We start from the raw sequence: 144,179 nt of genomic DNA on the forward strand, positions 1-144,179 counted from the left end.
AATGATGGCAAAATATTTTATACTGTGGCAGGTCAAACCTTTATCTGTAAAACAATATGTCAGGACCTGTACTTAATAGTAGAAGTGCATGTCTGGCACAGAAGTTAACATGTGCATGTAGTCACTGTTAGCTGTCTGTACACGAATAATTTGAGTCATGTTGGAGAAAAAGGTGACAAATTCAGTAGTAAGAGAATGCCAGATAGTTGAATGAGATGCATCTGACTCCTCACCCAATTGTGCAGATAACATTTCTTGAGACTGGCAGGGACTAAAAAGAGGTGCTGTCAAAGAAGCACTTCAGACTCAGCATGAAATCATACTATCTAACATTTATGAAGGGAAACCCACAAAATATACTGAAATTTCAATGGACATTTATAAAACCAAGCAACCATGACCTCTCAAAAAAAAAAAAAAAAAAAAAAAAAAGCCCTAAACACCATATTTTATTTTTTGCTTTTTTTCCTGGCACTGATCTAGTTCTTCAGGAGCAAACTTCATTCATTTTTTTAAAAAGATACCAGGTAATTTCCCTTCACTGTCTTATCTAATTTCTTCTTCTTCCAGTCTCTGCATGGTTGTCATACCCATGTTACCATTTGCTTTGTTCATCCCATTGTCTTTATTTATCCAGTACTTGTTTTTAGATCTGGTCTTCTGCTTATTCTGCTTGAAACCCCCTATATTCTCCAGAGCCTGCAATAGTTCCTGGTTCAATTAGTCTTATCAGTTCTGATTTATTTTTACATTTGAACATCATCTGATATAATGCTTTTGAAATTTATGGAAAGCGGAGCTCTTTCTTCATGGATGTGATAAGAAATAAACCAGGAGGCATTCCCTTTCTGATTTTCCTCAAGGTTTTGAAGTGCTTCCCAGCTAGAGCTCCCTTCCAAACATGTTGCTGCAATTCATGTTGGCTGCTTCATGTTCGCTGGCTCAGGTTGGGCAGCCAGCTTGTCATTGCCTTCAGTCCCCAGCGAAACTGTCCTACCAATTATTCTTTCTAGTCTTGCAAATTGCCTTTACTTTGAAAGAATTTCTGTTCTTGTTGTATTGCTTCAAGAGGGGGACTCTGTGCTGCTGCTGCTGCATGAATTTAACCCGGTTGAAGGTTACATACCTTGCAAGTTTTGGCTAGATTTAGCAGTTAATTTGCAGTGCACGCTGAATCTGAATCCCCACCCCATTTTTGCAAGGGACAAACTTGCTTAGGTGAAATACTAGGTTTTATTATTAGTAGGAAAGTTTATGTGGTGTAGGTCAGAATTTGTACCTTGATTCCAAAGATCAGGTAGCAGTCGAGAGCATTCAGCATGTGTAAATATTGATGTCACATTCAGAAAGCTCTCATGGGCAAGCAGACCACTTACTTGGTCATGACAAGGTACATTTTGCACTAGGAAAGCAATTAAGATTAAGTAAACTAGCTGAGTATTTTTATTTAGGTGTAATTTAAGGTAGGCAAGCTGAATGGCGGTCATTACCTTTGTTACTGATTACAGCGTAAGCTTAAATATTAGAGATCTATGTAAAAGTTTAGCTAATAGCTTTCAAAATCAAGTTGTTAATCTATTTTATTCAGTTGCTAAGGTAAAATAAGCTTGATGACATCAAAGAACCCATTTCAAATTAATTTCTCCTTTAAAGCTCTCATGATGATCAGTTATTTCCAGGAAAAAAGGCCGGTTTGTCATTGATTTGCTGTACTATTTACTTCTGGTCAATTGACTAGTCTTAAGCAAAACTAGAAATACAGTACTGTGTTTTCAAGTAGTCCTTGTTTTGATGCCTTTCCTTTAAAATACACTTCTGGTGTGTTGCTGGGTCACGAAAGAAATGCGAAGGCAAAAAGTCATTAGTAGTTGTGGACTTCTATCCTGTTTTTCATTCCAGCTGTTCTGTGATTATATATCTAACCTGATGAGACGCTGCAATCAACCCCCTCTAGTTCTCCCAGCCCTTCTACATTAGGTTTTGAGGAATTTGCCTGTGAGGAGGCATTGCTCATTACCTCTGCCTTGCAAAAGTGCTGAGCAGTGAGGAAACTGGGAGAGATACCGGATCTAGAGCACTGTAAGCAGAGCTCTCCCTTTTTCGCTCCTGTTTCAGTATAAACCAGCAATTCTGGCCTGGTGCCTGCATTCCTCTCTAATCGGTTGCCACAGCATGCTAAGATTGCTTTGTGGGAAGTAGATAAATATTCTACCTGCCAGCCAGGAATACAAAAACTGAAATAGAAAAGCTTGGGGAATGTCTGATCTACTTGGCAAAATTTTGTGTGTTTGTTTGAAAATGCTTGGTGTTGTCTTGTGCACTGAATCATTTGAAACTTAAAAACCAAACTAGCCTCTGAATCATAAACTCTGAAAAATAGCAGCAGTTGAAGCACACAGGGATGCATTCTCAAATATGAGATGGTTTAGTTCTGTAAATTATGTGATCTTGGCTGTGCATGGGAGTTTTCACAACCTTCTATACACAAGATTGAAGAGACTTGCATTGCTTCAGATGGCAACAGGAGGCTTTTTTATAAATGCCCACTTGCTGGATCACTGTGTTAAAAATGAACAAAACAGACCTAAATGCGCTTGAATTATTTGTGTAAGTGTTATATGTCAGTAGGAGAGTTGGAGAAGAAATAACAAAACACCGAAAAACCTAAATCCTCCACCCCGTTTCCCAACAAAACAAAAGTAGTACTTTACTCAAGAGCAAGCGGTTCTTTACCAGACTCCTTTACGAAATCTCACTCTAATTAATTCTATTTTAGTCCCCCAAACTCCAGTTTAGTTTGCATGGCTCATGCTCACTCTGCTTTGGTGGCCTCATGGCAGAAGGTTTAGCTGGGATTTGTCTAAAAGCCAGCCCAATATACTCACCCCAGCCTTGAAGGTGGAGGAATGCTCTGCCTTCCCTGGTCTAGGTAGGGATCTGTGCTGCTGGGGACATGGCTGTCCAGGCTGAGCTTGGCACCAAAGCTGCATTGAATCCTGACTGGGAGGTTGCCTTTTGGCTCTTTGGGGGCTCCAGTTAATTAATGTGTTGAAAGGGAGAAAATGACCGAGAGATAGCTGCCATTGGGTTTGCAATGGCGGAAAGATGCAGGAGCATCTATTTTAGGAAAGCTTTTTGGAGCAGTCTCCTTCTGGTATGGTGCACCATGGTCACAGGGTGTGTGTTAATCTTGTAGGGTGGTGAAAAAAATTGCTTAACAGGGATGTAGTATGTTGTTGGAGTCCAAGGCATTCCTTTGGCTGCCCTGGAGGGTCAGGGACCTGGACAGAGGGGTCTGGGACCCCAGCTCAGAGCTCAGAGAGACACTGGCTTTGATCTCAGTCCATGGGAAAAACTTCCTTCACTGCGAGAGGGTTTACAGGCCACAAGAGTGTGAAAAATAGTACTTTAGCTTATCACAGGGTGAAAAAGCAGTATATTTAGGTTTCTAGCATTGAAGTGAATGGGGGCAAGATGGAGAATTTGGGGCGTTGTCTCCTGCTTCTTCTTTCTTCTTCCCTCACTCCATTTCAGCAGTGACGTTAGCACAAAGTAATTCAAGAAGATTGGGTCAGAATAGAGATGACCTGTTTAGTATTAGGGATAGACATTGGTAAGAAATGGTAAATAAGAAATACGTAGCAATTAGTATAAAAGATAAGGACAGCCCTGGGACAGGAGGAGTCGTGAGAAGTCCAGGCAGCTGCAAAGATCTAGTTGGACTGAGAAAATTGTAAGATAAGAAACAATAAACGAAGCATGCAACCTTGAAAAATTTAAACGTGAAGACTCTGTCTCTTTCATCAGTTTGGCACGGAGCTGTGCAGGAGGGCAAAGGACTCTAAAACCACCTGAATCATGGGGAAAAGCCCCGACAGTATGTAATATGTAAATGTTTAGATTTTGCTGTTTTGAAACATGCATTTAAATACTGATGGAAAACCAGAAAGCACAAATTGTTTGCAAGCTAGGACTGTAGTAGGTTTACTCTTATTTTTTTCTTCATCATGTGGAGGAATTATTTTCTTCTTTCAAAGTAAGGATGTCCAAGCATGTGCAGGAATTGGAAAAATGTCTGTCCAGTTTGGGTGGTAGTTTTGTTTCTTTTTTTGTTTGCCTGTTCTCCGTGCAGGAGGAGGAGGAGGACTTGTGCAAAAGCTACAGAGCTGCAGTCAGTGCTACTGCAGGTCCTGGAGAGCAGTTTGATCTTATTGATAACAAATTCTTGTGATACTAGAAGTTTTGAAGTCTGTGGAACAAACTGAAAGGGGAAGAAAGAGGTCTGTTTTGGTAAGCTTAAAATACAAATATTTCTGTTAGTCATAAATAGGAGAGGAAGATGAGGTGAAGAGAGGAAAGAATGGCAGTAAGCTGTTCATCTCTGGCAATTGTTTACTAAATGCAGCTGTCCCTAGACTGGCTTTGACAGGGTGTGTTTGCTTTTTCTTCTTGACTCACAAATCATATAATGGGTTGGGTTGGGAGGGGCCTTAAAGATCACCTAGTTCCAGACCCCTACCATGAGCAGGAATATCTTACATTAGACCAGGTTGCTCAAAGCTCTATGCTGGCAGCTCTTAACACTTCCAGGAGTGAGACATTCACAGCTTCTCTGGGCAACACATTTTATTGCCTCACCATCCTCATAGTGAAGATTTTCTGCCTATTATCTAAACTAAATTTCTCTTCTTTTAGCTTAAGTCATTATCCCTTTTCCTGTCACTACGTGTCCATGTAAAAAGTTGTAAATTTTCTGGAGATGTTCTTTTCCCTTAGTCCCCTCACAGGGTGCAAATAAAGTTCTTACGTGAACATCTTCAGATTTGTTAATCTGAATATGTAAAAACAAGAAGTTATGATCAAAGTATCAGGAGCTGTTTTAATTTTATCCTGTTGTTCAGGCTTGGTTTCTGAGATGCAAGGCTTCTGCAGCACATTTTTGAATTCTTTCCTGAAGATCATGAGGCAGAACTTTGTGTAATTCCTTCCACTAGTTTTGTGAGATTTGAGGATCTCCTGAACTTGTGTCATTTTGAACAGTACTGGAGTATAAATTACATTATGGAATTATAGTCTCTAAAAGTGATACTTTTTTTTGCCCGTGCAGCCTGAAGTTCTCTTCACAACATAACTTTCAATTTCCATATTGCTATTGTATCCTTTCTTTCTCTTTTAAAGGAAGAATTGCTGTGATTTAATTATTTTACCATTTTATCTTTTTCAATAGTATTCTGTGGTTAACTGCAGAATGCCAGTGCAGTGTTCCAAATCCTTTTGGGGACCTTTTGAAGCCATGGGTTTTATAACAGAGATTTTTCTGTCATGCTTAACAGAATATATTTCAAAAGATTGTGGCAGAATGGGGATTATAAAATATATGAAATAGGAATGTATTGAAAACAATTCTGTGATGTTTTAAGCTTTTAAGTTCTAAAAGAAATATCTGTGTTTAGAAAGAGAATTCATAGTAATTCTGAAGAGTTTTTGTTCATTAACACAATTTATGAGGTAGGTGTTCTGAGATCTGAAATGCTTTCTTGCAAAAAGTATGGACTGGGGGTTTTTGCTGCCAGTGATGAGATTTTTTTTCTTCCCAAGCTTGAATGGTACACAGTCCTCTGTTATGTTGAGAAGCAGATTGAGTAAAGCCCACAGTGCAAAGCACCGGGTAGCAGTGGTAGGTCTTGATCCAGTACTCAACTGTGCCCATGCATGAAGGAAACTTCAGTCATCTGTAATTTCAAGCTATTTCTAAACAATCCAGCACTGAATTTTGAGTGGAATTTCTGTTTTCTTTAAAAGCTGAGTTAGCTTTCCATGGCATTAGTACTCATTAATACCCTCACAGCCACGATTAAGGTGTTTTCTTTTCTTCTTTCCCTCTTGGCAACAAGTGGCAGTCCCCACGGCCAGCGGCGTCTTTCTGAGGTGACAGATTTAAGGGCCATTCAGTCCTTCTGTAGAAGAACAAGTTCTTAAGTGTACCTACAGTCCAGTTAGCTGCTTTTTCAATTTTTTGTAAAGTATGCTTTGGCAATCATTTCCATCATGATCTGTGTTCGATTTGGGAGGAGGAAAGCGACCGGTTCCCAAAATGTCAATAGTGCCAACGTCAGAAATAGAATGTGAACATTTAGATTCACAGCCTTGTGTTGAGTCTATACTCTGTTCTGTTTACAATCTGCTGTTTTCTTGCTCATTTAAAAAACAGCTTAAATTTCTTTTGTTTTGAAGAAAGATGATAAAATGTGAGGTACAATGACATCAGTCCTGTTGAAAAGACCAAAATCTTTGATAACTGCAGCTTTTACATGCAAAATTTACTGTGTTAATTGGAGGCAAAAATTATAAGAGGTCTCTTATTCGTCTGGTTAATATGAACAGGAAAAATTACTTTAGACATGTATTTAAGATATGGGGAGAGAATTGTTTAAGAAAGCTGGTGCTTGGGGTTTTTTTAACACCCTTTATTCATAGGAAGCATTATCTACTTTTTTTTTTTTTTTTTTTTTTTTTTTTGGTAGGCCACTGTCATGCTGCATTGGCAAATGAAATGTTTCAATATAGATCAGTAGAACAGATAGTTTCTAGACTGTTCGATTGATATCATACTATGGATATAGTAAAAAAGTAGAATTTCCCTCTAAAAGCACATTTTGGAAATATGTTTTAATCCTTAGAGCTTTGGTTATTTTTCTGCATCTCTTCCTGAATCTGTCATGCAGATGATTACAATTCTGTTTAAATATCACAGCTTTACTTGACAGGAGAATTGACATGATGGTTCCTGTTTCATGTTATGTGTCACAGAAAAGTTTCCTGACAGTTTATTGCTAATAGAATATGAGGTCTTTTTTATATTTCAGTTTTGGTATGGTGATTAATTTGATAACTAAGATTTCAGAATATTTTAGTTGCTTGTCTTTATAAATTTCAGTGGTGAATGCTTACATATTTGGTTTTGAAAATTTAAAGGCATACATTATTTATTTTATATATAAACTCATATATTTATGGGAAATGTTGAAAGCTGGGCACTGCAGTGCTCAGCTTTCACTTTGACTCAGGGTTCACTTCTCCTCTTCAGTGTTGTTAGTGTAAGACACTGCCAAGCTGGGAAAGGTGAACTTGGGCTTTCATTCCCAAGTTTTTATTTTGAGTTCATGCAACATTGTTAGTTACCTCCCAGAGGCATTATCTGGAAAATAAAGTAGTGATAGCCCTTGCATTTTTTGGTGAGATAATTTTCTTTTGTTCTGTGGTCTGCTTAAAGCTGAGGCAGGCAATAGAGGAAGCCATAGAGTTCCTGAGCGCTTTGATAGGCAGAGTACAGGAAGTGAAGCAGCATGCTGTTTACTGCCCTCAACACACTGGCAGAAGGTGTTATTTTATAAATGGTTTTTGAAAATAAACATCATAAAGATGTCTGACATGAGCACTAAAAACTGCAAAGAATATGAAAGCATTATAAGTGTGTCCTGTTCTTGTCTGTACTTCACAGTATTTTAGCAGTGTAGGGAGCAGGTCTCTTGCTTTTTCTTCCCACTAATTTTTTCTGCTCTCACTCATTCTGCATGCCGTAGATACTGTTTCTGTACTTGTGCTAATCCTGCATCTCAGGTCTAGCAATAATGCTTCATTCTCTTTGAAATGACACATTGGATCCTACAGTGGCTTACCTGCATGGTTTTATTGTATGTATAAATAATTTTTTTTTAAAAAAAGTGAAGTTGGCATGACCAGATTTATAGCCTTTAAGTTGGAGGAGTTATTCATACAATTTTGTTTGATCCTTCACATATGTGACCAAAATATTTACCTCAGAAGTTGGAATAAAGGATGTTAATGACAAGATCTGAACAACACTGAAAATGATGATCAGTATTGTTTTTCCATCAATAAGCTCTTCTAGAATTTAGTTACCTTTAAGTTATCTGATTTCAAGATTAAGTTTTCTGATAAGCAGTCTTTGCTACTGAACATGTAGCCAAAGGCTGGGATTATCCTTCTAACCCCCAGTCCCCCATGTAAAGGCTATTACTATGTAAAGAGTATGGTTATTTTGGTCAAATAATCTCTGTTACCCTGTGATGGCAGCCTGTTCTGCTTCTTCAGTCTTAACAGCAAGAACTGTTGGGATGCCTGAAGCTGTGCATGTTTTAAGACTCTGGGTAAAAATCTTTTTGGTAAATCTTTGCAGGTAACGCACCTTTTCCAAAAAAGGAGGGGGGAGAGGAAGAAGGGCCTCAGAAAACTCAAAAAGGAATCCTTGTCTCTAAAACTTGTCTTGGAATGAATATATATGTAATATATATATATGTATATATACAGGACAATTGTTTGATGTGAATATTCCCTCTTTTTTAACGATAATTTGCTCACTTAGTGTTTTTGCTCTGCCGCTGTACGATAGTCCCCAACAGAGATGTTGTCCCCAGTGCAGCTGCATGAGTGTTCCCAGGCAGTGGAACTGAAATAAGGATGGGTGGCTTATTGTGGTGCGTGGCTTTTCTGCACCAGATACTGCAGCTGCTCACCGTGCTTGCAGCACCTGCAGTATGATATTGGTTCAGCAGGATCTCAGTGACATGTCAGTCAGGATATAGTATAATGCTAGAACTAAAAGGCATATTTCCTCTCCCATCCATCTCTTCCGGTCTGTCTCTGACAGTCATGTGCATTTTGCTAAATTCAGAGTTAAAAATAGCTGGATTTCCCATGAAAACACTTTGCAGTATGGATTCACCAGGGTTGTGTTATAATAAAAAGCTAAATGAAGTGCAAAGAAGGCTTGCAAATCATTTAATTACTCCATTTTATGCACTAATTAAGCATCTAACCTCTTGCAGTTGTGTAGGGATTTTTAAAATTTATTTGCCTGCATATATTGGATCTTCTTCTGAAAGGCAATGACTACTGTAGACAGGTAGGTAGCTGATTTTTAGACATAGGAACAAATCTAGTTTATTTACTTACTGGCTTTTGAAAGTGAAATAAAAGCTAGATTCCAATTCTGTGCCGCTTAGAAGAGGAAAGGTTATTCACGATTACTTGTGGTCTGGTTTTTGTTTTTAGAACAAGCCTTTCTTCCTTGTACCTACCTTCATTGAAACTCAAATGCTTTGAAGTACATTCTAAATAAACACATAGAGGTGTCATACTCTATGTGGTCTACCCTGAAGGCTTATTTGTGGGTGAACTCCAGCATTAAGGGTTATTAAAGGAAGAAGAGGTATCATTATATTTTACTGTGGAAGGATGTTTTCTCTTTGCTCTGTTCTGTACTGGTTCTGGTAAATTATGGACTGGCAATATGTGTTATGCCTGTTTGAAGTATAACTTCAAAATGCCTGTGTTTTTTTGCTTATATGGACTAATTTTCTCTGAAGGATCTCTGCCTATAGGTGGTTTTGTTTGTTTGTTTGTCTGGAAAACCTAAGATGATAACTAGAATGATTATTAGTGCAATAGAAGCCTTATTAGTGCAATTTTTGATAACATTCTTAGAATGCTTTGCTAGACCTATTGGTTACTTACAGGGCAGATAAATAATTTTGCTGTGCTTGGCTTGAAAATATCATAGGTGTCAACCCCTGGAAAGGAAGCCAGATCTTTAATTTTAGTAATGTTGATTTTAACCTTGGCATGAAGAGTCTCTATTATAATGATATTGGTACCTTTCCTAAAGAGCAGCAGTGGTTTGAAAACTTGCAGCTACTGCTTTGGAAGTTGTGTGTCTATCTTCACACATGCACCAACTTTCAACGTGGATATTAACCCTTATTCCTGTTCGGAGGAAGGCTGTGCTGCAACAAGTCTTTTATTCTTTGTATCTCAATGTGGAGGTATTTTTATATCATAAACTCTAAGGCTTAATCATGTAAGGCTTTCATGCTCGTTCTATATTTATGGTTTAATTGCTTTGGATTGGATTTTTTTTTAGCTTTTATTTTTCTAAGTGATGTGCAGTTTCACTGTGTTGCTTCTGGCTTCCACCCTTGCTTTCTTTATAACTTACATGAAAATGTCAGGAAAAATTTGTGAGGAAATAACTACAAATAAGAAGAAAATGGTGACCTGTACACACTGCTCCAAATGAAGTTTATCTTTTACTTTGGTTGTTGCTTCAGTAATGCCCGATATTGTGGTCAATACCTCTTGGGATTTTCCAGCAAAATAGCAGAGCTGAACTTTTTGTTAGTAGGGAAGCATCTAGTTTCTTATTGGGAATATAGAAAAGATGAAGGATTTTCTCTGCAGAAGGTGAAAGCAGAACCTGGTTTTCATATGTCAGGAGTTAAGCCTAATTCTTCTATTTGGAAAATCTGGCTGAATAATTTAGTCGTCATTAAGATGCACTGTTGACAGATAAGGCTTTGAGGCGTGTAACTAATTCTTAACTACATGGGCTGATGCATGCTGGAGAGCGTTTGTATCAGTTGTCTTAGGGATATACATTGTTACAAAGACACCCTTGCTTTGTTATATCTCTTTCCATTCCCTTGTCATTTATTTTATATCTTTTAAGTCAAGGAACAGGTGACCATAAAATGTTATTGAAAGGACACACAAGACTAGTCTGTGTCTTTAGCGCTACTGTTTTCCCCTCTCTTGTCAGGGATGGTCACTCAGACTATGAAAGTGGGTTGGAAGCACTATCCTTTTGTAAATCACATTCCCACAGATTCTGTCATATATGTGATTTTTGAGAGGCCAACATTTTCAAAACTGTTATAAACTGAGAAAACTTAGTGCAGCAGTCTCCTCCTAGAAAAACACATGACTGCACCCATTTACAGCAGTAAATTATCCCTATTTATCCAAAGAAATGGAGGAAATAAATGACTCATTAAAAAAAAACAAAACCAAAAAACAAACCCCTCAAACAATCACAAACCCAACAAAACTATTAACTGTTATACACAGTGGGATTATATATAGAAGGTCCTTGAGTGTATACTCTATACTCAGCAAATCGGCCCTTGATTTGATTACTTGGTAAAAAAGAAGTTAATGGTAGTTATACTGACAATGGAGTCTTAAGGGGTTTTTTTACAACAACTTCCGAGCAGTTGGAAAGAAATCAAATGCTGGTATGGAAAAAAGTATTTTTAAAAATCAGCGTTAAATACAAAAGATGAGGAAAACATGTTATTTTTGTTCTGCTTGACTGCATTGTTACTGTAGGAGAAGGCATGCATAACCAAACTTGTCCAGAAATGTGTTTAATGTACTTGGAAAACATTAACTTCTTTTCATAGCTGTACTTGTATTTGTTTCTCCTATAAGCCTATTGCATGATTTCATTATGGGATAGAATTCCACATGTTTGTTTTATACTTTATAACTGTGAAAATAACTGTGTTTTGGGGTGGTCTTTTTTTTTTTTTTTTTTTTTTTTTTAATTAAAATATACCTCCCAACTTCCTGGACTTTTTTAGGGAAAACATGCTTATTTTAAGGAAAGGGAAAAAAAATTGAAGTATTGACTTGTTGAAATGCTAAATCATCTTAAAGGGGCTTTTTGTTTTGTTTTGGTTTTTTGTTTGGTTGGTTGGTTGCTCAGGGTGGGAGGGTGATTGCTGGGGCTTCAGAGCTCTGGTCTTAGAAGTGTGAGGCTTCTGGTCATGCTGGGGATCTCAGGGGCCCCTCTGCCTTCACCAAAAGCAGTTGCCATTTCAGGTTCCTTCATGTGCTTCTACATGTCGCATTGGGGTCCATAAGCCAGTCCAGTAACCTGGCCCTGTTTAAAATACAGCTTTAAACACAGCTCACTTATGGATGAAAAGTCATGGAGCAGATGCCACCATGCAGCTCAGCTGCTCACCTGCTTTCTGTCCTCCTTCCCTTGTCCTTTAGGCTTGGGATTCACCAAGCTGTTTCCTTGCAGACTTGCTGAGCATGGGTGGGACGTGCAGAGCGGTGTGGGCAGGTTCCTGCGGTGTGACACCCATGGCACAGCTCCCTGAGGAGCTCACTTTGCGCTGTGGCGCTCAAGGCCATGGAGGTGAGATGTAGAAGGTGTGCCTTGCTCAGCTGGGGACTCCAGCTGGTGGCAGTTTCCTAGGGTTTGGTTAGTCCCCTTGAGCTCTGGTTGACTGATAGCTGTGGCATCCAAACACTCAGCCGTTTGTCCCCATCTTGGCACTGTTCCTGTGGCCAGCTGGCTTTGTCAAGGGCAGCCTCAGCTGGGGCTCTTTGCGTGCCGTAAACACAAACCATGAACTCTGTGTTCCTAGTGTGATTTTACATAAAATGGTAAAACTATTGTAGGTTTTCATTTGTGAACCCAATGCAAACTGGTCATGCTATCAGGTTTGAATTTCTCATGATGAATTTCTAATTTACTGCTTCACTTGGGGCATTGGGCATGCAACCCAGCATCCAACAGGTCACCTGAATCTGTTAAACCAAAGGTAACTGAAAAACTAGCGCAAGACTATAAATTTCAAACTAGGCACCTCTCATTTTATAATGAACTGCAGTATGTAAGTATGGTTAGTTCTTGGATAGCTTAGGTTATCCAGGAGACAAGCTGGGCTTCCTACAGAGGGACCATGGTATGAAATAGACCTGCAATTACTTGTGCTACTACGCACAATCACTTAAATAAAAATCATGAGTTTAGTTTATTCAGGTTAACTTTTTTTGCAGGTATAAAAGTTTTCCTTTTTTGCTGGTATTTTTTTTTTTCTTGTTTTTTTTCTGGATGGCAGGCACATATGTATATAAATGTTATCCATGCTATTTTATTGGCTTCTGTGTTTGAAGCTCAAACAAGTAGTAGCTATATTGTAATACATGAAAAAAATAATGCTCTGCTGGAGAGGGTTTAGGGTTAGGTATCAAAATGTCTGAAGGGTCTCCAAGTGTAGCTGAACCTGCAGTATGTTCTGCACTAGGGCTTCAGGGGCTGAGCACTGTCAGGAGCAGAGTCCTGGGGACTCCTGTGATTGTTGCTCTCTGCTGAAGCCTGACAAGTTTGATTATAATTAGGGCATAGAGAAAGGGAATGGTAGAAGTGTAAGATCGGTTGGGGATTATAAGAAAAAGGTTCAAATAGACTTTTTTTTTTTTCCCTGGAATGGAGAGGTCTGTGTGCTGGGGCTGTCAGGCATCACAATGCGGACCGAGCCCTGAAGGCCAGGCTGATGAGGCTTTGAATCTGGCTACCAAAATATTCTCATCTAGTGGCTGGCCCACAGTGAAGCATAACCTCCCACTAACCCATCAGTGAACTAGTGGGTAGAGAGCTACTTCTGCAAATGAGAAGGGTTTTTTGCCAGCTGAGGTGGAGAGTGGAAGAAAGACTTTGTAGTACAATTCACGTAGTCACTTGACTTTTGCTGAAAGGTTAACACAGTCCTGAATAAATAGTTTAAAACTTAGCTGCTAAAAAATTAGGGAATGTGAGATCGAAGACTTCCTCTACAATCATAGTTTATTGTCAACTCATTGTGTAAGCTTGATAATTGGATAACTGTATATTTTATTTAAGAGCAACCATATCCATTTTCTGGATATATATTAAAAAATAATGACATACTATGATTAACTGCAGATTGTATAGCGAGAAATATTGCAAAGCAATAGGAGTGTTTGGTGGTTTATAAGGAAATATTGTTCATAATTCTTCTAAAGTTTGCCTCTTTCTTTTTATCCCCTCCTTTAAAAACAAAAGAACCAGAGAAAACAAACAGCTAAAATCTCCAAACCACACCTTTTCTGATGAAAAATAATGCATGCTGGCTAAAAAATGAGCCTTGATAGCTTACAGTTTTGATTCTAGAAAATATACAATGATGAATTAGCAATTGGCTGACAAAAACAAACAAACAAAAAAAACCACCTGGGAGTACTGTTTTAAGTGTTGAACGCTAATGTGTGTCTGACTTCTGAGCTGTCTGTGAGAAGGCAATTGTTTTAGCTGCTTGAGTATAGTTTACACATAGTTGAGTGAAGATGGCTTACTGCTGCTTTATTTTCTTTGCAACACCCAAAAACCCACTTTGGACAATTTTACATTTCATGGCTCTTCATGCTTTTTATGTTTCACTTTCAAGGAGACGTGTAGTAGATGCAATGCTTTATTATTTTAAGGGTGTTGGGGGTTTTTTGTTTTAATAAATTGTTCCATTTCTGTAGCTGCATAAAAGAAAAGCCAGCCTGTGTTTTAAAGCAGATGGGCAAAAAAGGGGAGATGGCAAAGTAGTACTTGTATAAGTCCTGTCTAGTTTGGCCAGCAGTCTACATAAAACTCATATTATGCAAGTCCCTTTGTAGTTGTCCTCTTATAAGTGAAGTATGGTTTGGTAATTGGTATGGTAATTAACCTGGAAAACTATCCCCTGCTTGCTTGCCAACTGGCTTTAAAGCTGTGATGTTAATTGGTAAACTGATCCAGTGAAGAGAGGCTTGAAAGGTTTACAGGCTTGTCTGAATTTAATTCACCTCTTATTTCAATGAATGGCTTTTTCTGTTTGATAGGATGTTCTTTTGTTTGTTTTAATTTGTAAATACTGGTTTTCAGAGCTTTGGCTTTCATGAAGAATTTTTTTAATAAAGAAAAAAAGCCTAAGCAACAAAATAATCTTTTTCTTGTGACATATTCTTCCTTGATATGAATTTCGGGCTTCATAAATTCATGTATGCTAGACTGCAAAATATTGACATGTTTTAAGGTTAGTTCTACTTGCCTTACATATGGTGTTTGCGTATATATTCCCTCAACAAAGTGTTACTTGATAGAGCTGGATTTGCATTAACTCAAGACTGTTTTGTCAGTTGAGAGTAAACAGAATTATTGTAGTGAAACTTGTATTGTAAGTGCAGAAATATGTAGAAAATGTAAAAGCGGGTAAAGGGTTTCCTAGTTACAGATGATAAAAACTTGTTTTGACATTGCCTTCCTACTTTATAGTAGGTGTTTGGGCTTTTTACTGATTTAAACTAAGGCAGTGGCTCATGCCTAACCTAGGGGATACCTTTCAGGGATTAACTGTGGTTCTCTTGATAATGTTCACATTTACAACATGGGTTCTCTTGATAATGTTCACATTTACAACATGGGAACCCCTTTATATTCATGCATTTATGTTCTGGTTTACAACAGGCTAATTTTACAACTTATTCTTTTCTATAAGATTTGTTAATTTGATGTGTAATGAGATCTTCATGATGTCGTGAGTTACTCTGAAAAACAAACATGTAATTATAAGAACTGTCATTAAACATAATTTTTGTTTTATAGGTTATTCTGCAATAGTTATGAACTCCCGTTTACGAGCCTTAGGTGGGAGGATAAATAACATACGAGCATCAGAACTACCAAAAGAGAAAACCCGGTCAGAAATAATCTGTAATGTCCACTTTTTGGATGGCTCAGTACAAAGCTTCAAAGTCAACGTAAGTGTGGAAAACTACTTTCTTTTTAAAGACATAGAAATTTGTTTGAAAGCTGCAGATGAAATATGGGACCCTGAGGCATAGTATCTCTAAAAGATGTTAAAGATGTAGCTTTGCCATAACAAATTGCAGAATTATTGCTTATGAAATGGGTTTAAAAAGTGCTGTCTTAATTTACTTTCGAGCCAACCAACTTCAATGTCATAAAATCATGGCATGCAGATTGTATCTGGAAAAAGGTCTTCTATATGATATGGGAACCACAAAGAAACAGATTATCTGGTGATAATTATCAACTATGAATAAGTAATTCATATTTAAAGGGAACTCCCAAACTGGGATGTGCTCCTCCTTCAAAAGAGTGGTAAAAAGGACTGGTCCTGAAAGAAGGAGGCCTTATAAATTCCTGTAGTGATGTCAGTACATATTTTCAGAAATGCAAAAGATGATGGAAACAGTAAAGAAGTTGTGGCTCAGTAGGACTGTTCTGTTCAGTTTTTTGTACTTCAATACAGTTTCTTTACTTGGGTGTGGGGAGGGAAAGGGGATTAATGGAGGTTTATACTCTGTATTTTTATTGTATTTTATTCTGCAAGTTTTATCATCTTTAGTACTGATTTAAAATATCAGTTAATTTTTAAATTAAAACAAGGGAAATAGCTTCACCTCTCAATCAACCTTCAATAGAATTATCTGACCATGCAGAAAAACTGTGGATAAACTTAAGTACAATTGTGTGCAAGATTTATATGTATTTCTTTATATGATACTTATTTTATCCAATTTGCCTTGTTTGAGAAGAAGCATTTTGCTGAGGAAGCTCTATTGTTTAGATAGATTACATGGTGCTTTCTAATAGAACATTCAAAGCTGCACTCAAAAGTTGTATTTTCTGAAGTCTTAGTACAAATCTCTGCTGACTGAATTTGTTTTTTAACTTTGTCTGTTGGATATTAATTGAAATATGAATTATCTCATAGGTTAAAAAGTTTATTTTCACCATAGTATATACAGAATTAGTTTCATTTTAGTATGTATTTTGCACGCTATGTGTTCATATATGTGTGCAATATTGGGGAGTGGAGTAGAAGGAGAGTAAGTAAGAGAAGGAGCAACACAGTAGTATACAATTATCATTGTTTGTCTCCAGCATGCCCTAGGAATTGCTTTGTATGTCAGTGAGCTGGCATTATTGTCACCTGCCCTGCACAAGGATCTGTGTAAAATGAGGAATTCAAAATGGTTTTAAATCCGTGCATAGTAGTATATTTGTTCTTTGTAAACAGTTGTTTACACAGCTTTACATGTAGTGCTTGGCCTAAAGTCCAGCACTACACAAGTGAAATTTGTTTCCCATTTCCTCCTTTAGGCAGTGAGTGCAAAATGGGAACCATTGAGAAGGAGCTGTGTAGACCTTAAAGCAGCCTTCTGGTACCTAAAGAAAGCTGGAGGGGAACTTTGTACAAGGTCATGTAGTGATACAACGACTTCCTACTGAGAGAGGGTAGATTTAGATGAGATATTAGGGAGAAATTCTTTGCTGTGAGGGTGGTGAAGCGCTGGACTGGGTTGCCCAGAGAAGTTGCAGCTGTCCCCATCCTTGAAAGTGTTCAAGGCCAGGCTGGACGGGGCTTTGAGCAACTTGGAGTAGTGGAAGGTGTCCCTGGCTGTGGTAGGGGAGTTGAAACCAGATGACCTTTAAGGTTCCTTGCAACCAAAACCATTCTATGATTTTTTGAATTTCTGCACCAAACTGATTTCTTTCCCTACCTTCAGCGTATCCCTAGGGTACCACTGCTGGTTACCTCCTTCATCCAGGAATTGTAAGGGCCTCCTTTACTGCAGCTGTGATGCAGAACTGCATGGGGGTGATGTAGGGCTCATTATTGCTCTGCTCAAGACAAGCAGGGAGTGTGGCTTCCCTGCTGTGTTATGGACTAAGAAAAGGAAGAGGTTTCATAGAAGATTTATATTCTTTGAGTACTGAGCTGTCATACTCGTAATGAGAGAGGCTGCACTTTTCTGTGAGGATGGCCCTTCCTGATTATCTAACCTTGATATCAGCCTAAGAATAGGCTTTGCCACGCTCTGGTAGTGTCATAAGGTTCATTTTTCAAAAGGGTTTGAAGCCAGCTGCAGAAAAATTGTATCTAAGTTCTGTTTACTTTAGCAGAAAAATTCAGCTTTGTGAAGTTTTTTTGCCTGACTGTGTGTTTGTGTGTTTCTTTTAATTGCCAACATAATTCAGTTTCATGTCTGTGAGCGAAGAACAACTTGGGACTGTGGTCAGCCTGGGAATCAGTTGGGCATATACTGAAGGACAATAAGTTTTGCTCTGAACAGATTTTCCCCGTTAGTGAAGTCTTTCTGTGTTGCTTTAGAGAAACTATTTCTCGTATCAAGATGTTTTTCTCCACATTTAATTTATTTTTGGATGACATGTTAATTGACAGTTCTATATTTTAAAGAAATTAAGTATGCATACCATATGGCATAATTATCCAGAAGACAAATTATCAGAAAAGTATTAAATGATGTAGTAGTACATTATTAAAATGAAGATGCTTTCGGAAGTGACTAGACATAGATACAAGATACATGGATAAAAAGACCTACTATTGTAGTTTCCCCCACTATGTCTTGAGAATGTTGTAAATAGGTTTTCTAGGTTTTTTACTTTCTCTGTTTTTACAATTATTGCTGAATTATGTTGAATATTTCTCCTCTGTCAGAGTTTGGAGAACTGGACCTGAACAGGATCACTTCTTCTAAAGCATAGAGTTCAGTGTTTTCTCTTTAAAAGAACTTCAATAATAGCAGTAGAAAATTCAGGTTCGGAATTCTTCAGGGTTGTTTGTGGTGTAGTGGTAGCTGGTTCTGATCTGTGGCGGCTCAAAGTTTGGATAGATGTTACACTTGGAACTAAGATTAGGCTAATATTCACATATATGTAAATATGCTTTATGTTCATTGACATGATTATATTCTTCATCAACAAACAGTAAAAAGTAAAAGTGGAAAAGCAGAATACTTGAAGCTTGGCCTTTGTCCATATAATCGCATAAGTGGAATTGGAGAATTCTCCCATTCTAATTACAGTGGAATGAAAACAACTGAGCATTACTTTGTCCTGTAACACAGCTCTATGAACGCAGAATTCTTACTGCAAAAGGATTTCTTTCTTTCAAAGTCGTAAGGAGATTACATAGAAAAATAACATTTAAGAAAAGAAACCTCACGGGTAAGAAGAAACTTAAGATAAATTTAACTATAAGTTTAAACAAATGGATATTCCTGTGTATCTATTTCTGTTACCTTGTTGACAATGTACCTATGCTCAAGACTACAAAATATGATGTGGATTTAAATGTGATAGAAAAATAATTGAATCAATAATCTAAACTTGCAACACTGAGAACGACTTATATATTTTGGAATTTTGAACTAGTACTAACATCTTTAAAATGATGGTAGAACATTGATGGTATCTCAAAATATTGGATCTTTCAGAGATCAGGGAGAATAGAGATAAAACTTGCTTTTCATTCTCTAGGAACAAGATCTTTATAGGGCCCACAGAGCTGATTTTCATCAAATTTTGTTACCAAATGGCATGGTGCTCTTGTAGTTACACCTATAAGTTTCTTTCTTCTTTACCATTCGGATGAATGATACTCCAGATGTTACTTTGTTTTCCCAGTGGTTCTGTCTGTAGGAGGGTAAATAAAAACCAAGTATTGTTAAACTAGACTAAGGAAAAAGGAAGGTTGGTTTTGCATATAGATGTAACCAGAGGAACTTTCTGTCTATTGAGAAACCTGAAGATAGCTGCATAATTTCCTTTCTGAAAATTGTTCTTATTAATCACTTATCCAAAAAAATATTGGTATCCTATCCAGCTGTAAATAAAACACTAATTGCAAAAGAGCAGTGCTGTTTTTCTCCTGGACTTGTTGCTTTGGCAGAGTAGTGAAGTGATTGGCTATTTTGTTCAATGCTTTTATTTTAAAGTGTTATACTATAGTTTCGGTGAACCTGAAATTTAGATTCATGGTATCACAGAGTTCCTCAGTATAACCTGGGGTGTGTGCTGATTTTAGGTCATCATTATCAAGTTCTCATGGGAGTACAGACACATTCCACTACATTGCTTACAGTCCAAAGAGTATGTTAACTATACAAGGCTGAAATGGCCTTTCTTGTTCCACTGTTATGTGTTTCAGGACTTAGATGGAACATGTACAAAGTCCAGGCAAAGGATAGAAGGGGCATGGAAGCTGGGAGTTGGAAGTGTTCTTTCAAAACCACATTTGAGCCAAGTAGTTGACTGCATTTAGTGCTGAATGTTGCACTTGACTTTAATTATATTCAGGCTTTCTTGAAGCCTCCCAGTAAATTCCAGGTGTTTCAGTTTTCTGATAAGGTTAACTCACCTCTGTCCCTAATGTCACATCTGTTGTGTTCTAAGACTATAATGCATAGGCTTTTCACCTGGAGAAAATGTTAGTTGTCCTTCTGATATATACAGAATCTGCTCATATACTATGTTTGAGTGTGTTTAATAAGTATTTATTATATTATGTATATTACATTGAGCAATAATGCAAATCTGTCTAATTTTTGATATAAACATGCTGGAATTTTCTGGTTTTGCAATACTTTGGCTCATTTACCAGGAATGGCCACTTGGGAAGCATCTCTCCAGTAAACTGACTTTTGAGAAGGGATAAAACTGACAGTGTCAGATCACTTCTGAATTGCATTGTCTATCTGAGCTAATGTGTTTTCTTATTACCTGTGATTTTAGCTTTTAGAGCAGTTGGCTTTTAGTACTAGTGTTGCCTTCTAGAAATAAAATGATGTAATTATTCAAAAAGTTGCTTGAATTGAGGCTCGAATTGTAAGGAATTTTTTTCCTTTCCTTCCACCTCAGTTAAGTTTCTTCTTCCAGTATTTGAGAAGGAATATGATTGTTAAAATGATCACCTACAATTACTATCAATATATTTAAAATAATGGTCTGAGATACAAGTCTTAGAGGTTCTTTTTGATTGTGGGTAGTGTGAGTTTTATAATTTTAAACCACTCATAGAAAAATGCAGTGATGCAGAATTTTTATGTCTGTCACCAAGTGTTCCTATTCGGTACTGTTTGATAATAATACAAGACGGTTTAATGCTACTCTGTGTCCCTGCATGTTGGGAGGACTGCTGTATGAAGTTTCAGACTGGCAACAAACATTTAGTTTTGTATTGAGACAGGCCAGTATACTCGACTGGAAAGCAGTAAGACAGATGAAATTTGATGATGCCTTTGAGGACAGTGAGAAAGTGATCCTCCCTACAGCAGGCGTGTTAGTCCTAGCCCTTTGTGGGCCATGACTTCATAATAAATGCTGAAGGAAAGAATTAGTGGAGGGGAGATTTTTTCCAAAGTTAGAACTGAAATGACTAACCTCATATATATGTTTGTTTTCAGTCATTTTGTGAGGCAGAGGAAATGCAGTAGGTTAAAACTCTGTCTTTGGATAAATATTTTGTGTGACCTTTATGTAGGAAAATACTGTGCTAAAGTGCATGGAATCTAGAAACGTTACGGGATGGGCCAGGAGTTGGCTGAGGTGGTGGCTGTAGATCTTGTTGAAAAAGGAGATATTAGATAGTGTAAGGACATTAAAGGGAGTTCTTGACTGTCAGATTTCATTAATGTATTGCTCTTGAAACTTTTTCAAAAAATCAAAAATATTAAGTTTGATGTCTTATTAACAACAAAAAGATACAGGAATATGAGGTAGCAGGTTATCTTGAACAAGGAGTAATTTCAGTGAGGGAAATCAGTAGTGTAAACTAATAGCTTTTATGAGATGAGGTAATGTTTTTTTAAGCTCAATTTTCAGTTGCTAACAATAGAGAGCAGTGGCAGTTTGCAGACTGAGCTGCTCATGTATTACTGTTCTGAAATAGGTGAGTGCTTTCATGCACCAGGCAAGAATCTTCAGCCAGAGTCGAGGAAGTATTAACAGTGTTAGTCTTGGCATTGAAGCAACCCTCCAGGGAATGTCACATGTGGATCCTGGCCATTGGAGACAAAACAAGGAAGTTCCACAGGCAGACATAAAAAGTAAAACTAAGATCTCTGCAGAAGACTGGACCTTAGGAAAAAGCCTGTTCTGTTTATTCTAGATTAACAAAATCTTCCATGCTTGAATAAGAGAATCAGGTGGGTAAATAAATTCCAGGAAGATAAAAGGATGGAGATAGCAGAAGAGCAAATTAGCTGTGTGTAAAATTTCTGTGGAAATTAAAAGAAAGTGGCAGCACTGTGCTCAGGCTCATGCATCTTTCAGGAGCAAAGGACACAGGCTGGCTGGTTGTGAATGAGTGTTACAGGCTAAATTAGAAACGGTTGACCTCAAACAGCACATGATGGGCAGTGGGTATTATGTCTGAAGTGAGACTGAGTTTTGCAAAAGCTTAACTGGGAGGTTATCATTACCAGGAAGTGGGGGCAAAGCTTCTGCAGGGGACAGGGAGATATGCCCTGTCCTTTGGAATCATCACTTTGTAGCACTTACCTGTGGAAGTTAACAACCTGAAGAACTTTACACACATATTTACCTCTTTAGTCCCAGGTTCTACAATTTCTCCTGAAGTTTATGCAGTTCTTAGCACAGTGAGTCTTGATCACTTCAGGTTCTAGGCAGTAGTTGACATTAAAATATAATGAAGGGCTTTTTTTCTCTCCACAATTGTTTAATTCGCTAGAAATTGAATTTGACTAATTCAAATTCCCTGAATGTTGTAGGAACTTGTTGTGGCATGGATAGAATGTAATAGGTGTTAATTATGACTGCTTTAAGTATTAATTTTTGGCCTATCCAACATAAGTTGTAATTGATTTGAAGACTGAATTAAATGAAGGTGAATAGTGTGTGGTTATGAGATGGTTGATGCAAAGCTTTTAACAGTTCAGAATAAGGATTGGTAAATGTCATGAAGGTGAAATAAATAGAAAGTCTTTTACAGGTGGAAACACGCAAACTTCTTGAAAATATTCCTTCTCAGTAAAACCTTTGAAATTCTTAAGGTTATCTTAAGAACTTGTGTCATTATAGCAGTGCAGACTAGGGAGGAAAATGCAAAATTTTTAAAATTTCATTGTAGAAATCCAAGAGTTTAATTAGGAGTGTCTTAAATATTTGCTCTAATGGTTGATAGGAGGAGAATTTGATTCTAATGCCCAGTATAGCTGAGCAGTGCTTGTGTTGTTTTGCCCTCCTCCTATGGCCCAGGAGAGCCAAAATAGGATATATCGTAAAGCACTTGACACGTTGTAATATTTGAATATGCTGTGGCTATGAATTGTATTGGAATGGATGTCAAGTGGTGATGTGACATGCTTAGCCTGCCTCACTTTACACCTAGGTCTCAAAACTGTTAATTAATTAAGTAAATTGAAGATTGCACAGCATGAGCCCTGTGGTCATTTTTAGGTATATAGACTGAAAAAGAATTCAAATGTTTCTTAAAGCAATGCCAAAGTTAAGGAAATAAACATTTCCTTGAAAAACAACAACCCCCCTTTGTAAGTGGGAATTTTAATACGAACACTTGAACAATTTAAAATAACATTTTTTTACTTAGCTTAGATTTCTTGACTGGGTGCTTGATCTAGGCACTGGGGAAAAAAACAAAAAACAAACAAAACAAGCAAAAAAAAAACACCCACAAAACCAAAACAAACAAACAACCCCCCCAAACAAACAAACAAACAACACCCCCCCAAAAAAATCCCAAAACGATGCTTTTAGTACAAGAAGTTTATGGAACCACATAAAAGTAATGCTGGAAATTATTTTTTACTAGGAAATGAGGAGAGGCAGAAGAGAAGTAAATAGGTGTGTAGGTGGATGAGACTAGTGCTGGCTGAACAGCTGGGTTTAGGGTTGGGAGACCCATGGGCACATTGCAAAGAGAGAACTGTGACTGCTGAGCAAGAATATCATAGCAGGGAGCTTGCTTGCCTTTACAGGGAAACAATGAGATGGCTTAGCAATTCATATATGCTGGGAGAGAGGCAGGAATGCAATTGTGAAGGGATGGGGAGAGAGAAGGTGAAGACATCTGAATTGGGATGAAAGACTGAGAGCATGGAAATGGAGAAAGGAATTGGGAGATAATGGCATTGCAAAGAAAGGAGACCAAAAGGAAAAAAAGTTGAAATTCAAACTAAAATTTGGCAGAAGAATCTGCTCTCTGTGGGTTTGTCCTGCCCCATTTGTAATGAAACTTGATATTCCTGAACACCTTCTTTCATCAAAGTATCTATCCCATCCCCTGTAATTACTGCTTTTGGTCATAATATAACTTTAGGTGCTGCCAACAGTGCACACCGTAGGCGTGCAATTAGGCTTCTGAGTTGTGCAGGTGTCGTGATGACACTTGAAAGTGTTTTAATTTTCTGCTTATTAAAACCCAGCCCTGGGGAAATGAATCTGGTCAATGCTAAAGATGAGCTTACTGATGTCAGGAACTGCCCATTATTTCAGAGGGTGGCATCTGCTGCTTCCACAGGGCCCTTTTGTGTACACACATGGATAATTTCTGATGGACGAATCTCAGTCTGAATGGTGGTGGCAGTGTCACTGATGGACAGAGCTGCCTGACAGGTGTCATGGCTTTGTGTGACAAGGAATGCATGGTTGCATGGCCCTTACCTGTCACTGAGAGTTCAGCTTCCAAGGTGGATTTTATGCTGTTTCAGGAAAAAAAGTGGGATTTGATCAGTGCTGTGGTTTGACTATGCCAGCAGCCTCTTTGAAAGGTGGGTAGTGGGAATGTGCAGCTGGGGTAGAAGAAGGGCGCAAAACTGCTGCACTTGGTGGCCACACAGCCTTTACAGGCCTGTGTGGACTCACATTTATTGTGAGATCTCAACTGTTTTCTTTGAAAGTTAAATAAGATGGGAGACTGCTGGAAAGGAAAACGTATTCTCAATAGTTGAGTGTTGCCTGCATTGTTTTCTCCATGTGTGATTTTACTCCAGAAAAATGTGCACGGCTTTTCACATGAGGCCAGCAGACTGATATGGTAAGACTGAGCACTCAAGTCACAAATGAGCCTCTAGGAGTTCTGCTCTAGCTGTAGAAAATGGTGGATAATAGTCTATCCTCCAAAATAAGATGGGCCAAGTGGGTGTCCTTTGCTTGAAATTTTGTTTTTCTTTTCCCCACCTTTTAAATAGGAAGAATGCTCCTATGAGATAAAGGAAGACTATGGAATATGTTGCTGTTTAAAGCACTCAATCACAACAGTGTTGTACCCTATTAAAAAATAATAAAAATCTGTGTTCTGTTATTAAAAACTTTAGCTAAAGAATTGAATTGGCTTATAAGTGAACACTCTTACACACTGAGCAAGACTGGGGCCAACCACAGTAATGTGGCTTGTACATCAAGTCCTTTGTTTCAAGAGATTCTTTTCAAAAAATCAAGAAATTTTCTTAAGAAATCAAAACCTAATAAATCCAGAGCTGATTTTTTAAGAATTTTTTTCAAGAATAAAGTGCTTGTCTTTTGCAGTTCAAATAATTTTTCTCAGAGTTTTTGTTTGTTTGATTTGGGGTGGTTTTGGGTTGGAGTTTTTATGGGTGCAGATTATTTCTGCTTTTAAGAGAGACATTTAGAAAAATCTTAAACTAAATAGGAAACTTTGGTTTTTTTGATTTTCTTTTTTTCAATTAAAAAAGCAAGCAGATTTTTGCTCTGTCCAGCAATTCTGTATATAAAAATCTAGACCTAAGATGCCATACTGCTCTGCACTCATCAAATACTGTCTCAGGCACAACAGACTGAACTTGGGGATAATAATTCAATTTACTACAAACAAAATCAGAGTGGGATGAGAAGTAAAATAAATCTTAAAACCACATTCCTACCACTCATGCCTCCTTCTCAGGCTCTACCTTCTCCCCTGCAGTGGCACAGGGAGACAGGGAAAGGGGATTTTGGTCAGTTTGCCACAGGTTGTTTCTCCTGCTGCTCAGGGAGAGGAGTGCTTCCCCTGCTCCAGTGTGGGGTCCCTCTCAGAGGAATCAGTTCTCCACAATTTTCTTCAGTGGACTTCCTATGGGCCACAGTTCCTCACTAATTGCTGCAGTACGAATCACTCTTCCCTGAGGTGCACTCCTTCAGGGTCACAGGTTCTACCAGCAAACCTGCTCCAGGTGTGGGTTTCTCTCTTCATGGGTCTGCAGGTCCCTGCCAGGAGCCTGCTCCACCATGGGCTTCTCACTGATTCACACTGATTCCTTTCTAGCATCCACCTGCTCCGGCATGGGATCATCCACAGGCTGCAGGTGGATCTCTGGCTCTCTTGTAGACTCCATGGGCTGCAGGGACAGAGCTGCTTCTCCATGGTCTGCAGGGGAATCTCTGCTCTGGTGCCTCCCCAGTACCAAAATCTAGCCACAGAAACCCAATACAGCAAGCTGTCTATTATTTATTAGCACATTTAGGATTGCAATATTTTTGAGGGGGTTTTGGTTTTTTCTTTCTGTGTTTGGTGTTGCTTTTTTTAATATATGATTGGTTCACAGTGTTCTCTGGCAGAAGTTGGTTAATCTGTTCTTCACAATGCCGTGGCACGGAGATTCTTTTCTTGTTCAGGGGAAATTTTACCAACCTTAGACTTCTGATTTCTGCTGCCTGTTTGGTACCATGTTGCACCAGTTCTTCTGTGATTCCTGTCACAGGGGATGTCTAGGCAGAAAATGGGGTGGCTGAATGGCAGCTGGTCGTGTAGAAACAGAGGGGCAGGTGAGAGTGTAGGCTGAAGTATGGGGTCTTATGGTTGCATCACAGCATCCCCTTCCTCTTTTTTCCCCATCCTAGTATATACTTACTTTGCCTTCTATTAGCTGATGTGGAAGCACAGTGTGCTGCTTTGTGGTGACAGCAGGGGCCAGAGCAGCCCCACGTGTCTGCGATCCATCCTTGCAGGCTGCCACTCCAGAGAAGGTCATTGCTCCCACTGTGGGCAAGGGAGGAGTGACCTGCTTATAATTAATTTGCTGCACCCACATCAAGGGCTGGAATTCATGTCTGTTCATGTTAGGAAATTTCATGTGCCTAAAGGATTTTTTAAACCCCCCCCAAACCTTAATCAGAAGTAGTTCTTAATGCTGAAAGGCTTTGAACTGATGAATTGGCAGCTTTTTTTATTAATGAGTTACATTAGGAAAAAAAACAATAAAAACAAACCAACCCAAATTAATTTCAATTAATAGCATCTTAAAATGTGTAAGTGTTGCAGGGTTTCACTTCTAAACTTTTCTTGTTTTCAGAAACAAGACACTGGACAGATTTTGTTGGATATGACCTATAACCAGCTGGGTGTGACAGAGAAGGAATATTTTGGTTTACAGCAAAATGAGACTTCTGTAGATTCACCTGTAAGTATAGTAAATAATAAATGTGTGTGCAGGTATATGTGTGTATAAATCTATACACATGTATGTATGCACACATATTCATGCACACACATGCACATAAAGAAACAGTATTTATTTGTAAGTATTTTTAATCCATCTAATAGTTTTTCATTTCACAGCGATGGCTTGAACCAAGCAAACCTATTAGAAAACAGTTAAAAGGTAAGACTTGTTTTTACTATCTTAATTGTAACTTTGTAGTTCTGTTTTCCTATGTTCTTAAGGCTAGAAGAAATGCATATTTCCAGATGGTAGATTTTTCTTCAAGAGCAAGTCTTGTGTCTGCCAGTCTTTTCAGCAGATGGTCTTATTTCCACTCAGGTAGGAGTAAGGAGAAGGAGATGGATCTGCTGAAAAGACTGGCAGACACAAGACCTGGTAGACCAGGTAGATCATGAACTCTGATGCTATAATAGCAGCTAAACCTGGTTTCTGAGCAGTGTTAGACATGCTTAGAGGGCCATGAAAGCAGTAGTCATGTTGTTGTGCCAGGGAATTCCTCCTGAGAGGGAAGCAAAGGAGGGGGTTTTGATTGAGGGAGTCATTGTCAGTTTTGTGTATAGGTTCTGGCAATTTCTTGTCTCACATACAATAAGAACCCCCAAATGTATAAATTTTTATTAGAAAACAACTAACCAGAAAACCAACACTACACACTTTCAGATGCATTTGTTGTTCTAGTATCTCTTGTTTTATACAGCTTTGGATAACACAGAATGCTTACCAAGAAGGACAGGCCAGCATAACCCTGGCCAGAGAGCAGCTTAGGAGGCCTGAGTGGCACTGTCCCAGTTTGTGCTGTGACACTTGAGCTTTGTTTTCCAGCACTCTCATTTCTACCTTGTGCTACAGATCATGCATTTTTATTTCAATTCATATGCAAAAGTAGCATATTGGACTTCTGTAATTTAATGTATTTATATGTAAGATAGAACTGAGCATTATCCCAGCTGAGACACCTTAAATACATTTAGTTCTTTTCTCTCTTCTAATACTTAGGGGGCAAAGGAAGCTCAGTAATGCCTTTTATGCAGACTAGCATATGCAAAGTACTTTAAATGAAAGCATTACTACATTTGAGAGTATTTTCTTCTCAAAGTTGGTGTTGGGGCATTGAGAGAGACTTACTCATAGTTTCTTTTAGTTTAATGAAAAAAATACATGAGATTTCTATGTGGTTGTTCATGTAATTTTTTCTGTAAATATAGAAATGAAAATATTAGACTCTTTCCAGTTTAAACTCTAGATTGATTTTCTCTTCTAAAATATTGCAGGAGGTTTTCCCTGCACACTTCATTTTCGTGTAAGGTTTTTTATACCTGATCCTAACACACTTCAGCAAGAACAAACCAGGTAACTTCTGTTTGATATTTGCTCCCATGAACAAGGAATGTGTCTTGCCCATGTCTGCAGCCTGGCAAGTTATGCTTTATTACATAGATAACTTTGTATTCTTAGTATTTAATGCATTTGGAATGGAGAGCTTGATGCTATGCTTATGGTGAGTAGTTTCTGATATACACAGCTAACAACTCTGAGATACAGCTGGAGTATAAGTTAGTACAAAGATGTAGGTGTTAAAAGTATGTTTATTTGCGTCTTGATTTTTTTTTTTTTTTTTTTTTTTTGAGTCTGTCTCTAGGTCTGAGTCTAGGTCTGTCTATCTAAGAAGTTTTGTGTCAACACTGAGTCAGTTTTGAACATGTGTAGTAGATTTGATGCTGAGGGTGTGGGAGGGTGGGGTTTATTTTTTGGGGGGAAGAACAGATAACAGTTCTTGTTTTCTAGTTTCCCCATTACTTGTAATATGCAAAAATGCATAATGCTTCAGTTTACAGTCGACTTCCAAATTTTTCTTTTTTAACCTGTCCTCTGAGGTTTTGGGGTGGTGGGGTGCATGAATTATGAGCAATTTTCAATTAATTTGTCACAAGATTTTTATTAAATACTTGTTTTGTTCAGTGCCTGTAATTTGGAGTTTCAAATTTGAAGGCACACATTAATCTGGCCATTAGTCTGGCATTTCTGTAGCACTTTGCTTATTTATTTCAGTGACTTGGGAATATAAATAGTACAGCATGTGAAATTGTATTTCTTGTAGAAAAATTGGCTTTTGACTTGTTTTGGTATTCGTTCGATTATTCTAAGATCTGCTCTTTAAGGTTCTTCACATGCCCACTCTTCAGTATCACTCTCAACTACCATTGTCAAACACACTAATAAGAGGAAGACTGAACTGCTCTTGGAGAGTTGTTTAAGAGTCTTTTGTCAGCATATGCTGCTAGAGAAATGTCTCGTCCTCCATTGAGTAGCTGTGAAATAGACTCATAGACTCTCACAGTCAACCTTGATTGAGATATTGAGATCTGTGGTTTTTTGTGTTTTTTTTTTTTTTTGTTTGTTTGTTTTTTTTTTTTTTAAAAAAAAAAAAAAAAAAAAAAAAAAAAAAAAGTTGCATTCAAAATGAGTATTCCAGGGAGAAAAAGAGCCCAGTTCAGTAGTGGTTTGGTTTTCTGTTGCGTTAATTGCAACATTAATACTGTGGCCCTGGAGTTTTGGTAGAGGCTGCCAAAGATCCTTAAAAATGTTATGAGACTAAGTGGGTGTATGATTGCATATTTGTAAATGCCACTAATACTTGTTCATCTGTGTGTATAGTTTGCTGGGAAATCTAATGAAATAAAAGTAATATATGTAGCTATTTAAATGATATAATTTCAAAATAAATGCACATTTGTTTCTTTTCCAAAAAAAATCTTTTCTAGGCACTTATTCTTTCTGCAGTTGAAGACTGATATTGCAGAAGGAAGGTAATAAGAAGAATCTTAAATTTCTCTATAATTCTTTCTAAAATAAAATTAAAAAGCTTTTTACCTGAGGGTATTGTTACTGTAAAATCATCCCATAAATATGCCTTCTGAAACATTGCTGGGAAATGTTACAAATTTTCTCAAAGCTCACTTAGTAAGAACAGTTGACAAGTCAGTTGTGAATGAGCTGTAGGAGATGCTGTGTCAACAGGCACGACACCAGCCACAGAGATATTTAGGCAGGGTTTGGTGTGCCAGGCATGGAATTCCAAACCTGGGCACCCACTACCTAGTGCAGTAATCAGGAGTAGCAACAGGCAGTTCCATGCTATCATTGCTCTTCATTTCAGGGTTATATTGCCTGTATGGTGGGCATATATTCAGTGGTTTATTTGGGTGTGATTTCTGTGTGTTTGTACACTAAAAAAAAGTAAAAAGGAAAACATGCTCCAAGTATTTGCTGCCAAATGTCAGTTGCCTACAGGTGTTGGCTTTTTTCTTTATAGAGTCAGTTTTGGTCATAAAATCAGAGTTGTCTTTGTGCTTGGCATGTGGGTGATTTTAGTGTTTGTGTCTAGTTTTAAATACACCAGAATGCAGCTATTAAAGTGATGTCCAAATCCCCATAAAAGTGTCTTCTCCTTTTTCTTTCCTGAATGATCATCCAGCAAGAATTTGAGCATGTCCTTTTCCAATTAGTTTTTTCTGTTCACTTAAGGGTTTAATATCCAGTTGTACTGTCCTTTAACAATCAAACTTAGTAAGAAAGAATCAGATACTCTTTGAAGATAAATTAGTCTTTGCACACCAAACTAATTGTGTGACAGTTTCAATAAGATATATATACAGCCTATGTTTAAATAAAATTATTTCCTTTCCAGGTTGTCATGCCCCATTGATTCTGCTGTTCTCCTGGCATCTTATGCAGTACAATGTAAGTAATAACCAACCATTATTTTGTTAAGAAATTTATTTGACCAACTACTTTCTTGGCTGTTTGGCACTGAAAAGTCAGGAGAGATTTCTTTCCTTATCTATTTGTGCAGACTATTCAGTGTGCAGGTGCAGGTTATTAAAGCAGCCTCCAGAGACAGTTTAAAAAGAAAAAGAATACTTTTTAGGCCTGTCAAAAAAAGAATTGATACAAGAATAATGTTGCTGTTTATGTGTGCTGCTGACTGCTGACAAAAAAGTCAGGTTTGCTTTGTCACTGGAAACAAAACCATGAAACTTACTGCGTATTACAATAGCTAGGAGAAAGCATTCCAAAGGAATAAGTGGTCATCTACAGAACAGATAAGAGGAAGGTAAACTTATGATTAAGAAACTACAGTGTTCTTACACAATGTTTGTTTCATGGAATTTGGTTTGTTAGTTATGTAAAACTGGCCTTTGCAATACATTTAAGGCGACTCTGCATATAAGAACTTACATCCTTCTCATCTGCCTTCAACTGGCAAAAAAAATTCGTGTGATGATGCTAGAAAAACATCTTCTGTAGAAAAATCAAATTGGAGTCTTACAATGCCGCACAAGCATCCTCAACAGATAGTAAAAAACAGCTGGAGGAAGACCTTTCTCCTTAAACAAATAAAGAAAAAAAAAAAAAACCACAGGTTAAGGGTTTCGTGAAGTTTGCATATTTGTTAAATATTTGGGGGAAAGTATGCAAGAATAGTTGTATAATTATTTGGCTGAATCTCATTTCTTTTATGGAAAGGCTAACAAGGCCCACAGAAACAACTGAGGTAATTTTTGTTTGAAATAAGAACCAAGCTAAAATAATTTAAGTGTGGTTTTCAAAGAAGAATGTGATAAACTCTTAGTATCTATTGAAACTCTAAGAGTCTATGAAACATTTGCCTTTTTTTTTTAAGCATGTCATATGTTGCACCCTTTTATAAAATGAAACTGTAATCAGATTCAAGCTTCAGTAAGAGCAATTGAAATTTTCCATAGTATGTGACAGTCAGTTTTGGAGCCAAATGAAATGCATCCCGCTCTGGTGTTTCTGAAGCCCAGTAAAGACACTTGAAGGCTGAACCACTCTGCACCATTAGGATTGCTAAATGAACTATTGGTGATCCAATTGTGCTAGAGCTCAAAAATGAAGAATGCAAAGGTTTTATCACAAGGTGAAAGTAATCATGCCATATCTAGTGTACTCCAAATCTCAAAGTTGTCCCAGTTTCCCCTTCAGTTTTATGAATGTTCCGTTTTTAGTGTTTAGGCAGGGATAGCTACTAATGCAGTTTTCTGTACTAAAGGAGGATGATAGAAGGATACTGAAGATTGTCAAAGGGTGCTAGTGTGTTTTGATAATTGTTTTTCACGCTGGATTCTGGATTTCCCATTGAGCTATTTGCCTGTTTTTTCTAACTCCTGATAGTGCTGCTTTTACCAGGTGGTGGGGATTTTGATGTTTGTTTGTTTGTTTCTTTTCGATTAAAAAAAACTAAGCACAAAAGAAAACAAACCCAAAAGTTACCTTATTTTGATATCTGATTTCCTTTCTGTTGCTGTTTGTATGATACTGATATAATGATATTTATTCTCTGCATTGGTAAGGAATGAAATGTTCAATAGAAAGATATACTCCCTTAAGGGTGTTTGTTTTTTTGGTGTGTTTTTCATTTTGTTTTGTTTTTATTTTGTTTGTTTGTTTGTTTTTGCTTTTACCTGAAGATGATGGCATAGGAAAGACATTTTTGAAATCAGGGGTTTCAGCCTCCTTATTGAGTCATGTTTGCTGTGATTCCTGTCAATTGAAACTGTTTTAAGTAGTTTTCTATTAGTGTTTTAATTTCTAATCATACTTAGTAAGAAGAGCTGAATTTCTTGGTGTGAGAAATCCATTGTTCGAGGTTGCCATGAATCAGTTCTAGCTGAGCTATTTACTGCCACTTCTTGTTGGCTTTCAGGCTGCTCTCTCCTTCTGTGGCTTCCCTTCTATGCAGAAGGGGAAATCCTTGTTATCTGACAGCCTTGTGGGTTGTTTATTTAAAAGGTGTAGCAGTTGTTGCTGATGGGAGGGCTGAAGCAGATCTCTTTCACAGCGTATGAAGTCAGGTGTTTGATATTTCTGCTCTTGCTTCTTAACTGAAGTTTTTCTGTACGATTGTCCTTCAGATGCTTTGTATGGGTTTTGCAAGGGGTCAGTTTTTGGTGGTATCTGCTGTGCTGCTGGGATGCTGCCTCTCTGTAGTGCCCTTTCTGCAGGCATGTGGTTCTGAAATAAAGCTCTGGTGTGTCCCTCTGCCCTGCTGCTGCACACCCTGCGTTGCCTGGCGGGGCTAAGTTACAGGGGAATGCAAGTGGGTGTGAATACTGTGTTTGAGTAACATGTGACTGAACCTGATTACGAGCATAGTTCAGACACTTCAAGAATAAGTTGTTAGTGTATTATCAGGAATGTGCTTTGTGACAAAGCAGTCAGTGGATTTTGAAATATTTTTTTTAAGAACTTGTTAAGGTGCATTTCAAATAATTTCATCACTGTCGAATTGGAAGGAGAGACTCATACTGAAAAATCTTCATGACAAATCACGCGTTTTTGCTAGTGTGAAATGGGAATATTGTACCCTCTATAAAACCAAATAAGGAAACCTATACAGTATGACTATTCCTGTTTTTAATTTCAAATGTCACAAAGTTGATTTATCACCACTTGTTTTCCATCACTTCTTGTTGCAAATTACCATTTCCAGGCCATTGTTTAAATTCCCAGCTCTGGTATGTAAGAAATCCCATGGGTTTCATGAGAGTACGCTCTTATGTTAATAAATCCATTGCTGACTTGGGACTTGGATCTGAAGCACAGCAATAAAACCAGCAAAGATTATATGAATGCTTCTAAGCTTGTTTTTTCCTGAGCATCAGTTGCTCTTTTCTCCTGTGGTACTGCTCCTCTCAGCCCTGCTTTGAGGACCAGGAATCATCTCTAGCAAACTGCTGTCTTTGGGACTTTGTTCAGAAAGGGATTGATTGGTTGCTAGGGATTCAAATGGACTTTAAACTCGTCTAAGGAAAGAAAGGCTGATGATGATGAGGAGTCAAGGAAAGCTGAATTTTGTGTGAAAGTCTCTCAGGAACTGGGAATAAGAGAATTAGAATTTTGGGAAGGCCAGAAGATTGATATCCCAGAGGCAGAGGTGGGCGCTAAGACTTAGAGAAACATCGACAGCGGCTCCCCAGTGAGGCCTGACTCTTTCTTCTAACCCACCTTCCTTTTTCCTCACTTTATAGAAATTAGGTTGACTGCTCAGACTTCCTAGTTTATGGAGACCTTTCGCTTTTCATGGTCAGCATTTGGGAATTTTTCTGTGTGTGCTCCCCACCCATGCCTTCTTGAAGTGAAATAGTTCTCAGAAGGACATCTCATGTAAGCTGAGAGATTTGCTTACAGATCTACAGAGCTTAGGTTTCTGTTTCTTTCCAAGGCATCTTTAACCTTGTGCCTTAGAATCAAAATCAGATTGGATTAATAGAGAGAACTTTCAGCTGGATTTCCAGTGTTTGAAATTACTAGATATGTTGAGTATTCTGAGGATTGTGTATATGCCACATCTGTTCTTCTGAAGCATGCATCAGTGCTGTTCAGTCAGAGGTACCATTTATCATATCTTACAGTACCTGTCATCAGCAGTGCCAGTGTTATATGTGTGATGGTGATGAAACTCCCAATACAAGAATCAGCTTGGAGAGATTAATTGAAATACATTCCGATTTCCTTCCATATGGTTCACTGAATTCTAGATTGCTGCTCCTGAGCTTGTTGGTATCTCTGTACAACAGAACTTCTGAGAATGTCCTGATTGTTTATATACCGCACCTTTCCAGCTCTTTTGGGCTAGTTTTCCTCAATTATATTTTACAGTTGTGTTAGGCAATACAGAGACCATTTCAGGAGATCATTCCTTCAAGCATTGTTTATGTGATGGTCTTCCATTAAGCCACAAATAATATTTTGAACTGTAACGCTTCAAAACAAGGTACAATCTCCAGAGTGGAGAACCCCAGACTGGGATTCTGGCCAATGCTGTAGCTGAAGGAGCTGACTTTCTACAGTGCCTCAACCGACTTTCTGCAGACTTGATACTATTCTTCTGTGCTCTTAAGTTGGATGAACCTATTAAATATTTTTATGTAACATAACTAAAAAAGAGGAAATAAGAGTTTCCCAAGTTGTCCATGTAATACAGTGTTATTACACTCATGGTAACAACCTCAAGTTGCACCAGGAAAGGTTTAGTTTCTGTTTTATGAAAAATTTCTTCACCAAAAGGGTTGTTTGGAAGAGGCTGTTCAGGGAAGTGGTAGAGTCATCATGCCAAGGAGGTATTTAAAAATTTGTAGATGTGGCATGGAGGGATATGGTTTAGTGACGGGCTTGGTAATGCTGGGTTAAGGGTTGTGCTCAATGATCTTAGAGGTCTTGTGCAACCGAAATGACTTTGTGATTCTCAAACGAGTAGTGGTGAATGCTGAGAAACAACATATATGGCAGAGGATCAGATGCATTAGTTTGGCAAAGCCTCACAATGTTTTGGGAGTACTGGTAACTATTCCTTTAAGTCTTTTATCCCAATACTTTCTCAGAATGAATACTCTTTGTACTTTGGATTATACTTTGCTTTACTCAGTATTTTGATTGTGTCTGTATGGTTTCTGAAGTACAGGTTGTATTTGAGATGCAGAAACAGCAATTCAGTATAATTTATATTTTCTAATTTGTTTCTTCCTTTTCCTTGTGACTACTTTTTTGTGTTCTTTAACAGTGTCTGGGTTTTGAGCTGCTGAATTTCATTTTTTTAGTTCTTTTAATAAAAGGCATTACAATGGCTGGCTCATTTTTCATTCTGGAGTGGTAAATGACTTGGAGACTACCATTGTGCATTCACAGTTTTCTTTTTTTTTCCTCTACAAATGTTCCTTTGTTTTTATTAATGCCTGATTTCTCATTCTATCTTACCACAAAATGGCCAGCTGTTGTAAGTGGTCATAAGCAGCTATTTACAATCGTGCCTAGGCTGAACATTTTGTAAGGGCTCTTGAGTGTGAAGCATTATTTCCTTTTACAAAACAAGTTAGTTTTAACTCCCATGATAGCTAGTTCTACTTGTCCTGTAGGGACATTACAATTACTTAAGGGTTGAGGGGGTTAGTGTTCATCTTCACATCCCTACTTGCATACAGGTTCCACTTGTTGAAACAACTTTCCTTTTCTCAACATTCACTTCTGAGGGTTTTGGTCCTTTTAGGAATTTCTCTCTGAAAACCATTTTCAACATGGTGTCATTTTCCACATTCCAATGTATCTTTTTATTCTGTCTTTAATACATGTCTATATTTTCATGTTCGTTCTTTAAAACTGAATTCTGCTGTAGCAGATTGTTTTCTGATTCCTGAAGTATTTTAATACTTGAATAATTTGTAGTTACTATTGAGAAACAGTTTATGCAAGGAAGTTCATCTTTTTCTGTTCTTGTTTTGTGCCAAGAAGCAATCATTTAAAATTTCTAAACTGATTAAATTGTATAGATTAAGTATCTTTTCTTTTTGTACCTCAGTGTTCATATGAAGATAATTTAATCATTAGCCTTTAATACTACATTTCACCCTCATCTCAAGAATGTGAGTCATTACTGCTGTCCTGATTTGGAGACCAGTCATGTGATCCTAACTATGTTTTAATCCTGGACTGAAGTTTTATACCTGAGGATTTTTTTACAATTTAAATGCAAAACTCTTCCTGTGGTTTGTTTATTCTCTTCCCCTGTGAAGCTGATCTTTATATGTAGTTATCCTTTTTTTGAAACAGGCAACTCAATTCACTTTTGTGCTTAATTCGTGTGACCTAAAATATTAAAACTGCAAAAAAGTTAGAAATTCAGTATGAATTTGCTTGATTTTTTTCTGGTGCACTTCTCAGGTCTATAGAAAGTTGATATTAAACCTGTTTCTAAAGACTACCTTTTGTAGGCATTCAATTTCTCCATAGGATCTATAACTGATTTCTCATCATGGTTAGCCAATGAGCCATTCATACATTTTCCTTCTTGAACCTGAAGTTACTTGAAATGTGCAGAAATAGGTTCTGGTGCTATTACTTTGCGTTCAGCTTTTAAATTATTATTTACAGGCTAAGTCTGTAGAATTGGAGAACAATGTCATCTGCACCTTGGAGGATATCTGGACAAATGACTTTTGAAAAAAGTCTGAAGAATATATGGCTTGTTTTGGCTTCAATAAGGCATAGACAGATCCCATGCTCTGTAAACACACACCTCAAGACTTGTGTTTCAAGCACTTACAAGCTCTTATTTTATTGAAAGTTTGTAGAACTAGTGTTCTGGCATGTCAGCATGGCTGCTTGGCTATTGAACTCTTGCTAGAAATAAAAAAATAAATATCCTCTTTTTACAGAATATGGTCTTATAAATGAATGGTCCATCATGTTCCTTTCTATAAAGCTTTTCATATTAGATATCTAACTCTAAAATACAGTATTCTGATATTCAAATATCAGAGGGTTTTTGTTTGATTTTTGACTCATCCTTGGTTCCACTTTCTTTCACTTTGCTCTATATTGTTTGCCAGTTATAATAAGTCAAAGAGCAACAGTGGTCTAGAATGGAGAAAGGTTAAAATAATTTTTTTTATACTCTGTCTCCATTGAGTTAGTATATGCTGACTCATGATCAGAGAAGCAACTGTGTCAGGAGAAACTCAGATTAGAAATAGGTCTTTAATATTTCTTGCCCTTCTGCTGTTTTCTGGAGAAATCCAGTGAAGAGACAGAAGCGTCATGGGTTATTATTCTTGCTGATGTCTCAATATATACTAACTTTTTTTTTCCTGCTTGGATAATTAAATCTTACACAAGATCATTAGCCTTGCAAGATGTTTCTCTTCTACTGTAACAGCTGGCTAGGGAGTTGTAGAAGCTAAATTGCTCCCCTTGTTGGCATGGCCTCAGGTAGTAGCAAGAGGGGAAAAAAACTGAGTAGCCTATTTAGAAGATTAGAAAGAATTTTCTACCTCATGACATATGAAGGAATAGCAGTTGTCCCCTTTAGAGAAGGTAAAATTACAGTAAAAATATCTTTCCTATTGCGAAGAAAATTGAAGTAGAAAACTACGTTATCTTATTCCTGACAATCTAGTCTTTTCCCAGTGGCAAGATTGGAATTCAAACTAGATGCAACAAACCTTAGAGATGTAGATTGTTTCATAGAAAATATGGGTTGTGTTAATGACTAGTAAAGGAAATGATCCTCAGTCAACTACTGTAATTGTAAAATTGTGGGTTTTATTTTACACTGTTACTAACGTGTTACTTAATTCTAAAAGTTCCAAATTTTTTGCTTTTATTGTTGTTGCCTTAGACTTAGCATTGGCAGGCTTGGACTTTTGTCAGTATATGGATATTCCTAAACATTATTTCAGTTTCTTATGATACTTCTGCATCTTCTGTCTTAGTTGTTTGGGTTTGGGGTTTTTGCTTGTTTGTTTTGTTTTCATTTACTTTTTCTCATTCTTGTTTTTTGTTCTTCATCAGGTAAATTTTACAGTAACGTTCAAATATGTGTCTTGACTCTCATGCTAAGTATTTAGTCCTTTGCCTAATTTTTGCTAATTAATTTAAAGTTTAGGCTACCTTTAAAAAGCAAGAAGTATGCAAGACCATCTGCATTCAAAGTAAATTAGTTACTTTCTATAATTCCCATTTTTATTTAAATATTTCTCTTGATGCAGACTATTACTGTGCAACTATATTAGCTTTTGAAAATCGTGTTAATATTGATAGTATATCCTAAAAGTGTGCTCTTGAACTTTTATTTAGTTGAGGAGCTTTCAATGCTGAATTGTTTGCAGCCTATCAATTAGCTTCTTTTTTGTTAATTTGCAAATCATATCAATAACTTGTGGGAAACTTTAAGGCTTTAGAATCACTATTCCATACTCCTTATGAAAAAGAAGGTTAATACAGGTTATAGTTATTTACTTTTTGTACTTTTGGTAAGGTTATGTGTCAGTCAGCAGTTATTTCACAAGTTCTGTTCAGTAATTCACACCTGAATTTCTGGAACAGTGCCATAGTTTGCAGTAGAGCAATTTCCACCTTTATTTGTGAAGAGTGGATGCTTTCTAAGTGACAGATCTTCTTGAAGATTTCTAATATGTTCTAGTCAAGTAAATGTATCAAATTGATTTCGTTTGCCATCTCTTTCTGAAGCAGTTTGGGGTTCTCTGATGTTAGAGTACTGCCACGTCTGTGTCGGCATGGCACATGACATCTGTCTGGTGCTGTTAGAGCTTGTGATGCAAAAGTGAGGCTACATAAGTAACTGAATAAAGTACTGAGTCATTCAGTGCCTGAGGTTATAGTTATGGTAAGTGTATTTTGACAAAAAATCTTTTCTCGCTGAGGTCATACAGTTCCCTATGTTCAACACTTCTTGTCTGTTGGGAAATAATTAGTAATTTCTGCATCTTCCCATATGTGTATGTGTTTTATGAGAAGGAATTTCTTCTAAACAAAAATCCAATTAACTATGAAAATTTTGTATATGTGTTTCTTGTTTCTTAACAGCACAACTTGGAGACTATAATGCTTCAGTGCATTGTTCAGGATATCTGTCAAATTTCAGCTTTATACCGGAGCAGAACAAAGATTTTCTTACCAAAGTGGAAACGCTACATGAGCAACACAGGTAATGTGAACTTTAAGTTCCTTCTCACCTCTTGAGCTTTTAAAGAAAAAAAAAAAAATGTCAAAAGGAAGACTCAAGTTCTTAATAGTTCCATTACAACAGCCAGTTGTATTTCATATAGCTTCTGTTAAATGAAGTACTTGGTTTTATCATAGAGGTGCTAGTTTAATTATATTCAGAGTATGATGCTAATGTGTTGAAATATTTAAATAAATTTCTAGTTATAACCTCCAGTAAATTAGTTAGCCTTAAGCATTATTAAAGGCAACAATCTGGAACACTATGCTAGATGTTTGAGGGGTTTGCTGCATGAAGGACATTTAATAATTTTTCGAATTCTATAGATTTTTTTGTCTATATAAGGAAAAAAACCTCAAAGAAATGCCATAACCATAAAACACTTCAATTAACTTTGTGCTTTCATTCCCCTCTCCTGAGTGTAATACAGATTATTCCAGTCAGTGCGCTGCTAATTATTTTTTCTGACCCTGCTGATTTGTTTCTTGTAAGACTGCAGCTTTGGAATTAGTGGTGTTGATCAGATACTTGCAAGCTGAATGCAAATATACTAATCTAAAATTGTCTGTGAGCAAATGAAATCCAAATCTCCGTAGACTTGTTTTCTCTGTCTGTATCTTAACTGCAGCAGAGCTAATTCCCCTCCCTCTTAGTTTCTTTGATTTATACCCTGAAATATTTCCATTTTCTTCTCTTCCTAATGTCCCTCAGCTGTTTTCTTCTCATCTTTCAGTACTCCTACTTTTCCCTCTTGTTTCTTTACTGCTAGTGGGTGTAGTGAGTAGTTCTGAACTTCCCGTGTGCTCCCTAGCCATCCAGAACAGGCATTGTCATTTATGGGGCAAAAGAAGATAACCACTGAACTCTTAACTCCAGCTGCCCTTTCTGTTGCAGATACTAATCTGGACTGCTTTCTGAACAGTTCATGTTCAGGCACATAATAGCTGATGCCTCTACTCCTTCCAAATTGATTTGCAGTTTCCAGTAGACTCAGTAGTTTTTTGAGGTGGATTTTAGACAGGAATGAATAAATCTGCTTGTCTTTAGGAAGCAGTCATCTTGGAGACCACTGAGGGAAGTTTCTGAAGAGTCTTGGAGTGGCGGGGTTGAGCTCATGTGTGTTTAGTGCTGTGGTAGCTAGAGATATAAAACTGGTTATGTTCTGCAGAGGGAAGATCAGAAGTTAGCAGTGGTCCGGACTAAGGTGTGCTGGGGTCTGTTGGAAGGACTCCTTTCTTCTCTGGGTCCTTTCAGTGATATCAATGCTTTCATTGAGTGTCTTTGGTGGGATGAAGCCTTGATGGTGGAGAAGTTCACCTTCTGTACTGGACTTAACAGAGATGTTGGTAATTGAAGATCTGAATAAAAATACTGAGTAGCTTGGACTGGAAAAAATATTCCTTTATTAACACTTCTTTTGAGACTTAGCTCTTAAGGCTGATTTACTGCAGAGTGCAAGGAGAGGCAGACAAATTATTGTTTATCCTGGCAGTATTTCTTGCATACTCCTTTGGCATTCATAGAGAATACTTACGTCTCGGACATGAATTTGACTAGATCAATGCCAAGAACATACTTGACAAGAATGATCCTGGTGTTCACCAGAACTGCTGGGAAGGAAGGATGGAAAGGAAGAATTTTTTTTTTTTTTTACCCTTTAGAGAATATTGTTGCTTTGAAATGAGATTTCTGTTAATCTGGAATAAAAAATACTGCTGTAAACCATATAGGTTATCTATAAATTATTATAGCTTTGAATTTGGTATTCTTAGATTACAGGGTTTCAAAGCAAACCTTATCTATCCTTTTTTCAGTTTTTAGTGTCTATCCTTTGAGAAACTTTCACAAAGGAAAATAAAAAGTATTGAATTGCTGAAATACAGACTTGAGAAGTTCTGACTTGTAACTCAATGCAAGGTTTTTGTTCCCTAGGTTTTATGTTGCTTTGCAAAATCTGAGGAAGTATTCCCTGAACAAGCCCATGTCACATTGTTCAGTGGATAGTATGTATCTGTTAAGAAAGCAGCTATTGTCATATTGAATTGGTGTAGCTTCAGAATTTTTCCTTCTCTGCTCATCCCTAAATCCATAGAGGATTTTTTCTGTATGTATGTATGTATGTATGTAGTTGGTTCTAACGTAGTTTTCCTGCCGTATTTTGCTTAGTTAGAGAAGTAGCCTGAGATCTTAGGATGAAGTTATTGTCCAAATTGATAAGGTTTTCATAGTGCTTGCTAGATACAACCATCAGTTTGAAGAGAAGGATGCATTTGAAACTAAATAGGATGCTTGTAATTCCAGATGAGGTTTGCTAGTCCTTGGGTATCAACAACTATAAAAATTGGAACATCAAGACCAGTTTTCTCTTGCCTGTTTATCTCACTGAATAATTACCATCTGCTTAGAGACCTGAAGGTTTCATTTCACCTCTGATTAAGTAGGAGGGTGTAACAACAATAAGTAAAAAGCCTAAGTCTGTGCTGAGGTACTTGTTGGCCCTTCAAGACACAAGGCATGACTGGTCTGGTGCAGATGGAGTGTACAAATTGTGAATTAAAATTTACAGGCATTTCTCATTAGTGTGCAGCAGACTTTCTGAACAAAGTACTTGATCAAATTATTTTAAATTACAGTAATGTACTCTTGCAAATATATTCAGCATCCTTTTATATAACAAAATGGCCATTTCACATTGGTTTGCTTCTGTAATTTTCTGACACAGTGAGATAAGGTCTATTAAAGTTTTTAAGAATCAAGGTGACAATAGTCAGTGTGCATGTAGATTGAGATAAACAGCAATTTTTTTCATCTTTGCTTTCCTTTTTCCTGATATAATGATATCCTCAAGCCACACTGGCCATGGCTTTCCAGTTCAAGGTAGCTTTCAGTTTTCTGCAGCATGATGTAATATTTCCGAGAGTGGTTGTTTTAGGGCATTGTATTTTGATGGCTTTGCATTTAAAAGGAGAGATAGTAATTGGAAGTAATAGATGCTGGAGTTCTTAACGTAACTCAATGTTATATCAGCTTTTTGGAGGTTGTACCTAAATTACATTTGATTAATGTAATTTTATGCCTGTTGTTTTGAAAGCTCACCTAGCAAAGAGTTGTTTTTACCTGTACTTATAGAAGCTTTCTTGAAGACAAGAAGGTCAAATGCTTGTATGTCTTAGCTGCAGGAGAAAAAAATATTTTAGGACTTACAGATTTTAGGTAAACTTGGATAGCTTTTCCTTGGTGAGTTTCATAATTTTAACATTTAATCTGTTCTCTCCACTTTATTTATTATATACATTATTATATACATTATTATTATTTTTTACACTCGTGCTTCTCATCTTTCTTCTAAATGACTTCTTTCCGAGAGACTATGAAATATTTAGATACAGCTTCTTACTAGAAAGTAAAAATTTAAAGGGAAATTGTTTCCTCATCCCTTTGAAAATAACAGATAACAAAAATTTTTCTAAAAAGAGCTGGTCTAGAATGGCTAAGGTAATAAAGTCATGTATAATTCACTCAGGTTTTTGAGAGTACTTTAGCGGGGCCTTCACCAAAGAAAACGTAGCACTACTTAAAGTGGGATTATTTCTCAAACACTGGACTTTGGCATTCTTCTGGTTTTATGCATTTGGAATAAATATGATCTAATATCTTTTATTTTTGACTTGCCTGTGGTTCATATATATTATTTTTTCCCTTCTTTTAGTGGCCTCAAGCAATCTGAAGCAGAGTCCTGCTATATAAATATAGCAAGAACACTTGAATTCTATGGAGTGGAATTGCACAGTGGTAGAGTATGTTTACATTGTAATTTTTCCCTTGGAAAGTAAATTTATATGCTTTTTTTTTTCTTTACATTAATTAATAGCAGTAAAAAAGAGTAATATTTAAGTATTGACTCTATCATGTATTATTTTTAATTAGAGCTGGGTAATTTTTCAATAACTTTTGTGTGACATAGGTGCTGGAATTTCTACCAAATAAGCTAGAGCTCCTCAAAAGTGTAACAAAGCATTCTAAGATAAAATATTTAATTACTGGAATATATTTTACTTAATAATTTTACAAAGGTTTCTGACTGTCTTAGCATGAAAGAAAGTTAATGCTCTGTTTACTGCTATTGGTTGGCAGGTGTTTTAAGAGTTTAATTTCTCTGAATTTCTAGCACTAATTTCTTATGTGTTAAGAATATAGAGGTTTTCTTTCTGTTTAAATTCCTATATTCCCTGATTCCAGGCTAAATCTAAGGAGTATTTAACAGCTTGAGAGATGACCATTAAAAATTTATTTGAAATGTTTTGAATACAGGGTGTGCATTGATGAGAAACCTGTCCTAGTATTTCACCACCTACTGCTATTTAATTTTTTGGCTACACTATTCATCTAAAGCGAATCCCCAAAATGCTTATTTATTTGCATCCTAGTGTGCAAGTTACCTTTTGTGCTTCTATGCAATAGTAAATTGTTTTGGTATAAGGCTTGTAGTGTAAAAACTAAAGGAAGTATACTACAGATGATTGATTTTCTAGGTGAAGATGACTTCTAGTTTTTTTTTACATTTTTTTGAGTTTTGTTAATAATCTTGACACTGAGTTATAATGAAAAATTCATAAATTTCTTTAATGATGAGGAAGGAATAGAATGAGTGATTTGCTTCCTTCAGCATATTTTCTTATTTTTCTTTATGTTGCCACAAATAAGTGAGTGTTTCAGGGATTTCTAGGAATTCCTAAAGTACTTCTCTATGAAGCCACTGTAATTACACTCATGTTCATGAATTCATACAGTGCTCAAAAGGTAGACACTTTTTTTAAGAATGGAGAAAAGTAGAAAGGCAAGGAAATGATCTTATTAAATCTGACTTTGTATAATCTGTCCATTGGGTCATCTGTCACCTTCCTACTTTATTGAAGAGGCTCTTAGAGTTACACTTGAGATCACTATATGCACTTAACTTGATTGGATATTTGCCTTTTAACTTCTATTATAGCCTAGTGTTTTGATAAGCCAACTCGAGTGCTAAGACTTCCACTATGTGACCAATCTCTTAATATTAACTGGATGTTGTTTCTGATAGCTCTTCCAATTTCCATTATCCTTCCTGAGCTGCAGGCCACTGAACTGCATGCAAGATGTCAGTAGTGGTCAAACCAGTGCCAAGTAGTGAAGATTGACTGGATTCAAACATTTTCAGCTAAATGAAATTTCATTGCAGACCGTCTTGCTACTGTTTCAATTCAAAATAATAGTTTTATCACAATGCAGTTATTTTAAGGATGAAATATTTGAAGTGGTCTGTTTTTTCTAGCAGCTGAACTAGACATTTAGACATTTAGAAACTGTTAGAAAGGAATAGAAAGCAAACCAGAAAATATCATGCATTTCAAATTGAGTTTTGATACCGTTTGAATGTTGAGCTTCATTCTTCCTCTCCCTTCCTTATCTCAGAGTAGGTAATGGAAAAAAGAAAAGTACAAAGAAGGGTAGCAATCATGAATGTTTTAAAGAAAAGCCTTCTGTAGCAGGTGAACAGCATGGAGAATATGAATAGCCAACTTTTTTAATAAAAGGTTCAAGGATCTTCAGGTTTAAGTAAAGGAACTTTTTCCATAAGGCTGCAGTTGGACTGTAAGCCTTATTACTGATTTAATGGAGGCCTATGGTGAAATAGCTATCAGGAGCAGTTAGGCAGTCACTGGAGTCCATTAAACATAAAAGAAGCTTCTAAACCAGGAAATCCTTTAGCTGTAAATGACCTGAAGCCAAGAAGAGGACTTGTTGGTAGAGGAGCTGTTAGTCTCTGAAGTTTTGTACTTCCAAAACATCAGCTGCAAGTCGCTGTTTGGATTGAATGCCGTGAGGCAAACCTCTCAGCCAACATGAGGTTGGTCTTGCTCCCGTAGGCCTGCAAGAAGTTTGCAGTGAAGGTTTGTAGGCTGCTTCTTCACAGACAGTACTGTGTCCTGCCTCTGCTTTGGCAGGGATGTTGACAGTGCCTCCTGATATCCTCCCCCCAACTCAGTACTGCTTTTAAGTCATCCTTCCAGTTTTGTCACATCCCAGTGCCTTGACCAGATTTAGCAGGGGCTAATTTAACTGTTTCTCTGTGAAAGGCTTTATCTCCGTGAATTCTGATGATCTTCTTCCTCTTCGATTGTGTATGGCAGTAGAACCAGGTAACACCTGGCTTTTATACTAATGGCCCAAAGAAGCTGGTGCTCCTGTACTGGTGGTTGAGAGTGGGATACTTTGGGATAATGTTTCTTGAAGAGCAGATGAATATATGGGTTCCTTAAGTTTTTTTGGTTTATGACACAAAGTTGAATATTTAACCTGTGTGAGCTTTCTTTTTAGTAACTTAGTAAACATGCAACTGTAGTCTGAGCTTAGTTTTCATCTGCAAACACTCCTGCTATTTTTCTGATGAAAAATCCAAACTGCTAAAATGTTTAAAAATGCAATAGCGTTAGGAGACTCAGGAGAGTGAATTCAATATCTTAAAATTGTATTGATATTTCTTGAATTCTTAATCTCCTGTTCACTCTGGACCACTATCCCATCTGCTCAGTAATTAATCTGCTGTTAACTCGTCGTTCATTTTTACTCAGAGATTGGAAGATAGGAAATTTGTTGAATCAATGTTATTTCCATATCTACAAAAATCAAGATGGTAATTGTAAATTAAATCAAATGTGAATCAGTACTTAAATAGCTAAATGCCTGGCATGATAATTTTTTATCTTTACAACTTTTATGCTCTCTTCGTGCTATTCCAGCATCTTGATTTTGTGTTTCTTAGGCTCAACACAAGAGAACTCATAATAACAAATAACATAGGAGATTAGTGCTTTGGGCTGGTGCAGAGGAGGGTAAAGAATGAACTTTGTTCTGACAAAGCTTCTGGAGAAAATAGAGTAGTTTAGCCTAATTAATCCCTATCAAGTGTTTTAGATAATCCTTTATTTCTACTTAATCATGTTGATTTTCAGCTTTCACTTTTAAAGCTGCTTTTTTCTTCTCAGTATTGATTTAAAAAGGAAGGAACTCAGAGTAAGCTCCAAGTGCTGATAATACAATTTTCTACCGTGCTTTACGTTTGCAGTATCATGGCAGAAATAGCTAAACTGTAGGCAGTTAATCTTCTGAATAAGTGTTCTTCCCAAGTATTAAAACACAAAGATGTCAGTTCTGGATTCCTGTATTATTTCTTTGCAATTTAAGTCGGACTTCACTCATTCATGTGCCTGTATCACACCTCTAGTCAATTGTTTTTAAAGGATTTATTGTAGACTTTCCACAGTATTGTCAGAGCACATGCTACCTGTTCTATTTTCCTGTACCTTACTAGCATAGATAAATTGGGATTGGACATAGAGGAAAGCCATGTATTAATTGAGCCCAGAGTTCCATCTAGAGGAGCAGCTGCACTACTGAAGGCTTTAAGAGACTGTTACCAATGGCTGTCCTTTAATAACAGTCTGAAACTGCTTTTGAGTCAAACCCGATATTTCAAACAATAGATTCTACTTGCATTTATGTATTCATTATCTCTGTTTAATATTCCGTGTAATAACACATTAGTGTGTATTGATCATAAGAAATGGGAAGCCAGGATTTGTAATTTCTTTAACATCAGTCAGGGCTTAGCCTCAAAATGACCTTTTTTTTTTTTTTTTCTCAAATGTTTGCTTATATGGAAGAATGTGTTTTCTCTTGAGTATCTCAATACCTAGAAAAGATTATAAATTTATGATTTTTTTTTTCCAGTTGCATGTGTTAAGCTAATGTGCAGCATTTGGTTTGGTTAATAATGGATTTCATTTAGTGTATGAAATATTCATGTACACATGTATTTCTCCAGCATATTCTCGTATATTCTCATATGCAAAATTGTGGTCACCTCCTGTGCAGTCTTTCTTGGTAAGACCTTTTAGGAAAAAGTAAGGAATTATTTCCTTTCTCTTTTTAAACAGCATATAATCAGGCAAATTTTGTTCAGTTCCCAAAATTCTGTTATATTTACTTAGCTAATCTTGGGAAGTACTTCAGCTTCTTTCCTGAAATTAATAAGGCTAGACTTGCAAATTTACTCTTGATTCAGACCTAAGGAACATCCAGGGTAGTAGGATGAACATTGCAACTTGTTTTAATGCATGAACAGTATTTAGAATGTGGTAATAGATAACGTCAAAGGAAAGAGATGCAGAAAAATCAAAACTCAAAAATGTCATTGATTTTTTTCCTCAAGTGTATCAGTTTAGGTAGAGAAAGCTTGAAAATAAATTTCTTAGTAGCTAAATGTGAATGACACAAACTGTATCTGTGTTCTTACTGTATTTTTCTTTTGTAGGATCTCCATAATCTAGATCTTATGATTGGAATTGCATCCAGTGGAATTGCTGTATATAGAAAACTCATCTGTACAAGCTTCTATCCCTGGTAAATTCCTTTATATAAATATGTCCTGTTTATTCAATCTTACTTCCATTTGCTTTCACATTTAATTCCAAAGAAGCATACCATACATATATTTGTTCTTTATGGAGTATTGTGGGATTTCCTTGTGCTTAGATAAAAATTAAAACTTGCCTAGGCTTTTAAATCTTTAACACTTTTGAAGTCCTTGCACTGTGTGAAGTCTTGATCAAGTTAATTTACATGCAGGTATGAGTACAGGATTAGGAGGACCCCATGGTCTTAGATATTTGCTGCTCTTATGCTCAATAATATGTCTCTTTAAAAGCAAAACCAATCATATTGCTATTAAACCTCAGCCTCTAATTCAGTCTGAATCTTTTAACATGGCATTCAGCAAGAAGATACTTACTTCTTGGAGTAGAAATGTAAAATGAGTTATTTGGAGTTTAAGATTTACAGGAAGTAGGATAATATAATTTAGACATTTTTAAATCTCATCAAGTATGGGTATATAACATTAATAAGCAAGCAAGAGACATTCACATTATTCACTGATACATAAAATATTAGAATGCATGACTGTGCTGTAGAAAATAACCTCTGCAAAGAAATAATGTGCACAAGAACTCTAATGTGAATGACATGAGAAGTTATATAAGCTATAATTTTTTAAAGTGCTTTTGGGCTTTATTAGTTATACCATACTAAAGATTATAACCTGAATTAGAAATTATATGGAGGTCGGGCATTTTCTTAAGATTTCTGAATTGGATCACAAAGAACTTTTTTCCCAGTCTTTCTTTTTTAATAGAAGTATGAAGTTGTGTTTTTATGCTTGATAAAACTATAGCTTTGTCATGTTATACGTGAGTTCTTTCTTGAATTTGCAATAATTTTTGTGGACAACTTTTTCAGTAAGATAGTACAGTGTTCTTAATCATGACAGAAAAATGCATTCTGATGGGTTGTACTTGCTTTTTGACCTTGTTTTATACAAAAAAATAGGCTCCTTAGCTGTATCTTTTAAATACTAGTGTCATTCCATCTTTTCATTTATGAACCCAACCAAACAGGTGTTTCCAATAGGAAAGCAATAAAATCAGTTTCAATTAAAATTCTAGGGGAAAATACACTGCATAGTCTCTGGATTTTTTTTTTTTTTTTCCTTTGCTGTGAGATTTTTTTCCTTTCCTTTTGCATTTCGACTCCCTGGGATATACTGCAATCATCCTGGACAAATGCATGTCAATAATAATGCTCTAGTACGGCAACACAGTGAAAACTTGTATTTTTCCATTTCTAATGCACATTGAAGCATAAAAGACTTATCTTTCATCTTTGGGCCTTGAGTGCTGCTCTTTCTTACATCAGCCTCTCAGCTTCTTAGAACCACTGCAGGTTTTAAAAACTGCTAGCTGGAGGCGCACTTTCAGTCTTCTGCCAGTCTTGTTCTGCCTACTTAGTTGACCTAAGTAAGATATGAATGGGTAATAGTTGTTCCTGAAAATCATGAAGTAAAGGCATTTTAAAATCTGTGACTATATGAATTTTTTAGGGAAGGGAAAGGCAATTTATAGCACACAAGACATGAGGAATCTACAACTTCCTGTGCTACTTTTACTCCTAGAGAGCACAGAGGGGTAAAACACAGATGCTAAAACATTTTTCGCAAAAGCCTACTCTCATTTACAGAAAAAAATGAGGGAAATAAAACCCACAGTTTTTTTTAAATTCAAATAATTCCCACTGTAAAATATGAGGTTTAGGCAGTAATATTTTCAGCTGGCAGCTGATACAATTGTTCCAAGTTTTCCTACTCCATCACTCAATCTCCCTCTCTCTCTCTCTAAAAATTTCTTTTCATCTTGAAAGCAAAGTTCCCTGCCCACGGGGTTAACTTTTTGATATTTTATTTCTGGCATCTTTCATGAGTTAATCATAATTCTTTGTGCAGGAGTGGTGTCCATTCCCTGATCCTGCCAAAACAAGCAAACACTGAAAGCCACCAGAGCGGAGTTGCTTGGGATGTATTTGGATGTATATATGGATTCTCACTTTTATTTTAGATCTCAAAGCAGGATATATTTCTGTAATGCCTGAAGTGGTATTTATTTAGGCTCTTTATGTAACACCACTTGTATCAAGTGGTTTTTCCTGTGGACTATGCAAGCTTCACCATTAATGAGTTAGAACTCAAGGTGGCAGCAAACACCATCAAAGCACTCTTTCCAGACTTTTAAATAAAATACTCTGCAGTGGATGACAACAATACAACTATGCCATATGGTAGTAGTCAAAGGGGACCAAAAGTTTTCAGGAACACAGGCAGTGAGAGAGATCTGCCTTGGCAAAAAGAGGCTTTTCAATCAAAGCAACCTACGTAAAGAGCTGACTGATCAGTCAGCAGCAATGTAAAGATAGGTTTAAAAAATAGCTTTGGATTTAATGCAGTATTTTATACACTCTACAGAGTTATTCTCAAGGGGGCTTAACTGTTCTGTTGTAATTTCCAAATTGATTTTGCAAGTAAAATATTAATGGCAAAACCATAAATACTCTCTATATCAGCAGCAGCTAGAGTTAGGTATTAAATGCCGTTTTGCGTATGTAGTTTCACTGCTTTGAAGTCTTCAGAGAAACTGCTTGAGGAATGCGTAATACATTGCTAGATAAAACTTGGAAAACAACCATCTCACATAGCAAATTAGACAACACCTTTCTTCAGCAGCAAAGTATAGGCTTTCCAGGTAAAGAAGCATTTTTTTTTCCTTCAAGTCACAAGTACCAGCTGTAAGTACTAAGCGCTAGGCCAGGATTGCCAGTTTAATCAAAAATTAGCGATTCTGTGACTCACGGAGTGACAAATCTATTTTGATGTCTGTGAATGATAGGAAGATGGGACCCAAAAGATCCATCATTCTTGAAATGCTGCAACTAGTGAGTGCTTTATAAGTAAACCATGAAGTTTAATGATTTGTGAGTGTTGCATAGTCAGTGGACAAATCATTGGTGAGAGAGAAGGGCCACTAAGCCACCAGTTATGATAATAGTAGCTGCATTCCATTAATATGTATTTTGGGTATGACATCTTCAAGAACTTGTTAAGCCTAAATCCTTTGACACCTTAATCTCTTGGATATTTTTGTGGATCTTTCTAGGTGTGAATATTCAGACAATTTGTGGGCATAACATTGCAAAAGACTTTTAGTTATTGTTAAATAAAAATGTCAGAGTAGCAAGTGTTCTTCAAATAAGTTTAGTTGTACTTTAAGAAGAATGAGTGGAATCAAAAAGGGTACTCTAGGAGAGTGTCAAAATAAAGAGGCTTAAAGCCCTGCTTTGGCTTGAAGTGGTTGTATGGTCATGCAGTGAATCATGGTTTTTGGATTTGATGGGGTCTGGTTTTTGTTGGTTTTGTTTGTTTGTGTTTGTTTTGTGGGTTTTTTATTTGTTTGTGTTCTTTGGGCTTTTTTTTCCAATTTAAAAAAAAGCAGGATGTAGAGGAGAAGGATTGAGACAGTTTTGGTACCTTGGGGTGCTGTTTCCCCTTTTGTTGTTGGGTGGGAGGTTTTTTGCTTTGTCTGAAAGGTTAGTTTTCTGTGTCCTGCATTTCTGCTGCCTTCATGTTAGGTTAAGAGCAGACTGTGACAGCAACTGTGTAAGCTGAGAATAACTCCTAAAACTTGTTTGTTGAAGTTTAATCTAAGTCAAGAAAAGTGGTAAGAAAGAACCAGAAGCACAAAACTTGAGTGGTACTAATTCAGGCAGAGTAGCATTAGAATCAAAAAAGAATGAATATACAATGAATTGCAGCTCAAATACAGCTGGGAATTTATATGACTTGTCAGGTAGTTCAGAATGAAGAACTTTTAGATGAGCAACTCAGATCACTGGTGTTTGAGGTAGCAAGTCAAGTGATACAAGTATTTTAAGCGTTGGCCTAACAGGAGAGGTGGATGTGATTTCAGCTTTCCGTTGGTTTTTGTACCAGTTTCTCTTGTCAAAGAATGGTGTTGAAATACCTGTTTCTTCGTGGTTCTGTAACTGATGGAGAAAAGCATTTTCTGAAAATGGCGCACAGTTTTCCACATCTTGTGCAGGAAGAGGGATAGGTAATTCCATGAATATTCTTGTTAGTAACTGGCAAATATACTCATCGATGAAGGATGTTGCTTTCTAACTCAAGTGCCTCTCCCATGAGCAGTGGGGAAGGAGTTTTTATGCCATCCCGCTTGATGAGAGTGATGCAAAAACTGCCAGACTGAGAGGACTTTCAACATAGTCCATACCTGATATCTGACATCGTGTAAAGTGTTAGTTCGCGAAAATATTATGAGAATTTTAGCAGTAAACTTACAAAACCCTTTCATGATTTTTTTTTTTTCAGGCAAATATGACATGATCAGACCTTAAACAGGTTTCCTTAGGGCCTCCATAAGATTCCAGCTGACCACAGATCAGAGATTTCTTTGTCCAAAAAGTGCAGGTTTTCAGTTACTGGAGTAGAATTATTGCAGAGAAAATATAGGTATTTTAGACAAATCTTGTTTTACTGTGGGAAGGTGTGTAGGTAGGTAGAAGTTTGTTTAATTTAGCGAAACTGATAAGCATAAAAATGAAATGAAACTTGCTCGAGCACCAATTCCAGTTGTAATCTTTACCTAGTAAATATGTACTCACATTGTGTAAAAAGAGGTGTTCAGTTCTAAAATTACCACATAAATTACATACCAGTGTTAATGAAGGGAAAAATATATTAACACTCATTTTTACAGTTTTCATCCTTCTAAAATTATGATTTTATCTAGAGGTTTTGTTTAGTGATTAACGCAAGTACATGATATTTTTCACACTAGGAAACCAATTCTGCAAAATCTGAGCGAAGTTTCAGTTGTTCTAAGACCAACCTTGTCATGTCATTAGGGTCTTAAATTTTGTTCCTTTAGTCACAGTTGTCATATGACTCTAAAGTTATACAAAAGTTGACACATTTAACATTTGTGCAGCTTAGTGTAGAAGATGTCATCAAGTTTTTGCTGCAAGAATAGATTTGGTGGGAGACAACTGCTGTGAACTATTTAAAGATTAAATGAGGACATCTATTTGCCACTCAACACAGGAGATGGCTGCATATTATTCATTGAATATTTTACAGCTATAATCTTCCAGCCTCACTGTATGCAGTATTATTTTTCATTTTTTAGTCACTCTAAACATTGCTCAGTGTTTTATGGCCTGTTTCTTTCTTTTAGGGTGAACATATTAAAAATTTCCTTTAAAAGGAAAAAGTTTTTTATACAACAACGGCAAAAACACGTAAGTAGTCCTCTAATTTTTTTTGCTCAAGTGACCATATTCAATACTTTATATTGAATGTAACCTACAAACTGATCAAAAGGCTCTGTTGGGGTAATTTGCCTTTGAAATTCTGTTTTGTTTGCTTGGTCTTGGTATTCTGCTTATTCCCTCTCCTTTCCCCTTTTTTTGTTTTTGTTTTTTTTTTCAACACTGAATCCCTGCACTTTCAGTCTGTTGGACTATATCTTTCCCATGGAGGTTTCTTCTCCCTTTGAAACTTCGGGTAAATGCAGATCTCCATCCTTCTCCAATATTTATTAATGTAGCATATTTCCCCTTTCTCATCAGCATCTGCTGCTCTTTCCTTTGTTGCTCTCCCTGTCCTGTAGAGTTCCTTAATGCAGTGAATCTACTGAACAACTGCTTATTCCCATCTAGGGGGAGTTTGTGAGGTCTCTTCTGCCTATGAGGCTCAGAGCTCAGGAAGAAAGTGAGGTTTCTGGAGGAAAGGAGAGCTTTGTAGCTGAAAAACACGAGTTTGAAAAGGGGAATAGCATACCTCCTGCTGTGTGTAGCATGGAGAGCTTTAGGAGTTGGCAAGTTACGTGAAGCTAGTTGATACAACTAATGTAAAATTTTTTGACTGTTAAGAGTTGACATCTGTTGGTTACTTTGAGTTCTTTACAGAACAGCTGAAATATTAGTCTGTTTAATGGGGGGGGGGTGGAAATCTTGATTACTGATTCTTATTGTGCTGCCACAATATGGCAAAAATAAGATATCCTTTTACAAAGAGCATAGATTATTTAATATGATAATAAAATCTTCTCAGAAACTAGTGATTAGGAGATGTATAAATGTTTTAATTCAGTTGAGGACAAAACTTGAGGACATAGTAAAAGGTAAGTACTAACTTGTACCTAAACTTCATGAAGGCTCTTTCCGGTAGTACACAAGCTCTTAACTTTATAGGAACTGTGTTACAAGACCACCTCTTGACCCACAGAGATTCTGCTGAACAAATATTTCTAGGGAGGCCTTTTTTTTTTACCCCAAAGGAAAATATTTTCTTCTTTTTTCTTTTCTGTGTGTCTTTTTTTTTTTTTTTTTTTTTTTTTCCCCTAATTTAGTGGGTTCCTTGAAATTTGAGGAGTGTGCAAGTATGTACATGTTACTTTTCCAAGATTCATGTTTAAACAAAGTTATTATCCAGAGATAGTGTTACTGCACTTAAGCTTGCACAAACACATAGCATGTACAAGGTATGTCCTTACATGCTGTAGGGGGTTCTTAAGGTTTTTTGCTAGCTGTAAGTTTCTAAATATATTGTTTATATGCAGATATGTCACAGTCTGTTCACATTTATTTCACTGCATGAAGAAATGAGTGGTTGATTAACCATTCTACACACTTGTGAGTGTAAACACTCGCAAGTAGTAACTTCTCTCCTGCGTTTGAGGATTAAAAATTTGCTGATAAATAGTGATTTTAAAATCGAAATATTTTCAAATATACTGACAAGTACAGGCTTACAGACAGCAGTTTCCACATATGTCTGTGAGAATAAACATAGTAACAGAACTCTGTGAGAATGATTAATAAAACAGGGCTTAGAACTCAATGATTTGAAGTCCTTTCCAACCCAAACCACTCTATGATTCTCTGTAAATGAATGTATTTACAGTGTTTTTGGAATATGGAAGAATAAAGTGTGAATATAGAACAATCTGTGGACTTAATGTAAAATATGTGTGTTCATTACATAAAGACTTGACTGCTGTCAAAAGCAGAATTAATTTTTGTCTCTGGAGACCTGTGTCACTTTTGAAGAGAGCAGCAATCTTAATTTGTTCAATTAAACATTTGAAAGATGATGACAGTTCCAAGGCTCTTGATTCTTTTAGCTTACCTTCTCTTAAGCGACCATAGTTCTTTGTTTCATAACCTACAGAGATGACAGTAATGCACACAGTGTCACGCTTGAAGAGCTACAGAACTTTTAGCAAAGTAAGCCCAGCTGCATGACCTTTTTACTCCTTCTCAGTACATATGAAAAAGCAGTCCAGGTGTGCTACTAAATCTCTGGACACATCCATCCTTGTCAGTCTGAAATTTAGGGCATCGAGTGTGCGGTACTCCAGTGGTATTTCTTGGAAAAGATTGCTGGTGCTGTGCAGTGGGAGAGAGGGGAGTGGAGTCCTCCTGGGGGTTTCACCAGAACACGGGGATGCTTGAGGGGTGTGTGAGGGCAGATGACTGCCAGGCAAGACTGTTTTTTGCTTGGAAAGACAGAAGCAAATAGGTAAATGAATCTGAAAGCAAAAAAGATGAAAGAATGTGGAGAAAACAGAGCAGATACTGTATATTCATAGATGAGGTTTGACTAAAGATCATGAGAGAGTTATAGCACTTCTTTTATATTTTGTATGTCATATGTAGATTCTTTACAAAAATCTACAGACAGTTTTCAAAGACAATGAATTTGCAGTCCCCTGGGATGTGCCATGTTTCATTGATTTATTCTCCTTTTTTCATTTTCTCAATTTTTCTTTCCTTACGTGCCTCTTCTGAAAAATCGACTTACCTTATCTCACTCTTTCCCTGCTACTCACCTTCTCTTTTATCCTCCCACTGCTCCAGTCTGTTGATCAGCTACTTGATTAGGAGTATGCAGTATTTCTGTTTCTACTGAAGAGCCAGAAAAGGTCTGGGGAGCAAGACTGATGAACCAGTGGATGTCTGGTGCTATAGAAGCTCATGTCATGTAGGCTTAATGAAGGGTGCAGGATTTAAGGTAGGAATAGGAACTCTGCTGTTTACAGGCAACATTTTGTACCTTTCAGAAATGAAATTATATTTTCAAGGTGCCTATCTAATGCTTAAAACCAACTTCATTTCCTGCATACTAAAATAGATCTTTAATTTCAATGCTGTAGGTGTTTTCAGATTTTCTGTTATGGAGTAGGCATGCAACTGATGCAGAAGTTTTTCCATATGTTGAACTAGCCAGACACTTTAGCTATGTGGAATTGTTCCCTTTACCTCAATGGCCTCAAATTTATGTAATCCTCATTTCTTGATAATCAGTAAAATGCTATTCTTTTAGAACTTGAGAAGTATCATGGGCATTAGATCCTTGGATCCCACTAGAATTCTGCTCACCTTTAAAAAAATACAGATTTAACAGCATGACTTGCAAGGTAGCCTGTTAGTGAGGCAGATTGTTATTAACGAAAGGTTGTGTTCATCTAAAAATCGAATAAATTTTTATGAAACTTCTCAAAATATTTTTCCTAGCTTAAGTCCATGTTAAAACTTTAAGCCTACTCAAAGGCCGCTAAGAAGGTTCTGTGAACAACAGAAAAGCACACTTGTAACAAGCAAAATTCATTACTGTTTTCAAATCTCAGTTTAAGAACCAGAATATTAGATGTACTTGATTTCTTATCTTTGTATTATAGCTTTTCAATGTAATTGAGATGTTTGGATAAAATAATTTTTGTGGCATTTGAAAGACCAGTGCTTCAGGCCAACAAAAATATCTGTACATTTCTTCTTATTTAACAAAAATATCTACATTTCTTTTTATTTGTCTGCTGGAGTAGTAAAACCCTTCAAGTGGTGTTCAGCTGACAGGGACTATGTCAGAAATGGCATTTGCCATTAAATCATTGTGATGTATGCTTTATATATTTCAAGAAATTCTGAGCTTAGGTTTCACTATGCTTTTCTGCTTTATTTTACATGACTACTTAGAAGCGACTGTAGTGAACTGACAAAGATGAATTGGTTCCAGTATGCAAGAGATTCAAATAACAAACCCACATCTTGAAAAGAAAATACTTTTGAGGGCTTTAATATATTTAGGGAAAACATTCCTGAAAGATTGTAATCAGATAAATGTTTTTTAGTGCTTATGTAAAATCAAGAGGAAATTTTTCTTTTTTTTTTCCTCTTGAAAATCTCACTGTTTTTCTTAAAATCGTGTCTGGAGTCATAGATTCTCTGGACTAGACATGAAATTATTTGCACAATGCAGGATTGGTCTCAGATACGTGGCATTTGTAAAATGCTGCGTAGAAATAAGAAGAACAGAAGAAAAACAGATTGACTATTCCAGCCAAAATGATTTGTAGTTACTTCCCAACAAGATTGTTGCTGTGAACAAGCGAAAGGTTGCCTGTCTAATTATATGTTGAGATCTCAAAATCAGTCATAATTTAGGGCATCTGGAAAAGCTGAGTGACAAAAACTTGCATTTTTTCACTCAAGTGCTGAGCTGTGCTGGCAAAATTGATTCAGGCCTCATGTTACTTTTATTTCTGCTCTTTGCTTTGCTCCTATTCCACTTTCTTTGTATCAACAACTAGATAAAGTAACCAAAGCTTTCTCTTGTACAAAACTCTTGGGATAAACAGTGGTGGCACAATTGTGTTGCCCTTGTGATTCACTGGCACTTTGGGACTGAAGTTACTTATAAGAGTTTGCACCAAGACACACAAGTTTTATATTCTGCTGCCTTCTGATCCTTCTCATTGTGGCCTTATGTTATCATCCAGGTGGGAGTGGATTTCAACAGCAGTAGCAGCAGCTCCAGTCCCATCACAACTACTTTCTTTCCCCCAAGAAAGATCACTGTTGACATCTTCAGTTTCTTCTGAAAGACTATCAAGAATGTGCTTTTTGTGTACTATGGTGCTTGAAAGAACATAATTGAATTGAAGCCTTACATGAAAAGTTTAAACTCAAAGAATGAGGGTTTTTTCCTTTTGACATTGCATCCTTAATGGAATGTTTTAAAGAATTTTATTTGTCTTAGGAGGTCAAAATCTGAGGGGAAAACCTGAAAATATATTAATCGGCATAACATGATATTTGTATATACAAATTCTTTACCACTCTGGATTTAAATATTTCATTAACATTTCAATAACTTGAAAAGTGCACATTTTGCAGTTTGGAATTTCACATAGTCACAGAGGTATTTTGGCCATCTCCAGCTACTGTATGCTGATTTTTGTTTGTTTGTTTGCCTCAATGTATTTTTCATGTTTAAGCTTAAAATAATTTTATTGGTTTTTTTATGACCTTGTTTACTGTTTCATTTACTTGTATTTGTTGACACATGGTGTTCCCTACTGTTACAGAATGAATCCAGAGAGCATATTGTTGCCTTCAACATGTTAAATTACAGAGCATGCAAAAATCTTTGGAAATCTTGTGTAGAGCATCACACATTTTTTCAGGCAAAGAAGTCACTACCTCATGAAAAAAAGATATTATCACATTATTGGACTTTGGGTTCTAGAAATCCAGCAAAGTAAGTATTATGTTTTGCTCTATGATGGGAATGGGAGGATTTGTGTCAGTGGTAGCTCAAGTTGGAATGGCAGAGTTCAGTCCTGTCCATAGCTTTGTTCCAGTCTATACACAAACCATTTGGCAAGTTATATGGTTGTGGTTTCACTTTCAGCAATGTGATCTCCTTACAAAAGAACTTTTCTTATAATTGCCTCAAAAGGTGTTTGGATATTCATTTTACTGCTCTTTTTTTCAACTCGCTGCTTCAGTCTGAAGTATAAAAACACTGTAAAGGAAAAATATCATGTAGCTAATGATCCGGTAAGAGAATTTGCAGAACAGATTTGTTTTGAAATGTTTAGCCATTAGTGTCACGTACACATTCTGTTTAATATGTTAGGGCGAGTTCCTGAGTGCATCATGCCAACCACTTATTACTGACATAGAGATGAAAAACTTTTCCCCACTCAGGTATTCAAGATACTCCTCCTGTGACAATTTTATTTGTTTCATTGGATTCTTCTAGTTACAGAGCTAGTAGTTTCCTCATTTTGTCTAAGACCTAGTTACCCAGAAGTAATTCTTTAGAGTCTGTAAATTTCTTATATGAAACTGGGATTATTCCTCACCATATGCAGTAACTGGGCCCTATCTTCATTGAAGTTAAGCTGCCAGTCACTTGACATTGTAATATCCTTCTCCATTTCTTTGCAGTTGGCATTTACTTTGGCCATCTTGTGTGATTTTTGAAGTGGGAGGTTTAACTCAAGTAGTCCTGCTCTTTTATCTTAGGGGTTTTTAGTCTTTTCTGATATGTATCAGTCACAGTGATTTCTTATGTTATGCTGATTTGTTCTGTTGTTACATTTATCAGCAATTCAGCTACAAAGTTGTGTCTTGTGTCTTCATTGTCGCTTCCATCCCATCCCTATCCATCTACCCCATCACCCAAAAAAATTCTGTAATTAAACATATTAAAAATATTTCATATTAATAGAGAATGAAAAAGAAAGTCTTGTGTCATTATCATCTCTGGATGTGAGATTCTTGGGGGTTCTTTCACCCTTTGATGATCTGTAGACTCCCTAGAAACCTGCTTGTTCTCATGATTTTTGGAGAAGTGTTTTATTGTTTTCTTTTTGGTCATGAGTAGTGTGTTTTTGTGAGTTTTTTGTAGTGTTTTCCCTTAACAGTTTAACTTTATGTTTAGTTTGTCAGGCTGATTTTCTGTCTGTATTTGGATAAGCTTTGACTTGTTAGTGATAGCAACATGATTCAAATAGCTTCTCAGACTTTGGTACCTTTCTGGCTTTTCACACTCTGATGTTTCTTATGATACCGCAGAAATTAATACCAAGTGCACTAGTATTGCTTGTAAATGAAGCAATTAACCCATGATGGGTGTCCAATGGTCGGAATTCTGATAAAATATTATGTTTTCTCCTGGAGTGTAATTCCATGTTTTCACTTAGTACTAGATCGTAGCTGGATGATCTGGTTTCTAGATCATGGAAGAAAAGTAGTTGCAGAAACAGTATTCTAATCTTCTAACATTTTACAGAGCACTATTTTTAGAATTAACTCATTTATGTAGTCTTATAACCTTGTTTTTCCTGTAGTGGAAGTGTTGAGGAGATGACTCTCAGAGTTTGTTGAATCGTCAGGTCCTGGAGTCCTTTATTTCTTTCAAATTTACGAAGAGATTCAAACCCCTGATCCTCCTACAGACATATATACACACAGGCATTGCATGGCCTTTGTAATGTTAGGAAAGAAAACAGTATGAGTTCCAAAGGGTACCAATTTAGTATCATTCCATTTTTTTTTTTTTTTTTTTACCAAACATTTTATTTTTGACAAATCTGCTGTTACAGTTTTTTTTAATAATATGTAGCATACAGAACAGTTCTCACTCTTGATCTGAATTACCAAGAAAAAATTCTTTTCAAGTAACTTCAATGCTCTGAGGCATTTTCTCTGCTGAATTGCTTACTTATAGTTTTAAGGCATCTCCAGAGGGAGAATCAGTTATGGAGCTACTTTCCAGCAGCTTAATGATAACCTCTTTGGCCTTTTTATACCAGCAGTAAATGTGAATCTTACGATCTACATGAGGAAGAAGTAATTCAGCAACCATTTCTGTGAAAGACTGCTTAACTACATATGAAGCAACAGTAATTTTGAAAAACTTTTAAGTAGTTCCTATGAATTCAACAAATTATTTTCTGAAAAGATTTAAGAAAAATTGTGAAAAAGTCACTTCTGAGGTTGTATTTCACGTATTGAAAATTTTTAATTTCCGACTTGTTTATGATTGTGGAATGTTGTAAGATTTTCCATGTTCCTTTTCAGGGATGGCTCTGAACTGATGGGAAAGCTACACAACCAAAAAAGAGATTCTGCATTCTCCCTTAAGAAAGGGAGCAAATTTTTGTATTGTATAAATCAAACAAACACAAACAGACAAACCAAACCGCAAAACCAAATGTGCACACAAAAACTCCACCATCCACATTGTGCAGTCCTGGAGGCTTTAAGATTGACTCACATTTAATAAATCTTTCCATGCTTCCATCAGCTTTGAGGGGTGCCACATTCATGTTTTACCATCTTAAGTATCACAGGTTTTCCTATGGAATTTGTGGTTTTCTTGTTCTGTGTTCTTCTATACTTACGTGAAGCAGATAGCCTAGCATTTGTTGCATCAGTTCAAATAGTTGTAATACTTGGGTACAATTTCTTATTTGCACATACCTGTGCTCTTCTTGATTCTCTTAGCTTAAGGTACTAGAGGCATTCCATTTAAATTAGGCTGCTGAGTTGTCTAAATCACCTGTAAGACTTGTTCAAGGAGCAGACTGAATCACATCTCCCAGATTCTGAGAGGTAAATTCTGGACTGAATACTGAATAACCTCTCCTAGAGATATTCTCATTCCTTGTTGAAAAGCTAAAAATGTATCTGTATTTTTCACCAAGGATAGCCTCAGTAATAGATGGGAGAAAGGAAGCATCATTTCAAGATAGTACAGCCCATTCCAGAAAGGCTTTGGCAGCCTCCCAGAATGTCTGCTGAGAAATACGTTGATATTTGGCATCTGAAGCGCAGCTACTTGAAGTTCAGGAGATTATTTATCTTCTGTGCCTTGACTGAAATATCTAGAGGCATACCCTATAAGTGATTTTGTGGTCAGGATTAGAGGTTTAAGATTAGAGTTAGGGTTTAGGGTTCTGGCTTCCATCACATGAGTTATGTTGCCCTTCAAGTTGTCTGTGTTGGAAAATGCATCAACAGCCACTTGTATAAAAGAAAAGCTGATTAATGTGGAGTTCTTCACGATGCACTTTTGATAATGCATCCCCTTTTGCCAGTCTTTCCTTCTGCTCCAACTGTGTAAAGCTTCTTTGAAAGAGCTGTTTCTGAAGAAGATGAGTAGCTGGTACCTTGTCATTATATTCAGAAATCTTAGAAAGATAAAATGGGTGGTATAGCCAAAACCTTCTCCTGAGCTGGTGGACTTTGTTTACTAAGGATGAAAACATACATGGGTAGCTGATTTTAATATGTAGATGCTTCATTCTAAGTTTTCTCTCTGTTTTTTATATTGGGAGAAGCTTTTAAAGTACATTTAGAAGTTGAAGGAATTGATTTCCTTTAAAATAATGAACAAAATATATGGAATACTTCAGTATATATGAAAAAAAAAATTGGTTGCTGTTTCTTTTACTTATATAAGCAAAAAAGTAGTACAAAAATAACAAAAAGAAAAATAGTACAATGCAATGCATGCTTAAAGTTAGATTTTAGCATAATACCCACAACTTTAGTAACACTTTTTTTTTTTTTTTTTTTTTTTTTAATGCTATATAAAATTGAGACTTTTCAGCTCTGTAGTAAGGTCATTACATAGCCTGATATCCCAGCTGCCCATTATGTACAGCTCAGGGTGTAATGAGCCAAAGGTGTTTTCTCTGTAACTAACAAATTGTTTCTTCCATGAGAAATCCTAGGCTTGTAAGCTGCTCATCCTTGAGTTTCTCTCTCAGCTTCACTTGCGGAATGCTGTATAAAATGATGCATAAGAGTTTATCTCAATTTCAGTCTGCTTAAAGATTTTCTTTATGCTGTGTATTTTCGTCATTAAGATACTTTTATTGCTTTCCTGGCTGTGATTCTTATCCTCGTACAGCCCTTTTCTTGTCAGATTCTTGTCACAAGAAGCAGTCCTGACATGGAGATCCTATTTTCATGTCAGATTTTTTTTTCAATGGTTTATGTCTCTAAGGAATATATCACTCAAAAGTGACTTCCTTCCAAAATAGAGTGTTGTCTGGTGTAGCTCTTAATTGATGAGGCAGCAGGTAGATGGGAAAAGTTGTACTGTTCTCAGTGAAGCTCTTGTTGCATTGACACTCCTATGTGAATATTAACAGGGAAGCTTCAGAACATATTACCTGTATTTGAGCTGTGTTTTGTCAGTCACTCAGTTCAGTGCCAGTAGGACATACTGAATTTCCTGTTTTCCCCTCTGTCTTCTTAAACACAATTGGGTTAAAAATAAGTCTCAGAAAAAGTTATTTTTTACCCAGGCTGGTGTTTAACAATGTAGCAGAGATTAACAGTCACTTTTATTGTCACAAATGAGGAACAGAAAATGTCTCTGTGAGAATGTAAGTGCATAAGTAAGGAGGGGTAAGCACAGGGTACGCTTTAAGTTATGAAGTTGACTTTCCTAAGTATATTTTCTTTCATTTAAGTTTTCTATGCAAAATAACTCACATGTAGTTGTTTTATATCTTTTCAGGTCTGTAAACAACCAGTACTGCAGAAAAGTGATAGGTGGGATGGTTTGGAACCCATCTATGAGACGATCCTTATCTGTTGAGCACCTAGAGACCAAAAGCCTTCCTTCTCGATCACCTCCTGTTACCCCCAATTGGTAAATCCATTCTCAGCCTTTTCCACACCTTCTAGCCTCCTACCGTTTCTAATTGCATGTACTCTAGCAGAATAATTAGATAACGTGTACATATATATTTAAGCAGTTTTATTCTGAGAATATATATGACAACAGAAGGGTGAGTGTCACTCACCTCAGCTTTAGCCAGGCTTTCCTGCTGTCTGCCAAAATCTTATACCCAAGTTAAGACAGTATGTTGCCGGATGGGTGGACAACAGGGTGATTTAAAAAATATGTTAAAATGGTTGGATGACTGGGCTAAGAGGACTTCAAGGGTCTCTCTTGGGACTTGTCCTTCTTAACACCTTTATGACCTGGAGGAGGCAATGGTGTGCTTGATCATAAAGTTTGCAGATGACACCAAACTGGGGGGTGAGTCAGTAAGCCTGGGTGCAGGGCTGCTCTCCAAAGTGATCTCGATAATCTGGAGAAATTGGCCAGTAGGAAATGTGAGAAATTCAACAGAGAGACAAAAAATAGTGTCCTGGGAAATAAGAACGCAATGTAACTGCATTGTCTACAGTGCAGCTTTCTAGAAAACAACCTGGTAATCTTTATAGGCAGAAGTGGTACGTGAGCCATCTGGTATGCCCTGGAGAAGTCCAGCCTGGCAGAATTAACAGAGTGACAGATAGTAGGGTCAGTGGAAGTGCTAGGCCCCTTTGGCTCTGTAGATTTTATTAGAATGCTTGCAGCCCTTTTGCCTGCAAATACAAGACAGACACTTACAAACTGGAGCAAGCACAGCAAAGACCACCAGCTCCAAGGCAGTCAGGAGACTGGAGCAGCTACCCTGTGAGGAGAGGCTGACATAGTGGCACATACTCAGTCTGGAGAAGCAGGGGATTCCCAGATGCCTAATAACAGCGCAGAATTACTTAGGAGGAGGCCAGCTACAGGATGAGGCCGGGTTTTTCACTATTGCATAGTGGGAGGAGGAGGCAACAAGTATATGTTGAAACAAAAGAGGTTTTGTCAGGATATAATGGAAAAACCGCTTCACCACATGGACAGTCATTGCCTGGGGAGGTTAGGCGGTCTCCATCCTTCAGATTTTTTGAGATAGGAGTGGATAAAGCCTTGAGAAGCCTACTCTGGCCTTAGTTGACCCTGCTTTGAGCAGAAGATTGGACTAGGTGACCTGCATGAGTCCTTTCCAACCAGAATTATCCTATGATTAAAACTTTAATAATGTAAGTTCCATTTTGCAGGGGGGGAAACACCAAATCAGTCCAATGTACTGAACCTACCAGTGTATGATTGCCTAGTAGACCATACAGAATGCTTAAAAATTGATTATTTAAAGAGAGACTTATTGGCCTGTTAGGAAGATCCAGATCATAACTGCAATAGGATAGAAATTTTTCTTTTATAAAGTTTTGTGAAATATTCTAATCTCATGTTTGTATTCTGTATTTTTAAGGCGGAGTCCTAGACTACGTCATGAAATCCGCAAACCACGACACTCATCTGTAGATAACCTCATGAACGAGATTAGTTACATTACTGAGACAGAGGATGTTTTTTACACATATAAGGGCTCTCCAACATCAAAGGACAGTGATTCAGAGTTCTCTCAGAATCGTAGTCCACAGAGGAGGTAAGGACTTCTGCAGACAATCCATTGCCTATTTTGATTTTTTAAAAAGCATCAAACAAAAAGCCCGAAGAGCTGTATAGTAAAAGTCAATCAGTTGTAATGTTACAATGAGTTCAAGCAGTTTTGTTTGTATAAGCTTTATTTTGACCAATTGCTACACTGCAAGTGCCATGACACAAAATGACAAAAGCAAACCAAGCTTTCATCCCTAAACAATACACAATAGTTGAGCTGTTAGTAAAATTAGAGGAACTACTAAGGCATGTCTGTTCAAATCTGTAATATACTGTTTCCTAGTAGCTTTTGCAACCCTTTCCTACCTGTCAAAAATTCCAGTTTGTGGGGAGAAAGACTTAGTGAACTCTTAAAAGAGTTCGCTCACATTCCAAATCATCAGCTCGGCCTGGTCAGTTGAAAGAGGTATTGCATTTGAGTATACACAAGAGCATCATAATGCTGGTGGTCATCCATCTTTTTCTTCTTCAGAGGAACCGTCGATGGCCTGTCTAAAGGCAATGTATGTTTCTGGGCTGTATTCCTTGAAGACCAACTTTGTTCTCCTCTGCAGTGCTTTAGCAACTGCTAGGTTTGCTGCCAGGAGTTGAAGCACCTGTCTTGGTGTAGTCTGATTATTTGTTTGCTCATGTGTTACATTATTCGTATGGCTACACTTATTTCTCAATGGATATCTTCAGATTATCACAATGTCAGCTTCAGAAATAATGTACGAAGTCAATAATTGTTCAGTCTTAAAAAGAAAACAGCTGCTTTGAAACTTGGAGCTGGGGAGAATGCTGTGTATTAAAATGCACGTTCTTTTGTAGCACTGCAGAAGCAAAATGGGTTTTAGTGATGCCTAGTGAATTTAGGCAAGGTGTATTTTGAGAAGCAACGTCTTAATGGAAGCTGATAGGACTCACCTGCCTCTGTGACAGTGTGCAGGTACTAAACAGAGCTTTAAATTCTGATTGAAACAATTTTCTTTAAAATCTGTAATAATATTATTACTTCGTTACAGCAGAAGTTTTCAAGAAAAGAAATGAAAATTTGACATGTTGTATGCATGTTTGGATTTTGTCACTCTTTTGAGTATACTAAGCATTTTGAGTTTGTCACTTCATTTTCCTGTATTTCTGGCTGGAAGACATGTGAACCTGAATATTATTTATTAATACTAATGGCAGTAGTAGCCATGATAATACATAAAAGTTAGGCCTTTAGATGTTGTGAATAGTCATAGACAGGAAACCACATCTTTGTTGTGTTTTAAAGTTTGCAGATGATACACTTTTAGAAGTATTTTCTGAGTAAAAATACTGAGAGGCAGACATTAAAAGAGATGATGAGGGTAGAAGTTGTAGACAGAAAATTATGTTGCCATGCTGTGTTTTGTGACCAGTGAATTGTGTCCTGACAACAAGTACAATGTGGGATTTCTTTTATTTTCCTTTTTCTTTTCTTCCCCTGTAGATATTTTTCTTTCCTTCCTGTTTCAGTTATCTTATACCTACTGAGAATGGAGTGGAAAAGCCTGCCTTTATTCCTTTTCTCACACAATGAAAAAAAGGATGTTCTAAATTTGAAAATAGCTCATCCATTTATTTTCTGAGTCCCAGTGACTGTGCTGAATCTGAGCAATATCACTGACTGTGGAGATTTTTACTGTTACTACCTCATATAAACCATTGTTTTTCTTCCTACATCTTTTCCCAGATACAATATATTTGGGGGGGGGTATGTTTATAATATTTGGTACTCTGCAGGTAAATGAAAAAACACCTGCATAAATCTAATTAATTAACTTCAAGTTGTGTGTTTTGGAAGAAGAATGGAATAAATGATCCTCTGTTGCACTGGCTAGACTTTTGTGAGGTAAAATATTTTATATAATATATAATACATAAAATTATACATATAATATTATACATATACTATAATATATATAGTATATATATAATATTATATATAATATATATAATATTTTCCTTTTAAACTATTGAGGTAAAATACAAAGTAGCCATTATAAAAAAATTTTTTTTTTTTGTCTATGTAGAAGTTTGTTAGTCGATATTCCAGGGTTCTTTTTGCTTTTGCAGCATTACAGTAGTTATTACTTGCTTCACTTCCCTTATTGAAAGATGCAAAATTAAGTATGTATGTGTAGTAAATGGATGGATGGAATCTTACCCTATCAGCTAAATCTGTTTTGTAAGAGAAAAGCTGACCTTTCATATTCTCAGTATTAAATATGGATGCTTCCCCTGGGGTTTCACCACACATTGGGAATATTTAGACATTAACTATCAAACACCTTTCAGTGTACTGATAAATCTTGTAAAGCCAACTACCCATTTTTACCATGCTTGTCTTCAGTGGATTCGAAATGATATAATAAAAATGTGCTATGGGGAAAAAAAAAACCAAAAAACCAAAACCAAAGCAAAAAAAAACAACAAACAAACAAACAAACAAAAAACAAACACACCACCACAACATCCAGATTTCCAATTCCTTTTTCATTGGAGGAGAGTCAAGAGTAGCTTCCCATAGTTCTGCTAATACACATGGTCTTTAGGGGGCCCTTTATTTACTGCCTAGCCCACTGGGAATGTTAATAAAGGTATTAGTTAATGCTAATTATAACTACTAAATAGCTTTGGCATGAAAAATATCTGAAACAGTTTTAGAGAGCTGCTGGCAAACAGCTGTAAATACTGGCATTTAATCACTGAATGGTTGTCTGTGACCTCATATTAATAATAATAATTCTGCAACAGCTTGATTTCTGTGAAGTAAACATCAATTTCATTTACTATTTCTGAAGGAAGTCTGTTCAAGCTGCAGTAAGCATGGAATATGGCTCTTGACTTATTTTTCCAGCTGCTATCAGCATTTCAGTGGTGGGGGTAGTCTTCCCTCTTTTTCACTTCTTTTGTCAAAACAAGTGGTTTGTTGTTGAAGGTAGGATAGACCTACCTTCAACCTGACCTGTTGTGATAGAGTGGTTTGTGAGGCAAATCGTAGATAAAACTCCTGTACAAGGCTTCCCACCTACCTAATCCTACCAAGGCACATTTGGAACCTTGGATATCAGAAATGTAGAAGCAGCCACTGCTAGCAATAGTACATACACCTGCATTTATTGCTCTTTACGGCTTTTTTCCCTTCCTGACAATACTAAGTATATTTATTTTCTTAATAATTGATTTTCTTCCTTGCTCTGTTTACTCACATATAGCAATCAAGTTCTACTTTCTTTCTATGAAACAGTACACAATTTAGAAAACAAATTATGTGGAACAGCTCTTAGTTTAGAGAGCATAAAACATAGCAGTTGTTAATTTTTCTTCTTAAATTTCTTTGAAGATATAGTACTATATCAACATGTCATCATCTAGAACTATGTTTGATGTTAAAATCCTTTAAATGAGCATGCTGGAAATGACGGTCGATAATATTTTGTCATTTCTTGTGTTGTTTCTCTTAAGGACACAGTAATTGTTTTCAGAATGTACTTTGTGTGAACACTGTACTTTATAACTGAAATTTGAGGTGTGTACCACAGGCTGTGACTGGAAAAAAGAAAATTGGAAAATAGTGCAAGTCATGCACACAGGTGAACTACAAAAAGCCAAGGCAAGCTAGTGAACAGTGTAGCTTCATTGCTCCTGCTACACAAATGATCTAAGCTACTTTCACATTCAGTGAACCACTTGGGCCTCAGACACAGTGAAAAGAAACAATTTTTCTCTCTGTTTAATGTCTGCAGAAAAGATTGGAGCTGTCAATTGCATCTGTATTATAGACAAAAAATTCCTCTAATCCCAAATTAACATACATTATCTAGAACTTCATTTGCAGAGCATGAATAGGTTTGCCTATCTAAGCCAAATATCTCAAATCAGTGCTGCTTACAAAACCTGTCAGAAGAGACAGTGCTGAAGAGGACTTCAAGAGAACTTTTGTTTAGCCCAGGTCTCTCCAGCCTTTGTGAGAAAGGTGTTCCCTGTCAGTTCTTCTTTCTTTTGCTGAACATCTCAGTGGATTGCTGCTGCCACTGAAAAATTAGCACCAGCATGGACATGGAACCCATACTTGGCCTTCTGAAATCTCATATGTTGCATTCCCTTTTGTACAACACTTTCTTATGGCTATGCCTCCGCAGTTCAGAGCAGGTCACCCAGTCTGTTTTCTGACTACATGTTATACTCACCCTGCCACTGCTTATACTGTGACTGCATGTATATGCACATGGTACCGTTACTGTTCTGTTCTAAAAATTATTTCAAGAACAGCATTGAGATAAACCATACTAATTAGTAAGTGCACTTGTTTGATAACTGTCTTTCAGAGAGAATTTGCTTTCCATAGTCTTGGCTTCCCTGAAGATGTTTTCTTTCAGAGATTTGCATTCTCTTCATTGGAGCACTGTTGCTACTGACTTTTTAAACTTCTTATCTTAAGCAAAGTGGAAAACTTCTCTTTTTCTGTGAGGTTACATATCTTCAGACGTGCTTAAATTCTGTGATATTCATTAGGGAATAGTGATGAATACAAACTGGCTTTCCTTTAAGATACAAAGTAAGTTATGTTATGAGGCTTTTTTATTTCTAAAGTTAGTTCTATGGAAACGTTACTTCAGTTTGGGAAGTTTTTTCACAGTGGTGTTATACCAACAGGCTACCTGGCATCAACTCATCCTGACTCTCTGCTGTCCTGATATACCTGTATTCCATGAGCCTCAATAAAGTTCATGGGAGAGGTATTTGAGAAAAATATTTCTCTTTCATTGTAACAGGTTTTAGCCGCAGCTGGTTATTTTTAAAGGCAGACTGATGGACTTGTCCAGGGAATTAGGGAATTCTTTTTTACTGCAATTTTTGCTTTGTCTAGCCTGGTATGGTGCTCGAAGATTACCACTGTTGCAGTCTGTCTTGATAAAGGTACCACTACAGTTTCCAAATTTGGAATAAGGAGACACTCACAGATGTAGAGAAACAAGTCATCCTTGCTGATTTGCCTTTCCCTGACACCACTCTGATCTGTATGTTACTGTGTCATTTAAGGACGAAAGGAACAGGAAAAATAAAATATTCATACTGAAGTATGTGATGATGTTTCAATATCAGGTTGGGAAATTCCAAAACATCCTTGATTTATGCAGTAACCTTCAAATCTAGCTTGGTTTTAACTGGAGCAGTAGACTAATTGCATTTTGGAATCATGTACTCTAATATGCTTGATCTTTAACAAGTATTAGGTTTTCTCCTGAGAGGCTGCACTGGTCATTCCCAGTGCAAGGTCTGGTTCTTGCACTGGCAGCTTTAAAAAAAAAAAAAAAAAATTGAACTTACTATGTATGATTCTTCATAGATGAACATTAGAAGAAGTGAAAAAAAACTCCCTAAAATAAACTAGCCTGCCCTTTACCCTCGAGTAAATTAGTAAAAATTTAAACTGCTATAACAATTTTGCTGGTGTCTTTATGTTAAGGTATTTGGTGTAAAATTTAAAATGTTTAAAATACACTTTTTAAACGCTTACTGAACTTGAAATACCAAGGTCTGCCATGCAAACATAAAGCCAGTGTAACCAAGTACTATTTATGGATCTTTGAACTTTAATTTTTCCTTGTTTTCATTGTTCCTTTCCTTTTCCCCAAGCATCTCTGGGTGCATGAGATTGATACAGATGTTCACCCTTCACTAGGCAATGAGAAATGAAAACAAACAAATGAAAACTGAAAACTACTGTGTTAGTTGATGCTCTTAACTCCCAAGAACCCAGATGTGGGAAGCTGTGTGGTTTTCTACCATTCAGTATGAAAAAGGAGTATACTCCATTCTTCTCTGTTCATGGATTTGAGGTTTTCATCTAGCTTTGTGGGAAGACCTGTGTTGTGGCCAGCACCTGCACCTGCCCCTTAACTGAATGTTAGTAAGCTTGGGTTTCTTTAAGAAAAGAAGGTGTTACATGCAAAGGATTACTGAAACAAAGTTTGGCAGTTCAGGATAATCATAATCACGTTACCTTTACAGGAGTTGTTTCCTCTTTCCCTTGGATGAGGAGAAGACCTTATTTTTGACCTTGTAAATTAATGTAAAAAGCTTGTGCTTTTTAAAATATTTAATTTTTTTTTTATCTATATCATAGATGAAATAGTATGGAGTGTTAATATAGCTGTTGTTTGCTCTCTTAAAGCTTTTTTTCCTGTTTTTGACCACTCTTTTCTGAATGGGAAAGGTGCTTGTTAGGAAGAATATATAAATTTGCATTGGTTTGGTTAAACCCCAGCCAGCAACCAAGCACCACACAGCCACTCACACATTCCCCCACCAATGGAATCAGGGAGAGAGAATCAGAATTGTAAAAGCTAGAAAACCCATAGGCTGAGATAAAGAGAGTTAAAGAGGGAAAGCAAAAGCCATGCACAGAAGCAAAACAAAACAAGAAATTAATTCTCTGCTTCCCATGGGCAGGCAGGTGTTCAGCTATCTCTGGGAGAGCAGGTCCCTCTTAATGTAAGAGTGACCTGGGAAGATAAAATCCATCACTTCAAATTTTACTCCTTCCTACTTCTTCCTCCCACTTTACATACTGAGCATGATGTCATATGGTCTGGAATATCTCCTTGCTCAGTTGGGGTCACCTGTCTTGGATGTGTCTCCTCCCAACCTCCCAAGCACCCAAAACTTCCTCACCAGAGTGGCAGTATGAAAAGCAGCAGTGTTCAGCAGTAACAAAATAATTTCTGTTATTATCAACCCTGTGTCCAGCACAAATCCAAAACAGGGCCCTATACTGGACACTGTGAAGAAAAGTACCTCAGCCAAAACTAGCACAGTACACAAGGTGCTAAAAAGAAAAAAATAACTGGCTTATTGGCTTGGAAAAGTAACCCAATAAGCTGTGTGGAGGGTCTTGTTATCTGAATTGTATTCAGTTTCTCCTGTTCACCCTGTAATTAAGTAAACCAAGCATGTCTGTTTTGTTTGGTACAGCAGAATGCATAGGAGCAAGTGTTTTGATACTTTTTTAGAGTAGATTTGTTGGCCTAACAGAAAAATTAGCTGCAAAATTTTCTTTCTAACCAGAAAGAAGATTATTGTAAAGCATATTTCTCAGTGATAAGGTATAGTAACAGTCAGCAAGAAAATCTCCCTGACAGGTGAGATGATATAGGTTGTATATTTAGAGTTCTACACTGATTGATGAGATAAATCTGGCAAGTTATTCACAGGTGCAAGCATATGATGCCTGAGAACCAGAAGGCTGGGGGAGTGGAAGAGGGGTTGGTCACATTGTTGCCTTGCTCTGCCAAAAGAGGATTATCAAGAATATAGAGCCAACTCGTCTTGGAGATGCAGAGCAAAAACATGAGATATTGGACACAAGTTATAGCTAGGGAAATGCTCAAAAGATAATGAGGAGGGGAAAAAAAACATATTTTGATTATTTAGGCCTTTTTATGCACCAGCAAAAAGGTGGATTATTTCCATCCTTGGAGAACCTCAAAACACAACATGACAAGGGCCCAAATACCCTCATCTAGCTTTGATGTCTATTCTTTGAATGAGGGTTTAAGTGATCTTTCACATTCCCTTCCAACATAAATTATTTTGAGTCTACAGTTCTTCTTGTTATAAATGCAATATATCCCTTCATAAACTTTTGTCTGAAATGCTTGCAAAGCTATAAACATCTTTCAATTTACATTGTAAAGCTGTCTTTTGCTAGTGATACAGATGGAGTAGTATGTGCAGCCCCAGAGTTGGAGGGGAAGGAAATGAAATGCTGAACTAATATACGAATAGGAAATTCACTTGCACTGTGCTATGAATTTCTGGAAGTGCACATACGTTCCTGGTCTGAGTGTGATGCATCATCTGGTGAAGGTATTGCGCTGAAAATAGATTTCCTGAACGGATGCTGCATTTGTTCAATTCTTTTAGCTTAGCATTTGATAGACAATAAACTCTGGCTGCATAGTGAGCTTTGGTGAATGGGAACACATCGTTAGTTTAACTAAAATAGTGATTTTTCATGTGAGGAAAATTTTTAAACCTTTACTGTTGATAAAAGTACTCTTCAGATTTATCCAGGCAAGTCCTGGTAGCTATGTTTTTGGCAGAAAATTGCAAAAAGGTGAACCCCCCCCCATATTTTAAACTTATTTATCTTTAGTTTTTAATCATACACAGATACTATAATTTCTTTGTTCTTACAAAATCTGTTGCGTTTCACAGAATTCTATTGTCCTGGTTTGTGTGCTTCAGCCTTTCTCAAGGAAGTTATCCTAATACTAGACAGTGGAGCTGGGAATGTTTCAACTAGTTTCAAATTAGAATTTTAAGGCTATTACTAATAGACTTTAAGTTTTACATGCCTTTCCACCCAAATATATGTGAAAATAGTACATTTATATATTTTGCTTAGATGTAAACTTTTTAAATATATATCCTTATTGAAATGTACTACACTTTCCTTGCCAGTTCAAAAAGCAATAATTTTGCATCCAAATGGAAAGCCTCAATGTTGAATTGCAAATCTGTGATAAGGCAAACCTTGCAGCGATCCAAGCAGTTGCTGCGTATCAAAACTCATGAAACTTTCATGGCAAGCCAGTGAACTGGAATACGGTCAATAGAGGCAATGCAGAGTAACAAAGTATCCCTTTAAAGGTGATGATAGCAGCTTACAAATATGAATGACTGGAATTTAAAGGAAATCACTGAAAAGCTTGTGCATGCCATGAAGTCCTGAAGTTTTCTGTGCAGGTTCTCTTAATTATGCAGTACAAAAAACTTATGACACTTTACACAGTCATTCTCTTCACAGAAATGCTGAATATTCTGTGTATAAGTTCCTCTAAAAGGCAGCAGAAAGGTGTTGCTGCAAGCGCCTTCCACTTATTTTGCTTATGAATAAAAAACCGAGTTGTAATGGGGAGTCCTCAGAAAAGACGTGATAATGGGAGTGCTGGCATACTCGGTCTCCCCAGCCCTGCAGGTGTTACAATGAAATAAGCTTTAAGAACTTCAAGAACAGCACAAGGGCAAAACCTACAGATGTTTCCTTCAGTTGTTTGTAAAAGGGGAGTTTTGCTACAGTGCTATTGTTTCAGTTGACCCTTTTCTCTCGGGGTTTTATTCTGCTGTAATTTATCATCCTTGGTTCTCAGAATAGCAGAATTCCATGGTAGGTCACACCAAAATGAGGAGGAGGGGTCTTTCCTTAAGACCTTTCCATTCTGTCCTGACAGGAGAGGAAAGTTAGTCTTTTCAGGGCAAAGACCTATGTTTAAAAGATAATTATCAATAGGTCAGTCCATACTGAGTGCAAGATTGAAATGGCATGATTTAGTTATACTGTGAAGTGAGGAAGAGAAATTATTTGAAGTTTTGAAGTGTTTGCTTGTTTGCTGCACCGATGGAAAGTTTAATATCCTTGCAAGGAAGGGCTCTATTCCTTGATGAAAAAGTTGAATGGCTGGTCTGGTGAGTGTTGTCTTTCATTGACTTCAAATATAGTCCTTGTACGTTGTGAAATGAGGAAGATGGCTTAGTAAACTGTGTAACATTGTGTAGCCAAAGAAAATCACCTAGTTATTCATGTTTAAGGTATTTTATCATATTGCTGAGTAATTAAATGCTAGAAATGCTATTTAACTGTGTTGCAGTGCAAAATTCTGCAGCTCTATCATGCTGACCTGCTAAGGACTTTAGGAAGACACAGCTGCACTGTCTCTGATGAATTCTTTTAGACACTGGATTTGGTCACTTTTCTTGGTCAAATATTTGATCTCATTTCTTCCCAATTTAAAAGGTTACAGAATTTTCAGTAAATCTTTTAGAACTAATGTATTTGAATTAAAGTGCAATAATTTAATAAATAAATCTTCATCAAATAGTACTAAGAATTTATATCCCACATTCAAATCTCCAAAGGTAGAGATAATGAAAAATTTAGTGTAAGTTTATAGAAAGTCTGTGAATGAATGCCCAGATTGTTTTTTTCTTTCTCAAACTGCCTCTTTCTCTTGGGAAGATAGAGGGGAGATAATATATTAAAATCAGGGCATTGTATTGATTTTCATCACAATTCTATGTCTGTAAGTTTTTGATGAAAACTCTTGAAAGGGTTAACTCAGTGCAATTTTGATTCTGCTAAGAATTTGGTAATAGAGCTGTAGTTGCCCTGTGGCAAAACGTAGAAAAAGATGTACGGTTTCATTGTTCTGTGCCTTACAAGGAAATCCATTAGCTTAACGAAAATAAATTCAATGTTTCTTTATTTTTAGTGTGACTTCCTAAGGAAATAAGGCTTATGTCATTGTATAGCCCCTCTACCTCTGTTTTCACTCGAGAATATTTGGACAATGCAATCAAATGTAATGTAGGAGATGAGTTTTTGAATATACAGAGTTTCTCAAGTTGAGTGAAAGCCAGTGATTAGGCAGGAAAAAAAAATCCAACACTTTAAGGTGACTCTTCTCACTGAGCACTTAAAGTACAAGTTCAGTATTTGTCCCATTTAGATGTGGGCTGGTCAGGCAGTAGGTGAGTTTACATTCCCATAGGATCTGCTTACACTTGGAGGATAAAAATTCTCTGGGGATTGTGGACAAACAGAACCAGAGATATTAGTATGTGAGTGGGGGTGGATGTCAGTGGGGTCAGAAATTAGATATGACTGCAGTAAAGGGGGAAGAAGCTTTAATGTTTTAAAAGTGTTAGAAGTACACAGAACTCAAACCTCCAAAATTCCTCAAGGATCAAGCTTTATCATTTCTGCCTCTCAACGAAGAACTTCTTCATATTGTCAAATTACATAAAAGGAATCTTAACTAGACTGATACCGGTGCTATTTTTACTGTCATTTTGTTGAAACATATTATGTAATTTTTAGTATTGAGCATGATAATAGAGAGCATGAATTGAAAATTTAACTGTATACTGTGAGTTGCCTCCTATAACTTGGCAATTCAGCAAGTCTACTTTCAAACTAAACTACTTCACATAGTTTTTCCAGCATGGACATACACCACTCCAGGATTTTTAGTCACGGCTTAAATGATTTGTAAACTTATCCCATGTGCCTTAAACTTTGCTTTGTAAGCACCTTTTTTTGGTAACTTTTACTTTAAAATTTGTCTTAGTAGCACTGTTTTAATTTATGTCATATCATTTAGCTTGCTGTTTCAGGTGATTTTTGATGGAGTTAATTGAATGCATTGGAAAATGCTGTGTATTGCAAATTTTGATTTCTTCTCCATTCTAGATTCTCCTCATTGCACTTCTACTTTCATTATGCTTTGTCTAAAGTTTTCTGTCAACACCTTCTCTGCTCTCACGTCATGAGAACAAGCATTGGAAATGTCAAGCTTCTAAAGCCACCTGTGCTGTTTTCTGGCTACCTAAACATAAAGATCTTTCCACATTTTGACTTTTACAAAAATACAGTTGGTGACATCTGTAATTGTAATCCACACCTAAAACTTACTAAAATGATGTAGTGTGCCTGGCTAAATAATTGCCTGTGTAAACTCCTGCATAGTTTGAGTTGCAGTAGCAGATGTGTGCTGCCTGTGTTGGGCTTGTATCAAAAGTGGGAGTGATCAGAGCTGCCCTGGGATTTTTGTTGAGTGTTTCATAAACACCCTAGTTATCAGATTCAGACTTTCACCACAGGGTTAAGTATTCTTGAGCAAGCCTTTTGGCTTTTATGCAGGGTTTTTTTTTTTTTTTTTTAAGTTGGCGTTTAATTCTTGTTTTCTTGAAGATTTAACTTACGTTCATTTAACGTTGTTTTTGTGTTTATGGTTTTTTTACCAGGTCATCTGAACAAGAATCACCAAAGTGAGTTTTCTTTACACTTTCATTTATCTCTTTAAGATAAATAATGAAATACATAACTTCAACTGATTTTTCAAAGGAGCGGTTTTGTTTGATTAAAAGACACAAATAAATGTGAAAAAAACCAAGTTTTGGAATCAGGATTTGGAAAGTCTTAAGTTGTAGTAAATCTCTCATCACTGTTGACAGAAAAAGTTGGTTAGAAACTGTTGCAAAAGTTTAATGATGCAAAAATCCACTGATAATTTTATGTGGTGACTCTTTATATAGTGCCATCATATTTTTCTGATATTGTTAGATTTCTTTTCTACATTGAAATATATAATAATATTTTTCTGGTATTGTTAGATTTCTTTTCTACATTGAAAAATCATTACATGGTCTGTAATTTCAACTTGTAAGTGAAATGTGGTTTTGGACTATGTTCTAAAAAACTTACCAGGATGTGTTTACATACCGTGTTCCTCCTTGCTTAACATTGACTTCACCAGAATCATGAAAAGTCTTGGAAGCGATCAGATAAAACCAGAATTTTGACAGTGTAATTATAGTTCACTACTTCAAAGCATTCTAAAACTTTGAATGCATTCAGAAAGTGCCACTTTCTGTAGTAACTGAAAATTTTGCAAGTGTTGCATGAAACACCTCATTGCCGTTGCCAAGTCTAACTGAAAGTCAGAAGTATCATGGCAAGAATATGTTTGCTTCATGGCATCTTTCAGGATGTTTGCATTTGTTGTGTTCAGGCCAAGAAACAAGTGTTTGCAATATTGATGTTCCCTGCAATACAAGTCCAGTGTGTTAAAATCTACACTCCTTGGGGTATAGAATTGCATCTTCATTGATAGCTCAAAATGGCTGCTGGAAAGCAAAGCTCACATATATAGACAAATACCAAAGCAGAAATAAATATTTGAATTTACAAATTTAATGCCAAGGTTTACTTGATAAGACATGTACTTCTGCTATTTTAATACTGTCAAAATTTGATGTTACTATACCTGAGCTTTTCCAAAGACAGATATTTTCACAGTAGGTAGTATTTGTATGGATGGAGCAGTTATTCTGTAAAGGAGGGGGTTGATTATATGAGAGAGAGGTCTGCACATCAACCATTTCATAAGAGGGAATGTAGCTAAATGCATGTTTGGGAAGTTCTGGAGCACCATCAGGCAACTCACCCAATTCCCAGATTTGAAGGTTTTAGTTACTGATTTTGTTATCATTGAATGTTAAAGTTCTTGAATGCCAGATCTGTACCCTAAGTTAATTCTGGGTCCTTTTGTGTGGCTAAACCTACCTCAGTAACACGATACTTTAACTGTAATTAAACCTTTCATTGTCACTTCATTTCCTATTTCTCTGACAATTTACCCTGGCTTTTCTGCAAATTGCCTCCTCCCACAGGGAAAAGGTTGAGATGGCACTCATAAGAGGGAGGAATCCTAAAAAAAAACAAAACCAGAAACAAACAAACAAAAAAAAGTGCTTTGCAGGAATGAGAGTGGAATCACAGCAAAAGATTTTTCATGGATAGAATTGGCAACTGAAATGCCTTTCACTTGCAATTCAGCCCTCTCCATGTGTTACTGTGAATTCCTGTACCTGCTGCAACAGTGCCTTGCACTGCTAACATCCAAATATTTTGCTTAAAATGGTTTTGGTATTCCAGAATTTTTGTCCATTTTTCTCGATGTCCACTAATCAAATGATAGGCTTATATCACATTCCAATCCTGTTTCCCTGCTCTTCCATTAAGAAATGGTTTTAAATCTTTTAACTCTTAAAACTTGCTCTATTTAAATATTTTAAAAATCTGGATAACAGTGCCTTTGTAATATTTATCCTTTCAAAATAAAGGAAAGTGTTGGGAAACAGTCCGACGCAGAATTCTCTGACCCATCTCTCACCTAAAGCCTTGGCTCGGTCTCCCAATGGAGTTGGCAACATTTCTGGCTCCTACCCATTGGATGGGGTGGACAAGCAGTTCCTAGAAACGTACGACAACGTTACAAAAAGTAGCTCCACGGAAGATTCCAGTCAGTACTACTGCGATAAGGTACGTGCAGTTGTGTGCTTTGAAAGTCAGAACTAGTAGCAAATGCGACTTTGAGCTGTGGTTTGAGAATGCACAGACTTCTGTGGCTGTATTTCAGGATGAGCAGATTTTATGCAGTAAGGAGTGTAGATCTCATGTTGCTACTCACATTTATCCCAAGGTTGTGTGATAGACAAGCTTACCAAGTACATTGATTTTTCAAAGTGTCCAGCATTCCAAAAGCTTCAGGGATGTTCCTAGTGGAATAGAAATCCTTACATGATTAAACCTTGTTTTTTCCAGGGGAAAAGATCAGCTAACTCAAGTTACTATATGTCTGAAAAGCAGATACAAGCAGCTTTATCCCAGGCATCTCTTAAGGATGGCTAAACATCATCCTTTTGAGTTCTGACCTGGATGGAGAGCAGCTGCTCCCTACTAACCTTATGGTAGTGAATCATTCTTCCCCAGCCTGTTCCAGAGGGGTTCTGGCAAAAAGTGGGTGCTTACAATTAATTGAAACAACTAATTAAAATTAGTTAGAATTTCCAACATCATTTCCAACATGTCCACTAGCTGCTGACACCTTTTAATTCTTTTTTCTATTAAAGGAGAAAAGTTAAGGGAAAAATAGTCACTTCACAGTTCTTGGAGTAGAATCTATTCTATTCATGTGTTGCATCTAAGCTTTTAACGACAACAGATTGAAACATTGATAGGATTTATCAACTGGGAAGGAAAGCTAAGTAGAGAGTAACGATGTCACAACAGAGCAACCAGAAAACCTTTGCTGAGATGTATGTTGCTATTTTTACTATTTAAAAGGTTACTACCATAGGTGTATTCTACAACCATATCCACTTCCTCTTTCAAAGGTGGATTTACATAGAGTCTTTATGTTCAGCACATCTAAATTTGGGTGCACTGTTTTCTAATTTGCTGGTATTTTCTTCTAAAAATCAGAACATTTTCTTTTTTTTATATATTGCAGAATGACCTAATTGAGGGAGATTTACTTTTGGTGCGTATCATACCAGATGAAGAAGGGAAGTTTGGATTTAATCTAAAGGTAAACCAGCTGTCTTTTAATTATTTTAAAATAATTTATGGATAAAATGTTTTTTACTTCATGTTTTTTTGTTTTTGTTTTTGTTTTGTTTTTTTTTTTTAGTACAATGATTTGGAGAAGGCAGTATATTTTACAGGAATGTCCTGTGAACTAGAGTTCTTAGAAGTGGCAGCCTAATCCTTAAGTGCTAAAGCAACACTTACAGAAATAAGCATCTAATAGTTCTCTGGTTTTCAATAGCATATATTATGGGCATGGCACATATCCAAGGCACACTGCCTGTTTGGCTGCTGAAATGTGAACTCGAAAGCCTAATTTAAGGCATCAACTTTTGGAAAATTTGACCTCTGTATTATAAAACAATTTAAATAGTTTGTGCTGTTCCATTTAATTATATCCATTAGAAATCATATTGAAAATTTGAAAATTTAGTTATGAAGAAAATGAAAATTACTATCGATAATTGACTATTGTAAATGTTTTACATTTGCTCACTGAAATTCCGTTTAAGCAGAGTATTGTAAATTTGCCATAATATCAAAATTAAAGCAGAGTTTGGTCATTTCACCTTGGCTATTTATTGGTAGGGGAGCAATTGAACGTGACGTAAAGAGAATAAGGGAGTACAGTTGTCTGGAGCTTTGATCCTGCCAGATTCCTTGCACATTTGTCACAAAATCTAAGAAAACTGTCTGCCTTGCAAGTTCAAGTGTTAAATTAGGCTTGCTTCAAGCACAGGGTTACAATAAATGATCCATTTTGACTGTTTATGCCTATTAAAATGTGTGGCCTGAAAGAGACACCAAATCTAGTTTACTGGAAATTGGTAGATTTAAAGACACCACAACCCACCCCCCTAATTCCCCATTTACTGATGAAAATTCAGTCCTACCAACCCTGTCTGTGATGACACAGCATAAAAATTTTATATAAAAAGAAAAAGAGAGATTACTTCTTTTAAATGCTGCTTATGTTTAGTTATAGATTTTTGGTTGCTATTTACTTGACATTCCTCTCATTCCTCTAGGGTGGAGTAGATCAGAAAATGCCACTGGTGGTATCAAGAATAACTCCAGGATCGCCTGTAAGTAAATCTTTGATGCTTTTAATCCCTTCCATTGTTATTCCTTCCACCTGTCAAAGGTCTGTACACGTAGAAATTTGGACACCTGTAACCAGTATGAGATAGCAGCAGAACTGTTCTTGTTAGGAATTGGTTTAACCGGTGGTTTCTTAAACCAGAGATTAAAAGATCTGGAAGAGTTAGTCAAACAAGGGATAAGTAGAAAGTATATTTGTGTTCTCCTGTCATCTCAACAACTGCATCCTGCTGGAAATTGCTTGATGAGGGGAAGGACTGGGGATAAGGAACATAATTTACTGAAGAAGTAAATAATTTGGGCGCCTGCACCCTAGAAAAAATTAGCTGGTTTGAGGAAGATATAGTAGGGATCTGCAAAATTATGAGCTCTATGAAAAAGGAATTCCAGCAGAAATACGGGCTACTAAACTACGTTTGTGAAGGTCAAGTTCTTTGTGTTTGGTGAAGTAATTCTTTGCCCAGAAGTTAGACCTGTGAAACTCCTCGACAAAGGATGTTGTGGTTAAAGTAATTTTGTGTATGGTCAGGAAAGGACAAATGCTTGGGGGAAAAAACTGTTATTGACTAAGCAAGCCACAATAGGCCAAGGAAATCCTTAGGGCCAAAATTATTTATAGAATGGAAGAGTACTTGGCAGGAAAGAGGGAGCATAGAGAGGGAGCATATGTTTGCCATAGACTTTTTGCTTATGGAAATATTTATAGACCAGGTGTAATGTTTATAAGAATCACTGGAGTCATTGAGTTCTTCTGTTGAATTGGGAAATAATAAAAGGAGCATTAAATCTTTTAAAACTTTTTTTTTTAAATAGTTATTACATGAATTTGTGAGGACAAATGCTATATCAAAATTTTTCACTTGCCTTTTTCTAAACTACATTTCCCAACTCTCTTAAAATAATGTCAGGGCAGACTTGTTAGGAAATATTACTGACTTAATCCTAAAAATACAATGCACTCTGAATCTTCTGACTCTTCTGAAATTTGATAAGCGATCACAGGACTGATATCTAAATGTCATGATGCAAATCAAGCTAAAACAGATTGCTTGAGAAGTTTTTTTTTTTTTTTTTTTTTGTCACATTTATGATTGCTGGCCTGACTTACACAGTTCATAGCAATTCTTTATGAACTATAAAAATTATTTGAAAAAATGTTTGGTAGGAAATTATAATTATAACTTATATCTAGAAACTGAAAATAAAACAGTCCCAAAGGCACTTCATGGTCAACCTAGCAAGTATTTTAAGGGTGATTTGAGATTCTGAAATTATATAGGGCAAACAGGCTCATTCTGCAATCAGAGAATGAAAGAAGTTTCTCCAGAGGCAGTCATTTCTTTGGCAGATTAAGATGGTCTTCTGAAAAGTATTGACCTGTATTTTTTTCTCTTGGATTGAAAAAGGGCTGGACTTCTAACTTTGAACACTTCATTGGTATCATAGGCATGAACAAGAATGACAAATTATCTCTCCAGCTTAGTAAACCACCAAGTGAGCAAGTTAGGATGATCACAGAAAACATTGGAAACAGTTACCCAGTTTTCCAATATAATATACTCAGTAGCAGTGTTAGAGAAACCATGTCATGTTTTAGCAAGAGGAAAATAGTATACTTATTTTTGGAGAATACCAGTATTAACATTGATTGTATCGTTTTCCATAAGGAAAATTTTACCTGTTCTTTACTGTTTGATGAAATGTAGCTGATAGTTCAAAGTTCAAATTTAACTCTATGGAATGCATTTTGATATGGTTTTACCTCAGTTGTGCCTTACCTTCATTTCTGCTAGTTTAACTTGCTCTTGATTCACTCATTACTGTAAATGGTCTTCAGGGATGCTATTTGGTAATATTATTTGCTAAGATTATTTCTCAGGTTTGTAGGTCACCTTATTCCCCACTTTCCTACAAAAAGATGTGCATTTTTTTGTAGAGGAGGGGAAGCAAATCTACTCCCGAAAATAAGGCAGCATTTTCCTTTACATATCAAAAAGTTATTTAAAAATATCCTTTAATAAAGCAACAATGCAGTACGCTGGAAAATTGTAGGGGGGAGTAGCCAAAGTTTTTGTGAAAGCACATTTTAGTGAAGGAACAACCATTTATTGCATCTGTTTGGGTTTGGTTTGTTTGTTTTTTTAATTGAAGTTCTATACAGATTTTTTTTTTTTTTTTTTCCACGGGCAGTATTAATGCTCTCAGGTGCTAAAGAGGTCATTACGGTTTTAGCTGATAGAGCTTTTCATGGGAAAAAAACATGCATGCTTCTTGGAGCAATAGAAGGTGATTAGCATAAAATGACACATCGGGTGTATCAATAGGACAGAGAGCCTTTGACATAATAGATTGCCAGGAAAATCTCAGACTCCGAAAAATCTATAAATTGTGCTTGCATAGGAGGAATTAATTGTCCTTTGAGATATATTTTATATAGTCAGATGATTCTAATAAAAAAGCTGATGCATTAACATATCACATGATTAACAAAGCTTGTTTGAGCAAAGATATTAGTCTCCATCTGTAATAAAGACTGATAGCAGCCAGCTAAGAAATCTCAATTATAGGCAAATATAGGAGCTCAGAAACCATTTCTTCCAAGTTCTTGTACTTCTTGACTCTTAATGTCACCTATCTTTTCAAATATTTATATTTCAGAGAGAATGACTTAATATTTAAGAGTGATTAAATTATTTTGTCATTCATAGTTACATTCTTCAGTCTTGCCTTTGTAAATTGTACAATATATGGCAAGGGTGTTCTTGGTGAGCTGTGAATACCTCGTTAAATCAGTGTTGAAGAGCATCATGGTTGTTCCTAATTCCCATTCTTTTTCTGTTTACATTTCTTATGAATCACTGTCAGTCCTCCCTATCCTTTATTATTTTCTTTCCTTATTTCTATGGAAAAAGTTTGGGGCAACTATTCCTTCTTTAAATTTTTAGTCAGCTTTTTTGCATGGGATATTTTCCTTTGCATGCATCTTTCTTTTCTCTTGCTTTTTTCTCTTCTTATTATTCTGTTTTGTGGCACTAAGCCAAGTCTTAACTTAAGTTCCTTTCTTTAACTTTGTTTACTGGTACAAATGACTCCCAATTTATTTTCTTCATGTTCTTGCCTCTTTTTTTTTAAAATTATTATTCTGCATTTTTCATCTTGTTGATTATTTTTCCATTATCAATTCCTCTTTCCATCTCTTATTTATTAGTTGGTAATATCAATATATTAGGAGCCATCGGTGCAGGGCATAATCAGGATTGGATCTAATTTCAATATCATGTTCACAGGGGATTGATAATGGTTGTTTGGTAGGGCTAATGATATTGGATGAATAAAGCTCAGGGAACCTGTGCTGGCTATTAAGGAAATACAGGGAAACATCTATGGAAAAATAAAAACAGTAAAGGTCTATGTCTCATTCATACAATAAATCAAGTGTTTGTATAAGTAGCTGGAGACTTCCTAGACAATGTAAAGATTAGGGTAGTAATGAAGATAAAATTGTTACATTACTTGACACTCAAAGATTGTACTATTCTACACATTCATATTAGAGAAGCACAGAAGGTTGGAAGGGACCTGTAGGTCCTCTTGTCCAATCCAGTTTCTCAAGAGTCACCTAGAGTCAGTTGCTCAGGACCATTTCCAGGTGGCTTTCAAGTGCTCTGAGGTGTGAGACTCTGCAGTATCTCTGGGTAACTTGCTGGAGTGCTCAGTTACCACAGCAGTAGAACTCTTTCCTGATGTTTGAATGGAGCCTCCTGTGTTTCAGTTTGAGCCCTTTTCCTCTGATCCTGTCACTGGGTGCTGCTGAGAGTTTGGCTTCATCTTCTCTGTGACTTTCCCTTAAGTATTTGTGTACATTCCCAGATCCCCTTGAGCCTTTTCATCTCTAGGCTAAATACTCCCAGCTCTCTGAGCCTTCCTTCATGCAAGAGCTGCTCTAGTTCCTTGTAGCATCATCATATTCTGGCCATAGCTTTAATTGCTTTGTGCTGGACATAGGGCTAAGCATAATTAGAACTGTGGCAGAAAAAAAAAAAAAAAGCTAAACAAACCCCGGAGTCCAGCAGTTAATCTAAATCTAAACAAGACTCTACAAAATAACAAAGACATGAAATGTCTGTGGATTTCTTTGAGATTTAAAAAGTGCGTGCCCGGGGAATGTCATGTTAATTAAATCATGTTCATGAAAATCATGTTTGGACTTCTTAGTATTCACCACCTAAAAAGTGAACTGGATTATCGTATGTGCCCAAAACACTTTCTCCAGAAATTCAGAGGTGGTTGAGGCTTGGAGTCTGAAATACAGAGATTGAGAGCAATCTGAGGATGGCTGTTTGATGAATGTGAATTCCCTTTAAAGCTATCAATATGCTGTTTGAACTTTGAACTGTTCTTTGTCATCATGGAGAGACCTTGAAGCATGAGAGTTTTAGAGCTGAAACCTTTGATAGAACCTCTGATACAGAATATGGAACTTTGTCAGGAGAATTGTGAAGACTTTGCTTACACGATGTACTTAATATCCTGATATGTTCCTGCTTGCACGACTGGCTGTGATAACCTTAATATGTTTCTTTGGTCTTGAAACAGGCTGATAAATGCATTCCAAAGCTGAATGAAGGTGATCAGATAGTATTAATTAATGGCCGAGATATCTCAGAGCACACGCATGACCAGGTGGTCATGTTCATAAGAGCCAGCAGAGAATCTCACTCAAGAGAGCTTGCACTTTTGGTCAGGAGGAAAGGTAACTGGGCTAATTTTATTCACTTCTAATGTTTTTGAGACTGTTGCTCTTATGCTTGGTGGCATACCCTCTTCTGTTTGCATAAACACGTTCTCAGTGCACTTTGAATTGGTGTGTGCAAAAAGTAGGTCTCACTAAATTTGAATTAGTAGTACCAATAGTTTAAACTATATAGGTTATTTCCACTGCTGCAAAGAATCTAGCAAGTTAGAATTTCTTCTTTTTTTTTTTTTTTGGTCTAAAAATCTATGAGAATAAATTGTCCCTTGAAAGAGTTTTTTTGTGATTTTTTTTTGTAAATAAAGCATAATTTTAAACTACCCCCAATTGCAGGTTCGCAAAAGCTCATGGGCTGTTCCCCTGCACAATTATGTGAGGCAAGAAGTCAAATGAGCTTCTCCTCACCTCATTCTTACAGTAGACATTTTGTCACAATACTGAGATAAACTTGTGCTGTTTGCTTGCAGAACTGCTGCCTTCAAATCTTGGAGACAATCTTGGAAATATGCAGGGTCTTAACCCTGTATGTTTAAAAATGGGGAACACATCCAGCTTGGCTTTGCTTTTTCCATATTTAAACACCTGTTGATCCCAAGAGCTTTCAGATGATGTCAAACTCTTAATTTGTTATTTGCTTTCCTTAAGAGGTATGGTTAGGCATTAGCACACACAATTACACAGAGTTTCTGATTGCATGAAGACATAAAAATCTGAGGTGATTATGCATCACTAGGACATAGGAAGGAATGAGAGCCTAAGTGATATGTACTTCTGTAACACTGGCTTTATTTAAAACTTCTTGTGTTTCTAAGAAGACAGATGATTATTTTTTTTTTCCACTGGCTTTATGCAGCATTTCGGTTTCCCTTAATTTTCTAGTCCCCTTCCAACTTGCAGATAAGAGAAATCTGCTTTTGTCTAAAGATAACCTGTAGCCCAATACCAGTCATTTTTCATAGGTATGAGCATAACGAGCTCCCCATTTTCTGGAGTTTGGCAGGTATGAACTGTTCCCATCACTGCAGAGAATAACCACAGCTGGACATGTCTGATGATGAAATACATTTCATAGGGACAGAACTGCTATGCAGATTACTTCATTAATGTTTGTCATGTTTTTCAATAGCAAGGAATGTTGTAGAAAATGGACTAATAATTCTTTTTAACTTTAGTTAGTTCCTTCAATGTTAGCATAAGAAATTGCAAAAGATAATTCCGTGTCTTCTCTAATGGCAAAGGAATTAAGGGATCTTTGCATTTGTTTTGCTGTTGGAGGTCCAAACTTACAGAGGTTTCTTGTAGAGATATTCCACTAATTATGATCTACACTTTTAAAGGTAAAACTCCCTTGTTTTTTACCATGGTGGATGTTGGGTTTCATTAGCCTGTTTAGCAGTTCATTCTGTAAGACAAGGTTGCAAAAACCTCCTTATGCTAGGAATTCAATTTACCTTCACAAACAGGTATTTGGAGTTTTTCCTCCAGAAAGGTCATAGGGACATTTTACTCTTTATAGTTTCTACAGTAATATAGTACAAAAAGAAATGTGATTAAATGTGTTGTTGATGGTTTTTCTGAGGTTTTGCAAACTCTGATGTTATTTCAAGCTGGTAAATTTTTATATCTGTCAAAAACACCTTTATGCTCTGTGTAATGGATGATAACTTTGTACACACCTTTCAGTAGTCAAACAGTTTGTGGAGCCCAAGTCAGAAGATGAAGCTGATTCCCACACTCTGGCAGAATGTATTCTTCCTGTCTCTTCTGAATATGGTGGTGATACACTGGAGGAGTCTATGGAGCAGCTGAGAAGAGGGCTAGAAAGCGGAACTGTCCTTATTCAGTTTGAGGTAGGAAATACTCAACTGTGTAATGCTGTTAGTGTAGAACAACAGCTGTAACCAGAGAGTAATGGAGGGGTTGTAATTAGTTGCAAATCTCTTTGCTCCTCTTCAATCTTACCTCAAGAGAGCAACAATTTGACTTGCCCTTCCATTTCACACTTCACTACTTAGAACAGGGAATAACTAGCTCTAAGTCTTACACAAAATACCAACTGCTGAGAAATATGTGTTTGAATTAATATATCTCTGGCTCAAGTACCCACAGTTCACTAAATTAGTATTTTTTTACAGTTGTTTTATTGAGTAGAATAGTGGGATTTTGACAGAGGTCAGTCTTTTACTTTGTTTCTTCTTCTGTGCTCCTCAGTGTGTTAGCAGGGGAGGTCATAGAAAACAAACTAATAAAATGTTTTATATTTTAATAAATTAGTTCCTTCAGTGTTAGTGTAAGAAATTCCAAAGGACAATTCAGCTGCTTCTCTAGTGGGTAGGGAGTGCAGTATGTATATTTGTGATTGCTTTACTGTTGTAGATTCAAACACTTATAGTAGCTCTGAATAAACTCTAGTTTATTATGATTTATAAAATTGCCAGTGAGTTCTGGAGTAACCCCTTCTGTCGCTGAAAACTTGTAGAACAGCAATAACATTTTTCACCCTTTTGTTTTTTTTTCGTTCACTTTTTTTTAAAAAAAGCTGGAAAATTTAATGGTTATGGCTGAAGAGTTGTGGTATTGTTTATTGTATAATCACACTTTTTATGAGGTTTCCTTTCATTTTATGATTTCTGGGAATTAAAATTCTCCTGGTTTTAAGGAATTATAGACAATGGTTCATAACTGCTTTCCAAAATCTACAGTACTGGATGCAGTGCAGCAAGTACAATGAAGCTGTTGCCTATTGAAGCAGCAGCTCAAAAATGTGAACTGGCCTTTCAATACTTCCTTAATTGTCAGATTTGTTGAGTAAATTTGTGTACAAATTTCCTGTAGTGAATGTCACAGGATATTTAATCCCTTATGATATTTTGATATATATTATTATATTCATAGGATATTTGATCCTACATTTTATTCTTTTCTTATGTCACTGTTTATAAAAGGATTTTACAGAAAAACCACAAAAGCTTTTTGATATCTAATAAACTAGGGGACAGTTTAGTGGCCTTCTTGCTTTGAATTCATTGTTTACTGATCTTCAGAAGAAGAGGCAATGGTAATGTTTCCTCATCAGGTTTGGTGACTCAAACTCTTCATTCACTTTAGTAAAATGGTAAATAATTAGCCAATAGATTGTGAATAATCAAGTTTTTCCAAAATATCTTCCTCCATTTAGTCAGAATTTAAGAAGTCTGTAGTCAATAGCAAATGACTGTTTGCCAGGCAACAACAAAGCTCGAGAATGGTTGCTTGAGTTAAAATTATTCTTCTGTCTTCCTAAAAAAGACAGAAATTGTAACCTGGCTCTAGTAAAGTGGAACCTGACTTACAGCAACAGATAGAAGCTTTTCCCATACATATATTACCAAGTTTTCTTCTCACATGACTTGTTTATGTTGTATAAATTGAAAAGCATAGTGAGCTGTGATACAAAGTTTTACGGTCCAACAAATCTCAGTAGAATAAATATTTTTGGGTGTTGCTCTTATTCTCTCAACCAGAATGTAGGGGATTTTAGCCTCCTATTTGTTTCATTCCATTTTATATATGGAACAATATTCGAAATCTTCATTAAACATGTAAGATATAATGAGCTCTTTGGTAAGTGTTCAGTGAAGGATGTAAAACTTTGGCACAGCCATATTAATAACTCAGTTGAAAGGTGCTTTCATGTATATTTAATGCACAAAAGTTTAAAAGTTTGTTTGTTTTGTTATTGTGTTTTCCCCCTCCTTTTTTTTTTTTTTTTTTTTTTTTTTCTTCTTGTTTGATGTACTTAGAAGCAAAAATCATTAGGGTTTGAAAAGACCTCCAAGATCATAGACTCCAACCATTAGCCTAACACCAGCTTCAAAATTTTGGTTAGACCCCATTTCATACATCCACGTTTGCTCCAGATAAAGTCTGCAACATAGGAGTTGGCCCAAAAGCAAAGAATTCACACATTAAGAGATTGTGACACGATGAAGTTTTGGGGTTTTAGGTACTTGCAGAATTGAAATGGATAGGTTTAGTCTAGAGAATAAATTTTTTTCTGAAATTTTTGTATTATAGTTGATTCCAGAGAATAAGTCTGCAGCTCTTTTGTTTTGTTTTTTTTGTTCTGATGCCATTCACTGCTCCCTTGTTCTACCCTCAACCACTGTTGTCCTTCTGATCTGCAGTTTTAAAAGCAAAATGCAGACTTGCAGAGCAACACTTTATATCAATGATGCTCGTATGCTGTTTTTGGTTTTGGTTTTTATTCCTAGAAATTCTTCTAGCTATCCTGATGGGCTAGCAATAGTAGAAATTCTTGTCACGTTAAATACAAAAACTTCTCAAGCGAATTTTGCAGAAGGATAGGAAAAACATTAAGAAAATATGGATTTTTTTTTCAATCTATGTACTTTTGTGTGAATATAATTAGTGTTTGTATAGCAGAATCACATCCCTCAAAATCCTATAACTGTTCATTCTACTTTGCAGCAACTTTATAGAAAGAAACCAGGATTGGCTGTTACATGTGCAAAGGTACCTCAGAATATGGACAAGAATAGATACAAAGATGTTCTACCTTGTGAGTCTAAAGTACAGTTTCCACCTATTTTGCTTTTTAAAACTGCTGTGTTGAACTTGCTGATTAAAGATTTAATTATATGATTGAAGTCATGTAATCGGTCATTTTATTTTCTAAAAGGTAAATTCTCCTGTTTGTATGCTGCTGTCTGTGTTTCTGCAATTCCTTGGCTTTTTTTTTTTTAACTTAATAGAGGGGAAGTATTTCTCTTAATTGCTAATTTTATTCCCTCTTTCTTGTGTGTGTGCAGATGATGCCACAAGGATAATATTGCAAGGAGATGAAGATTACATTAATGCAAATTATGTGAATGTAAGTCATACAGAGACCTGCATTTGCTCACTTTCTATATTACTAAAGCAGACAAAATTTGGCTTTTTTTTTTTCAAATAAGGATGTTTTGTTTTAATTTGGGACATTTGTAAATGCAAAAGATGTAAAATTTTATAACCTAAAAAATAGTGTCTGTTGTGAAACTGGTGACCATCCTAATACGCAGTGGATGCTACCATGTAATGATACACTGTGATATGTGCAGAATCTTTAACCAGTGAAAATTGTTTTATTTTTCCATATACCTCAAATGCTGAGGTTGTCTCCATAAAATTAAGCCTTTTTTTCCCTCTAGAACTACTTATGACCTACCAGCTATGCTATGAAGGATCCAGAAGATAAACTTGATTTCCCTAATCGATCAAGTGTAGGCTGGGAGTCAGGGAAAAGAGAGGAAAATGTGTGTATATTTCTGTCAGATACATGAGCTAAGCACCTAAATCACAGAGTCAATTATTAACTTCCTGTGTTTCGTATCAGGCAATAAATACCTTTTGCTCTACCTTTGGTGTATATACCTTGCCATCAATCCTTACTAAGTATTAAACAAAATTTAGAAAGCTTTGCAGTTTCAAGTTTTCAAATATATTTTCACTCTTATTCCTCTGTTCCTAGTTCAGCATGAAGGATATAATCCACGCTTTACATCTGTTTTAATTAATGGTTTAAAAGTTTTTCACATAAGAAATTGTAATCTTAGTTGTCTTAGTACTTAGCTTTTTGCCTTACTCTTTCCTCAAATCTTCCTGTTTGAATGAAATGTGGAGTTTAAAAAATACTTGAGTAGTGAGAGCGAACTTAACATAGGATTTTTTTCTTTCCCTCTGTAGATGGAAATTCCTTCTGCTGGCATTGTGAACCGGTACATTGCTACTCAGGGGCCTCTTCCACACACATGTGCACACTTCTGGCAAGTAGTCTGGGATCACAAATTATCACTGATCATCATGTTAACAACTCTCACCGAAAGAGGACGGGTAAGTGCCTGGGTCCTTTGTATGCTGAACCTTTGAATTTTTTTTTTTTTCATTTTTACAGTTAAATAACCCTACAAGAGACCAGCTTTCTCTGTTGAATCATTCTTCTGAAGGCCAGGTTTTCTGAATTACTTAGACAGAGCAGATAGTCCTCAACTTGCTTTTTGTTATGCTGCTTTGCAAACAAACCAGCTGTCTGATAAACAGAAATCACTGCATTCATTCTGTGGTGCTGATCAGACTGGTACTACGTGCCGTCGTTTTTCTTCCTGAGTATTGGCCTCTGTGTGGCAGTTTCTCTCCAAAAGATTCAGCAGATGTCTGAAAGCATTGAGTGTGTTGAGCAAATCTTGTAGTCTACCTCTAAAAAGGAGTCTGCCATTGTGGTATGTACTAGTGATCAGAATTTAGCTTGCTTGTTCTTCTTTACATCTCTGGTTCCTTCCGAGAATTGCTCTGATAATTCTTTTAATTATGTTTAGATAAATTCTGTCTCTCCTTGAATTTTGGAATAGCACAGTGAAAATCTGGTGTATAATGTTTTAATTTGTCCTTTGTAGTTTTAAAGATTAAGTTTTTAGATTAAATAGGAAGATATTGGTTTTGAAGTTTTGGAGAGGGTGGTGACTCCTGTAAGCCTTCACTGTAGCCTTTGTCTCTATTTTGTATGTGATTTGCCCTACATTATCAAATTTATCTGGCACCCCAATCAAAACCCAGTGTCTTTAGAAAGCAAGGGAGTGAGTATTTTATGTCTTAAACACCAAAAAGATTGAGATGTAAGGAAGTACAGTTAAGCAACAATTGGGTTCTAACCACAGTCATGTTATGTAGCTGCTCGTGGAAGCAGACATTATTGAATATCACCTGACATAAGAATGCTCCCTTCATCTTTTAATTGTATTGGTTTGTTCATTTCCTTCTATTGAGACGAAACACAGATCAGTAATAGTCCAGAGTTCATACAGTCAGTTGGAAACTTCAAGGCAATTGTTGATTGCTTCTAATCATCCTGCTGGTACCTTTGGACACCAGACACTTTTATGAATTTTGTTTGCTTTCAGAAATTAGTTAGATTTGCCCAGTTGTGGGTGAACTTTCAGGCATAGAAAAAGATGTATGTTCTTGTCAAAAATGTCCCCACTGGCAAATGCCAAATGTTTTCCTAGTCCCTGGAGGTTTTACATTCCAGACTATCTCTTTCCAATGGTGTTAAGATTTGTATGGTAGGATTTTTTTTTCTCCACAGTAATGTTCATTTTTTAAGAAATTGATATATTATTTTGGCTTAAAGTTGAAGGAGAAAGTAGTTAAGATAAATTACCACAGTAAAACTTTCAGGCATAATGGCTATAATTTGGATTTCAAGCCTCTGAAAATTGAGCTCTATTAAAGGTACAATTAAGAAATTTTAGCTTTTCAAAAATTCTAGCTCATGTTACTCTGTATTAATTTGAAAGTTACAGACAACACCAACTTTGAACTTTGTGCAGGTTGCAGTGTCACATCAAAGTTTTAATTATTTTCACAGGCAGAGATTCCACATTCTCATACGGCTTCTTGTTTCTGTACTTGTCCTTCTTTTTGAAATTTTTTTGTCAAGATCTAGTCAGAATTTCCATTGTTGCTTCTTTACCGTGGCCTCTTGTCCTCTCATTGTACACTTTCAAGAAAGGTGTGGCTTTGCTGTAACCTGCTAAAGTTAGTTTCAAATTTAACCCCTGCACTTCTTTTCTTAAGACAGAATAAATCCATCTTTATTCTCCCACATTATGCCTTGAGAAGTCATTCTAGCAATTGCAGGTAAGCAGCAGACAAAGCATCATGCATCCAATTGACCTGAATATTTATTAAAAATCACTAAACCAGAAGTTTATGGAGAACTTAGCCTATTTTGTCCTGTTATTTTTCAGTCTGGATGGAAAAAAAAAATCTCACCAGTAAACTAAAATAGATTTTGTACCACTTCTTGAATTCGCTGAACCACGACATAGGAAGGAAGGCTGGAAACAGAAGGCCTTGTGTACACCAGTCTTGACACGTGCCCAATTTTCTTTACAGACCAAATGTCATCAGTATTGGCCTGACCCACCAGATGTCATGGAATATGGCTGCTTCCGTGTCAGATGCCACGCTGAAGACTGCACAATCGCTTATGTTGTCAGAGAAATGGTCATTACAAACGTTGAGGTAAATGCCCCTTGCCTTTAATTGTCCCCAAACAAGCTGAATGAATACATTCATAGATAGGTAGATAAAGCCCATGTGTTTGGCAGTGTATATCTGTGTGCGTGGATATGATGTGTGTCTATATACACACAGCCAAATTTTTTAAAAGGTGTATGTATTATATGGACGGCCAGGGTATGATTATTTCTTTAGAGCTTCTTCAAAGACACACCTTTTGAAGTTCTATAATATGTTATGCTGTACAGGTACTGTAGTAAGCATCATAAGAAAGTTTACTGCTTTTCTTTAAACAGTTTTGCAATCACTGACTCTTCATAAATACTTTGATTTATAATGAGAGTTGTTATCCTAAGTAACTTTGTTCTTTCAAGGATGAAATATGGGTCACTTGGTTAATGGCACATGCAGCTAGAACAGCTAATAAAGAAGTGAAGCATAATAAAGTTGTTTTGAGAGAAGATGCAGAATCTCACCAGTCCCTTTTCATTGTCTTTACTCAGGTTTTAAAAAAGAAAAATGTTCATGTGTATCTCAATTTAAATGTGTTCAATTTATAAAAAATATTATATTTCATAGAAACTCCTAATACTTTCATGCTAATGTTGTAGGGAGTTAGAAAGCAACACAGCATATTATCTTGTGTTGTGAAATCTGTGTTCCGGTCACATCTAGACTTCCCACACCCTGAATTGTAGGGGTTAAAGTTTGTTTTTTGTTTCTAAGTTGACCAGCATTTCTTATACCTTTCCCTTCTTCATCTCTTCTCCAAAATTCTATGGCCACAGATACATTCTAAAAAGATGAAGGGTTTATGCTATCATAAGGCGTGTAGGAAATCACTGTATACTGACCAAAGGCTAATTTGCAATCAGTCTTTTAAATTTCTGTATAGTTAAGTAGCTTTTAGTGTTAGTTTTAGTTTTAGTAGTAATGGTAAGTGGTAAGCAAGTAAAAGGCAATACCTGTTTTAAAATATAATATTTAATCAATGTTCTTACAGCAAGATGACCAATCCTTTAGTCTCATACATTTGTAACTTGACATTCTCTCACTTGACAGTGCATCCAAATTTGTTTTAATATGATTAAATTTTTCTTTGCAGTCATATTCATGTGAGATGTCAGTACTTAAAGGTTTTTCAGTTAAGACAGTTTACAGTACTTCTGTTTCTAGATATGAGAAACTGCCCGGCCAGGGAGTAGCATGATAGTTATTTCTGTATTTTGGCCAATTGCTCTGTAAGTGGTAAACTTGAATGTCAGCACAGAAGAAATTAACTTCATAAAAGTAATACTGCAACTATATGTACCAAACGTTTTAGTCCCTATCACTCGAATTATATATTTATAACCTTTCTAACTCTCATAAAATGAAGAAAGGTTTAATTTCCTGCCTTTTCTTTTCAAGACCAAGATTGAAAGCTACACTGTAGCATTAAGTTTGGGGGTTTGGGGGGTTGGTTGAGGCTTTTTAATTTTTTTTAAAAAAAGCTTCAGAACACTTTGGGGACCAGAACAAACAGACCAAAAGAAAGGAATCATGTAGTGAGAGTACAGAGTTCATCACACAGTGCATGCACTATTTCGTAAATGGAGATAGGTATTTCTTTATGATCCTTGACAAAGTTGCATAAAAAGCCAAGAAAAAAATTTTCATTCAGTTTCCTTTAAGATAAATGCCTTGCAATGTATGATTGGCCATTAAATCTCACTGGTTTTGAAACATAAAGAGCCAAATAAGAAAAGTAAGTTAGAAGTATAATGGCAAGTGTGTAGAGCAGCATAATAATGTGTTAACAGTTGTCCAAGAAATGCAAAATGCCACTTGCCAGAGTATCTACTCTTTAGAAATGGGGCTTTAACCCCATTCAGACTTAGCTTTCAAGGTATGTTTGTGAAGCTCATTGGCAAAGAGCACAACTTTTCCTGCTTAGAAGATAAAAAGACCATTTCAGGGTTAATTTAGTTCTACATTGTGATTTTTTTCCTCATTACTGAAGATTATGTTATAACCTCTGTGAAAAAGGACATTGAAATGCAAAATCAATTGCTTGGTTTTTAACATAAGTAAGAATTAAGGTTGACATTTCAAATTTAAATTTCCTACTTTCTATATGGCTATTATGATTCTAAGTTCTGTGTGTTGATTTTCTGAAGAGCACACAAATCTTTTGTTAATCAGGGAGAGTCTATCATTTAAGGAGAATGAAACAAGAAAATTTGCCTTTTGATGTAATTATAATAAGCAAGGCTGCAAACAGCAGAAGGATGAAGAATGGATTTTTTTGTGGCTGAAGGTCTTGACAGTACAGCTGTATTGCAAGTGTTAGAGCAGTTAAGCATTTCCTGTGACAGCCCTATTCTTTGTCAGGAATTTCAGTCCCGGTGACAGACTCACTGGAAAAAATCATGTGCTTCTGAGCAAAATCCAAGATGTTAGCTTAAGCACAATGAAGCTGCTGCTGCAGTTAGGAATCTTGAATTTGCCCAGGAGGGGTAGGGATAAGTACAACATTTTCTCAGAGATTTATTTTTTTTTTTTGCTGAACAACTTTGCTGTAGTGAAAAGAACTGAAGCACATCGGGAAACAGCTGGGGACAAACATGATGTCTTAGACCCCTGTAGCTCCCTACTAAGCAAATGTGGATCAATGCCACGAAGAAGCTAAATGTTGGCCAAAGGGCTGATGGCAAACTGGGCAAGTTACACAATCCTGAATTGTCACTGAAGTCTGTTGTTTGGGCTATTTTTTTGAATCCATAATTTTTAAACTGATTTGGAGAAATACCAAATACATTAATTCCATTGAAATCAGTCCACATGAATGCAAAATAATTTTAGAATAGCAAAATGTCTACAAGGTCAAGTTAAGCAAAAATAGCAACCAAACCATAAGCAGCTGTTGCAGTTTCACTTTCTTTAAGACTCATTAAATAGGACTTGTAAAGCCAGATATTTATGAAGAAAAATTATACATTTATCAGTCATTAAGATGACTTTCATTGAAAACCTCAGTGCTAAAAGAAAAAATGGTGGAAAAGACTTAAAGTGAGTTGCAGAGAGTAGTGGTTTGATGAATAACTTGAATATGAGAAGTTTCCTCTTATTTTCCATTATCAGGTTTGTATAAAGGAGCAAGATCTGAGAGGAATACTGTTTAAAAATAAATATTGCTAACAGAACATGTACTGTAGGGCTGACTGTGGAACTAGTAACTACAATTCTATCATTTTTTCATGTGTAAGTGCTAGATTTTAGTAACTGTGATGGTCTTTTAATATAAGTTATTTCCATGTGGGGTGTTGTTTGGCTGACATTTTCTGTATTTTAAAAATGACTTTCACTAGACTTGAAGATATTATGTTTTAAAAAAAAGCCAAAAACACCACTAAAAATAGCTTTAAAAATCTGGACTTCATCAGAGTTCTGGTTTTACATTTTCTGCATGAGACGCAAAAACTTAGACATAGGAAAACTAATTCTAACATAAACAAATATATTTACTGTTTACATTAGGTTTAAATAACTAATAAAACATAAAGTGTTTTAAAATACTTGTGTGTTTTGGAAGACAAGTGGCAGAATAGTCAATTTTCAGCATTTTGAATCATCTCAGAAGAGCTCAACAAAAGAATCAGAACTGATCATGTTAAAGCACAAATAACTGGAAGACTACACTGAGGTTTGAGGCATACCTGGAATAATTAACACCTATATTGGTCTCTAAAGATGATTAGGGCACATATCAGAAACTGAAGATGCTTACATCAAAAGCAGCAGCTTTGAGGGCTTAGTGCATGTTCTTAGTGTATTCTCACTCTGAATAAGTTTTATGTAACGTACTTTTTGTATCTAATGTCTGTAAAATATTTAACTAAATGCAGCTCACTCCATTTGAGCCTGAAGTACTGATAAGTAAAAATAAAATCAACTCTTTCCTTTGTTGTGAGCTTGTAAAATGACTTTTTGCTTCTACAGATCACTGTCAGTGTTTCTCAGGTGTGCGACTGGCACATATCCATGTTGTGTAGCTTTAAGTTCTTGAAGCACATAGAAGGCAACTGGGTACTCAGTCTTGGATAATTTTCAAATTAATCAAGTCTTTGTTTCACCAGGATGCTGTAATTCAAACATCATTGATTTAAGAGAATCAGCTCAAACTGTTACATGTAATTGCTGCTTTATCTCATTTCCCTTTTGAAGAGGTTCTGATTAAGCATGTGCAGATTTTCAAAGGAGGACTTTCTAATGACATTTTCTAGAGACGCTTTTTTTTTTTTTTTTTTTTTTTTTTTTTTTTTTTTTTTTTTTTAATCTGTGGCATTTCAGAAAAATGTGAGTGGTACTCATTTGATTAAGTTCAACTTTTTCTGCTCGGTAGAGTTGGGTAGCAAAAGGCCATGCATACTTTTTCATGCAGAAATCCTGGTCATTGTGCATCTTTTGATGACATGGGTGGTAGATCATGATGTAATTTGTATTACAGTGGGCTTTTTCATTAACGTTAGATTACATTGTCCATGTGGGCCTTATGCTGGACCTTTTAATTGTTGATTGCTCAGGCTCTGCTTTTAAGAAGCAAAGCTGTGTAATTTTTCTTTTTGTCCCTGTGGGAAATTGTAAATTTCTGCAATTGCTTTGACTGGAATAAATGTATTCCCTATGACTCTACTTAGTGCATAGGTAGTACTTATTCTGTCTTTGGTGTCCTACTAGCCTGTTCCCTGGGAGTGGAACATCCTGAAGTAGAAGAAGAAAACAAGCAGTTAAAGACATTTAAAACAGGTCCTATATTTCAGCAGTTGTGTGTGCAAGAGGAAAGGTGGAAAAAAACCTTTTAAAATCACTAGCATCATAAAAACACTCCTGTGTGGACTACTAGGGAAAGACCAGCTTTTATAGACTAATCCATTCATAACTGAGAGTTTTATTTCAGAAGGGTGCCAAAAGTTAAGTCTGGTAATGGACATAAATTAAATGCAGGTAACAGCCTAACTATTGCAAAATGTGTGGAAGGAATAAAGGAACATGAAGATTTTTCTCAGTTTGTAAAGATTGAAATCCTCGCTGCACGATGCAGCAGAGCTCACGAGCATCTTAGGTCTTTTCCTTCCCACCCTAACCATTAGTTACATCTGCAGCATATCAGTTCAGCCCAATCTGAATGCAGAGATGATTGAGTGATTTCATAATCAAAGTTAACAAAAAGCTAAACTGAAATAACTTCTGTAAAACCGTGGGGGTTTTAGGTATAATTGATTCAAAAAAAGAACTCTTTGTACAACAGAATCTTTTAACTAATTATATTGCTTCCATACAGAAAGATATCTTCTGTGGATCATACAGATGTCATTCATATATACACAATGAGCATATATGTATGAATGATATATATGTGTATATACTATTTTCTAACAGAAACCAAATTTAGCAAATGTTGCAGGCAACTTTATTGTACCTGAATCTGTAAGGGTGCACATATTTGCAATAGATTATATAGTCCTAAACCCCTGGTATATTGGTATTGTTCTCAGTAGTTCTGCTGTTTTCAGCTGTTTCTTCCAACCAGTTCTAAACTATTGTATAGTACTGTTATGCTTATGTCATGTAGCATTTTACCTCAGGTGAATCAATGATGTCAAAGTGTAATAGTCAATAAATAAAAAAAAAAAATTAAATGTTTGGATCACAGAAGTTAAACTTGATGCCTCATTTATTTAGAAAATATTATGCCTTATGAATTCTTTCCAAGAATTACATGTCCATACTTCACACTGAATTTTAAAATCACAAACGTTTTCTACACCATCTAGCTTTTATTGCTTATACAGAATACACTTGCTGTGAAAAACATGATTTATATCTAATAAACATTAATATAGGAGTTATAACACTGGCCATTTTTTAAAAAATCTTTACTGTATTTTAGACAGAACAGCAACACACCGTCACCCATCTCCAGTACGTAGCTTGGCCTGATCATGGCGTTCCTGATGACTCCATGGACTTCTTGGAGTTTGTGACCTGTATGAGGCCAAAGAGAGTAAAGAATGAGCCAGTTCTTGTTCACTGCAGGTACTTGTGTTTTAAAACTCTGATTGTAGATCTGCTTCAGCCTTAGAATAAGCGTTTGATGGGAAAAGTTGGTCTGCAAGACAGAAGACTCCTTGAATTAGATGAATATGTTAAACTGTGCAATACGAGCATTTTACTGCTGATGATGTTACATCTTACATGTTCCATCTAAAGGACGAATTTACTTTGTCTCCCTTTCTCCTGCAACATTTTGGTGAAATGGCTTAGTCACATAATTATCACAGGTCTGATAATCTGCAATTTAATTTGTCCTCTGTTTTTTTTATCCTCTACCACTGTTGTAATGTCATTTTGAATGGTATTGCAAAAATTCTTTTCCTGCTGTTCAAGTCTGCATGTGTCATAAAAACAGTCAATTAGATCTTACCTTTTTAAAGACAGAAATACCAAACCAGTACAGTTTGAGCTGTTTAATTGTTTAAAAACACATTTACTTTAGGTGAATTTTTAGTTTTATTTATATATTAAAATATTTTCTTTTTAGTACTTACCAGAAAATAATACTGAAGTTGCTGTAAAAATAAACTTTTTACTCTCTTTGAATTTTTCTAGGGTCTTCCTGTAATTTCCAAGGCTGTCCTACTATTAAGACTGTGATATTACTTTGCTGCAATTGCAAAAACTTAATTTTATAGACTATTTTCCTGTTGCATTTCACAGTGCAGGAATCGGTCGCACTGGAGTGTTGGTCACTATGGAAACAGCCATGTGTTTAATTGAAAGGAACCAACCTGTTTATCCACTGGATATTGTACGGAAAATGCGAGACCAGAGAGCTATGATGGTGCAAACATCAGTAAGTGATAGAGAGGAAGCATCATTTTCTGTATATATACTGCACTTGTCAAGTTATAAAATGGGTCCAAAATTTTTTTAAAGGATCTAATAGTATGAACCTTCAGTTGCCATTGTATTTCAAACTTCATAAATTTAGCATAATGTGGCATAGTGGAAAAGGCTGCCTTGCTAATGAGGTATGTATTTATCTATTTTTAAAATATTTCTTATCTTGCCATGAAAAGACAATTGATTTCAATACATTCTTAGAATACCCAAAGTCAGACTTGTACTGATCATCTGTTCAGGGTCCTTTGTCTAAATTCTCTGCAGGAAGCTAGAATTTTTGCTTTTTATTCTAGTACAAGCACTATAGGAAATTATTAAGTTGAAGGTAAAATCAAGTGTTTGTGGCCTGGCTTGAAAAGAAGTAAGTGTCTTTTCAAAAGGCCACTTTTGAGTAGAAATTCTATAAGAAGCTTCAACATTCTAGAATTGGTCCTCTTTTTGAGAATCAGATGTAAAAACCTGAAGTAAGCTTCAGCTTGCCAGAAGACTGAACCCCCTTTGTTACAACATAAATCAGCCAGCATTTTCCTTTCACTCCACACTTCGACATAACTGAAAAATATAGGGAATAGTAATAAATACAGCTACAGTCAGATTCCTGGTATGGAAAACTAATATCTAAAATAGGATTCTTTACCTTGCTTGCTGTGTTACACAGTTTGCTGTCAACACAATCAGGAGAGGGATGATCTGTTGCAGCAATACTGTGAAGCTAAATTCACTTGTTATTTCTGAAGAAAGCAGATACTGTTGTGAAAAGCCAGTGAGCAAAATTGGCATACTGTGCTGTAAATGAGGCACAGAAGCAAGCACTCAACTGTGAGAAAACAGAATACCAGAGAGCTACATGTTAATATTGCAATCTATCCTGGATGCTCTATCACATTCCCATGCCTGCATTCCAGCTAGCCTCACTGCTCATATTTGATATCCCATTTAGGGTTTCTGGGAGAGCCATTAGAGATTATTCAGTTGTAACAAAGGGATTGTTCCATTTCAATAGCCTTGCCTAAAGCGTGTCCAGCTGCCATGTGGGGATTGTGTGTGTGCTCCCGTTCTAAGGTGATATGATTTGCCAGATGCATGTTTTGACAGGGCATACTCAAAAAGAATGGACCAATCAGAGCTATTACCTGGTCAGTTAAGTGTCTGTTGTTAATTGTGTGAAAGCTGTAGTTTCTCAAAGACCAGTAATTTTGTTACCTCGAGCAGCCAAAAAAGCTTCAACCAAAATGATGAAGCTATAACAAAGTTGGTGTAATGGTATGGCGTTTCTTTAAAAAAAAGGATTAACCATTATCTTCCAACGCAGAGAAATTAGGTATCTCAACAATGCAGAATACAGTGCTTAAGATGTACATAATATAAGTAGCTACCAGCTGAGTGAGCGGTAAGAATACATGCAACAGTTAAGAGCAAAGAAAACAAGTAGTCAGAGATTGAGTCAGAGGAAGTAATGCTGAAGTGCTCATTCTTTTATTTGTTCAGTAACTTGATCACAGAAGTTAACAGCAGCATTGAACAGAGAGCTAAATACCACACCTGGCTTGTTCAGGCAGTAGAAATATGGAAATGATAGTAACAATGAAGAGACAAGTCAAAGTAATTAAGTAATAAGAACAAAGTGATATTGAAGGTGGGAGTAATTGACTGAAAGGTTGAAAGAAAACCCAGGAAAATCGAGATGCAGAAAACTCATTTCCACCTTCCTGTTTTCCTTAAGTTTTTCTGCACTTAAAAGCAAATGTGTTGTGTTATGGAAAAGAATAACATTGTGGTATATAAAGGCAACCTAAGGTCCTTAAGGTCCTAAGGTCCAAATGTTATCTTTTAGCCCTGTCCTTTGGGAGGTAGTGGGAGAATGTTTCCAGATGCTTCAGAAGAGTTGATGGGAGCTGACAATACAAGGGCAGCTGGGAGAACATTTCAAAGATGGGAAAAGGGGTGTAAAAAATTTGAAGCTTTGCTTTTCTGAATATATAACATGGAAGTTTGGAGAAAAGGATTCATTTGGGGGCTTTGACAGTAGTACTTTCACAGAAGAAGTGAGGATGCTCTGATCTTTGCATGTTCTTTTAAATTTCAATCATCTTGTGTTCTCAGGATTGTGTTAGTCATAAAAATTTATTCAGGCTACTTGGATTTTTAGTTCTGCACTAGTCCTATTGATAATGTCTCCTTGTGTCACTTTTTGGGAAAAGGCTTACAGGCTAATTGTTTTTAACAAATAGTTACATTACAAAGTTATGGAAGAGCTTGTCTTCGTAATGGTATAATGCAGAAAAGAAACTAATTTGTAAAGACTTTAAGATCTAATTGAGATCAAAACGTTGGGTGAGAGAAGAATTAATGTGGATACTGATCTTCAAAAATACTAATTTGAAAGGTTTTGATCCCCTTTTCTTACAAACTGAGATATGTGGTCTGAACAAAAATTGATAAGAATGTGACTCCTGAAGTACTGTAGATGGTTTGGGGGGGAAAAAAAATGGTTTCAGTCAGGTAAATGCACCTATAGATCCTATATGGGAACTTAAAATGTGGTCTTGGTCAGGTAACTTTAATTGTGCCCTGTAATATGTAACTGCAGGATTGCCAAGCTCAGCATACTCATAATAATCAGATAAATACCAAATCACCGCCCACCCCGCCCCAAAATAGATGAGATGGATAAAGAAAGTAACTATCAAGTTAAACTTAGTCAAAAGTCATGCACAGTTTTTACAGATAATTCCTATTCCCTGAAAATTAAGCAAGTGTTCTTATAGTTTGGGAAACTGTATTTTCCTTGGAGTGTGATTTTTAATGCTTGTCCTTCAAGGAAGAGTAAATGTTAGCTTTGTTTGCTGTGAACACAGACAAGGGTGTAGGATTTTCTCCTCCCATCCTTGTAGCTCCTCTCCTGTCATTGCTCAGGAAAAAAGGAAGCCATTGAACTGTTCGTCCTATTCAATAATACTGTCTAATCAGCAGTTTAACTGAACATCCATAAATGTTTTTATATTTTCTTTCCTACACAGAGTCAATACAAATTTGTTTGTGAAGCTATTCTTCGTGTTTACAAAGAAGGATTGGTTCGACCACTGGATTCCAGTTAGCACAGCAGTGAAGGATGAGTTCTTTTTTCAGCTAAAAAAACTGCTCTTCAAGTAAAGCAAGGGCTTGTTTCTGAAAGCAACCAGAACGGACTAGAAGCCCATGGAAAGACAGATGAGCACATTTGAACTGTGGCACTTTAAATTTCTCACGAAGATTGCTAAATCATGTACAGTGTAACAAAGTCACATAGATAAATATATGACAGTAATTGTGTGTAATATGCTTTATTCCCATAGACAACCATAAACAATCATGGAAACCTTAACACATATCTTTCACTGCCTTAAAACACCCTTTACTTTGGAAGTTACAAAATTCTTTGTATTTCCTTTGATATAGCAAAAAGAAAACTCCTATTATTGAAACGATTCATCTTAAGGATGTATTTAATGTATTTGTGTCGTATGAAAGTTCATTGAAGGTGAATATTTGTAACTTTCTTATTGGGACACTAAATATCCATGGAACTGTAACCTTGACTAAAAGGCTGACTAAGAGCTTTAAAGGCTAATGCATAACTACTGTACACTGAGCTGGAGAAATTTAGTATTCAGTTACGGTAAATCTATTAGTGAGTATGCCAGCTGTTATAATATGCTGCTTAGGAATCACATCTACTGTATGTGATGTGAAAATAATGCTGCATTTAGTTATTTATGCAGATGGTACAGTCTACATCTTCTGTTGCTCGATTTTAGTTGCAACTTGCCCTTTTGACGAGGGCCTACTTCTTGCAGTTTTAGTTATTGCATCCCTTTTCTTTCGTTTCGGCTCTCTATCTCCTTTTTACTTTTCCCTGCTGTTTCTATATGTGGACTGAAAACATTTTAACTTAAAACGAGCTTTAATTCTCTCTCATGTTTGTTTCCATGTGTATTTATGAGTTCTCAGATGTAAACGTGGATTAATGTTGCACACAAGTACTAGACTTTTGACTTACTGTATATGCAAAGTAGTCTAATCCAATACTGGAAGAAAAATTACTACTGAACCCATCAAATATGTTGCTGCTATTTCAAGGTGTGAAGCTTACAAGGGCACAGGTGTTGCAAGTGTTCAGGTGGTGATAAAATGTTGACTTGCTGCCCTCCGGCAAAGCACTCTTATCCAGCGAAACACGACTTCCTTTTGCAAGAGTTCTCCAGATTTACTGTGTTTCTTGCTCATACAGAAATGCAGTTAAATTCACCTGAAGATTTACGTGGAAAGAGAGAATGAATTTGTACATTGATGAATAATTCACCCTAAGGTACAATGGTCTCTATTTCATTTCAGATGAGAGAATTGGACTTTCTGAACAGTATAACCACATTTGTATAATGTTAAATTATTTTGTGTGTGCTTTTTGATTAAACTGAGATAGTTGTTAATTTTTTAATAGTGTTAAAAAATATTCTAAGGGACTGTTTAAAACTCTGTTATTTAAAAAATTAGTCCGAAATAGGGAAAAAATTTTTATGGGGCATATTAGCTGGATGTTTATATGTATAAAAGAGAAAATTAGATAATTTTTCTTTTTTCAGATATATATATATATATGCACACACATATTCAGATGTATTTTAGAATTATGGTTTGTATTATGGATATTATCATTTATGGCTGAAGTTTCATTATAGAAACTATCACAGCTGTACAATATGCATCTCTCATATTACTGGAAGATTATGGGTTTTTTCCCCCAGGAGATAACTAGAAAATGCATGTAGGATGAGCTAAATTGCTGACTTGTCTTTTGTAGGCTTGGTCCTTTCTCCAAGAATACATTTTTAGCTGAAGAGGATACCTGGTTACTATTTATGATCAAAAGAGTTTTAGTTGAGATATGCAAAGTAGTTGGCAACATGGAAACCTTCTTGGCTTTGTTAGGTTGAAGGGTGAATAGGTTTATGCTCATCCTTACATACTGCATTCCAAATTTCACTTTGACTGGAGTTTTCTGTAATATTTTGGATCACTGTCATCTGGCTTGATTGGGCATAGGTTAGAAGGCAAAAGACTGGTTCACTCTTATCTTGCTAAATTGCATCAGCTCAATCTGTCTGTGAATCTAAATGTAAAATGATAGTGGACATGCACATGTTACTTGGAAAGCTTTGTTATGTGTGTCTGTTAAAATATCTCTTTTTTTTTTTTTTTTTTAAAGTTTTCCTGTGCCTAGGTCTCAGAGTCATCCCTTGCCCTTGGCATGACTTGCATTTAATAGTTTGTCAAGAAGTGAAAAAAGGCAAGAAAATAAATTGTAAGAAAATACTAGAGCAACTTTGTGACATCCGTGTCTTTCATGGAAATACTCATGGTTTCCTTGTGTTCAAGGTTATTCCTATATCCAACTGCTATTTATGTTTCTTCATGTTTAATATGTACTTACCAAAGCACTGTAAATGTATTTCTTGTATAACTCCAGTCTCAAGATACATGGTATAGGCTTGACTTGGGTTAATATGTGTGCATTTAAATGATAACTGTCATATTGTGACAACAAATGCTGCTCTTGTTCTGGTAAACTTGGATAATTTGGTAATACAGTTGAAGAGCTCTTGGATTTTAGTAATTTGTTTGAAATTGCTGGCCACAGAGAGAATACTCAAAGCTATATAAATAGTAATTTCTATAAGTTTTGGGGTTTGTTTTTTGTTGGTTTTTTTTTAATACCTTACAGGAAATATTAACTACACAAGTATCTTGTATATTGTGTCCATCTTTATTTCACTCTTGCTGGTTTTTGCACATGTACCTGTAGGGTCCATAGGGGAGAATTGAAGGGGTTTTGTCTTCTCTCTGTAGTGTGTGATGACTTTGCACTGAATGAAGTATGCCTTAGATCTGATCTTGGAGTGAAAGCATAATTATGAAAACATCTTAATGCCAGCCTTTTTTCCCCCAAAAATTAAGAAATCACAAAGACATAGATTTAACTGATGGGTTTGAGGGGAATTAAGACTTGTGACCACAAAGTTTTTAATTGGCAAGCAATTGGCAAATGGTAGAAAATGCTGTGAAGAAATGATTCTGTATAACCTTTGTAATCATTTTACCCTCTATCTCTCCTGTGCTGGCATGATCATGAAAATAAGCATTCAAAATGTCTGATGTGGTGGTGGTGGATGAAGAGGGAGTAAGAAACCCTTGAGGTTTTCATCACTGTGAAATACATTAACTTTTATTTCTACAGAATTAAATAAATTTTAACTTAGTGGCTTTATATTTGATATGGAAGTAACTAAACTGCCTGTTCAGCATGTCTTTGGAAATCTCACATGGGGGCACTTCTGAGACAGAGATGAAAGGAACAGGTCTTGCTGTTTATTAAAAATAAGAAAAACAGTGCCCTAAACCATGAATGCCTTTTGTGTAATCAGATGTATGAAAAACAAATCATTAAAATACAACCAAACCTTGAACAGTGGTGGTGTTTTGCAAAAAAAAAGAAAAAAAGAAAAAAAAGAAAAAAAAAATTGTAATCCAGGGATTTGCTTTTAATTATTCTGCCTTTTAGGTGTTGATACTAAATTATAAGCAGTCAAAATGTATCCACAAATTCAGCAATAATTGTTCATATACACTCAGTTTTTTAACTTGATTTTCCAGTTGATTTTCCTTTTCCCCCTCATATTTCCTACTATACAGTATTTGTTTAAATATATATGTATTTTAAAAGAACTCCAGTTCTGATCTATATAATGAACTTTGCATTGGCTTTATTACAAGTATAGTATGATACTTTTTTTATAAAAAAAGCTCTTCCCTGTAGGCAGTGTTCTTGTGTCAGACTAAATGCATAAATGTTGGAAATAGATGCACATGGTTCATATTCAGTCAATTATAATCTAAACATAGTTATTTCGCTGATAATGGCTTTATTTTTCTCTCCTGAACTGTAGCATTTAAGTGCAAGTTTATTTTGCTCTTTCAGCCTTTCCAGAGAACATGTGCTGGGAAATGTTTGTATTTTTATTAGTAATCTGCAACCAATCTACTTGGTTAAAAGCTATTATTAATTGTAGCTATACAGTAGGTAAAATTTTCATTAAATATTTTGTTCAAAGGCCAAGTGAATGATTAATTCATTATATAAAACAACATTTTGATTATATGGGTTCCTTGCATTTAAGTCTTGACACTGATAGTGCTGAGCCATCTCAAATGGCTGTTTGTTTTAGCCGTAGTTTACATTAACAGTTTAAATATACCAGTCTAATGCAATATGATTTTGTTTGAGTGTACTTTAACACTATAAGCTTCACACAGTAGCACTACAATCACTGAAACCTGTCACTCTAAAGAAAAAAGTAAGTTTCTCTGAATCGAAAGAAGTACCACATAATATCAACAGATTTAACCATTTTTCAGCTCAGACTAACTCTGTGACAGTAGCATTCTTACCATTCATATAAAGAGCAAATGTTGAGGATCAGTAATATTATGGAAAAAAAGAATGTATGGACTACTAGAGACCAGGAAATGTTGCTGTCTTTTGTTTTGGGGTTTGGTTTTGTTTTGTTTTATTTTGTTTTGTTTAAGACAAATTCATCTCAAGAGGGGACATTTGCTTGCAGACTACTTGGATACGAGTAGTCTTAGTTTGTGCTTTATTTTGGGCTTAGCTGCAGGTTAACCTTTTAATTAAAGTTGTATTTAAAATATTAAAGCACTTCTTTTAATAGACATTAGTGAAGCACTTCGGTTTACTGTTAGCTGTTTAACTTGTGTTTACTTGGCTTTCACAATTTTGTTTCCTGTGACATGTCATTTTTTTGCCTTATAAAATCACTTTGAGGTTTCCTACCAGTGTGAAACTGGCTTTGTCTCAGACAGGCAAAGTGATGTTACTGTTGTTTAAGAAAGGATTTTTTTTTTTTTCACCTGCTGAAGGGGCAGTGTGGTGTTCAGACCAGTCTCAACTGATCTCCTTTCTGAGGGATCTAAACAATGCTGCTAGCAGTGGTAGAGATCTTAAAGATATATGGAAATGCGTGTAAGAAATGTGTTCTCCTTGGGGCAGATAAGACATGGGTTTAACTTAAATATTAAAAGAAAAAAAATCAAGCATTGTGAACATGAAAATGCTTTTAACAGATAAAGTAGGGGCGGGCAATATAGTAATTTTTTTCCTCTTTTTCCTTTGAAACACTTCTGTGTTTTAAACACATCATTTCTCTTGGAACAGTTTCTTTAGTAAAGAGCCATACTGTTGGCCATGGGATTTAATTCTTTTCATACCCACCTAGAAAATAATTTTAAGTGGAACATTTCCCTCATCTATTGGTTTGTGCTCTTAAGTAACATTAAAAAAAACCCTCTTAAATATTTTCCTCTTAAAAACTATATTGGATGTTTTCATTTGATGTCTTTTCTGAGACACAAATGAAACCTGCATGTAGCTAGGTAACTGGTAAAGTTGTCCTCATGCTTAAGAGGAAGCAGATGCTTTGTTAAGGCTATTAAACCCCTTGCCTAACGTCAGTTACCTACATAACCCAGAGTAGAATCATATTTCTATCAGCCTTTTGCAGAATAAACATTTTGTAAATAGTCCTTGGAGCTTGCTCTCTCAAGTGTCAGGAAGTCATCTTGCACCAAGCTAGAATTTATGCTTTAAAATAAATAAAAATTAAAATCTGAATCTTCAAGTAAGGAATTACTGCTTACCAAATTCTGTACAAAACATACCTTTCAAAAGGAAGAAAAAAATTTAGTTTTTCTTCAAAAATACAAAGGTTAGCTGCTAGAAGTACCTTCTTAGCTGTGGATGCAGCTTACCTAGTCATAATGCAAATTGGCTCTCAGTTAGTGTGCAGTATGGCCACAAAAGCCCACAAAAGTGCATCATCAGCCCAAATTCCTGATTATCCATCAGCTTTCACATGGTTGCTTGCAATCCTGCTTCAGAAGTAAGGAAAAAAAAAAGCTGCCTTCCTTAGGGAAAGAGACTGAAATCCTGTACAGTAAATCCACAGCCTATATGGATCTTAGTGAGGTTGTACGTGTATTATCTAAGCTGAGCAGTCTAGTTCAAAGTGCGATCAGGTGTATCTGTATGAGTTTGCAAGAATATCAAAGCACTCCATTTGGGAAAAAAAAAAAAAAAAATAGCTCAGCCCAACATTGTTAATTGTAGTGGACTACATTTACTTCAGATAAGCAGCAGGTGAGCGTGGCAGCACTTGGGTTAGTCCTCATCAGTACCCTTCTAATTCAGAGCTTTGCATACATGATTGAAAACACAGGGTTGAGCAGGAATTAAGTTACTCTCTGGAGAAATTAGGTGAGGAATTACTATATTCACTCAAATGTAATTCTATTTCTAATCCAGGATTTGCAAAATGAATGACAAGTATTAGTGCTTACCTTCCAGTGACCTGTGCAGTGAGCACTAAACAATTTTTTACACTTCACTGTGTAACCTTAATAGAGAGATACAAGGTATATAATGGGGACAGTCCTATAAAAGCTTTAAATCTGCCTGCCATTCATTCTCACAAATGATGTACTGGTTAAAACTGGCCTTGATTACAACCGGTATGGAAACATGTTTATAGTACTGGAATAAATTGCATAACAGTTGGGAAAGCCAAAGTTGTTCGGGTTTTTTTACAAGTTTTGGAGAAGATTTCACTATTCTAGTCACTAAGCTTACATTTTCATATAAGTTCAGCTAATGTTTTTGTCAGAAAGTTTTGTCAGCAAAATCTCAAAAGGTAGTATCCATTTAGGGACTCTGGCTGGGGAATTTTATTTTTTTTTTCTTTTCCTGTAGCACTCTTTAGTTTCTTCTAAGATCTTAGGTGCTGGTGCATTAAAGGAATAAAAGAATGTATTTGATGTATTTGGAAGGTAAGGAAAGAGATTATATTGTACCCTACGCTGTACTTTTCTATCATTTGAAATGTAAATTGATGTTCATATTACAAAGTTTAATTTATTGTTTAAAAGTGTAGACACCTCTGGAATGTATAATTTTTCTTTTTTATTTTTATAGGAATAAAAGGTTGGTTAATGTTTTCAGTAGAGCTTTCTTGGGATTTGGAATTGTTTTGAACAAAAATATAGCCACCATTTTATGCATATTGGTTACATGGCTAATGGTGAAATAAAACATTTTTTTTGGCTATATGGTTTTGCTGTGGCTTATTCAAAAAGGAAATAAGAATTACATCAAAAAGTTACTGACCTTTTTGATAGGAAAGGAATCATCTAAGAAATCACACATGGATGCAGCTTGAATTTTTTTCTAAGCAATCACACTTATATGGGAAGTGTCTGGTCTATATACCACTGTAAAAAAAGGAAACCAAGCAAGTCACAAATTCTTAGGGATATTTCACTTGCAACAAGTTTTATGAAAGAGGATTGTCTTGATGAATTAGGTGAATAAACCTTTGCAGTCATGTCATGCAAGGCCACATAACTGTGTGAGTGCAGATTTTCTTTTTTGCTCCTATGTATGAAATCTGCAGCCTAGCCTTCCTTTTGGGATTTCATGTGTTCTCAGGGTACTCACAGAGTAATGTTTGATTAATCTTCTATACCTTCTGTTGCCCCATGGTGCTTATCACATTTTCACAACAAATCAGAGCCCAGTGATGATGTTCTTGAATTATTTCTGTTTACATGCATATTAAAATGCAAGTTCATAAGTTTCAAACTAGAGAACACATTGAATGAAACATGAACAGATGGATACAGCATTGACCTGAAAATATGTTTGGGATTTTGTTAAGAATTGGGATGGTTGTTAACCAGCACTTTTTGCTGTTTACAAGGTGTGGCTCTGCGAACTGATTAGTCTTTTTAAGCTTGAGGCCAATAACCCTTCATGATGAAGTTATGAATTCACTAAAATCGCAGTGAAAGGAAGCACAAGGCCAAAATCAACAGTCTGGACAGCTCGGACACAAGATATGTGTGCACACTGGAATCTCTTGTAGGTACATAGAGAGCTATCAAGATGAAGATTTTGCTGGAAATCCAAATGAAGCAGTTTATGGAAAGATCTACTGGTATCTTCACAGCTTGAAAGCAAGATAGGGTGCAAGAAGGGCCTTTTGGAGGAGATAAGGCAGAAGTAAAGTCCAAGCTTGTAGCTGTATCATAGCTGGTTATTAGAGAGGAGAAGAGGGCTTTAACTTGCTGCGTGTGTAATGTGTTTTTTGGATATGAATGTGTTCCATTCCTCCATACAAAGCAATCCTTTAAAATCTTTACGGTACTGGCTACCCCACAGAAGAGTGAGGTGGTCCACTGGGGAGTCAGAAGTATGGAAGGAGTGCCTTTACATAACTCAAAAGTCTCCTAATGAGCAGTCACAGGCAAGAGGACCTCCCTTTTAACAGTCTTGCTTGAATTTGCAACAACTGGGAATAAAAAAAGTCAAATGGTGTTCCCCAGTATATGTATTATTTTCATGTCTAGCTCTTTCGTGCCTTAGTTCAGTGATATAAACATCTTCAAGCAGTGACTCAATTTAGCTTATCTTCCTTGTAGTACCTGTAGTAATAAATATAATATAAAATAATGTAATAAAAATTATCAATATCTGATTTCACATTGATTTGGGATTAAGTTTCTGTTGTTTTTTTTGTTTGTTTGGTTGGTTTGTTTGTTTGTTTTTTGTGGGTTTTTTTTATATCAGTCCTAGTATAATGTAATTAAGCTGAGTTTCATGTACTCATACATGAGTATGTAAATAAATATGCAACGGTGGCATGTGCAAAAGCCAGTCTCCTAAGAAAGCTTGTTTCTTCATTTTGAGTGGCAAAATTCAAAGTTCACAGTTTGTTAAAATTAACCCTGAGAGAATAACTGAAAGTAATTTGTGAAGACTGGAGTCACTGCTGCTGGTCTCTGGGTTCAGAGCCAGTTCAGGTTCCTAGGTCCATCTTCAGGAATAAGGGGAACCAATATTCTGCTGGAGCATGATAAAAGGCCAGACTCCTCTGTACACTCATGTACCCTTGTGTGGCCTGACACTGCTACTGAGGAGCTCAAATACCTGCAATATTTTTAAGCAAAGATGTTCTGATTTACTACTGTTTCACTGAGTTTAGCACACACCCATAGAAGAGGCAACATCATTTATAACAGGAGCCTTTTAGTTCATCCATGCATCAGCTGCAGTTTAAAAAATTAGTTAATTGGCACTGATAGGAAAAGGTTTCCTCAGCACTAGCTGTCTCTCAAGCCCAAGGGTTTATTGCTCAGGGACAGTCAGGTTGCACTGGCACAAATGATGGTGTGAACTGGGGTGTCAGATGGTAATAGCAGGATGGAAAGGTGTGTGGAAACCCTCACTGTATACTTTGATGTAGCCCAGAGTGCTGTGGGAATAGGAACGCTGATTGCTAATGGGTTCATTCCTGCTTAAGGGTAATTTTGGCCTTCAGAGCTTTCTGTGTCAGTACAAATGCCTCGTTCTTTTAGACCTGATAAATTCTCATTTAAATACTGAATGTTACTCCTTGCTAAGTGGTTTGTCCTTTTTGAGCATGAGAGTCCTCAGCTCTGATCTGGGTAACTGCTCATGCATGTTCATACAAATGTCATGGAAATGTAATGTAGCTCTTTAGCTTTGCATTCAATTATACAGATTCCAAGTCAGCATAAGCTTGCTGCCTTCAAATGGGGCTAATTTGCTTATGTATAATACTTAGCCTAAAAGGATGCAGTGACTCCCAGCATTCAGGTAATGTGCCAAAAACTGAAATGCATTTTGCTTATGAAGTTACTTGCTGCTGTCTCCTTACTGGTTGTGAGTGTATGGGGTTTTTTTCTTTTTTCTTTTTTTTTTTTAGAAGAGTCAGGGCTGTGTTATTTTCATCTGTGCTGCTGGGTTGATTTTTTTGTTTGTTTTGTGGTGGTTTTCTTGTTTTGTGGTGTTTTTAATGTTTTGTTGGGGGCTTTTTTTTGGTTGTTTAGTTTTGGGGTTTTTTTTTTTATTTTTTTAGGAACATTATTACAAGAAAATCTCCTTGCATTGTACTGCTGACACTTGCATTTTGAATAGAGGATTTTGTTTTGTCCTCCATAAGAACAGCTCTCAGTACTGTGATATTGCACTTCTGCTACCTCAGTAACTCTGCCTGCTCCATCAAATGAGATGTCAGTGCATGAACGAATGTCCCAAGCTGTCTCAGGCACCCAGCTGGGAAAATGCCAGCTCTGTAGGAACTCCTTCTTATACTGGGGATAATTCCCCTATTTTGGTAAGTAAAGCAGGAACTGAGGAGAAGTAGAACTTCCAGCTGAAGGAAAGCTAGGACTGAATGTAGCCTAGATGCTATGCAGGAAACCTACAGAACCAAAGTGTTGTTAGACATGCTGAAGACTGGAGGATTCACAAGGAGCTTCCTACGCTCCTTCCTCCTCCCCAATTCCCTAGGATTTTTACTAAGGGAAACAGGCTCTCCATCAGTCCCTGTGGCAGGGAGTGCCACAGGCAGTCTGAGCTCCTTTCGGAGTGGGAAGGTTTCTTCACTCCTACAAAGTCATCTGTTCTCTCATGGCCATGCTGGTTTTTTCCTGTTTGGCCTCTGTAGCTCAACTTCACTCTCCACCGCAGAAACTGCTCAGAACTGGTCTGGCTCAAAACTCCTCAACTGGGTAACTGAGAAACTCCATCTTGGGAAGTGCTCTTACAAGAGTCCTACAGATTTGTTTAAATGGCTTTACTTTCAAATATTCTCTTTATCAAGGCAGGATAGGAAGAGGATGTATAGAGAGAGACAGCAAGGGATGTGTATGTGAACACATATATAGAAAGAGAAAATAAACATTTAAGTGAACAAAAAAAGTAGCTCCAAAAATGGGCAGAGAACACATACACTCATTTTGATATCTCAACCATAAACAGTATTAGAAAGGGTCAGTCTAAAATGACGCTGACCATACAGGCAATATAAATAATACGTACAAATAAGGAGTGGGTTCTTTTCTAGCATGCTACAGTAGTTTTTGTAATGAAGTAACAACTTAATTCAAACAATTGAAAAAAAATCTGTATTTAAGCTGGTTTTATTATTTATATGCATAGAATTTTGCTTTTGTAGATTCCTCCAATACATGCATAATTTACTGCTTCAAGTAACACTGAATCTTGCTTGCTTTATTGCCATCTCTTGCCATGTTTACTCTTCTGTCATTACAAGGTTATGTAGATTGAGGATTATTTTAAGGGTAATGACTTAGGAAAGTGATTTCCTGGTATTTCAGGGAGTTTAGATGGCAGAGAATATGGAGAATAAAATACTTTATGTAGCAATGATTACATTCAGTGTATATTCAAGCACTGGTTTACATATCATGCCTTTTGCCCTAATCAAGCCAATTATTATTCAAGTTTGTAATCTGATACAGTTAGTGTGCTTGATGCTGAGCAAATAACTATCAAATGCAATCCCATTTCCAATGAGCATTCAGGTTAGTTCAAAGGAGAGACAAAACAGTTTATGCACGCACAGTCAACGAAGCGATGTATATGAGGAAACAGGTGTGTGACACAAGGGTTAAATAAGGGAAAAAAATGACTTCTTTAATAACTGCTAAATTACAGAAATGAGGCAGATATCATTTCAGCAGATGTTTGAAGAGCAGAAGTTTAGCTGTGAGAACTGATGGAATTACTAAATCATCCAAGTGCAAAGGGAATGATACTGCATGGAACCTGGACCATCCAAGTATAGCAAGCAAGAGAGCATAAAATCATAGAAACTGGAAGTACAGCACTGGCAAGGTGCCTTGAGAGGAAGCCCACAGTGCAGAGCCCTTTCTGCAAAGAGAATTGAAACCCTGGGCACAACCTGGTTCTGTTTTCCTGTTGCTTCATAGAAATTGCTTCTTGATGGAATTGTGCTAATTGTTTAAAATTCTTACAGGAAAAGGTCTTGGTAGATTTCATGCATTCCCTGTTGGGGGTGGTGGGAAGAAGTAGTAAAAGCTGAAGTTCAGCAGAAGAGGATACTTTTTTGTATAGCTCCCCACAGAAGAGGTGCTGTCTGTGTCTTGTTGCCAAGCAAAGTTTGTTGTACAGTCCTGTGAGATGCAATTATTTGTATCTTTCTTCCAAGGTTAGGTGCAGAATCTCATGGCCACAGAGCAAAATTACTGGATGAGGGAATAGAATTTGTGGGCCAAGTTGTGGTCCTCTGCCCATGCCAGGGCTGATGCCAGAATTCCCAGGCGAACTACCAGAATAATTTACCTGTATTCCATGGGATGCCCTACCTGTGTGTAGTGGTTTCATTGTTTATTCTCATTTTTTGTGGGAGATCAGGAGAAAGCAAAGCAGGCTTAAGCTTAAAAATAAACAAATAGTTTTATTAACGCACACCAAAAGAATGGAAAAGTTGGGAAAAAAACTAAAACAAAACAGAATGAAACTCCAAAACACTCTTCCCTCCCCCTACAAACTGTTAACTTTCCTACGAAACAACATAGACACAAGCTGTGATTTTCAGTCAGTTTCACCACTTAAACATAATCTCTCATCACTTTGGGAGAGGAGTCTCTCTAGAGTCCCACGGAGACACTCGCGTGTCGCCATAAGACTACACTGGTCTAGTGGCTCCCAATGTCATAAATCTGCAACCACCCGGAATTTTTCAGACTGTGCAGTCCCACCCATTAGCAGCCTTTCCTCTGGCTACTATTTGGGGTACTGTTTAAGAATGCTTCTTCTAGTACAAAACAAAGATTTTCTTCTTCTATCTCTAAAATCATCTCCGTCTCAAAGGCTGAGACCTCCTTTTACCCCAGGAGAGAGGGGCTTTGAGGTCCCCACTTAAATCTCAATCATATCAATCCCTAACTTGATTAGAATCAGCATTCCCCCAAACAACATTAAGATGTTACAAGGAACAGTCCATTTCTCCATAGTTTACCCCAGATAAGTCCAGTTAAAAATGTCCACATCCTCAATCTCTCTTCTAATAACTTTATTAGTTCTTTCACTCTTGCTCCACTGACTTCATGTGGTGTCTTTTCTATGTCCACTCTGTCTCTTCTCTCTCTCAGGGAAGGGTTTGGCCTTGGAAGCTTCATGTTGGCAGGAAAGGGTTAAATCTGCCCAGGCCTGCAGCGGCCATGTGATTTCTGCTGGTAGCAGTCTCTCTCAGATCAGCTCGGGTTGCCTCTCTCCATTTTTTTTCTTTCTTTCTCTGTCTGGAATCACCAGAGGAGGGAGGGGGGGGGGGAGGAAGGAGAAGAGCTCGGCCCACCCCTCAGTGACAATCAGGGCGGCCTCGACCTAAACAGGCCCATAGTTTTTACCAGGGGCCCAGCGGAGGGAAGTTGAACTCCCTGCTCCAGGAAGTTGAAAACAGTAGTTGATGTTAAGCTGCAACCTCTCCTCCCCTGCCGGGAGCCGATGGAGCCCGGCCAGGCCTCCGGGCTGGCTTCACCCCCAGAGCGCGGGGGGAGCAGCAGGCCTTAACTCGGCGTCACCTGTTCAGCCGACCAGGAGGAGAAAGGGCTGACCTGCGGACATCAGGGTTTATATAGGTACTTCCCAAAGCCACATTTAACATTCTCAGTGGTCAAAACAGATGTCAATATCCCAAACTAGCCTGCTGATAGCTCCTGTCCTTTCTAAAATAATTCCAAGGTCCTGACAGGGAAAAACACTCCACATTCCTCCCTAAGTAAGAGCGAAAGTGTGCCAACCCATGACACTGTGGAAAGTACTCTGTGGAGCACAGTACTAGAGGATTTTCACACTAAAAATAATTGAATTTCTGGCTGTGGCTGGTGGCAAGGAAGCAATAGGTTTGGATGGCTGCATCAGTACTAGGCAGTTTACAAGATGGTGAAACATTTGCTTATCCCAGGATTAATTTTCCTCACCCTTCTTGAGGGTGGCCAACTCACTGTCCTCTCAAAAAGAAGGATTCATTGCAGAGCTGCACTCTGCTCCCCCTCTAGGAGTGATTGTCCCTCCCTTATCCTAGTTTGCTCTCCTCCACCACTCACAACACATGTGCCTCCCCTGCACATGCAGCATGCACTGCTAAATTCTGGTCACGCTGAGTGGGCAGAAGTGGGTGAGTTGCTGTTGTGCTGGAACAGATGGTGTCTGCAATGCAGCCCCTAGTTATGTTCATGTGTTGTAGGAGGTTGCTAAAGGAAAAGGGGAAAAATTAGAGTTTTTGTTGAAAAGGTCGTATACTTTTCTCTTAATTATTAGGATTGGAACAATTGGAAAGCTGAGGTTAGTTTGTTGGTTTTTTTCAGTGGCCAGTGGTTGTCAGTTGTTTGGTTTGTTTAGTTGACATGTATTGAGCCAAGGTAACCCAAGGCGGAAAGAAATTTAACCAATGATTTTTTTGTGTCTCCATAGCTTTCAAGTATCCAGATATCTGAACCACAGTCCACAACTTCCAGGTGTTCCCATCTTCTGTTATGTCCCTGTCACTTTTTGCAAGCAAGGCCCTACTCAGGCCAGCTGCCCCCCATACCATTCCTGCCCAGCCTGGTACCATGGCCTGGAAGCTGCCCGCATTCCCCCACAACGAAAAGCCTGCAGCCTCCCAACAGGTTTCTCCTGTGGATCCCTGAAATCTCTCAGTCTCATGCTTCTCACTGGCCTACACATCTGTCTTCAGGCAGCTGCAGCACTGACAATTCCTTTACCACCCCCTGCCCCAGGGGCTGACATGCTGTGCCCCTGTCCTCAGAGACCCTGCCCTGCTCCACGTGGGGTGATAATTCACGTATGTTGTATGGTTTTCATAGCTTATTTTTGCTTGCTGAGTGGTGTAAGGTAATTACCAGCCAGTTTCATATATTAGATCTCTGCCTGCACCTCCCCACACTCGGCTGTGTGTGGATGGAGGCTGACAACTCTGCCTTTATGAAACCTTTCCTTGCTCAACCCCATGACTAATGCGCATAATTATTTTTAAAACAGCTCTGGATGCCGCTGCAGTACTCTTTCATGTGCACACAGAAATGTGTATTTACATTCATCTGGCGTTTGTGAACCCCAGATTTCCTTGTAAACCTTATTTCCACTGGGCTGTTTAAAGAAATACTTTGTAGCACCTGTGTCATGGTGGGCAGCCAGCATGAGTGATCTGGATAGCCAGACATAGAAAGCAGTGACTGTAAAATATACAAATAAAGAGAAACATTTAAAGAGATCTTATTTCATGGCACATTATTAAGCTCCTGTATTACCAAAGTCTCCTGAGGTTCCTCTATTTCACTCAGTGACCAATTATTTCTCCTTTCCATACCTATCTGGATGTGGGAAGAGGGGAAAGGAAAAAAAAGACAAAAAAACCCACACAAACACCACCAGAAACAAACTTCAAACGCAAAATGATGCGGAGGGGATCACAAAAAATTCCACAAACCAAGCCCAAAAATCTCTCTCAGATTTTATATTCTGGTATGGCAATGTGTTAAAAACTAGATTGATTTGACATGGATTTTATTAATAAGTTGATGGTGTTGATTGCTTGTAACATGTTTGCTTACTATGCATTCACTTATAATTAGATAATTTGTTCCAGTGCTTTTCTAGGAATTGCAATTGAAGCCACTTGCTCTGTTATCACTGGACATTTAAGTAATTTTTTTAAGGACCATTTTGCTCTTCTGTTTCCCATTATCCAGTGCCATTTTTTCTCCACATGCACAACAAAAATTTCTAGTCATTCTGACATGTTCTCCCATAGGCTGATGAGCACTATGGGTACCTTTCCTCAGGTTTAACCTGTTAAACAAGCTTTCAGACATTTTCTACCTTACTAGAGTACTCTATGGCTTGTTCTCTTCTGATATCATCTTGGCTCTTTTTACCCTTTCCCTGAGTGTTATTCTTCTGCCCATCCACACCTTGCTGTGTCTATATCAGTGCAAAGTAGAATGCACCTGCTCCATTCCTCAGGGCTAGCTGCTCCCTTCCCACAGAGAAGCAGTCTCTACTTTCTTGCAAATATATTAATTTACATACTTTCCTGGTAATATTGCTGTTCTCTAGGCCTGTTCTGTGTCTTTGCCCTTTGATTTTACCCTTATAAATTCATGCTCCTCGGTCACGCTTCTCCTGAACAACTTCCCCTATGTCCTATTTTTCTATTCTTCTCGAGTTTCAGGCTGTTTTCATAGCTCCTAGCAGAGCCAAGTTGCTCTCCTGCTTCCTCCGCACTGGCAGAGCGTGTGTGTGTGTGTGTGTGTGTGTGCTTTTAATACTGTTTCTCCAGAGAGCTACCCATCCTCCAAACCTCCCTCTTCCCATTAACTCTGCAGAAAATCATTCCCATCATATCCCAAGAAGCTCTTGAAGATCTTGCCTGTTTCATAGCTTTGTGTTAGGAAGGGAAAAAGTTACAGAAGTCTTCAGCTAATGACTTGATTTTTTTTTTTAAGAAAATAAATTAAAACTCTATACCTAATGCTGCTTGTTAGATGACCTGTAGCAGATTTTTCTTGTGTCCCAGGCTGCTTCTTTCATTTTCCTAAGTAGAGACTTCAAGTTTATCCTGTGTCCTGTCAGACTAAAAGCAATATATATATATTTTAAAAAATATTCATTGACATACCAAACTAATTATTTTACTCTTGCTTTCCCTTTCTAAACAGCTGTAAACTTATTCCATAATAGCCCAGCCACAGGTGTCACCTATCAAGCTTTTGGTATTCCAATTGCTTTGAAATCAATTGTTTAACTCCTTTATTGTTTGCTTTTTAAAGCAAAGCTTTCCTCAGAGTGTTTTTGTTTTTAAAATAAACTAAACTAGTAAGCAGTACTACTACTAGTAAATAGTAGTAGTAAGTTAGTAAGTTTTGCTAAAGCAGTAATTTTTTGCTAAAAATTAATCCTAGGAAATCTCTTGGCTTTCTTTGCTCTCTCAGAGCAGGTATGGTATGGAGCACAGAGGGACCCTGACACAGCCTCTGAGTGTGTCAATGAGGCAGGGAAAGCATTGCTCCACCAGGGCAAGAGGACAGTTTTGGGAAAGTAGGGACAGTACATCCTCCCTGATTAACCCTAACTTCTGCTCATATTTAACAGAAGAAGTCCAAACCCCCAAAGAAACTAGCTAACAAAAACAGCCCGCACCAAGAGCTCCGACTTGGTTCATTCATGCAGGTCTTTGAAGAAGCACACAGCAAATGGCTTGACGTGTCCTGCTCTCCACCTGAGCCTTCCAGCTGTCCTGAGCCCTAACACTGCTCCAGCTTTAGCTCAGTGCAGATTCCTCAGGAGGCTCCCTTGCTCCTCAGACCACGAGTGCTGCTGTCTCCTGTGGATAGAGAAGGAAGCCCAGCAGTGGCTGATGCTAGCACTGGCAATGCAGCTGGCAGAGAAGCCTGAGGGAGCTGCTGTGTCTGGTCTGGATCATACCACAGCATTTAGCTTGTAGCTGTGCCTGCTCTGAAGGCTGCCCATCAGAGCTGAGAAGCAAAGCAAGTGGTTCTGCATTTTTGTTATTTAACCTCCTCTGTTTAGCATCAGCTAAGCATTAAATCCCAAAAGGTTCCAGAAGAAGGTTGTTGTGAATTAATGGGGCTGCTTTCTTTTGCTTTGCAGCCCAGAGCATTGATTAGCTCAAGTAAAATATGTCATAGTGACATTTTATCCTCTTCCTTGAAAATAGATCAAGGCAATTAGGAGGCTTGAGATGCAGGTTATCTCAGCTGCATCCTGCCTCACCTGGAGCAGCTACAAAATCTCTTGGCACTTTAGGGCTGCTTGGGTTTTATATGTGGTTTGTAGCTGGGGGTTTTTGCACATCAGTTTACCACTCATATTGAATCCAAGAACATTACAGATGGATTTCTGTAGTCACCATGCCTCACTTTCAAGAGGGCAATGTGGTAATGCATGCAGTGATTGTTTAATGCCCCAATACATCCTTTCCTTCAACTTCTGATGAAGCTATGAGCTGAACAGCAGTCCTGTGCACTAAAACCCACTTGCTGGCCAATCCACCTGGCCTGTCTGCCATCGATTCCTGATGGATAAAGCAGGAAGACTACTTTGCTTGCTGTTTTCAAATTGCAAGGTGGTATCCTAAAAGCTGGTCCAAATGATTTCCATCGACATTTTTGTTGGATAAATTGGGCTTTCACAGTTATTGTGGAAAGCACTAGCTATTCACAGGAGTAAAGACGTTCTCACCATGAGAAAGAATGCTTCCAATAAAAATAATTATTTTTAGTCAATCCAAATATCATAAGGCTTTGTGAATTATATTTTAGCTTTTACCAGGCAGGCTCTCTTTCCTGACATTGCCCATGGGGAGCAGCAGTCTTCCTCCTACCTTATACCCAGTGAGGAATTCTTTGTGTGAGGCTGAGTAGGAGCCCTAGTGTGCAAAAGAGGCTAGTCTAAAAAATGACAAGGTACAGCTCTTATCAGACCCTCAGTGGCACTTACAGCTAAAACCACTCCAGTATTATTTTTTTTTTTCAACCCCACTTTCATCTCATTTTCCATGAAAACTATTAACAATGTGACTTTTTTCATCAAACATTTTCCCTCAGGCTAGAAATTCATTTGCTGCCCTCTTGAAATTCTTGTTTGTTAGACCTCAGGGGAGGAATGCAATATCTGAGCCTGGAATACTGCAGTAGCACATGTACAATATTCTGACAAGCAATTGGGAAGTGAATCTATTGTATTTGCATTTCACTGCAGCTGACATTAATGTGCAAAGTTAAAATGAATCCAAGCGATATCATAGATTTATGATCAGTACTTAAGCAGGTTGTTTACGTAGTAATCAGAAAGGCTAATGATGATTAGTTCTGTCTGGAAATACACTGGCCTGCAAAAAGTAACATTTTTATCTCCTTGCATAAATGAATTATGTCTTAAAGCAATGAAGGGCTTAAAAAATAAACAAAATCTTTGTTTCTAGCTGTGTGTATGCTTCTGGAAATCTTAGAGACAGTCTGTGGTTTTTTGGTTTTTAAACAGCAAGAAGTGCTTTGAAAGCTAAGCCTGTTGGAACACTTGTGCAAGCAGCCATTGGAAAGAGGAATGCTATGAATAGAGCGGATCCAGAGCAGCAGTTGCAGCCTGGCATGGCCACTACCTGAATTGACTGCTGAGCAGTGCAGGCCCTTGTCCCTGCATTTATACAAATGCTGAGTTGTTCCTCGGAGCCTGTGAGTGGGAATGGAGGGCCTCTGTGTTTTCTCTCCTTCCCTCTTTCCTTTTCCTGGTTTCTGGATGTACACAGTGCCTTGAGACAGCAGAGGTGCGAGTGTATCCTGAGGAAGCAAAAGCAGTGTTCACGAAATCCCATAGGGCTACTTATTTTCTAACCTCCGTGCACTTTGTGCCTGAAACTAGAATAACACTAAGTAAACAGCTGCAACTTGTCAGAGCAGGGAGACGAGCTGCTCCCACAGCAGTGGGGCACCCATAAAATGGATGCTCAGGCAGCCCAGGTTACAGTATGTCCTTAGATGAGCATTTTGCCATCCAGTGGAGTGGCATGGCATTTTCCCAGCTACAGCTGGTGCCCAGGTTGATTCAGCAGCTCTTACAAAGGGACTTGCAAGGATTTAATTCAGCCAACCCTGTGGTTAGAGAGGAGAGGCAAGACACTCTGGGCCAGTGCACCGAGCAGTTCTGCAGCAAGGCCAGGCTCATCCCTGCTGTGAAGGGCAGAAATGTCTCCAGGAGGGTGTCTATGAAACGCTGGCAGCAGGTAAAGCCAGCCATGCTTTGAGCCTGGTGTGTGCAGTGCTCCAGTCCTGGGAAGCTCCTCAGCAGCAATCAGTGGCGGGATGGGCAGGGGAGGGCAGGGGCCACTGGCACCTGGTGAATGTCAGAACCCTGCTGGGAAATGGTCACAGATTTGGAAGCCTGCAAGTGTGGAGGGCACAGGTTTGCTACTCACGAGGATTGTTTCCTAGAGCGGAGGCTGCTTGGAAGGAGGGAAGAGCTGGCACTGCAGGCAGTGTTGGGGATGTTGCTATGGCCACCAGTGAAGTGGAGGGGGGGGGGCGCACAGGAGTGCAGAGTGGTGGTGATACGGCAGCTGCAAAGCAAAAATCTATTAATCATCTTGGGGATAGTTCCTGCTGATCAGCAGGACAGAGCAGCCCAGCCTCCAGCTGAAACCTCTGACAAAGTTCTACTGCTGTTTTGCTGCATAAAGTGCTGTTTTGCATGGAGCACGGCGCCCGTGCTGCTGGAGGAGAAGTGTAAACAATGTGTGTGTGTATCCATGGCCTGTGTCTGTGTCTGCTGCTGCATTGTTGAAGGGGAATTTAGTTAATAACAAGTTATACAATGTTTTTTGCCTCCTTCCAGTCCTCTGTAAGATGCTGCTAGCCAAGCTGGTATGGTCTTTGCTACAGTGCATTGGGCTTGCACGTAGCTGGAAAAATGTTTTCCATTCCTATATATTATTCACTGCAAGGTGTGAATATTTTATCTAAGGCAGGTTCTTGATATTCACTTACATTCGCTTTCTCTTTCTTTCCCTTTCCTCCCCCACAGCCCAGAGAACAGCTAAGGTGAAAATACAAAGTCAGTATCTAACTTGTCTCCTGCAAGCAAGGAGAGTGAGAGATGCTGATGGAAGCTGGCTGTAATTGAAAACAACTGTTCTATGGAGAAGGCAAGGCTGGGAGAGATGTAAAAAGCCCTTGTTGCTTGCCTCAGTGCTTAGAAATATGTGGATAATTTATTCTTGGGATGAGAGGTGCCACTGCTGAAGAAAGGGATGCAGGCAGCAGAAACCTCTACTCTGGGAGGTTTTCCTGCATTAACTATCCTTTAATTTCTATTTCTACTGCATGCAATATTTTGGTATGTAAGGGAGACCCATGCTCAAGTTTAAGAACAGTGGTTGAAAGGTGACATGTCTCTCTAGAGCTTACAGCTATAAGCCTGCTGGCTTCTGGAGTACTTGAGAGAGAACTCTGCCTCCATCCCATGCTTATGGCTGTGTATGGCTGGACACACCACTTGATCCTGTGTAATCATGAGAATTTCTAAGTGGGAAATGCCTCTCGTTGTGCCAAATTGCCTTGCCATATCTAATTGCAAAACATTCCTTGCAGCAATGGGTAAGCAAAGGGGATTCTCAGACAGCAGATTTTACAGGTGTTGTGTGGTCTCTTATGTGAAGGCTTAGTTTATTCAAGGGCAAGGCTAGAACAAACAAATAACCCCTGGAAAGCCCTGCAAACGGCCAGCTCTAATCAGCAAGGTAGTCACGAGCTCATCTCAAAGCTCTTCTCGGATGGAAGCTGTGTCCTTAGGAAAGGAAGGAATCCCAGAGGCTGCCTAATCTTACTTGCAGCATGAGTCTCCCTAACAGCCTCCCAGAAAATTCCCTGAGAAATCCTAGCACTTTGGAAGTCAATTGGCTTCAAAAAAGAGAAGGGGTCTTTTTGAGTCCTAAGCAAGACCTTTCATGTTTTTGTTAGTCACTAAGGTGTTCAGAACAGAAATCTTCTGCTTTGAGAACCTGGGATTGGTTCTCTTACTGGGACTGACACTGCTTTTGTATATAAAGAGCAATCACTGTCATTCCTGCAGTATCCAGGACAGATTTCCCTCCACTGACATTAGCAGACGTCACTGGTGGGTTTGCTGGCTTGATGCTAGTGGAGTAACCCCGCCCCTTGATTTTCGTTCAGTGTAAAAACAATGAGCATTTTTAAATGCACCGTTTTTCTGGCTATAATGTGCCAGCTGGACAAATAGGCTGCTCCCTCTCCTCTCCCCTGACACCTTGCTGGGGATGAAGATTTGCTCTGTCTAGTTTGGTGAATAAATTGGAGAGATGTGGGCTTCTTTGCTCATTGTTTTTTACATCTCCATGACTTTTATTGTGGCAGCTGGTCTTTTGGAGCACGTGCAGTCTTGCATTACAGCAGTTATCAAGTGTTCGAACTGCAAGGTCAGCTTGCTGCTGAAGAGCCAAACTGGTCTTTGGGTTTTCCTTAACTGGTGGGGTGCCAACCACTCTTTGGTAGCAGAGGTGGCTGCTTGCAGGAAATAACTAATCAAAAACTCAAAAATAACTTTTGAGAGCTTGCATCACTCTTTTCCACACAGTATATCCTCTGCTCTCATTATTTCTCCCAGGCACTAATGATTTCTTCTTTTCTGACCTTTTATGTCTCTCTTTTCCCAGCAGACCCAAAAGAAGTTCAACACCATGTGCTGATACTCTGTGCCCTCCTTAAAATTCACAATGCTGAGTAGCCAAGCAGCTGCACAGGGAATGAAACACAGAGGCTCAGTCCAGCTCCTTTAGTGCTTTAATGTGATTGAGGGATTTTGGTAGTTACAAACTCTTTCACTCCCGAGCTGCCTTAATTCTGCAGCTGTATAAGTGGTTACAAACTTAGCTGTATAAACACTCTTGGTTTTCCTAATTGGAAAGGATTGCAGTGAGAAGCTGAATGTTGCAATGGTCTTTCACAGAAGCACAAATAACCTTTTGGAGGACAAGTGGCACATGACAGGATTGAAAAGCTGATACCTTGTCCTTGTGCAGACCCAGGTAAATGTAAGGGGTCCTTGCAAATATGTCAGCCTTTCCACTTGAAAAAAAAACAAAAACCAACAAACAACCAAACTTGTCTTTTTCCTTCTGGCACTGAGCCAAACTGTAGTAAACCTCTGTTTTACCTTTCTACTGAAGCAGACCACATTAACAACTGTTCAAAGGCCATCTTCTTTTACTTATATGCATTTACTAACTTTAGAGCAAAGGTCATCTTCACCATGTACAAAGAAACCTCTTCTGAAAGAAAGTTCATTCCTTTGAGCCCAGAGTTGAGGTTTTGAAGGGTTTCTGTCAAAATACAGGGAATAAACCCTCCCAGCAAGCTTCCACCATCATGCAATGATTTCTTTCAAAATAAGAATCCTTTATTAAAAGAAAAAAGAAATATTAAAAAGTTCCAGTGCCTAACAGTACAATATTTTTTTTGAAGATTAAAAACTTGCTCATTAAAAATAGACAATCTAACAGGACCACCTAGTGATATCCCCAGTGACAAGGCACAGCAAGGACCATGGCAGATCCCAGCCTAATCACCAAGCTGCCCCCTGCAGATGTGGAGGAACCAAGGAAGACAAGCTGGCACCTGTGTTCCCAGGCACTCTTGGGTCCTGATCAGAAACTGGCCTCAGAAGTCTCTTTACAATGTCTTGGTTCAAGTAGAGCACCTGGTCTGGATGGACTAATGCTGTTTCTAGGGAGAAGAAACCAATAATGGGTGTTGTGAAAGAGCCTGCACCACACCCCACCCCCCAAAGCTCAAGATAATCCCTTCTCTGGAAAGGAAGGCTACCACATTGTTCTGAGGCAAAACTGTGACTAAATCCAGGTGCTCTGATACTTTCTTCCCTTTTTTTAAGGCTATCTGGCAAATCTCATAACCAACTTTATTGCTTTTTGCTGCCTGATTTCTCTGTGCCTGTAAGAGCAACGTGGTCAGCACGCTGCAGGCCGCAACTGTGCGTGAAAACTTGGCACTTAGCTATGCGTCAAGGAAAGCCCTTTATTTCTCCTGTCAATTCCCCAGCAGCCAGCTGCCCTTCACCTGCTGGCTCATGAAACTGTGAGTGTGATTGGATTCATGCCCGAGGAAGCAAGAAGAAGCCTTGAGACAAGAGAGTTAAAACATTGAGCAGATTCACTGGTTTCTCGTGGAACTCCCACGTGGGCTGTTTAGCTGGACACTGCACTCACCTTTTGCAGGAATACGGGTGGGTAGAATCATCTTGGCTGCTCACCCTCAGCATTTGTGGCAGGGTAGTTTTGAGCCCATTCAATGACTTGGATGGAGACAGGCCATGAGGTCGTCTTCACCTTTGCAGAAGTTGGCAGATTGGCCTAAGAGATCTTCAATGTGCATTTTCTGCTATGAAAAAGCTGGGCCAGGTCAGCCAAGGCAATCTGTTTTGGCAGCCCACTGTTTCCTGGGACCGTGGGATTGTGTGCATGTTTTCCAAGGAGCAAATTTGGTTCCAGTGATCATCTGATGAAGCCCACGCTTCATGTGCAAGCTGCCTTCATCAAGCAGGACCAAGGACTTGCAGTGCCTACACTGAGACCTGGCAGGGGCTCTGCCAGGGGTTTCTACTACTCTGATAGGGGCTTTCTTTGGCAACAGGAAGAAGACCCTGATGACAGTTTATCACATCATTATCAGGGAGGTTGATGAGAATTCTTTCAGCTGTCCTGATGCTGGCTGCTATATTCCCTTTTTCTATGACTCACAGTTCAAATAATAGCATAGGTCTGTGTGTGTCACATTTGCACTTGTACAGATTTGTAAGTGCAAAGATATATGTGCCTTGGGCTTTATTTTAACTTGCTTTTAATTATGGGGAAATTGAAATTAAAGTCTTCAGAGTCTCTTGCTCCATAAGAAGACAGAATCTCAAAAAATGAGCAGTTTCACTCTGTGCTTTCTTTGTCTTGTTACACTAATATTTGAAGAGGAGTATTATGTTTGATCAGACATTTTTCATTACTTAGAACAAAATCTCTACTAGTAAATCTTTAAAGAGAATTTTTTTTTTTTTTTTTTTTTTTTAATCTGAGTTTTGGTCTTAGAAAGACATGATCACACCCCTTCTGTTTCCCAATGCTGTGGAAAATGCACAGTCACCCTCTGTTTTGTAGGACAATGGAGCAGCAGAGATGGATGCTGACTGATTCACTCAGGACTGGTTCAACAGCAGTCTCAGGCAAATGACCAGGACCCTGACTCTGTGGCCTGCTCCAGGAGCTGGAGTAAGACTCTGGGTTGTGAATGGTATGAGTCCCATCAAGTGTTCCTAAAGAATAACATTTTCCATGATTTCTGGGAAATTACTCCTCTGACCAGCTGTTGTCCGGGATGTTTCTCTTTTCTGTCTCTTGTGTGTAGGAACTGCTGCCTCTGGACTCTGGGATCTCAGAGTTACCTGAGCATGTCCAGGGTGTGCTGCAAACCTCAGATGCCACACACCCAAGAACAATCACCAGTCACAACTACTCCCATTAAGGGTTTTACTGGGGCACCCAGTGCCCAGCATTCACAATAGTCTAAATACCAATGTAGTAACCCAGATATATGATCCCAGATCAGCTCCAAATATTTTGTATCAGAACAATGTAAGCTGATTACTTTTTCCTCAATTCATTCAGTTTTATTTCTTCTAGGTAAGCAGAATTGCAAGAACTGGATTTGATATTTAGCTGTTCCACATAGCCTAATGGGGCTAATGCAAATGAGGTGCATGGATTTTAATCATCCCTGCAGAAAGAAAAATGGAAATGTGGCATGTCACAACTATGAGAGGCAGGGAATCACCACATTGCTGGCTCCTGTGCATCTCCCAAGTCCATAGGAGCGCAAGACCTATAAACTCCAAAGCAGACTGATGCCTTGGGAAGGCTGACCTGGAACAGAGACTGGACAGAGCTAGTCAAAGGACTTTGGCTGTGCTACAAATCAGCCATGAAATGCTTCTCTTTCAGTGGTTTTATTCACAAACATCACTGCTGTTTTTTCAGTGGTCATAGGAGATATCCCTTCTGGACTGCCACTGTTTATGTGTCAAGACAAAACCAAACCATTTGTGCTCAGGGACGTTCTGCAATGCTGCAGCTGCCAGAGTGAAACTCTGGCTGCACCAGGGGAGACTGCACTGCATCATGGGCTGGTGCAGAGGAGAGCTAAGAATGAATTCCTGTGAGACATCTTGGCATTGTAACATAAGTGAGCTACTGGGCTTGGGCTTGAACACTTGGGTTTAAATCTGTTCACTCAAACACAACTTCCTTTCTCTTGGAGCAGGCGGTTGCTCAGTGACTGCCACAGCAGAACACCAGCCTGGCAGTAAGATGCCAGGCTGTGGTTGCTGGTGGAAGGGCTGAGGGACAGGACCTGCTCTGCTGCAGGTGTGCCTAATAACCCAAATAATGCAACAAGGTCAGTAACCAGCAATGCCTGGAACCTGGACTGGGAGGGGAAGGCAGGTGGGCGGGAATGGAGAGCTGTGACTCCTCTTGGCTGAGGTTGAGTTTCTCCAAAACTCCTGCCCATTCATCCACCTTGTGTCTGTTCTTTCACCAGCAGCCAGAAAGGTCAGGCCTTGAATATGGATACACACAAAGGCTTTCCTGCACTTACCCCTACTGTCAGGGCAAAGACTGGGGATTTTGCCTGCTACAGTCTGAAACTATTTGAGAAACACAGGTGCTATCAAAGCTCTCTTTGCTAATGGAAGGTGGTATGTGTTTTATGTTGCCTCCTGAAAGAATCTTGATTTGTCACCCAAGGGTTTACAAGTGTGTCATGCTGATGTCTTTCTTTTGCTGAGACACCTTGAAAATTACATAACAAAGTCATACTAATTCTGCTTCTTATAGTCAAATTGCCAGGCTTTCTTGTACATGCCATTTTATAAAAGTCTGAATGGCTTCATTAGGCCAAGAAGTTTTTCTGTGACAAATATGCCAGGGAAATTGCAAGCTCTTCTTTGAATTTATAATACAGTATATTTGAGGCGTAGGAAAGGATGTGCTATAGGCCACCCAGCATGCAAAATGACCCCAGGCAGGCCACACCAGCAAAACTAGAATCCTTTTATTCACACTCCATCTGACATGCTGCCCTGGATACAACATCAGCTGGCTTCATCACCCAGCAATTGAAGAATTGCATCTTCTTTTCCTACATTTCCTTCGACACACCAGATCTGTATTGCACAGAGGTCACTTGGGAGAGCAGCCACAGCTGAGTGATGGGGGGAAGCACGAGGTCAGCAGCACTTACTGCTACAGGGGCTTCTGCCCCAGCCCTAGCAGGACTGAGTGATTAGATTGCCCCAAGCAAACTGGGACATGACTTTTCACAGGGCAGCTCTAACCTAGAATACCTGTCTGGGTTTGTTATCAGAGAGATTCAAAGAAAATAAACCCTTTGAAGCAAGTTGTCCAACCCCTTCTGAATGTATGTGTGTATGTGAGGGTTGCTGGCTTTTCCTGAAGAGCCTCTTCTCTTCAGATTGGTGTATGGGAAAAATGGGAGAAAACCCTCCAACCCTAAATACAGTTAGCCTTAATATTCAAGAGCTAAAAATCTGCCCCCACTCAAACCTATGAGATGTTTTCAGCTTACTGAGGCCTCCCCAGCCCAGTGTTATCAGAGTGTAAAACGTGCTCAGCGAGAGTGCACAGCACAGATCAATGCTCCTGATACTTCCCCCTGCTGCTTGCAGGGAGGCAACGCTATTGTCTCACATCCTCACCCTTGTGCCTGTGCAGGTGTACCTGGCAGTGGTAATCAAATCCAGGATTTTCAAGCAGTTTGTGAAAAGAGGCATAGCTGTTCTTCCAGAGGAAAATGAGCAATAATTCAGTGGTTTGACCTTGCACTGACTGTGAGCGGCCCTGACTCCCAGTGTTCGGAAGTGAAAAATTAAAATATTTTCTTTCACAGGTCACAAAGTATTGCAAAGAAAAGACCCATCCTGTCAGCCTTAAGCAGGTGAAAAGATGTTCAGGCCTTGGCTGCCACTCCCCTGCTATCACATCCAGCAGGCAGCCCCATCTGGAATCCAGTCAGAGGGAAAGGGCTTGAAAACATTGGGTGTGATTGGCAAAGAGAACCAGCTCCAACAGCCACTGCAAGAGCTGTTCACCTGCAGGAATCACACCCCTCCTGCTTCTTCCTCTCACTACAAGGTCATGTCCAGGACATTTCTCAACCAAATTTTTGATTTCTCAGGTAAAGATTAACAGGTTTTAATTTTTTATTTTTACCCTTTCCCTTTTGGACTCTACCTGAAATGCTTTCACATGCTGCTTTTACATCAGAAGATGAGAAGAAAAAATTACCAAGAATCTTGTCAAAATCACCTCTGTGAAAGCTAAGAACTAGATCACAGCTAAGAACTGCCCACAGCAGTTAAAGATATTAGATGGTTGCATTTGGTGGAAAAGTGTTTTCATTTACCCATTCAACAGAGTGAGTCCAATGTCACTAAAAACAGTGATTCAGGAAATAATTTCCCTCACTATATTTGGAAGCTGATGTGCACACTCATATAAATGTGTGTGTGTTGACTCTATGTGTATGCCTCCCGCACCAGTACTTTATTTTCTTACTGCCTTTCAGCTGCACATTAGCTCTTTGCTTCATTTTCTCATTAATCAGCATCTGTAAATGTCATGAACATGTTATTCATCTTTTCCAGTCACTCATGCAGATGTTAAATAGAACCCATCCTGAAGTGGGTTCCTCCCTGAAAGCCTTTGCCATATCCCTGATGACGTAAGGACTTGGATTTTACGAGGCAGATGGCTGAACCTTCCTTGTGGCCATTACCTTTGTGGGTCACAGATGACAAATTTCTCTCTAAAAGCACCTTTCCCACATCTCTTCCTTCAACATCCTGAGCCCTTTGAACCTTCCTGAGTCTGACAGAGCTTAGCAATAGAAGATCTGGAGGCAGCATTGATACTTGACATTTCTCTGAAGACAGAGAGAACTGCATTTCGGTGCTTTGCTGGGTGGGGGTGTAAAGTTTGCTGTAACTACTTGCATAATTTGATTTCTTTAAAAATCTTATGTTGTGTGCTGACAACTACCACTACCAAGCAAAGCTATCCTTTTATTTGGTCAGCACATAAAGCCACATATCCTGTAGTAGCCTATTTAAAAAGGTGGTTTTTATCAACTTCTTGTGGAACTCATACACTTATCCTGTGATACCTTCAAATTCTACCTTAGCTATATTGCTCAAAAGAAGATAAACAGAATTTGAATGATTAGCTAGATACTAGCTCTCTTGTCTGACAAGCTAATTGAAAGCCTTTCTATCTTCTGTAACATTTTGTTTCCTTTTAGGTTTTTTTATTTGTCTTTTTTTTTTTTTGCCACTGGCAGATTGTCCAGAGATTGTTACTAAATTCTTTATTAAAATTCAGTGGTGTCTCTTCTGAATTGATATACTCAATTCAGTACCTAGTATAATTTTGAAACAGTTCAAATTGTATGTCTTTAATGTGACAACATTTTATCTGGTTTTCCACCTTTCTCCAGTTTCCTCTGGACTGCACTCAAAATAGCTCCGTGTCATCAGCAGATCTTGGAAATGGAACTCAATTTCCAACAGTGGAGAATGGTTTATGGAGTTCAGGGTGTTCCTGTCTGCTTTTACTTTAAGCACTCATGTAATGTTTAATTGAGACCAATACAGCTTCATTTTTAAGCCAGTGTTAAGGTATTGATGCCAAACTGTGAAGGCCTCACACAGCTCTATTATCTTCTGTATCCAATGAACCCTGATCCCACCCAAAAGATGCAAATATTTCTTGAGTTGGAGACTTTCTCTTCATCTCCTGTGCTGCTGAACAGGCTGCTGGCACTGCCTTGTTCCTGGAGCCTGGTCTTACTGTTGCATAAAACATTTGCAGATTTCAAAACCAGTTTAAGAAATATTTCTGTTATTTTTTCTAATCCTTAAACCAGTGGCCTGGGACTTTGCCTAGATTGCAAATATCAAAGAGCTGATTGAAATGCTCTGGACTCTCCTGACCTCATACGGAACAATCTGTAATCCTTTTGTTATGCAAGCATTAGTTTCTCCTGAGCTATGATGATGATTCACGGATAGGAGAGGATAGTGTTTTGTGTGTGAACCGAAAGCTATGTAGTTTCTTTCAGGAGGCAGAAGTTCCTTTGGGCCTTGACATTTGGATGATGACTGGGTTTGTCACTTGCAGCTTCACGACAGTGCTACTCCTCATGGGCTCTCACTGCTATGCGTGCACCCAGCCTCCTATTGTGACTGCGAGGTTCTTGACTGCCTCTTGAGGAGGCTGGATTTCCCAAATACACACGCACACTAGGTGTGGGTGTGCAGCCAGAAAAGCTGGTGCTTATGCACGGGTAAGTCCCTGTTTGTTCCCAACCAGGTATAAGATTATATGAAGCAACAAGGTGGTAGCCTCCTTTCACACTCTGTTTTCAGAAATAGGCTAGAGCACAGCTGCTTTTGCCACTTGGTCTGGACTGTGGCAGGGAAATTGTGGTGTGTCCTCAGAAGAGATATCCAACATTTTCATTGTCCTGCAGTCCCCTTCTATAATCATCATGTGTCGCATGTTGAGAGTTCCTGTCCTAGAGAAGAAACATCCCCTTATCAGCACATTGTGGTGATTGGAGAAAAAAAGAATAAAAAGAAAAAAGAAAAGAAAAAAGAAAAGAAAAAAGAAAAGAAAAAAGGAAAAGGGGAAAGAAAAAAAAAAAAAAAAAAAAGGGAAAAAACAGCCCAGATCTGTGTGAAAATTCCAAGTAAATTAAGACCTCTCATCACTAGCAAAGCAGTCTTGACTCATGGATTTCAATTCAATTCAATTCAATTCAATTCAATTCAATTCAAATAATTTGTGATTAACAGAAATTTTAACAGCTACTTTGGCTATTGAGAGGAAAAATAAGGGGCTGGTCAATAAAACAAACCCTGAGGGAAATGTCTTTCATACCCTTTCCCCATACTGATCTTCAGTCCAACAGCTCTTCTCCTCCTTTCCTGGTCCCCACTTCCCTGCATGCTGCACTTGATCCCTCCCTATCCTTTTGACTGGGGTGGCAGGTGACCCATGAGGTTGGGCTGGTGCATAGCAGGGTTTTTTTCTGCTGATCCATGCCACTCACTGGTCCTCATCCCTTTGTGGGTCCTTCATGAGCTGCAGTCCCTCCAGCGTCCTCCTCAGCAAAGAGATCCACCGCACAGGTGGATCCAGCCCTGCCCCCTGCTGCTTGCCTCCCCTGTGTAATTTCCCCAGATTTTGGAAGTCACAGCAGTAAAGTGTTGTTGTCTCTCTACTGTCCAAATTTATTCTCTTCCTGATACATGAAGCCTTTTCTTCAAATACTTCAAATACAATTTCTTCATTACTGGTGGTCTTCAAGTTTCTTTTAGGGTTTCTTTTTCCAGGTGGAAGTGCTAAAGTTGTAAGATTTAAGCTCTCACTTTGACAGTTCCTGGCTGAATAGTTCATATTTTGACATACATCAAAACCTCTCCCTTTCAAGTATTCAAGGCACATTTTAAGTGTATGACTCTTAAATATCCTCTCTCAGGTTTATGTGAGAAATTTGTGGAGTGTGTGCTCAACTGAAGGAGCACTTCTCTGGAGTTTACTGCTGAAATGAAAAGGTGTGGATGTTCTCTGGAAAGTACAAACTGCCAGCACGTAGAGCAGTACCTCTGAGTCACTGTGATGCAAAAGTAACTGCTATTTCTTTTCCTCCATTCCTCTTAAGGGACTCAAGACACAGCAGTGTGTTTATATTGATTAATTAGTAACTGTGCAGGGTACTACAGTTTTTGAACTAGCTATGAGTGCTTAATCAAACATGGCAAAGGATTGTAGCAGTGATACCTGCAAAATAGTCATACAACACAAGGTATTATTTTTTTTGGTAATGAGTTCACTGACATAACCATGCTTCCTATCTACATCTAGAAATGGATAAGGAGCAATTTTCTTGGCCATTTAATAATGTAGGGAAGATACTTGCAAAATTCAAGTCAGAATTCCCCAACTTTGTTGTTTGTGTTTGGATAAAAAGGCTCCTCTTTGTTGGGTTAAGAAGTTTTTGCAGATGGAAAACATTCCAGTCTTTGACCTCCATCCACTGATCCAGAAATATAAATTTTGTTATTCTTCCGATATTGTGTCTTTGAGAAGAGACCTCTCAGCTTTATCTCCACATTCCTAGATCCCTTTCAGTGCAGGTAGGTTGGACCTGTACAAATTATTATTATACAGCAGTTTGGTATAAAGCAAACACCCTTCCTGACTGAAGCAAAATGTACGTGCGTGCTCAATGAATGTGTGCTGTCCTGAACAAATGGCCATCCTCACAATGGTTTGCTGCGGCGTGGAGGAGTGAGGAGGTTGACACAGGCTGCCACTTTTACAGATGGGCTCTTCAGAGATTGCTCCCACATGTTGGACAGCACAGCAGGCAAGGTCATCCTTGCTGCAGCATTGTATCTGAAACCCATTTCCAAACACGCATAGTTGCTTGCAGTTGGCCTGGTGGAAATGATCTGTGTCCCCTTCTGATGCAGCTAGCTGTCCTCAGAGGGCTCAAAACAGACAGAAAACAGTGGGCAGTCTGCCCATTCTATGCCTTGAACATGAGGTCCTGGGCACAGGGCACTTACACTGCAGATGCCCTGAAAAAACCCCCAACAGCTGCCCCCTGGATGTTGCAGTTTCCCTGGGGTTCGGGGGTTCACTGTGAGCTGCCTTCCAGAGGTTGGCAGGAGGCAGGCATTGTTCACCCCTCTGCACCACCATTACTCCACCCATAAAAAGCCCCTCTGTCCTCAGGCTGTTCAGCAGGGCTGCTCACAGGCAGCTCACCCACCAGTGCGGGCTGTCTCCTCTGTTGGGTTCCATTACGGTGTGGGCACAGCTGCACCACCATTTCAGCAAGTGCTCAGCCCCTGAGCCTCTGATGTTTTACACCTTCAGCTGTTGAGAGCTGGGCATTTGCTTAGCTAATCTGAGGCTTGTTTTCTGAAAATTACCTCTGTTGAAATGTGGCTTTTCTGTTAAATTCTTTGGTCTACATTGTGCTGCTTTGGGAAAGGCTGGGCCAGTTCTATGTCATTTTTGTTACGTCAGTGCAGTGCTGGTTGCTGTACCCTGATTTTTCTGGATGGGTCAGGAAAGGGCTATGGCAGTCTTATAAATTCTAAATATTAAATTTTATTTTGCTGCCCCTCATGAGAATTAAATCAGAGGAAAAATGTACTGTACTTGGAGCAGGAGCCCAGCTAGTGTCCTGTGTCTGCAAAGACACATTTACAAATCCTTTTTCATCTAAATCCCAAGAATAAAGTAAGTAAAAGGAAAAAAAACCACCAAACAACAACAAAACCCCCAAAGCAGAACAAAAAACCCACCAAAAAAACCCTCACCAAAAAACCAGCCCAAAACCCCCAAACAAACAAACAAACACAAAAGGAAAAAAAAAAAAAAACAACAAAAAACACCCACAGATTATCTCTGCTGTATATTAATATCTGAGCTGTTTACTTACACGTGTAATAGCTTGGGACCTGACTGTGCTGCAGTCATTGCACTTCATCTTATGGATGAAATGAAAGTTGTTTTCACGAAAATTTTCTCTGACCCATCTACAGGCAAAGTCACTGCTGGCTTTTTTATCTTGTCTCAACATCCTGCTGAGATAGCAGTGCTGAAGCCAGAAGTTGCTACAACGAAAGGTTTTGCTGTCTGTTCCATCACAGTAAAGGGTTATGGAAAGGAAATATCTGAGGATGGTGACTCCAAGAAGTCATCCCAACATTAGTTTCTGTTGCAGGAGTGCCAGACATCTCTTAAAATCATCTCTCACAGCCCTTGGAGATGATATTCATGGCAGACAGATCCAACTCCAACTTCTATGTGCTTTACTAGCAGTAAAGAGACTTATTTCCTGAAAACTTTCTGCTTATTGTTTGGAGTATGTTTGCAGGGAGAAAACAACTAGCAAATTTTAATATGAAAGAAATGGAGCTGGATGTAGCTATTTGCTACTCATTCTCTTCTTTCAGCAGTACCAGCCATGGGAATACATCAAACCTGTTTCAAAGAGGAACACGCTCCTATCCTTAGATGTAGAAAAGCTTTATAAATTCAAAGTGTACCTTGAGAATTACGGGGAGCTTGTAGCAAAAATTTGAGCAGACCTGTGCAAAACATCTCATTCCTTACTCCCAAGGAAAGCAAATGATGCAGCCTTACTTAACATTACAATTGACTAACACTGACAGCTGAAGATAAAATAAAATGATCACCTACTAGGGGAATATCTGAGATCTTTGAGCGTGATGCATGTTGACTTCTTAGGAGTCACCTCTATCCCTTGTGCATTTTAAAGAATGGAACTTCTTCATAAAGAAGTGGGAGGACATATCTATTCTTCCTCGCCAGCAGCTCTGTTGTATCATCCATTACACAAGAGGCCAGTTTTGCAACTGGTGCAAATGGTTGTTAACTATATTGGTGAAAATAAGATCATTCTGATGTATTCCAGCAGGCTTTTATTTAGTCCATTCCTGTCATGAGTCAATTAATAGATGAGTGTAGGGACCTTAACTTTTAGGGATTTTCATGCCACAAGCATGGCAGCAAGCTGTACTCTCTTGAGTATCCCACTGCTCTATTCCAACCTGTGCCACACTAACTGCTTTGGGCCATGGAAATACCATGGCAGAACCAGGAGGTTCTTTGCCCAGGAACCAGTGATTTACCAGGTTCTTGTGCCATGCCAGGAGCAGCAGCCAGCTGAAGTGCTCTCCACTGTGGGAGGAGACTGAGCCAAACCAGCTGAGCAATCAAGGAGAGGAAACTGGGGGGGAAATTGGTACAGATTGGTCAAACTCCACCCCCCAAACCTGACTCCATTGAGGATGAAAAAGGTGAATTTCCTAAAATATGAAAGGAACAACTCATTCTGCCATCATTAGTGGCTGAAGGCAAACACTCAATGTGATTGAATTAACAAAACTACTACCTTTATAATGCCGTGGTTGAAGGCTCTCCAGGGAAGATAGTGACTCATAGGACTACTCTTGCTCATCCTTTTCAGCCCGAGCAGGGGAAGGACGTGTGCAGAGGTATGACACATTTGAATCTTAAGCAAGTGGGAGAGGTACCCTTCTTTCACATTCTAATTTCAATGTCAGGAACAAATTGACATGCTGGTCAAGTCCAGGATTCTAAATATGAATGTTTGCGTTAGGAAATTAGGTAGCTTTATTTTGCATGAATTTTCAAGTTCTCTTCTTATTTCCTCCTTTGTTTTAAAAATAAAAGGTCAAAAGTAGAGCTGAGCAAGGAACTTGAGTGGGAAGGGGGATGAAATTTATAGCTAAGCTAAAAATTTGGAGGGAAAAATAATTCCCTTGCATCTTCTTTTTGTTTGGTTGGGGTTTTTTACTTTAAAATGAAGTAGGGGGGAAAACTCACCAGTTTGACTCCAAAAAAGACCTTTTGTATGAAACCTGCTCTGTGAAGTTTGGGGGTTATTTCATTACATTTTGAATGCATTCTCACAATTTGTGTTCAAAAATTTTATGCCCAGGTGATAATATGAAAGGACTATTATATTTTTATTGAGAAAGCCAAAACAAACTGGCCCCCTAATGCCTTTGTTTTTGGCAAAAGGTGTTAATTTGATTTGCTCTGTATTTCTGGTTTCTTTTAGTAGAGACTTGTGTTTCTGCTCAAGTTTGTTGTAAGTCTACATCAATGCAGGCAGTGTATAGTAATAAAGAAGAGAAAAATATGGATCTATTTTTATAACTCTCAGAAGAATTTTCTAAAAACTTGTCTTTCTGCTTTCTAGTTAATTGAAATTTTCTTCTCCTGATGCACTGTTTTCAAGGGCAAAACCAAAGGGCATCTTCTGGGCTCAGTTCCCATGAAGAAATGTGCATGTAGTCATGGCCCACTGCCTGCAAATGTATTTTCTGAAGGTCTCTCCTGGCTTTTTTCAAATATGTTTGTTATTTTTTGTTTTGTTTAATCAACTGTTTTCTCATTAGTTTTATTTATGCAGTTTAACATGCACACAGGTAGCTATATGTAAACTATAACGTGAAATTACCACATAGTCTAATTTCTGTTAATATACCAAAGTGTGTACTTTCTTCTTCTCCTAAACACCCCCAGGAGATCCCAACACCAAGAGAAAATAAAACAAGAATCCAAACAAAACCCCACCAAAAATCCCCAGAAAACCCAAACCCCAACAAAGTCTAATCAACATTTAGAAAAATGAAAGTTAGACTAGTAATGTGCTTTAGAAGATTGAAGCTCTTCTTGTTCTCTTCCACTTGAGGAACCAGACCTTATCTTTTTCTTGGTGGTATCTTACAGAAAGAAAGGTAATTCCTCAGTCAACCAGGTCAGATAAAGGACCTTTGTTAAAAACCTATTTATCTTTATTGCTTGGAAATGTGCTGAAATTGCAGTAATGTGTCCTGTTATAAATTTACAAGCAGTTGTGTCTTTGCTTCTCACTGTGCATCTACACAGACTCTTGAGGTGCGAAAATAGATAAATCCTGGGTAAAGAAATCAAAGTTTTTGCTGTTTTGTAATAAATGGCTTAGAGAAAAATGAGGCATGCCATAGTGTCTCTGTGCAGGGGAAATACTCATCTGCAGTTATATTGTAATTACTGACACACATGGTTTTGTTAGAAGAACTTTATGCCTATAGGTGTGGGTGGAAAGCCCAGTGACAGGAGTACTTGCATACTTTCCCAACTGATCTTCCATGTGATGGAATAAAGACAAAATCTAGGTATATACACTCTGGAAACATATAAATGTCACAGAATTTGAAGGATTATAAGGACAAGGGGAAGATCAGAGCAAGACAGAGTGTTTTCCATGATGTTGTGCCAGATTCCCATGTAGAATCCTTACAAATTTGCTCACCAAGTTACAGCTGCTTTGAAACAAGGATGTCAGCCAAGGACTCTGCTGTACCATGCCTTTCTTAGTTATTTGCTGACATTTGGTTACTGCAAGCCAAATGTATATCTTTTTATGTTTTTGTACATCCACATTCTCTGAACTATTAACTTCAAAATTCTGGAGTTCAATTTTTATCTTGCCTTTGTGCTTGATTCTGGAAAATAGTCCCTAGTTCAGTCTACTGAACTATAGGTCCACTATAAATCAGGTGTCATTTTTAAAGTAACATAAAATGTTCTTATTCAGAGGAAAAATACTTAGGTGAAAACACAATGGATATAACATCCCCCTCTATTCCCGTCACATTTTCCATTGATGACTCCCAGTGATGAGAAATACACTGTTGCATACATTTCTTGCTGGGATTCTGTTTCTGGAGGACATTTTTTGGTTTAAGTGCTCCTTTGGTTACCCATTTTTAGCTGTATTATTACCATGAACCTGACATCAAGAACATGCAAGTCGCCAGCTAATGAAAGTCTCCTTTGAGAGTCTCTTGCTTTCATGAGAAACTGAAGGAAGCACAAAACAAACAATACACTTTCTTTACTGTTTAATGTAGAGATTGTGCCACTGTGCCACAAGACTTTTCTGTGAATATTCCCCCAAAACTAAAAGTTACTTCATAACCAGAGCAGACATCGCAATTTTGCTTCTGTGTACATCTCTCCACAGTGTAATGAGATGCCGTCTGTTTCCATATGATAACCCAGGACGTCACTTGGCCCAGGTGGCTTTATTCACTTGACCCAGGGAAATGTGGGTGTGGAAACTTGCAATGGAATTGTCCACACTGCCTGTGCTGCTGCACAAGGAACGTCCCTGCAGAGAGCTGAGAGGCAGTGCTGGCGCTGGGCTGATCTCACGCTCTGCTTGGTGAGGGGCTATGCTCTGGTTAACTGTAGTAGAAAAAACGCCAGCAAATATTTTCTTGGTGTTTCACTTTTTATGACAGCCTTTATAATACTTTACGTTGCAAATTTGTGTTAAGAAGGTTCTGCAAATGAATATTGCCTTAATGTGAACTCTTAAATTTTTCCTCAGGGGAAAGTAATGTGTTTTTCAAGATGTGTTGTAATCCTTTTCTCAATGTTTTTCTCTTCTGGAATCCAATATAACCATTCTTTATTTTCTGGATTGCCACTTCTCTTTGCTAGTGTCCTCTTTAAAGAAAAAACCCAGGAAATAGACTGAGATATGGGTGAGGAGAAATAAAATAAGTAAATCTCTCCCAGGCATAAGTTGCACTTTTTGAAACTGATACATGTGGGAACATCAAAAAAAAAAAAAAAAAAAAAAAAAAAATTACAGTATGTGATTTCCCACATCCCTGCATCTGAGAGTCTCTAATGATGAGTATTCAAAGGCATTTTAAATTCAACCTACAAAGTATCAGAAAAAGGTAATTATCATTCTGAGGTTTTAAATTGCTTCCCAGTAAGATCCAGGGGGGAATTCCAGATGGATCATGCTTGTCTTTTCAGGGGTGAGAGAAGGACAACAACTGGATTTTGAATCTTGCTGTTTTCAGCTGATTTTGAATTAGGATGTATTTTTAAAAACCTGAACTATAGCAGGGGTGGCGGGAAGATGTTTCTCTTCAGTGTTGTATGGCTCAAATGCAGACTTTGACCCTGGATTGCTGCCATTTAGGAAGTCAAGAGACTTGAGCTCAGGTATCTCCTCTAGGCTTTCCTTTAAGAACTTGGCATTGTGATGACATTGAATGTCAGCTAGTTTGGGTTGTACCTTAGACTATGGGGATGAGTTTTCAAGTTTTGCTAACTCCAACTAGATTTATTCAAATGAGTTTATTAAATAGCTGCAAAAGGATTTTATTCACAAAGATCTTGTGTGGACTTAGAGGAGGCAAGATGAGCAATGCGCATTTCAGAATTTTATATATCTATGTGTGTCTTTGTGTGTGTGTGTGTGTAAAACAAGGTATAGGAATACTGGCAATTCTCTGTGTTCACTCATAGATGGCACTAGAAATTCTTATAATTCCTGTCTTTGGAAAGTAGCAAAATAATTTTTACTTTTCTACCAATAGATGGAAGTAGTAGTGTCTTTGCTACTTATGGACTGACTCAAGGAGCAATGCTTTCCTTTTCCTACCTCCATTTAGTTAAAATGTAAAATGCAAGCAAACAATCCTCCACTTCCCAATTTTCCCACCATCACCTCTCAAAGAGCAACCCTCTCCCCTAAAACAATGAGCAGTATTGATTTTATTTCAATACACAAGTAGAGCAGGCTAGCAGAAAAAGAAATCAGTGTGATTTTGGAGGGGCGATGCTGGCATTCCCCCATTCCCAAATTAGCTGGAGAGCCAGATAGCCTCTATCTCTCATTTTTATAACTCTATCTTGCCATCTGAAATCAAACCTTGAATGTAATGCAGCGCAGTGACCATGCTGCCTGCCAGCTGCTCTCAGGTGTTCATTCTATCCTCATCAGTATTCTTGAGATAATGCTAAATGCATGAAAATTAGGGCAAATGGTCTAATTTCATCACATTTAAATTAGGTTACATTCACCTCTGATAGCTAAACTTAGAAATTGGCCTCCTTAGTCTTCCAGCATTTTTTCTCCTCCTATACAATGCAGATGTTACTGTTTTAATTGGAAATTATCAAGCATGCAGGGCTGATGGCCTCCTAGATTGATGTTACTGGAAAGAAGCGCTTCAGGAGAAGGTGAATGAGGCACTGTCCAAAATGAAAGGATGTACTGAGAGCCCCTGAAAGGGTGAATACATTTCTTATTAATGTACAGCAAGGGCACCAGGATGAATGGGGCTGTGTGTGTATCTCTTTGGGTTTTGATGGGCTGAATGAATTAGGCTGTCTCAAAGGTTTATCAGTTCCCTTTCTTGGCTGAGTTTTTCCTTTGACAGAATAAGGGAAGAGACCCAAAAGTTATCAGCTGTATTTTTCTCACCTCATGTTTCTTGGTTGCCTTTCAATGATGATATGTACCTCTGTGTGCTCATGAGGAAAGCAAAGAAGAGCCTGAAATCTGCACAAATGGGAAAACAATTCCTGTTTGTAAGAACTAGATGAGCAACTCAGCAAGCCATCATTCTCTCAGATACTCTGAAGCACTGAAAACAACCTCTTCTCCAGCACTGTTCCCACCATCCAGCTTAGTGCTACTTAAACACTGAACACAGGACTCTACACAGGAATACTTATGGATTCCCTGCTGCTTAGTATTTTCTGTCTCCCAAGGGTCATGAATGATACCAATGGCAAAGGTTTTTTTGTATGTCTGCCTTTCTGTGTAGGTATTCCTGAAGTGACTCTCTGATTAGGAAAACCTTGTAAACCCCTAAACTGGTCACTTGCATCTGCCTTGGAAAGGTCTCCTGCATGGCCATTCCTCGGGGAAGTGCTTTCCTGCACTGGAACGTTTCACTCCACGTCAAAACAGTCTAGATGAGTCCTCTCCAGTAGTTAACTCTCAGTAGGGCTCCCAACATACAGATCTTCGAGGAGAAAAAAGTAAGGAAAAAAATTAACATTTTTAAATAAAACTTTGTCAAAAAGAAGTTTTAGTTATATTTTTGAATACTCGTCCTCCCTTTCCTAAGAATTATTTTTCTTGACAGCTTTTTTAAACTGTTCATTCTCTGTATTACCTTGACTTTTAACACCTTTCCTGTACCTGATGCCTGCAATACTTATTTATCCATTTTTACTGCCTCAAGTAAAAAATAAGGAAATGGGTGAAAAGCAAA

The 144,179-nt window shown here is 37.5% G+C and overlaps 1 protein-coding gene and 1 long non-coding RNA gene across 4 annotated transcripts; both read left to right on the forward strand.

Annotated features, from left to right (window-relative positions):
- Nucleotides 1-4,190: 4,190 nt before the first annotated feature.
- On the forward strand, nt 4,191-107,423 carry PTPN3 (protein tyrosine phosphatase non-receptor type 3). Of its 3 annotated transcripts, XR_005702372.2 has the most exons (28): nt 4,191-4,290; nt 15,251-15,405; nt 26,749-26,856; nt 27,000-27,057; nt 28,170-28,248; nt 29,661-29,705; nt 30,587-30,639; nt 39,301-39,421; nt 43,149-43,236; nt 47,793-47,881; nt 53,113-53,176; nt 58,306-58,478; nt 63,264-63,398; nt 64,843-65,019; nt 76,854-76,877; nt 78,735-78,933; nt 79,904-79,981; nt 81,009-81,065; nt 85,678-85,834; nt 87,518-87,684; nt 90,305-90,395; nt 90,646-90,707; nt 91,559-91,705; nt 93,767-93,895; nt 99,825-99,970; nt 100,652-100,787; nt 103,858-105,185; nt 106,083-107,423. XR_005702372.2 is itself a non-coding variant. In XM_040074248.1 (27 exons), the coding sequence occupies exons 2-27, from the start codon at nt 15,268-15,270 to the stop codon at nt 103,933-103,935; spliced, it is 2,799 nt and encodes a 932-aa protein (XP_039930182.1). In that variant the 5' UTR covers nt 4,191-4,290; nt 15,251-15,267; the 3' UTR covers nt 103,936-106,044. The 3 variants fall into 3 exon arrangements, 2 of the variants coding, with proteins under 2 accessions (XP_039930182.1, XP_039930193.1); XM_040074248.1 differs by lacking the exon at nt 106,083-107,423 and having other exon boundaries at nt 103,858-106,044; XM_040074259.1 differs by lacking the exon at nt 106,083-107,423 and having other exon boundaries at nt 27,015-27,057; nt 103,858-106,044.
- Nucleotides 107,424-123,411: 15,988 nt separating this feature from the next.
- On the forward strand, nt 123,412-130,324 carry LOC120756771 (uncharacterized). Its single transcript, XR_005702239.2, has 3 exons — nt 123,412-123,600; nt 128,554-128,686; nt 129,076-130,324. It is a non-coding gene; the product is annotated as an uncharacterized LOC120756771 (long non-coding RNA).
- The last annotated feature ends 13,855 nt before the right edge of the window (nt 130,325-144,179 follow it).

Source organism: Hirundo rustica, chromosome 1 (assembly GCF_015227805.2).
Source record: "Hirundo rustica isolate bHirRus1 chromosome 1, bHirRus1.pri.v3, whole genome shotgun sequence".
In the NCBI taxonomy this organism is placed as follows: Eukaryota; Metazoa; Chordata; class Aves; order Passeriformes; family Hirundinidae; genus Hirundo; species Hirundo rustica.

Coding starts and splice junctions, on each gene's coding strand:
- PTPN3 (XM_040074248.1), top strand. CDS start 15,268: ATGAACTCCCGTTTACGAGCCTTAGGTGGGAGGATAAATAACATACGA. Junction 15,406..26,748: donor TACAAAGCTTCAAAGTCAAC/GTAAGTGTGGAA, acceptor TCTTGTTTTCAG/AAACAAGACACTGGACAGAT. Junction 26,857..26,999: donor AGACTTCTGTAGATTCACCT/GTAAGTATAGTA, acceptor TCCATCTAATAG/TTTTTCATTTCACAGCGATG.